This window comes from Eretmochelys imbricata, chromosome 5, assembly GCF_965152235.1.
Source record: "Eretmochelys imbricata isolate rEreImb1 chromosome 5, rEreImb1.hap1, whole genome shotgun sequence".
Classification (NCBI taxonomy): Eukaryota; Metazoa; Chordata; order Testudines; family Cheloniidae; genus Eretmochelys; species Eretmochelys imbricata.
The window spans coordinates 69,369,187-69,513,365 of NC_135576.1; the positions used below are offsets into that span (position 1 = coordinate 69,369,187).

Consider the following 144,179-nt stretch of genomic DNA (forward strand, 5'->3'; position numbering starts at 1 on the left):
AACTTGATGTGGGGACCTGCATGAAAGACCCCCTAAACTTATTCTTACCAGCTTAGGTTAAAACTTCCCCAAGGTACAAACTATTTTACCTTTTGCCCTTGGACTTTATCACTGCCACCACCAAACGTCTAACAGGTATATAATTGGGAAAGAGTCTGTTTGGAAACGTCTTTCCCCCCAAAATCCTCCCAACCCTTACACCCCCTTTCTTGGGGAAGGTTTGATAAAAATCCTCACCAATTTGCATAGGTGAACACAGACCCAAACCCTTGGATCTTAAGAACAATGAAAAAGCATTCAGATTCTTAAAAGAAGAATTTTAATAGAAGAAAAAGTAAAAAGAATCACCTCTGTAAAATCAGGATGGTAAATACCTTACAGGGTAATCAGATTCAAAACAGAGAATCCCTCGAGGCAAAACCTTAAGTTACAAAAAGACACAAAAATAGGAATCTACATTCCATTCAGCACAGCTTATTTTCTCAGCCATTTAAAGAAATCAGAATCTAACGCAAATCTAGCTAGATTACTTACTAAGTTCTAAGATTCCATTCCTGTTCTGTCCCCGGCGAAAGCATCACACAGACGGAGAGAGAGGCTTTGTCTCTCCCTCCCCCCAGCTTTTCAAAGTATCTTGTCTCCTTATTGGTCATTTTGGTCAGGTGCCAGCGAGGTTATCCTAGCTTCTTAACCCCTTACAGGTGAAAGGGTTTTTCCTCTGGCCAAGAGGGATTTTAAAGGTGTTTACCCTTCCCTTTATATTTATGACAGTCTCAAAGTACCACCAGCTGAAAGACAATGGCAGGTCCACAACGAAAACCAAAGACAACCAATACCACAGAGAAGCCACTTGAGGCTGGATAGAAAAAAATCAAAGAGATCAAGAAACTGAAGAAATAAGCGTACATTACTGCAGATCAAACAGGGAACTCCCGAGCCAAGCACAGTCAGTATAGAACTGGATGAGAGTCTTCGAGAGGGCACAGAGATATTGACAGTTGGTCTTAGAATGAGGTTGACTCACCAGCGCCTCAAAGGGCTAACGAAATTTGATAGGTAGAGAAGCTCCATCCTGTATCGCACTAGGGAGCTGGACCCAAAAGTAGAAATATGATCTCTTTGCACAAAACTATTCCCAGTGTAGTAGGAAAAGAGCCTGAAACACAAGCCCTTGTATTAGAGGCCTGGTCTGAGGCAGAACCTACTCTCAGAATCTGGCAAGCAAAGGGCTAATATTACAAAAATACACATTCCTAAGAATTGCTAGTACTCACACAAACACATCCTGATATCAAGTGGTACCAGAACATCCCAATATCAAGGATGGTGAAAAAACGTTCCCCAGGGATAACAGGAACACGCTGACCCCTCCCAAAAGATAAGGTCAGGATAACAGTACGTAATAGAAACCAATGTGTATAATGTGATGGGTAATAATTAGCCATGTCAGGGGGCAGTAACTATGTCAGATGGACAGTACTAACTTGTTTGTATAGGGATATAAAAGATGTATTTCAGAGAGAGTATCTTTGTCTGGCCTAGGGAAGAACGGAAATTCCCGCCATTCACTGAGCTGGTCCATTGTTACGGGCATACATGTATTAGTGGTCCAGTAGAGTCTGCGGGATACTAGTACCGTACTTTGTCGACAATAAACCTGGCTGGGTGCCTTCGTCCCTTAATGGATCTTGTGGTCACTGGGCAGTTCACTCAAGGTCTGCCATGCAAGCTGTCTGCGCAGGGCTGGGGCAGCACACAGGGGGAACACACACAAGCAGCTAAACATCTATCAACATCTAACCACACCATGTAAACTCATGTTGTTAGAGTCTGCCTCCATGTAGAAAATATTTTAAAAAACCTTCAATGACAGTGACCCTTCAATGACAGCAATGCCATGCAATAGCTCGAAGTGTAATACAATATAAAGTTTTTAGTAGTGCTACACTAAAATTCCTGTTAAAACAATTTTTTATGTAAATAGTTTATTTGGCTTGGAAGGAGACTGGCCTGGACAGAAATATATGTACAATAACTGATTTAACCTATTAAGTACATATGAGAATTAATAAAAAAGATCAAAAAGTTGCCATGAATATGGCATGAAATCATTTAAGAGAAAAACTGAGTTTCCTCTGGGGGGCATCAAATAGGGTAAAACAAAATAACAAACAACCTATTGGTCTGGGTAACAATCGTTATCATATAGTTTTCTCAGAGCTTGATAAACTGAGATATGAACCTAACTATCCCTCATATGTATTGGACAGAAGCAGTTACCCAAATCAATGGTTTTCATTATTTTGTTTTTCTACCTGAAACTTCAGTTTTGAATTTTGGTATCTTGATGTTAGGGTAGATTGGCTGGGCTTGGACAACCTGTTTTGGCAGTTATGAGATATTAATATTGCAGGATTGTGTGTGCGTGCTAAAATTTCTAAAAATTAGATTAAAAATTCTAAAGAGCACAATGCCACTTTCTCAATGGCTGCCATTTCAACTGTTATACATGGAATGTAATTTCTTCAGGATAAAAATACCCCAAGTGATTTATTTACAACATACATATTTCTCAAAAGGCTGTCTTGGCACATATAACGAACCTGTGTAGTAAACAGAAATCTCAATCTAAAAGCATCTTTCAGGAGTTTAAGCAACGGCAAAATTAAATTTCTTTTTAAAAAGAAGGACACATTAAACAAATTGGTGGTCTCACTGAAGTTCCCAGCAGAGAGGAGTCTGAACAGACATGAAAACTAGATTGAACTACCCTCTTGCCCCTTGAGGAGGTTTCTTTCATTTAATAATGGCTATGCCAGAAAGCTTCCACTATTCCAGCCAGATCTACTTTGTTCACAAATAGAGAACTTACTTTCTTAGGCTGTCTTTTCCAACCAAAGTCTCTTTCTTTCAACGTATATGGGGGAGGAGTGGGAAGGGGAGGAAGAAGGAGAAAGGGAGGAGGGGGAACCAAAGTGAGTAATACTATATTTTTCACTAACAAAAATCTGCATTCTAATTTTGCAACTAGAGGTGTTTTATTACAATATTAAGTGCAGTCAGTTTATATCATATATTTAACTGCTTTTGGAGAATGAATATTGTATTATCAACAAAAACATTCAAAATGGGGTAGTTTGTTTTGGTGCTGCATTTTTGTGGTCTTTTTTTAAGGAGACTCTGCAATATATTGCTGTACGCACAGAAGACCAAGAATAAGTACTTTTAAATAAATGAGCGTAACTTGTCACGTTAATCTGTCTACATGGGTAAATAAGTAAGAGCTTGAAAGTTTTGTTTTATGTAACAGGGAAGAATAGAAGTATTTCGTCTGGTGATTGATCAGAGTTCCTTTATAAGATGATGAGTGGACTATTCTCTGGGAACAAAGTTATAGCCTACAAAAGTCTCTTTGAACTGATTATGGACAGAATATAGTGCTTTTCAGAGCACTTACACCCATACAGGAGCTATTTTGGCCAGATATATTTTTATATTCAAAGCGGAAACTTGCATGTCCATTGGGTACTGCTTCCATAATGACCAAAACGGTAGCTATAACATTTGGAGAACAGTTCATCATTTGACTCTTCCTCTTTTTTGTGTCAGATACAATTCAACTGGTAATCTTTTATTATGATCTAGTATTTATTGATTCAACCACTAGTTAGAGAGAGATTTTGTGTGTTATCCCTCAATTAAGGACCAGGATTTTGAAAGGTATACAAGGAAGACCTACAAATACAGATTTCAAAAAGTAATCTTTTAAACAACTTTTGTGTACCAGCTCTTTAGAGACAGAAGGGAGCCAAGCGCTGAGGCCAGCAACAGATGGCAAGAACAACAACAACAAAAACCCTAATAGCTCTTGACACTGCTGGTTGAGTTTAGAATTGAAAACTTTAAACAACTGGCAAGCAGTTTCTAAATCTTAACACAGAAGCTGTGAGAATTCTCTTTGAAACAACTGTTCTTTAGGAGAAGGAAATAAAGGGCATCTTACAATGCACAGCCAGTAAACAACAGAGCCAAGTAATACATATAGGCCTATCAAGAAATCTGTAGTATTATCAAAGGACTCTTTAGACTCCTTTGAAGATCCCAGCGTTAAGTTTCATACCCCACCTATTTATTTATTTATTTAAAAGCCAGATCATATGCTCAAGACTAGTGCAAATATTTCTAAAATCTCCACTTTGTGGTATCCATAACAGATAAGCAATAGTTCACATATATGGGAAAAAGAATATTATGGAAAAAGTCATAAGATAAAAAAAGTGTACTATTATGCAGTTTATTTCCAGTGAAACCAAATTTTACTACGGCTGTGATCACAGAACGTCTTCACATTTGATGCAAATATGAGAGATCAATTACAAAGTCACTTGGTGCAACTATCTTTGACAAAAACAAAAAAACAAAAAACACATTGTTCAGTTATATTATGTAAAACAGGTTATAAGCATAACTTTAATAAGATCCAACTGCACTGCAGTTGCAAGAACTTGAACACATAAAGTGCCACATTAATGATCATTCTTTTGACAAATTTAACGTAATACAAGCTTTAGATATTACGGTTAACAGCAAGATGTTCTACAGCAGAAAACTGATGCAAATTTTTCTAACTTTCAGTTTGAAAATTTTAGCTATTATTGTAAATCTAAACAGTTTAGAAAGTCTTACATTCTCTTTCTAAACTAAAATATATACTATATATAGCCTTTATATATAATATATTTTATATATAATTGTTTTCACATTGTAATTAAAACAGAAGAAATTTACATTTTTAGTTTGCTGTGGCAACATCTCATACCAGAGGTTACTTTTATTGTGTTCCTGCAGCACTGTGGACTGGAGGGGAATCATGATCAGAGAGAAAGGAAGTAGCAGCAGCTGCTGCTTCAGGGAGTACAGGTGCAAGCACATGACGACACACCGGGCATGTTCCTGACTAGAAGAGACAAAAGAAACAGGTTAATTGCAAAGTGTGCGTGACTTTACATGTTTTCCAATAGCAATTCTCAATTGTTTTATTCACCCATCTTTTAAATGTCTCAACCACTGAGGTTTTCATCCCTGTGCTAAGGAGACAATTCCACAACCAAACAGACCTCAGTCTAAATTTTCCAGTGCAATTTAACATTATTACTTCTAGTTAAATTGCTCTGAACCACCTTAAACAATTCCTCATCTTTAGTGATGTTGCACTCTTCACTCTTGTAGTTTGCTATTCTCTCTTCCGAGGCAAGTTATGAAGAAAAAAATAAAATTAAACAAGTTTAAGTCAATTTCTCCAATCCAAGAATAATTTTTTTATCTAATCCATTTAAATTTTCTTTTTTCCTCCTAGTGATGAGAAGCACAGTATGGTGTTCTGGGGGTTGGTCATTCTAAAGAATATTGGTACCATCACGGCTGCAGTTCAACATTAGGGCTGTACACACATTGCAAGCAATATCTAAATTGTTTATGGGTCCTGTATATGTTAAATGGTCAAGACTAACCAACTTTGCTCCTTGCATACTCCTAGGGATTTCTTTTCACCACCAACAAAATTGTTTCTTAAAATATTAAAATAATCCAATTAATTATTTTGTGAAATAATCTCATAGTAAGTTTCCAGAAAAAGCTGCATGTTGTTCTAACTGACAGAGCACAAACTCACCACTAGTCCCGCAAGCAAGCAAAGGAGAACTCACCTTCTGTAACCAAAGTGTTACACAGGGTTTGTGAAAGAAATGATGACAGGGCAGCTCAGTTATTATTTCTTCTTTCACATACTCACTGCAACAGATAGCACAGCACTGCTCCTGACCAACAGCTTGAGGGGGAAAAAACACAGACACATCACAAATTTTAAAATTTAAGTTTAATTAAAAATCAAGTGAAATATGTTAAGAAGATATCAGTGGCTAATCATAATATGATACAGTTTACCAGACTAAGCAAGTCATTTTCCAAAGTGCCCTTATGTTCTACTCAGAGTGAACAGATAATTTCTGAATTTACCACTCAGTATTGTGCTGCGTAACAGAGTGTCAGTTTCCTTTAAATACTGTATGTACACTACCACACTATAACAAATTTAAGCTTAGATACATTTTGCAGGAATTAAAATTTTTAGTGAGCTGCTTTTTCCATACCATTGTGATTTTCTGTAATAATAATCTGTGGCAGACAGTCTATGCTTTCTTTGCTGGCTGGTGGATGAGCTTGCTCAACATCAACGGCAAGAGACTCCAGATGTGCCAAAGCAGTCTAAAAAGGAAGATTTTATTTTAAAAAAGTTACGTTTCCTTATTCATGACAGAGATACTTCACATTTAAAAAACCCACCAGACAAAAAAAATTAATATAGCTATTGTGTTGCTTTATTAAACAAAAGGATTACGCAAGTTATGTAGAGCAGCATTACTGCTAGATTTTTACAGGTCAAATGGAACAGAAACTTAATTGATTGGCTACTTATTTCTGGATCCCTGGTTTCAAATATCAATTAGGTTATTAGCAAACAGAGTTATGGTGTCAAGCTACTCCCTAATAAATATTTACTCATATTATAAAGTGGCTGAACAAAATGGCATGAAAATGTCTTTTCAGGAATGACTTAGAGGATGCAGGAGGTCAGAATTGACTGTTTCCTTCGTAACACACTGCTGTTGTCACCTTCTGAAAGCAGTACCAATGGCTTCATGTTAACAGATTTCCCAGTTTCAACTAAAACATAGCCCAAAACTATAAACGAGAAATTAAGGCTAATTGTAGTGGGCTTGACTATGGATCAGCAGCAATACTAGTTTTCAGGAGGAAAGCAGAATCCATCGAGGTCATTATGCGGATGAGTGACATTTCACGAAGACTCAAGTAATGCAAGGAGTAGGGATATTTCAGTAGATGGTACTCTTCCCTGTGGCTCACTACTCAACGGATGTATAGTGGTGAGTGGAGAAGCACTGTACTCTTTGAGGAGCCATTTCTTGGTTAACACTTACAACTTAAGATATTGACCAATACAAGGTCATTAAAGATCACTTTTTCTAAGAGTAAGGAGTTAACACTGGTGTCCCTGACCAAATACGACATGATTAGTCACATTCTGTCCAACTAAAATTCATACTTCAGTTTCAACTAGATACAGTATTCTTTATTTTCTGACAACTTATGTGGCATAACGTAAAACATGTTCCATCTAATGTGTAGCTGCTTTTCAGTGCACAGAGAAGCGGACCCCATTTTATTTACTTACCTTATAATGATGTTGAGAGCCTTAACCAATTGTTTGTAAAGTATTTTACAATTCCTGGATGAAAGGTACTGTAGAAATGTACTGGTATATTTATTATTATTTTCTTATTTCCCAACTTAAAGAACATTTATTGCACTTACAACATGGAAAGCTGAAGCAAATGAACATAATACTGAGATATTATATGGCGTGGATGACATGTTAAATAGATTTTACATCTTAAAGATACAAAATCCTTTAAAAAAAAAAAAACTTAAATCAAGCTAGAAAGCCAAGAATACTGGAATAATGGATCACATGCAAACCAGACCTTGCAAGTCTGGAAAAACAGATTTTAGAGTCAGAAGCCCATATTCACTGGACCAGCTGAATTCCGCTCAGCACAAATCCAGAGAGGGCGGAAACAAGGATGGCATTAAAGCCACTTTTGAGGGTCCCCAATCCTAGACCTCACATAAATGACAACAACTTTTTGGCTATGCTCTCACTTGCTAGTTACCATTGGCCCCAAAAACCTATTCTGGCAGCTGAAGATCACAAAGATATAGCACGCTCCCGTCTCATGTTCCTTATGCTGGGACCAAGGGAAAGTGGGATTGTGCAGGAACTCATACACATCTTTTCAAGTAGCTGGTATAGCACAAGGCTGACTGAGCAGGAGAGTGAATCTGGACATAAATATTTTATTAAACTGGCACCACATGGCTCTTAATGCCTAGTATCTTCAATAATTATGATACTCTTTCTTTAAAAAGAGATTCTTGTTGGGAAATAAATAAATATTTATCAATATATATTAACACAAACATATTTCTGTACACGTAACATGTGACAAACGTTCAAATACAACGAAACAAAACAAGTTAAGCCATTTTACGTCTCTCCTTCATTCTTCCACCCAGAGACACATACTTCATCACTAACAAGCCATCCATCTTCTCACCAAAGAGATAAGCACAAGCTATTCATAAAAATACATTTTACTTTTAAGAACAGCACACTAAACTAATAAATGACATTTGAACAGGTTCCCAAGTTTCAAAGTTGAGGTTCATCAGAAAGATACTGGGAATATGCATATCTAATGTGGACTCTGACTGAATACTTGGCAACTCAGGTCCCTAGTGTTTAAAATAAGAAGTCTGAGACTGAGATGAGGCCTCAATTTAAAAAGTTTCAAAATCCAGTAAAACCAGAAGAACTACTTTAGATTTGCATAAGAACGTACTTAGGTCAAACTGCAAATTCTTCAAATTTCTAAGGCACTTCAGCAGATTAAAGCGAACTAACATCTATTATTCCCCAAGGTGCACACTAGATGATAAGAAGAGACATAGTACAACCCCCCTACACCCCCCAACTTGCTCTGAACCAAATTTTACAGATTTCAATTTAGGATGTACCTAACAATAGTCTTACAGTAGAACAATAGCAATTGAAATTGAACAGCTAAGATGCCACTTTAATACAGGCATGGATTTTTGGGGGCGAGGGGGGAGTCAGCATCCAATTTATTTATTTTAATGGACACAAAACTTATTAGGTTTGAATAATCTCTAATAGTAATATTTACAGGAAATGTTATGAGATCTACAGCAGCCAATTAATTACTAATTAACATAAAATACAAAAGGGGAAAGCACTCAATACACTAAACTAAGGGACTACTATGTTGGATTATATCTGGATTTACTTTGAGTGTGTCCATCTCAATCTTTAAATAGGGAGAAAGTTTACAGAACCAAGTCCAACATTCTAAAGGGTTAGAATTGGTTTAATTTATGTTCCTGTATAAGATATTATCTTTGAGTGTTAATCTTAAAAAATATTTAAATCTTTAAATGCAGTATTACATAACTTAGTTTTAACATGAAAAAAACATCAAAAGCAAGAAATGGACAAGAAATTTGGGAAACCATGAAAATAAAAATCTGAAGGGTGGCATGGGGGAGGGGATAATAATTCATTTGATGCTTTTCCCCAAGCCTAAATATCAAAGTAGTCCAAAGAAATGGCTATCCTGAAGCTACAAAATATAGTAGTGTATGTTATTAAAAACAGTTAATGAGAACACCTGGGAATCAACCTCAGGCCTCTACTTCTTCCCCGACTGACACATTTCCTAATTATTGCTTATTTTAAAGGTTTTTTTGCACCTCCTGTCTATAGACTTCCAGCCAGGTTTCCACTCTCATCCTCCTATTTGGGCCTACAGCCCATCTTGTACTCTGAAATGAGTTGAAGGATATACCAGCACTTGTTCTATAGCTTAATTAGAACAGGTGGAAAATTATCACAAATGGTTTATAAGATTAAGTTTGCTGGACACAGAAGCGGAGCTTTCTTTGACATTCAGTAAGATTCTGGAATCTATGAATAAACAATTGGCTAATCTACCAATTAGACGGGAGAAAAACGGATAGGGTCATGCTTAATTGTGACAGCTCAGTCTCTCCCTTTCCCAGAGTAAGATAAACTTGAATTTTTGCAATACTACAGTTTCACCTCCCTTTCAAGTGCTCCTTAGCTACAGCAAATTGGTTTTGCTAGGTAGAGAGATTTTCTCAATAACTTCTAAGCTATAATAGCCTCAGATGAAAGTTAGGTTGTCACAGGGAAAGGTATCTAGCAAATGAATTTGCTAGTTCAGATAAGGAACATTAGAAATTTTGGGAAGATTGGGGAAGGGGGTTTAAATAAATTAGTACCTCTGAAAGAATGAATTGCACTGTCACAAGACAGATAGGATTTTCTTGATGATATCATTAAAATCAACCCTACCAGTTCCTCAAATATAAAAAAATTGTACATAATATTTCAAGTCAGTGGTTAGACCAGGGGTCGGCAACCTATGGCACGCATGCCAAAGGTGGCATGGGAGCTGATTTTCAGTGGCACTCACGCTTTCCGGGTCCTGGCCACCGGTCCGGGGGGCTCTGCATTTTAATTTAATTTTAAATGAAGCTTCTTAAACATTTTTAAAACCTTATTTACTTTACATACAACAATAGTTTAGTTATATATTAGAGATTTATAGAAAGAGACCTTCTAAAAATGTTAAAATGTATTACAGACACACGAAACCTTAAATTAGAGTGAAAAAATGAAGACTCGGCACACCACTTCTGAAAAGTTGCTGACCCTTGGGTTAGACTTTGAGAACACCCTTAACCCCACATGCAAAATGCTGCCAAACTGTGATACTCCTGGCCACCTCATTGTATTTGACAGAGAGCAGCCAGTCTTCTTTTTAAGCTACAGAACAAAATGCTATTTACTATCCCATATTCACCATATTTCCTACACTCCGTATATGTAGATAATCAGAAATTGCCGATACCTGTAGACGGTGATAAGTCATTTCCATGAACATGCTTGTTACCTGAATTTGAAAAGACTCAGGTTAGTGAAGGAGAGTGCAGGATTCTTAACTGTTTGTACCCCAGAACAAGCTAGCTTAAAAGATTATTTTTCTGAAAAATGTAATTCCAGGGCTGGAATGTTTGTGGGCATTATGACAGTGGTACTAAATAGGAGAGAAAACCTTCGTACCATTATGCCAGTATTCTGAGAAATGTAAGACGTTCTCTGTTCCAAGATTTTTATTTTATTTTACTTGCTTCACATCGATTTTAGATTTTCCAATTGCATGGTGCACCATTTAAAGGCTCTATCTACAAGGACCTAAAAGCAAGAGAAGGAATCATTTAAACTTGGTTTGAAAACAGTATCAGGAACATTAATTTCTAGCACTGTGTGCCTAACCAATGTGGGATGGTGCTGCACCTTTTCCACAGTGCCCTACACTAGGTAGCTTGCCTTAATTTAGACTAACACTAGCCAGCCAAATCATGTTAGACTCCATCTTCTAGACAGGGCCAGCTCCAGGCACCAGCTTTCCAAGTAGGTGCTTGGGGAGGCATTCAGAATGGGGCGGTAGTCCATGTCCCGTGGCGGCAATTCGGCGGCACCCCCGCCGCTCTTCCCGCCACGGCAGCAATTCAGTGGCGACTGCTTGGGGTGGCAAAATTGGTAGACCTGCCCCTGCTTCTAGAACAGTGGTGGGCAACCTGTGGGCCCATCAGGGTAAGCTGACTGCCGGCCGCAAGACATGTTAATGTTGACCATCCACAGGCATGGCCCCAGTTGACCATCCACAGGTTGGCTGACTGCGGGCCGCAAGACATGTTGACGTTGACCATCCACAGGTTGCCCACTACGGTTCTAGAACCTTTTGTAAGAGAATTTAAAACAGTATTTCCTGTTTCTAAATCAGGCTATGCTCATCAAACATGGGACCTTAGTAGATCAAAATCCAGCTGACAGCCGAACACACAGTCCTCTGGGTAGCACAGATTTTCAGTCAGTTTCCTTTTCAAGTTCCAGAAGGTACATACAAAGTTCTCCCAAAGGAAACCAAGCCATATGTTGGATAATTCTTGCTGTTTTCTGGCCAATTTTTGTAACTATCTTGAAGCTTGGAAGGTGAGCCATCTATAGAATTCTGATTTGGAGTACATATCTTGAGATCTTCTCAAAATTCCTGTTGTTTCTGGTATAATCAAATAATATAGATGTCGTTTTTTTGCTATTTTGAAAGTCTCCTCACCACTTTAAACCATTTCTGAAAACAGCTGATCAGCCTAGAAAATATTCTGTACCTCTGAATGTAGTAAGTATGCAAAAATATATAGGATGCTCTATTGATCAGAAATCTTCCCAGTATAGCTAGATAGTAGAGGGTAGGGAATTTAACATATCTAAAGATAACATGATCAGAGATTAAACATTTCCTACATTCAGTAAACCAATGCAGTAAGTCTGTTCTTTTGGACAAGGGAGTAGCAAACGACAACACTTGACATATGCCAGATTTTCAATTCAATAAAAGAAGCAGATACAACTGATAATCAAATCAGAAACAGGCAATATCCATTTTTCAAATTGCTTCATGGATTTAAGTTTGGAGAGGAAGAGGCATTGACATTAGCCATATTAAAAGGAAGAAGCTCTTAGAAGAACAGAGTTGGGTCAAGTTATAGAATCTAAGGAAGAGATCTACTAAAACATGACACCTATGGTCTCCCCCTCATGATTACTGGAAATGCAAATTTTAGACGGGTATGCCAATAGGTTTTTACCAGTGGTTCACATGGGTAGCTATTCTTTACATCATAAAATGTTTAATGCAAAGGTGTACGTGTATATTAGAACTCAAAATCCTCAAATTACTCATTTTCATTAGGCTCGGTTATTAATCAGAATGCTGAAATTATTGTATTAGGAAGTTGTAGCCACTATTATAATAAATCAGGGTTTCTGTACTGATGTTAATTATGTGTGAAAGTTTGCTTCCTTCATATTGTGAAACCCAATTCCCCTCCAGCCTGGAAAGCACATATTACACATGTAGGGTTGATTCTTGGCATTAATAAAATTTTGAAAGTCTCCTCACCACTTTAAACCATGTCTGAAAACAGTTGAACATCCTAGAAAATATTCTGTACCTCTGAATGTAGTAAGTATGCAAAAATATATAGGATGCTCTATTGGTCAGAAATCTTCCCAGTATAGCTAGACAGTAGAAGGTCGAGAATTTAACAGGTTGATTCTTGGCATTAATAAAATTAGGACAGGTGGGTGGAACGACTGTTCACCTAAAAAAGGTAAAGAATCATGAATACAGGAACACCTAGAAGTATTCTGGTAACAATAAAGAGGACACTGACTGGAGACAGTGCAATAGATAGAACAGCATGCAAGTTTAAAACTCATCTGCTCCCTATAAGCTATTTAATAGCCTATGAGCTATCTTTTCTCTCTAAAGAAACTGTATTTACATTAAAAGAAAAGGAGTACTTGTGGCACCTTAGAGACTAACCAATTTATTTGAGCCTAAGCTTTCGTGAGCTACAGCTTATGCTCACGAAAGCTTATGCTCAAATAAATAGGTTAGTCTCTAAGGTGCCACAAGTACTCCTTTTCTTTTTGCGAATACAGACTAACACGGCTGTTACTCTGAAACCTGTATTTACATTAGCTCCAGACTTGCTTGTAGATGCAGAGCCATCCTGATGCCCTTGATAATGACATAAAACCAGAAAAAGGTTGAGATTTTAGTGAGAGCGGATCTGAATCCTGACTTTCACAGAGGCTCAGTGAATATGGTATTAGATTCAACCTGTATCAACAAATACATTGTGTCAACATTCGCAACACAATACAGAATTGCTAAATTTGTTTAGCCAAAAGCATAGAGTCCATACCTTTAAAGAATTTCTTGAATTTACAAATGAGAATGATACTATCCCACAATGGGGTTTTCCAGGAAGCGTAGAGAAGTGATGTATGTACCAGGTATCATAAGTGTCAACCAGTTATTAAAGCCATATAAGATGCTTTGAAACATCCTATTGGGCATTTATGTACTGCTGACAAAAATCAATTATATCAAGCTCTTTTGCTTTCCATAACGCTTCAGACAACTAAGACCTAATTTTAAACACTGGTATATAGTCCAAGTCAGTGGTTCTCAACTGGCGGCCCAATCAGCACTCAGCTGAGTCCCTTGTGACATACTCAGGGCCATACAAATAGTATATATATTGTGTGGATGTGGCCCACATAAACATAGAGAGCTGCATAGGAGATCCACAACAGTAAATAGGTTGAGACCCACTGTTCTAAGGGAATCGTCTTCCCTCCTGGTCTGATATAAAAACTGACTGGATAGGACTTGTGTCACACTAAATAAGAACTTGTTTACGGTCATCCACGAATTACTAAATGGAGAGAATGCTCAACAGCTCCCAACCATACTACCACCCTTACAGCAGCTCTCTCAGTCAATCGGGCATACAGCCCCCAAGGACTGCCATTACAGATGGAATTAAACAGGGGCTCATGCTTTTCTTCCGATAGAAGAGCTTATGTCTGTTGCATACTAGCAATATAGACAAACTTCTTGCAGGCTCAACACCCCAAGACTTCTGGGTCAGGTATAAACATATGAATATGAACACAAATAGGACAAGATTATCTGGTAAATATAACAATCATAAAGGATTTGCCCTCTCCATGCAGGCTCCCCTATTCTTGTGCAGAGAAGCCACTCAGTTACCACAGTCCCCCCAGGGGAAAAAAACTGGGTGGATAAAAATCAATGATTTAAAATGTAAAAAAAAAATTAAAAAAATAGATTTTTTTAAATTTAAATCAGTTTTTTTGATAAAATGCTTTTTGAGAAAAAATTCTAATTTTATAGTATGAGACAATGTATTCATATAATGTTCAAGACAAGTTCTGTAAATGAGTTCCAATAGTTCATGGATTAGGGAACCAATTTTATGGAGTTCCAGGGGCTTCTGTCTAGATTATTTAGGTTAATCTTTCTATCTACCCAATGGGACTCAGTGCTCAGTCTAGAAGATACCATCAGAGATGTTTAGTTTTTCAGTTCTCAAAATGTGGGTTTGTCTCTCCAGAAATAACATACTTGTTACAAGCCAAAATATTTTTAAATAAATAAATTAATATATAGAGGAGAGAAATAACAGACCTCAACCCTACTGTCCCTCTGCAAATTGTGTACACAGAGTCAATTCCTTACCTCTCTCTAAAAGTGCAAAGTTTCAAAAAGTTCAATGAATAGCAGATTGTTGGGGGTGGAATAGATCTGGACAAGGAGAAGAAGTCTGGAGACAAATGTGAGGAGTGGGGGACAGCCAGTAGAAACAAAAGTGAAACTGTTTGAGCAGCATATTCCAGAAGTCTTTCTGAGTGTAGCCTTCATTGATTTGAGATCTACCATACCGTTCTCTCACTAGAAGGGAAAACCTATAATGGCAGCAGGCCGTGAAAGACACCCAGTTTGGGAATAAGAACCATTCAAGAAATATATGTTTGCTGATGATGTTTTAAAGAAAGGCACACCAGAGAACTGGAGGAAGTCACTTAAGACCTTGGATTCAGACAAGACTGTTGAAGTGATAATCTCACTTTTAACAGCAGTACCTTCTTCTGCTGATGTAGAAAAAATATTTTCTTCCTTTGGACTAATTCATTCCAAATTGAGAAATCGTTTGGAACCTGAAAAAGCAGGAAAGCTTGTTTTTCTTTTCCAGATTATGAACAAACAGGAAAATGAAGGGGAAGACAATACTTACCTGCAGAAGCCAATATTTTAGAGTTTCTCATGTTGACCTGGCTGACATAGTCAATTTATTTATTTTTTTTAAAAATGCCATTTAACTATTTTAATTAAAAACAATTTTAACAAAAACAAATCTGATTTTAAAAAACTTGAACGTTTAACTAAATTTAAAAATTCAGATGCTTGTTTTGTTAAAATATTGTATGTTTACTGTTGAAGAAAAAAATCCAGACTACATAACGTTGTTGTTTTAACTAAATAAAACAATTTAAATGTCTGTCTGGTGATGTTCTCCTAATACAGCATGGCAAGAAAATCCTCACAATATTAATGACGATTAACCTGTTGAACTGGAGATATTTTTGAAGTCACTGGGAGGTGAACTATCTGCTTCAATTACCTTTGGTAAATGAAATAATTAAACAATCATTCATTTTCTGATATTGCTGTAAAACTAATCTGAAAAGTTTTCAAAATAAATCACTTAAAAATGTATAGTGTGTACCTTCTAAAAATTAAACCTCCATCTACCTCTGAGTTGTGAAGAATATGTATTAAGGTTATAACAACCAACAAGAAAGCACTTTTATGTAGAAATCCATGATTAAATCGAGTCTTCCTTACTAGTGATTTAAAACATGATTTAAATCAAATCCACCCTGAATGAAAACCTGTGACTCAGTAAAGGACTAGCAGAAGTAAAGCATTTTGTCTCCAGTTGAGACGTGCTATTAAGGATCTGGGTAGAGCTGAGTGGTATAGAGCCTAGCGCAGATGCAGAGCTATGACTTTTTTTGGATGGCCCTGACTTCTCGTGGGTCTTAGGGGACCTAGGTGGCATGGGAACAGAATCACTGCTGATGCTACAACCTCTGTCCCCTGATTGAATGATTAAATGAAGAAAAATGTGAAGGGATCCTCGTGGGGTTTTTCATCTCCCAGATCTCCTCCCACGGCTATTACCAGGAGAGGACTGAAGAGGTCCATGACCAATATATTAAGGGAGTGAGCTATAGACAGAGATTTAAAAAATTCTCCATGTGTACTACAACAAACGAGTCTATTGAATTTACCCTTTTGAACTAATGGACTGGTAGTCGAATGATGTTGCTCCTGCATTTACAGGATCACATACCAGGTACTCACTGCAGCAATTACTTTACAACAGTGCATTACACATCTAAAAGCACCATTTAGCACTTCTTTTGTACAATGCAACCTAAGATTGAGGTGTCTGGGAACATGGGAATTGCCAGACGGGGTCAGACCCATGGTCCATATAGTTCAGTATCCTGTCTAACAGTGACCAGCATCAGATGTCCAAAAAAAGGTGAAGAACCCCACAGCAGGCAAGTGTGGGATAATCTGCACCTCACATTAGGTCTCACCCTGACCTCTAACATTTGATCCTTAGCCAATCTCAATCTCTTCCAAATCTTTTATGATCATGCATTATAATTCTGACTAATTATTCTGATATATAGATTATCCAATTCCTTTTGACATTTTGTTAAATTATTGGCCTCAACGATATCCCATAGCAGCAAATTCCACAGTTTAATTACAGATCGAGTAAAAAATTTCTTTTTATCTATTTTGAATTTCTCATCTTTTAATTTAATCAAATGTTCCCTTGTTCTTGTGTTATGAGATAGGAGAAAAGTCCCTAATTCACCTTCTCTAGACCATTCATTATTTTACATATTTTTCATGTCTCCTCTTATTCTCTCAAACTTTTCAATCTCCCTTCATATGAGAATTTTTCCCTTCCCTTCATCACTCTTGCTTTTCTCTGAAACCCCCCCACCCCAGTTTTGAAATATTCTTCTTGAGATGGGGAGACAGGACTGCACACACTATTCCAGATGAGGTTGCATCACTGCTTTATATAAGAGCATTTAATATTGTTTGCACTATTCTCAAACCTTTTTCTTATGCACCCTAACATTTTTTTTTAAACTACAGCTGCACATCAAGAACTCTTCACTGAATTATCTATAATGGAGGCCAGGTCGCTTCCTTGATTTGATACAATTGACAGGTTTATAAGTTGTTTAGTTTTTTCTTTCCAATGCGCATTACATTGCATTTATTGACAATGACTTTTGTTTGCCATTTTGTTGTCTTTTCACTTCGTTTATTTAGGTCTCTCTGAAATTCCTCACAGTCCCCTATGCTCCTGACTAACCTACATCACTTTGTGTTATCTACTTACCTCCCCAAGCACTCCCCTCTCCAGATTCTCAATTAAACTACATGGGACCTCAAAATCTTATTTCGACAGGAATATCAAACTGGGCTACACTGTTGAATTTTAGTTTTGACATGAGAAGGCCAACTGCTAAAAGTTTAGAGCAATGCTCTGTATGATGCTACAGAGAAGAGGTCATCTGTTGTCTACCAGAGCAAGGTAATTAAGACTGGAAAAATCGCCACCTTTTCTTAAAATGGACGTGAACCAAATCTACAGCAGAAATATATCCTGCACCACTGTGGGATCAAAGGGCAAAAAGAGGAAAAAAAGGAATTTAGAATTAGGGTTAAGCAGAAATAATTTCTGGGCATGAATCGTACCATTACTGGATGCTCCATATTCAGATTGTAAATATAGAGAAATTGCCAATATTCCTAGAACAGTTTGAACTGTATGTATATGAATGCATGATGGCTATCATTATTGTTATTTCATTGTTGGAGATTAACTTCTCTTAATGAGGAACAACAAAGTAATTTTAAGAGTTCACAGGCTGAAATTGTGGAAAAGCAGCATCACTTGCCCCACAACCTCAGCCGTGCAGAACACAATGCCATCCAGAGCCTCAGAAACAACTCTGACATCATAATCAAAAAGGCTGACAAAGGAGGTGCTGTTGTCATCATGAATAGGTCGGAATATGAACAAGAGGCTGCTCGGCAGCTCTCCAGCACCACTTTCTACAAGCCATTACCCTCTGATCCCACTGATAGTTACCAAAAGAAACTACAGCATTTGCTCAAGAAACTCCCTGAAAAAGCACAAGATCAAATCCGCACAGACACACCCCTGGAACTCCGACCTGGGATATTCTATCTACTACCCAAGATCCATAAACCTGGAAATCCTGGGCGCCCCATGATCTCAGGCATTGGCACCCTGACAGCAGGATTGTCTGGCTACGTAGACTCTCTCCTCAGGCCCTACGCTACCAGCACTCCCAGCTACCTTCGAGACACTACTGACTTCCTGAGGAAACTACAATCCATCGGTGATCTTCCTGATAACACCATCCTGGCCACTATGGATTATACACCAACATTCCACACAAAGATGGACTACAAGCCGTCAAGAACACTATCCCCGATAATGTCACGGCTAACCTGGTGGCTGAACTTTGTGACTTTGTCTTTACCCATAACTATTTTACATTTGGGGACAATGTATACCTTCAAATCAGCGGCACTGCTATGGGTACCCACATGGCCCCACAGTATGCCAACATTTTTATGGTTGACTTAGAACAACGCTTCCTCAGCTCTCGTCCCCTAACGCTCCTACTCTACTTGCGCTATATTGATGACATCTTCATCATCTGTCATCATGGGTGACTTTAATTTTCCTGATATCTGCTGGGAGAGCAATACAGCGGTGCATAAACAATCCAGGAAGTTTTTGGAAAGTGTAGGGGACAATTTCCTGGTGCAAGTGCTAGAGGAGCCAACTAGGGGGGGAGCTTATCTTGACCTGCTGCTCACAAACCGGGAAGAATTAGTGGGGGAAGCAAAAGTGGATGGGAATCTGGGAGGCAGTGACCATGAGTTGGTTGAGTTCAGGATCCTGACACAGGGAAGAAAAGTAAGCAGCAGGATACGGACCCTGGACTTCAGGAAAGCAGACTTTGACTCCCTCAGGGATCGGATGGGTAGGATCCCCTGGGGGACTAACATGAAGGGGAAAGGAGTCCAGGAGAGCTGGCTGTATTTCAAGGAATCCCTGTTGAGGTTACAGGGACAAACCATCCCGATGTGTCCAAAGAATAGTAAATATGGCAGGCGACCGGCTTGGCTTAACGGTGAAATCCTAGTGGATCTTAAATATAAAAAAGAAGATTACAAGAAGTGGAAGGTTGGACATATGACCAGGGAAGAGTTTAAAAATATTGCTCAGGCATGTAGGAATGAAATCAGGAGGGCCAAATCGCACCTGGAGCTGCAGCTAGCGAGAGATGTTAAGAGTAACAAGAAGGGTTTCTTCAGGTATGTTGGCAACAAGAAGAAAGCCAAGGAAAGTGTGGGCCCCTTAATGAATGAGGGAAGCAACCTAGTGACAGAGGATGTGGAAAAAGCTAATGTACTCAATGCTTTTTTTGCCTCTGTCTTCACTAACAAGGTCAGCTCCCAGACTGCTGCGCTGGGCATCACAACATGGGGAATAGATGGCCAGCCCTCTGTGGAGAAAGAGGTGGTTAGGGACTATTTAGAAAAGCTGGATGAGCACAAGTCCATGGGGCCAGACGAGTTGCAACCAAGAGTGCTAAAGGAATTGGCGGCTGTGATTGCAGAGCCATTGGCCATTATCTTTGAAAACTCGTGGCAAATGGGGGAAGTCCCGGATGACTGGAAAAAGGCTAATGTAGTGCCAATCTTTAAAAAAGGGAAGAAGGAGGATCCTGGGAACTACAGGCCAGTCAGCCTCACCTCAGTCCCTGGAAAAATCATGGAGCAGGTCCTCAAAGAATCAATCCTGAAGCACTTACATGAGAGGAAAGTGATCAGGAACAGTCAGCATGGATTCACCAAGGGAAGGTCATGCCTGACTAATCTAATCGCCTTCTATGATGAGATTACTGGTTCTGTGGATGAAGGGAAAGCAGTGGATGTATTGTTTCTTGACTTTAGCAAAGTTTTTGACACGGTCTCCCACAGTATTCTTGTCAGCAAGTTAAAGAAGTATGGGCTGGATGAATGCACTATCAGGTGGATAGAAAGCTGGCTAGATTGTCGGGCTCAACGGGTAGTGATCAATGGCTCCATGTCTAGTTGGCAGCCGGTGACAAGTGGAGTGCCCCAGGAGTCAGTTCTGGGGCTGGTTTTGTTCAATATCTTCATAAATGATCTGGAGGATGGTGTGGATTGCACTCTCAGCAAATTTGCAGATGATACTAAACTGGGAGGAGTGGTAGATACGCTGAAGGGTAGGGACAGGATACAGAGGGACCTAGACAAATTGGAGGATTGGGCCAAAAGAAATCTGATGAGGTTCAATAAGGATAAGTGCAGGGTCCTGCATTTAGGACGGAAGAACCCAATGCACAGCTACAGACTAGGGACCGAATGGCTAGGCAGCAGTTCTGTGGAAAAGGACCTAGGGGAGAAGCTGGATATGAGTCAGCAGTGTGCCCTTGTTGCCAAGAAGGCCAATGGCATTTTGGGATGTATAAGTAGGGGCATAGCGAGCAGATCGAGGGACGTGATCGTCCCCCTCTATTCGACATTGGTGAGGCCTCATCTGGAGTACTGTGTCCAGTTTTGGGCCCCACACTACAAGAAGGATGTGGATAAATTGGAGAGAGTCCAGCAAAGGGCAACAAAAATGATTAGGGGTCTGGAACACATGACTTATGAGGAGAGGCTGAGGGAACTGGGATTGTTTAGTCTGCAGAAGAGAAGAATGAGGGGGGATTTGATAGCTGCTTTCAACTACCTGAGAGGTGGTTCCAGAGAAGATGGTTCTAGACTATTCTCAGTGGTAGAAGAGGACAGGACAAGGAGTAATGGTCTCAGGTTGCAGTGGGGGAGGTTTAGGTTGGATATTAGGAAAAACTTTTTCACTAGGAGGGTGGTGAAACACTGGAATGCGTTACCTAGGGAGATGGTAGAATCTCCTTCCTTAGAAGTTTTTAAGGTCAGGCTTGACAAAGCCCTGGCTGGGATGATTTAATTGGGGATTGGTCCTGCTTTGAGCAGGGCTTTGGACTAGATGACCTCTGAGGTCCCTTCCAACCCTGATATCCTATGATTCTATGATCTGGACCCATGGAAAAGAAGCCCTTGAGGAATCCCACCATGATTTCAACAATTTCCATCCCACCATCAACCTCAGCCTGGTCCAGTCCACACAAGAGATCCACTTCCTGGACACTACAGTGCTAATAAACGGTTGTCACATAAACACCACCCTATACCGGAAATCTACTGAACGCTATTCCTACCTACATGCCTCCAGCTTTCACCGAGACCACACCACACGATCCATTGTCTACAGCTAAGCTCTGCGATACAACCGCATTTGCTCCAACCCCTCAGACAAACACCTACAAGGTATCTATTAAGTATTCTTACAACTACAATACCCACCTGCGGAAGTGAAGAAACAGATTGATAGAGCCAGAAGAGTTCCCAGAAGTCACCTACTACAGGATAGGCCTAACAAAGAAAATAACAGAACGCCACTAGCTGTCACCTTCAGCCCCCAACTAAAACCCCTCCAAAGCATTATCAGGGATCTACAACATATCCTGAAGGATGACCCAATACTCTCACAAATCTTGGGAGATTCGTCCAGTCCTTGCCTACAGACAGCCCCCCAACCTGAAGCAAATACTCACCAGCAACCACACACCACACAACAGAACCACTATCCCAGGAACCTATCCTTGCAACAAAGCCCGTTGCCAACTGTGTCCACATATCTATTCAGGGGACACCATCACAGGGCCTAACAACATCAGCCACACTATCAGAGGCTCGTTCACCTGCACATCTACCAATGTGATATATGCCATCATGTGACAGCAATGCCCCTCTGCCACGTACATTGGTCAAACTGGACAGTCTCTACGTAAAAGAATAAATGGACACAAATCAGATGTCAAGAATTATAACATCCATAAACCAGTCGGAGAACACTTCAATCTCTCTGGTCACGCGATTACAGACAAGAAAGTTGCGACATTACAACAGAAAAACTTCAAAACCAGACTCCAGCGAGGGACTGCTGAATTGGAATTCATTTGCAAATTGGATACAATTAACTTAGGCTTGAATAGAGACTGGGAGTGGCTAAGTCACTATGCAAGGTAACCTATTTCCCCTTGTTTTTTCCTACCCCCCCTCCCGCCCCCGTTTCTCAGACGTTCTTGTTAAACCCTGGATTTGTGCTGGAAATGGCCCACCTTGATTATCACACACATTGTAAGGAGAGTGATCACTTTAGATAAGCTATTACCAGCAGGAGAGTGGGGTGGGGGGAGAGAAAACCTTTTGTAGTGATAAACACCCATTTTTTCATGGTTTGTGTGTATAAAAACATCTTCTGTATTTTCCACAGTATGCATCCGATGAAGTGAGCTGTAGCTCATGAAAGCTTATGCTCAAATAAATTGGTTAGTCTCTAAGGTGCCACAAGTACTCCTTTTCTTTTTATTTAAAAAATATTTATTCCCTATGTGGATACTTACAGACTGGCATCAAGTCATCCCATAACATGTTAAGCTAAATAGATTGAACTCCTTGAGTATCACTGTTTTTTAATCCTTCAATCATTCTTGGGGCTCTTCCCCTACCTAATTTATCAGCTGCCTTCTGGAACTGTGGACACCAGGACTGGACTCAGTATTCCAGCAGCAGTCACACTGGGTGCCAAGTAAAATAATACCTCTCTACTTCTACTCAAGATTTTCCTGTTTATGCATCCCAGGATCACATTAGCTCTTTTGGTCACAGTGTCACACTGGGAACTCATGTTCCGCTGATTATCCACCATGACTCCCAAATCTTTTTCAGAGTCACTACTTCCATGGATAGAGTACCCCATCTTGTAAGTATGCCTTACATTCTTTGTTCCTAGACACACATATTTATACTTAGTCCCATTAAAACACATATTGTTTGCTGGTGTCCATTTTACCAAGTGATTCAGGTTGCTCTGTACCAGTAACTTGTCCTCTTCATTATTCACCACTCCCCCCAATTTGTGTGTCATCTGCAAACTTTATCAGTGATTATTTTATGTTTTCTTCCATGTCGTTGATAAAAATGTTAAATAGCATGGGACCAAGAACTGATTCCTGTGGGACCCCAGTGGAAACAGACATGCTTGATGATGATTCCCCATTTACAGTTACATTTTGAGACCTAACAGTTAGCCAGTTATTAATCCATTTAATGTGTGCCATGTTAATTTTATATTATTCCAGTTTCTTAATCAATATGTCATGAGATACCAAGTAACTGTCTTTTCTTCTTCAAGTGGTTGAGATCAGGTGACTCACAAGCGAATGAGTAGGAGGTGAGATCAGAGACTACTTATAGAAAACTGCAGAACTGCCTTCCCAAAGTTTGTATCTGATCTAGCCCCTCAGCCCCTGACAAGCCCCTCAGTACCAAACAGGTGGGCAACCTCAACTCTGCGCCCTAAATTGGAAGAGGTGCAGAAGAAGGTGTCAACAACGTCATGTCTGTAATAAGTTCACATGGCACAAAGGACACTGAAGAAGAAGCCACCACACCTGAACATTCCTCAATTAGTGGACAGTCAGGAACAGACAGGCAAAACAAGTCTGATACTGCCCAATACGCCAGAGTACCAGAGTCAATAGTACAGAGTTCACACGTTGGTACCGGAGTACAGGTAGACATCCCTGCTCTATCTCATGTACCAGATGAATCACGGTCTTGGTTTGCACTCCTCTTAGAAGGGGAGAAGAAACCTCTCCTAGCCCTGCTCCATTTTATGAGATCTTTGTCTAGAAGGACCAGAGGAAGGGAGACAGTCTCTCTTCCTCCTGGAAGAGGAATCCAAACCTGGCCAAACAACAGCCCATGCTGGCTGAGATGCCACTAAGGGGTCTGGCAATCTTTGGAGTTCCCTAGTGCTGAAGCAAACCTCATGGTCTGCTCCAGAAGGTACTGCTTCAAGTGAAAGTTTCTGGCCATCTGCATTTCTTTGCCTTTCTCTTCTGAATGACTTGCAGATTTCTTTAACGTGCCCTTCCCCCAACAAGTCTGAGGGTCACTATAAGGGTTCGCTACACCACACAACAGTGAGGGCATCACACCAGGCAAAATCCTAACTATTAGTAAACTAAACCTAGGGGTACTACTATACGAACGACAACTAACAACTATACATGGGGGGGAAAACCACAGACAGCACCGTGAAACAAGGCTTGAGGTAAAAACCACAACGAGCACTCTTACTCAAGCTCTGGGCAGTGAGAAGGAACTGATGCAGGTATGGGTAGGAGCACCGCCTGTATAGATACTGCTTAGCAAAGTTCTCTGGCTTTGGTGTGCTGGGTGGGTACATACCTGAGTTGAACACATGGATGCAAACACGAAGAAAAACCTCCAATAACAGGAATTCTACAACCTCCCTTGGTAGCCTATTCCAATACTTAACTATTCTTAGATTTAGAAAGTGCATCTGAAGAAGTGGTGTTTTACCCACGAAAGCTTATGCCCAAATAAATCTGTTAGTCTTTAAGGTGCCACCAGACTCCTTGTTGTTTTCTTAGATTTAGAAAGTTTTTCCTAATATCTAACCTAAATCTTCCTTGCTGCAGATTAAGCTGATTACTTCTTGTCCTACCTGCAGTAGGACCACTGATCACTATCCTTTTTATAACAGCACATTTGAAGACTCATCATGTCCCTCTTCAATCTTTTTCTCAAGACTGAACATACCCAGTTTTTTGGGTTATTTTTTTAAACCTTTCCTCATAGGTCAGGTTTTCTAAACCTGTTATAATTTTTGCTGCTCTCCTCTGGAGCCTCTCCCATTTGTCCACATTTTTCTTTATGTTTGAGCACCCAAAACTGGAATCAACACTGCAGATGGGTCCTCCACAATGCCAAGCGGAACAAAACAATTGCCCCTTGTGTCTTACATATGACACTCCTGTTAATACACCCCACAATGATATTAGTCTCTTTTGCAACTGCCTCACATTGCTGGCTCATATGCAATTTGTGGTCCTCTACAACACCCAGCAGTACTATCACCTAGCCAGTTATTCACCCATTTTGTATTTATGCATGGGATTTTTCCTTCTTACATGTAGTACATTTAACTTTACTTTATTGAATTTCATCCTGTTGATTTCAGACCAATTCTTCAATTTGTCAAGGTCTTTTGATTTCTAATCCTGTCCTGCAAAGTGCTTGCAATCCCTAACAGTTTGGTGTCAAGCGCAAATTTTATAAGAGTAGTCTCTACTCCATTATCCAAGTCTTTAATGAAAATATTGACTAGTACCAGACTCAGGACAGAACCCTGCATGACCGCAAGAGATAGGTCTTCCTAGTTTGACAGCTAGCCATTGATAACTATTCTTTGAGTGCAGTTTTTCAACCAGTTGCATATCCACCTTATAGTAACTATGGATGAAGGAAAAGCAGTGCACATGTTGTTCCTTGACTTTAGCAAAGCTTTTGACACGGTCTCCCACAGTATTCTTGCCAGCAGGTTAAAGAAGTATGGGCTGGATGAATGGACTATAAGGTGGATAGAAAGCTGGCTAGATTGTCAGGCTCAACGGGTAGTGATCAATGGCTCCATGTATAGTTGGCAGGCGGAATCAAGTGGAGTGCCCCAGGGGTCGGTCCTGGGGCCGGTTTTGTTCAATATTTTCATAAATGATCTGGAGGATGGCATGGATTGCACCCTCAGCAAATTTGCAGATGACACTAAACTGGGAGGAGTGGTAGATACGCTGAAAGGTAGGGATAGGATACAGAGGGACCTAGACAAATTGGAGGATTGGGCCAAAAGAAATCTGATAGGTTCAACAAGGAAAAGTGCAGAGTCCTGCACTTAGGACGGAAGAATCCAATGCACCACTACAGACTAGGGACCGAATGGCTAGGCAGCAGTTCTGCAGAAAAGGACCTAGGGGTCACAGTGGACGAGAAGTTGGATATGAGTCAACAGTGTGCCCTTGTTGCCAAGAAGGCCAATGGCATTTTGGGATGTATAAGTAGGGGCATTGCCAGCAGATCGAGGGACGTGATCGTTCCCCTCTATTCGACATTGGTGAGGCCTCATCTGGAATACTGTGTCCAGTTTTGGGCCCCACACTACAAGGAGGATGTGGAAAAATTGGAAAGAGTCCAGCGGAGGGCAACAAAAATGATTAGGGGACTGGAACACATGTGTTATGAGGAGAGGCTGAGGGAACTGGGGATGTTTAGTCTTCAGAAGAGAAGAATGAGGAGGGATTTGGTAGCTGCTTTCAACTAGCTGAAAGGGGGTTCCAAAGAGGACGGCTCTAGACTGTTCTCAGTGGTAGCAGATGACAGAACAAGGAGTAATGGTCTCAAGTTGCAGTGGGGGAGATTTAGGTTGGATATTAGGAAAAACTTTTTCACTACGAGGGTGGTGAAACACTGGAATGAGTTACCTAGGGTGGTGGTGGAATCTCCTTCCCTAGAAGTTTTTAAGGTCAGGCTTGACAAAGCCCTGGCTGGGATGATTTAGTCGGGGATCGGCCCTGCTTTGAGCAGGGAGTTGGACTAGATGACCTCCTGAGCTCCCTTCCAACCCTCATATTCTATGATTCTATGATAACTTCATCTAGGCAACATTTCCCTATGGGACCTAGGGGAACATATGGGACTAAACCAAAAGCTTTACTAAATCAAGATATCTCATATCTACTTGCTTCACCCCCAACCACTAGGCCAGTAAACATGTCAAAGAAAGTAATTAGGTTTGTCTAGCTTTATTTATTCTTGACAAATCCATATTGGCCATTACTTATCACTCAATTATCCTCTAGATACTTACAAATGGATTGTTTAATACTTTGTTGCAGTATCTTTCCAGATATTGAAGTTTCCCTTTATAAAAGACATGTACTATACGCCCCTTCCAATCCTCCTGCACATCACCCATCCTCAGTAAGTTCTCAAAGATAATTGCTAATGGTTCAAAGATTGCTTTAGTACCCTATCATGAATTTTGTAAGGCCCTGCTGACTTGAATACATCTAAGCTATCTGAATATTCTTCAACCAGTACTTCCTCGATTCTGACTTGTATTCCTTCCTAGTCTTTGTTAATATTAATTATGTTAAACATCTGGTCACCATTCACCCCTTTTTAATTGCAGACTGAGGTAACATGGGCATTAAACACTTCAGTCTTCTTGGTGCCATCTAGTATTAGTTCTCCTTCCCTGCTAAGTAGCAGACCTACACTTTCCTGTGTCTTTCTTTGCTCCCAAGGTATTTATAGAACCTCTTCTTACTGTCTCATGACCCTTGCTAGGTGTAACTCATTTTGTGCCTTAGCCTTTGTGATTTTGTCCCTATATGCTTGTGGTATTCATTTATATTCATCCTTAGCAATCTGGCTATGTTTCCACCTTTTGTAGGATTCCTTTTTGATTTTCAGGTCAGTAAAGAGCTCATGATGGAGCCATACAGGCCTCTTACTATTCTTCTTCTTATCTTTCCTTTGCATCAGGACAGTTTGCTGTTGTGCCTTCGTAGCAGAGCGATGACTCATCAGCACGGCACATCCTGCTGGTTGTCCTGGGAATTAGCTCTTTTCCAGCCTTGGAGCACCCTCTGCCAGCTGGTGGCTCACCTGCCTCAGGCCCCTGTGTCCCTCCTGGACCCCAGTGCCCCTTTAACTTGGGTTCTGCCCCAGCTGTACCCTCACACTCTGGGTCTCTCTTCCCAGGGGAATCCCCAACCCTCTAAGACCATCTTGCCTCCGTGGCTTCTGCCAGTCGTCATCTAGCCCCCTCTCACTGGGGCAAACTGCAGTCTGTAATGGCCACTCATCATCGGTAAGGGGGTTGGACCAGCTGCCTCTGCCTATCCCGGGGCTACACCTCTTTAGCCCCAGTACCTGCCTTGGGCCCCTAACAAGGTCAGACTGGAGCTCCCCAGCTCCTCTTGCCTTTCCTCAGCCCTGCTCTGCTTCAGGTACCCTTTTCTCCCAGGCAGCTAGGTCCTTCAGCTCCTGACTGACAGCCCTTTTATAAGTCCGCTGTGGCCTGATAGGGCATAGCCCCAGCTGTGGCTGCTTCCCCAGTCACCCTAGCCTTTTTCCACTGGAGCAGGTTAACTGCCCCTCAACACCCTTAAATACTGTTTGAGAAACTGCCAGCTCCTGTGAACTCCTTTTTCCCTTAGATTTTTTTTCCCAATGGAACCTTACCCACTAATTCTCTGATTTTCTTCAAGTATTCTTTTTTGAAGTCCATTGGCCTTATTCTGCTGCTCTCCATCCTTCCTTTCCATTGGATCATGAAATTGTCATTTCATGATTACTTTCACCTAAGTGACTGATGCACTAGGAAATGATAACACACTAGCAAGTGCATCTAGCTCACTGTTTCATACTTGTTTAGATCAGCAGAGCTTACAAGTATAAAAAGTAGTAAAAATGCGTGTCATTAAAAAGTGAGCGGATATGAATTAATACACACAGGGATCATATATGCGGAACACACTGGTGCATTACTACTCAAAACAAAACAAAAACTATCATCTTTAGGCTCCTTTAAGCTAGTCTGGTGACATGGTTTTAAGTCATTTTAATGTGTTCCGTTTTTATTTTTACACAGAAGTCAGAAATCGTATTTCAATACCTCCATGGCCTGTGCCAAACGCTCCTCCAGTGCCATATATGTGAGAAACTGAGGATCCACATAAGAAATGGCTTGAGCAACTCCTAGGCCATCACCAAATTCATCAAGTAGTCTGAAAACACCAAAAATGCAATATTAGGAAACAGAGCCTCCATTTTAAGTGCAGCTTTAACAATATTCAATTGAAAAATTACTTGATCTGTCAGACAAAAACCAGGCAAATCCTAATGAGAGAGACAAGGTGTGTGAGGTAATATCTTTTTACTAAACCAAAGATATTGGTTCAATAAAAAAATATTGCCTAACTTTCTTTGTCTCTAATATCTGGGACTGACACAGCTACAACTATACTGCATACAAATCCTAAGGAGCGCATAAAAGCTGGGTTTGTATATGTCAATTAGAGGATGTTTGTGAATCAGTCAGGAGTATGCCCATTTGAAAATTTTGTGCTTCATGTCTCTGCACACAGATGTTCAGATAGACTAAACACTGTGTGTCTATACTTTTTCAAAAACATTTACATCTATTTTAAGTAAAGTTGTACACTCTGAAATGGAACAAACCCATACAAGGCTTCTGACACAATTTCTGACCTTGTATCTGATGCTTTTCTATATTATGCGCATGAAAAATAAAAGCAATTTATTTTAGAGCTACTTTTTATAAATTCATCAGTATAATTTAGTGACAAGGCTTTGATATGAGCAGATATTGCAAGATGCAGGTATCAGCATTTGCTAGGTATAAGGGATATGCTTTCTGTTTTCTTATCAACCCTAAAAGATATTACCAATTTTTGTTTTCCAAAAAATTGAAACAAGACTTCGGGTTGTGCCTTTTAGGTCTTCATGATGCTAAGCCACACTCTGAAAGCTCTTGCTCCTCTCCCAACAAAAAAGTTTATTTCCTGCTTATTTTTCTACATGAGGAACTCAGGTCCTGTCTAGCCTGGAAGAGACTGTGATGTCACCACAACAATAAAAGTGAAAGGTGAACTATTGTAAAGGTAGGATTTGTAATTAGGCTGCTTAAAACTGTTTTTGGTCACACTTTTGAACTTAAACACCTAAAAATTTTGAATGTAGACTATTTTAAAAATTCAACATCCCACCTTTTCAATTAAGGGCTGAAAGTTAACACTGTACTTGGAAAACCAGCCTTGATATTCCTAAGGTTAAAAAAAAAATGAAATGAAAACCATTGGTTCTTATAAAGCCTTTCTCTGCTAGATTAAACAGCTCTTTGGCACTCTCTGTTTTATCCCCATAAAGCTACTAATACACAGTCATCAAGTCACCTGTTACTCTCCTTTTGGATAAACTAAACAGATTGAACTCCTTAAGTCTCTCATTCTAAGGCATTTTCTCCAACCCTCAAATTATTTTTGAGGCTCTTTTCTGCACTCTCTAATTTTTCAACTTTCTTTTTAAAATGTGGATACCAGACTGTATGCAATATTCTAGTAATGGTCTTATGAATGGCATATGGAAGCAAAGTCATCTCCCTACTCCTATTGTAATTATCTTGATATTTTGCAATATTTCTAAGTAATCTTAACACTGAAATGGAAAGAAACATGTAAAAATGATTTCTATGTGCATAGCACTGAAAAGAGAAATAAGACAAGGTTTATAATGCAGATCTAAATCCCTATAATTGCAGAGGAGTAACTACAAAATAAAAACCTTTACCAAGATCATATATACGTCAACATTCAATTAGATGAATATTCTTATGTAATCAAAAATGTGTATAACAACATTTATATGGGGCACTTATCAACCTGGAAATGAATCCAAAATTACATCCACAGGATCTCCAATTTGAAATAACTACGTGGTACATCAGAACTATCTTAAAATTTGAACCTGAGCAATATGACACGTCTTAATCTTCCTGTTGGAAGAAACAGCACTTATTGCAAGTTAACCCTGAAAATCCAGTATCATCGGCTTGTTTAAGCAGTAGAACAATGCTCAATTTGTGGCCTCCTAAATATAGCACAAAGTGCAAGATGACAGAAAAACTAACTATTAATATCATCTCACACAGAGAACCCATCACTTTTATGCACAGGTGCATACCTCCACTCCATGTCTAGGTCTTCACTCATACTGGAGTCATCCTCAAGGTTGTTGTTCCCATCCAACATGAAAAATCCTGGATGCACAAAATGGCTAACTGGATCATTTTCCTCATCACTGCTACTTTCAATTTCTTCATGGTACTGCAGCCAAGGAATCTCTCCCTCCTCCAAAGAGGTCTGTTCCCTACAAACAAATATTAGAAAAGCTGTAACTTAAACAAAATAAGTTCTAAAGTAAATGTAAATAATGGAGGATACTTCTTTTACTCTTAAGGGCTGTAAATGCAGCTTTCTCAGACTGAGGGTATATCTTCACTACCCGCCAGATCGGTGGGTAGCAATCGATCCAGCAGGGATCGATTTATCATGTCTGGTCCAGACGCAATAAATCGACCCCTAAGCGCTCTCCCGTCGACTCCTGTACTCCAGCACCGCGAGAGGCGCAAGCAGAGTCGATGGGGGAGTGGCAGCGGTTGACTCACTGTGGTGGAGACACCACAGTAAGTCGATCTAAGTACGTCAAATTCAGCTATATTATTCATGTAGCCAAAGTTGCGTAACTTAGATTGGACCCCCCCTCGGTGTAGACCAAGGCTCAGAAGAACTAGACTCTGAATCCAATGTCATCTGCCAAGATCCTAAGACAATAGCTCCGAGAGGTATCACCTGACCCATTCACCAAAAATCAGAGCTCCGTGACAGCCATAATTCTGTGGTCATGGAATTTGGCTTTTCCCCAAGATGCCACAGAAATCAGCATTTTTACTGCAGAACTTGCTATTTTGTTGCAGCCAGAATCAGGCATTTGTCTCACTGTCCAGCCAGGGCCCAGTTTCCTGCTGAATTTTGCTATCCATTTTTCCCTACAAGAGGGCAGTTAACTGGATTACAGTGCAATCTCTTTGAAATGTTCCATGGAACCAGCAAGCAAGGGATTGGTGACCAAGAACAGGAGTCCAGCTTGCAACAGTGGAGCCGGAAAGCCAAAATTGTAGACTGGCCAACTGGCCTGTCTGGAGAAAAGCACTAAACAGTTCCATTTCCTTTGCTACTGTTAATATAAGGCAGGCAGAGAGAGGCACTCCATTTTCTCACTGGCAGATTTGTATATGTTGTTGTATATAATAGGAATCTGGGGAAAAATCATAGGAAAATTCTTATGCTTTCAGGGAAAATCTGAAATTAATATTTTAAATTTACACTTTGATTGTTGCCCCAAGATTTGTACTTTTGTACTGGATCAACAATGGGGGAAAAAAGGGGTACTCTGATCATAACCCTTTTGGACTGATTGTGTGAAGTCTAGTCAGCATAATATATGTTTTAAACAAAAAAATTAAAATTGCACTGCCCAACAAAGTACATATATCCAGTCATTGGTATACTGGACTGGAGTTAGGAGTCTACCTGGCTTTGCAACTGGACTTACTGCATGACCATGAGCAAACTTTTTTTTTTTGTCTCTATGCCTCAGACATCCTTCACCTGGGATTAAAACCTGCCTACCCTTAGCAGGGATATTATGAAATTAATTTGGGATATTTTTAAAGTGCTTTCAGATCAAAATTGGTATAGGAGAGTGAAGTTTTATTTCACACAGAGTTGGATACTGAGTCATTTAAGATACAAATACATTTTAGTTTTTTCAGCATCTAATACAGTCTGTGTGTCATGCTCACTTTTGGTTTATCTTTTAAATACATTTTCATTCCTATTTTTACAATTGTTGATGGTGTTTCTCTTCCTATATTTCAATCCATAACCTGATTGAATAAGGTGCTTATCCTTGTAGAACTGAAATCTACTTTGGTGGACATGCAAAACCTACTAGCTATAGATATTAATATACTAGAATATCAGTATACTATAGCTGTTCCATTGGCAAGTCACTTGCGAAAACAGACAATACATTTAAATGATTCTGGAATCCAAATATTAAGTAGAAGTCAGATGGAGAGCAGAAGGAGATGGTACTCTCCCAAGCTCCATCCACCATCAACCCAAGAACTACACACTCTTGTTGCCAAAATTAGATGCTTCACATAGTAAATTGAGAAGATGACCATAAGAGGACCATCCTTCTTTCTGGCATGTTTTCATCACTAATGAAATACTTAAACTAACATTTAAATCAAGCAGCCCCAGAGTTAGCACACCAGATGAAGAAAGGATACTCAGAATTCTCAGGTTTCAGAGTAGCAGCCGTGTTAGTCTGTATCCGCAAAAAGAAAAGGAGGACTTGTGGCACCTTAGAGACGGACAAATTTATTTGAGCATAAGCTTTCGTGAGCTACAGCTTGTAGCTCATGATAGCTTATGCTCAAATAAATTTGTTCGTCTCTAAGGTGCCATAAAGTACTCCTTTTCTTTTTTCAGAATTCTCAGTGCTATTGTTTCAGGCTGCCTAGAGACCTAGGGAGGCAAAACTGCATGGGTTACACTCATTTTCAAGATTAAGTCTCTAGCCTTTAGAGTGGAGAAGCTAAACTTTTGTTAAATGAAAGCTTAGATTCTGGAAATCAAGATGGGGCCACTAGAGGAAAAGTAGCAGCTCCAACTGCTAGAAGCAAGCCCAATTAACAGCTGGCACACATCTCATCATAGTTTGGCACAAAGTAAAAGGAAAAGCATTGGATTTAGCATCTGCTCACCCTCATTTTTTGCCACAAGCATATAGCTACGTGAGCTAACAGGTGTCAATTACAGGTCTCCTGATATTGTTTTATCTGCTACAAGATGGCTAAACATTGCATTTTAAGTTCTGGAGTGACTGCACCTTGAACATCATACTGATTCCTGATTTTTTTATTTGAAAGATAGTGACAATTTGGAGGAAGTTCAGAGAAAAATCAACATGAATGATCAGGAATTATTTAATTAGGATAGTACACAGGTATATAGCCAAGACTAAAGAGGTGAAATCAACAAAGCAAATTTTAGGCTGAATCTCAGGAAAAGCTTTTTTACATTAAAATTTAAACTGTGCAATTATCTCACAAGATAAGTGGTGGAAACCCTGCAACTTAGGACAACAGGTACTAGGCTGAACAATACATAACTAGTACACATAATATTGGATACGATGTGGCGTTGAGAGGGAGAGCAGGAGATGCACAACAGGTGGAGTTACAGAAGACGCTAATAAGAGTTAACATTTGCCAATTGTTACCACAGAGCTATCCCTAATGGCCTTTAAGGCCTTGCTTAGAGAAGAGAAATAGGTGCCTTCTTAAACCAAGTTAGTTCAACTGAAAACTCCATGTAACATGAATATACACACTCCTTCAGCTTGATTTTAGCAGGTTGAATGATAGGTGAAGTTGAGTTAAAAGGTGTAAAACTGTGTCTACACTGGTGTTAAATGAGTTTTTCAATAAATTTGAACTAACTCAATTGAAAGATGGTTCGTTTAGTTTAAGCTTTTGCTTAGTTCAGAGAACACCTAAACTCTTGCTCACTTTTTTAAAAGAATTGTAAGTTTTCAATTAATTTTTCACTGAAAGGGACACCAGGATTAAATTTGATAAATTACTGGGTCCCTAACTGAGAATAAAGTTGAACTAATATATTGACATCACCCATGTTACTGTTTTTTCAGGTAAGATAGTCTTTAATAGCATTTAAAGAAATTTAATTAAAAAGTTAGTGTTTGGCTCTAGACTGCTCACTTTGCCAGTCAGTGAGGGTCAAGGTCTGTAATTGCCATTAACGGGCACTAAGGTGCTGCTGTAATGGAAAATTGAGGTTATGGGCCTCACGGAGTCCCCATCCCCAGAAATCAGAAATAACCCTGATTCCTTGCAAGAACATAGAAGGAGCCTGTCTATCTGCAGCAGAGGACAGACAGCAGGAGACAACTCAACTGCTGCAATTGTTATGCCTCTCCTGCAATCTCGGCAACTATCAGAGGTTGAATAGGACTCAGTATGCTACATTACTGGGGTAGGGGCAGGAAGATACTCCAATATTGCTATGATGGGCTCAATACAAGTACCTGAATAGGAGAGAACAGGCACCAACAAAACCCCTGAGATGTCACCTGCCTATAGTCCTCTTCCCCACACTGGGCACTAACTCCTCTCATATACTACAGAGATGACGGCAGTATAAGAACTTATAAAGAAATGAACAAGTTACATCATGTGGAAAGGGCTAGCTCTGCCCAGGATAATCATCCGTGATCTGATTTTCTCCATTCCCTCCCTCCTATTGCACTCAGGGTTATCCTGACTTCTCACTGCAATCTAGTGGTCCCTTTCAACTGTAGAAGGCAGAGTGAGATAAAACAGCTTCTCCAACCTCAGTTATACTCCCTCTCAAAAAGGTGGTGATGCTAAATCCATGTCTGACAGAAGCAGGGATAGGCAAGGAATGCTGGGTAAATACAGCCTATAGCTTTGCTCACCACACACTACACTTCAAACAGGCTGCCCCACTGCAGTGAAAAACTGGGGTAACCGTGTTTGTAGCAGAAGAGAGAGAGAGCAGTTCATGTTCAAATTCATGTATCTGGTAGGCTGCAGCTCTCCATAATCTTGCAGAGGCTATAACATTCTGACCGAGTGGTTAGTTCCCAGTGAGATGTCTGGCAAGAGCAGGGGTTCTCAAACTGGGGGTAGGGACCCTCATGGGGTCGTGAGCTGCCAGCCTCCACCCCCAAACCCCGCTTTGCCTCCAGCATTTATAATGGTGTTAAATATATTAAAAAGTGTTTTTAATTTATTAGGGGGAGTCGCACTCACAGGCTTGCTGTGTGAAAGGGATCACCAATATAAAAGTTTGAGAACCACTGGGCAAGAGGGAAGAGGGCAGACGAGAAATACTGCTGCAGATGCCCCTCCCTTTTCCCCTCATTACTCAGTATATTTTGCGTACGCTGTCTCCCAGCAATACAGGGTTTCAAATATTTGGGAGCATAAACCTGCTCTCTGCTGTTCTTCAATTGCTGCTCACAGACCTATATGGACTTCCCCTACAGGGGCAGCAGATGTGCTTTCTCCCGCTGCAATTAGGTGATTTTAGGGGCCCTTCAATCCCATGGTTTGCCCCCCCCCTTTTTTTAAATAAAGTGGCAGCCACACTGGCCCTGACCCACTTTTTTGTGTATGCTGCAGATCAGGGAATTATTGAGGGTGACTGCCCTGTAAAGACTGTACTGTATACTGTCCTTAGAAAATACGATTTTCACTTCTGACACACTGCAAGAGTCTCAGCTTCTTGGCTATGTAATGCAGAATTGCGTGATTTCTGAAGAGAATGCAAAAATATCTTTTCAATTGTTTTATGGTTCAGACAGAAAGGATAAAAGCCCTTATGTCTATATTTTTATTCCAATTTAGAAAAAAATCCAACATATGAAGAGGATGAATCACACTAAATCTCAGCAGTTGTTTGCAACAGGTTACTACCACTGCTCCGATACTAGTTAAGCAACACTTTTATTCATTCACCAAGTGTGAAGGCAAAGGCCTTGAAGAGACCACCTCTAATAATAGGACTATGGGTATTGTGTGGGTGTTGTACACAACACTGTTGACCAACATGACAAGCCACAGACACTGCTTTGATGAAAAGCAAAATTCAGGTGGTAAATTTGCCATGCCAGAGTGCTTGCACTGTGCTGGCCACAAGCCATCTTTTGCAACACAGCAATGGAACTCTAGTGCTTGTCAGAAAGGAAAGCTATTTTTAAAAGATTGGGTATATTCAGATGATTCTTCTATTTCATATAGCAAATACAGAAAAAATGTACCACCCAAGGGAATACACGATCATAATTCAATCAGTCTGTTGATGCCACTGACCTCAAGATTGCAATTTGAATGGCTTGAATGACAGAAAAAAAAACCCAGAGAAAGTCTTGTGCAGCTTTTTGGTCAACAAGGTAATTGAATGCACACTACAATGAACAGTCCTAGGTAAAATTACCTAGTTTTTCTTTAATCCATTTCCTTCTGCATTTCATAGTGAATGACCTTTCTAGCACTGTCTTGAATGCTTACTGATCTTCCAATTATGACAACCCAAAGAAAGCCTATGGCACATTGGGAAGACAACATTCTATATTTTTGGCCAGACTTTGTAAGTTAAAAGAAAAGAAAAAGAACAGTAAATGCTCAAATTTTGTTTTGGTTTTCGATCCAGATTTAACATATTTTAGACAAATACACAAGAAATGCCCTGCCCTGCATAGAACATAAAAGATAGTTTCGTTGTCATTCATGAGATATTTGTGTTTTTATAAAAAAAAAACCTTTTCTCCTCCTGCCCAGGCCACCAATAACCCCAAAGAGAAAAATCACAGCTATATTTAAGAGATTGTATATTATAGACTCCTCCTTAAGCTAAATATCCACCCTAGGGTACACTTCCCTTGCAACTTTCAAATCTCACATACTTTCAATACCCTTAGTTCTTGATTCATAGAATAACAGAATATTCGGGTTGGAAGAGACCTCGGGAGGTCATCTAGTCTAATCCCCTGCTCAAAGCAGGACCAATACCAACTAAATCATCACAGCCAAGACTTTGTCAAGCCTAGGTAACCCATTCCAGTGCTTCACCACCCTCCTAGTGAAATAGTGTTTACTAATATCCAACCTAGACCTCCCCCACTGCAACTTGAGACCATTGTTTCTTTTTCTGCCATCTGCCACCACTGAGAACAGCCAAGCTCCATCCTCTTTGGAACTCTCCTTCAGGTAGTTGAAGGCTGCTATCAAATCCCCCCTCACTCTTCTCTTCTGAAGACTAAATAACCCCTCAGTCTCTCCTCATAAATCATGTGCCCCATCCCCCAATCATTTTCGTTGCCCTCCCCTGGGCTCTCTCCAATTTGGCCACACCCCTTCTGTAGTCAGGGGACCAAACTGGAAGCAATACTCCAGGTGTGGCCTCACCGTGCCAAATAGAGGGGAACAAGCACTTCCCTCAGTCGGCTGGCAATGATCCTACTTATACATCCCAAAATGCCATTGGCCTTCTTGGTAACAAGAGCACACTGCTGACTCATATCCAGCTTCTCATCCACTGTAACCCCTAGGTCCTTTTCTGCAGAACTGCTGTTTAGCCAGTCTGTCCCCAGCCTGTAGCGGTGCATGGGATTCTTTCTTCCTAAGTGCAGAACTCTGCATTTGTCCTTGTTGAACCTCATCAGATTTCTTTTGGCCCAATCCTCCAATTTGTCTAGATCACTCTTGACCCTATCCCTGCCCTCCAGCATATCTACCTCTCCCCACATCTTAGTGTCATCTGCAAACTTGCTGAGGATGCAATTAATCCCATCATCCAGATGAGTGATAAAGATGTTGAACAAAACTGGCCCCAGAACCAACCCTGGGGTACTCCGCTTGATACCAGCTGCCAACTAGACATCGATCTGTTGACCACTACTCGTTGAGCCTGACAATCTAGCCAGCTTTCTACCCACTTTATAGTCCATTCATCCAATCCATACTTCTTTAACTTGCTGGCAAGAATACTGTGGTAGACCGTATCAAACACTTTGCTAAAGTCAAGATATATCACATCCAATTAATAGAAAACATCCTATAACACCTGTAGGGGATGAAAATAAAATAACTAAGTAGAATTAAAGTGGACATATGTTCCTAAGCTGATACAGTATCTCTGCTATTTACTTCCTCTTTCTGGATTTAGAGCCAATATTTATTAGTACCAAATATCCCTACATCTCACTCTGGTCTAATCTTTCCAAATTGCCTCATGGAGTGTTACTCTGTTTAAGTTTTACAATTTACTTTTTGTCAATAAATTTGATCAGAGTTGAATTTACACCAGAAAAAACACTCAAAGACTAATTAATAGGCAAATTCCTGCACAGCAATCTGGACACAGAGCCATACAAGGAATCTCCCACAGGAACAAAACAGACCCTGTGAACTCTGAAGACTTTTCCAGATAAATGAAATTTCTAGAATACAATAACCATTGTGACCGAAACAGCTCTGCAGATCAGTTTGAGAAGTGGTGATTTAGAAAATTAGTCACCACATTATTATTGTCACTAATATAGCAGCACTATATAAGCTGTACCAATTATTTTAAAAAAAGTATGAAGATCAACATTTTCAAACATCAGTGCCTATATTTGGTCACCTATACCCATATTTAGACATCTAAATCATCTAAATTATTATTTTTTGAGGTGTTGAACACTTGCAACCCTCGAAGTCTGTGAAATCAGGCCATTCTGATTTAGATGCCTACAAACAGATATAAGTAACCAAATTTAGGCACTCATTCACAATTCTTGACATATAATATTATTTAACAGGGTAAAAAGAGTAATGGAAAGCTACACACTTTCACCCAAAAATATACACTGAATAACCTTTCAAATGTGTAATCTCCCAGGGCGAGTAATTTATTTGACAGGTGAATAAAATGTCAGGTTCTCCCACCATCAATGTTGCAAAGGCTGGAAAGATCTTGTGTCTGGACTGGTAAGTTTTTAACAGTATTTTTGCAAGTCTGTGCTAATTCATTACACCTGAAATTTATGAAGGCCAGAACAGAGATAGCCTAGTGGTAGCGATTTCCCAAGGCAAGCAGGATCTGAGAGTTCAGAAGAGCAGAAAAACTGGGAGTGACTACTGTTGCTCAAGGAAGAACTCTCTAGTCAATTAAGAAACAATACGGACTGGCTCAGAGGACAGTTTTATCTAGTTCTCAGCTGGAAGCCTCCACAGTTTGCTTTGAAGAACAAAGTTGCTATGGTCATTGACACACATGACTGAATAGACAAAGAACTGATGATGGCAAATTCCATGACCATAGGAAGAGGAGCAACCAGGTAAAGAGAAGAATCAGACAGAAAAACATGGAAGTAGATTTGTAGGAGGAGGTATCTGAAAAGTTAACATAAAAAGTAAATATATGTGAAGAAGAAGAGTGTTTATTACAACGAATTTGGACAAAGATAATAACTAATCCACTCTGACTGTTTTAGTCTAGTAAGTCTCTTTTGTTGCTTGTGCAATCATCAGTATTTCTCAATAGCATTACAGTATTACTACAGCTATCATTCAGAAGTCAAGAATTACCAACAGTGGGTCTGTATGAAACATCAGAGTTATTTTCTTTTCTAAATGTAGGCAAATACTGCATTCTTTCTGATGCAACCGAGTAATTGATGGTAAATTAAGATTTATTAAAAATGGCAATAATTAAATATACTTTTGAATACATATCGTATTATTAATTCTCACTTATTAGTAGAAATCACTTTCTGAAATACAAAAATACATACCCGCCTTGGAAACAGAAGTCTGTGTTTTCCTCTTCTAGGCCACTGCTGTTGCTCTGCACTTCAGGTTCACGTTCCTCCCTGCCTGGTAAAGTCTCCCAGCTTTCATCACTGGAGGATTGGTCTTTTTCTGTAGCAGCAAAATAGGAGGGCAAACATGCAGACCACTCCCCATCACTGCATTCAGAACTGCAATTTGAGACAAGCCAATGTTGTGTTTAAAGTATTGACAGGTTCATAAATAAATAAATTTAAAAAAGCCAAAGTTAAAATTCATTATTAGCTATTTCATGAAAAGGGTAGAGAACTGTTTCTAAATAGAAACAATATTTCTGAAATACATTAATTTTGTACCATTCATGTATCTTACCATTATGAATAAAAGCTGTTGTTTCTTTATAAAGAGGAGGGTTTATCTTCTTATAACTATGATTTTTAAAAATCATGTCCATATTATTTGGCACAATTTTTCATTTTTCCCTCCTCCATCCATGTTTGCAGAGTCCATGAAATACCTTCAAAATATTCACTCCAGATACTATATAAGAACCCTTTCTCTTGCTGCCCTGGGAAAAGAAAAGGATGGCAAGACCCTTGAGAGGAGCCAGGAGGATACAAGTGTGTGGCAATGGCCTCATTCCCATGGCATGCAAGACTTCACACCCGGACATTGATCCTCCACTTCTAAACACTATTTGGTACTTTAAAAAAAAAAAAATCTCTTTATATGTGAATTTGACATCTAAATTGAAGGAACAGGAGAAAAAAACTGATTACTGAAACAGGGGTGGGCAAACTATGGCCCGGGGGCTGCATTAGGCCCTCCAGACATTTTAATTTGGCCCTCAAGTTTCCGCTGGGAAGCAGGGTCTGGCGCTTGCCCCACTCTGGCACTCCAGCCAGGGAGCAGAGTGGGGACTTGCCCTACTCCACGCAGCTCCCAGAAGCAGCGGCATGTCCCCACTCTGGCTCCTACGTGTAGGGGCAATCAGGGGACTCCGCATGCTGCCCCTGCCCCAAGCGCTGCCCCCACAGCTCCCATTAGCCAGGAACTGCAGCCAACGGGAGCTGCAGGGGTGGTGCTTGCAGATAGGGCAGTGTGCAGAGCCACCTGGCTGCACCTCTGCATAGGAGCCGGAGCAGGGACATGCCACTGTTTCTGGGAGCTGCTTGAGGTAAGCGCCACCCAGAGCCTGCACCCAGAGCTAAAGGTAACCTCGCTGGCACCTGACCAAAATGACCAATGAGGAGACAAGATACTTTCAAAAGCTGGGAGGAGGGAGAGAAACAAAGGGTCTGTGGGTCTGTCTATATTCTGTCTTTGCCGGGGATAGACCAGGAATGGAGTCTTAGAACTTTTAGTAAGTAGCTAGGTACGTGTTAGATTATTATTTCTTTAAATGGCTGAGAAAAGAACTGTGCTGAATAGAATAACTATTTCTGTCTGTGTATCTTTTTGTAACTTAAGGTTTTGCCTAGAGGGGTTCTCTATGTTTTGAATCTAATTACCCTGTGAGGTATCTACCATCCTGATTTTACAGGAGGGATTTCTTTATTTCTATTTACTTCTATTTTTATTAAAAGACTTCTTGTAAGAAAACTGAATGCTTTTTCATTGTTCTCAGATCCAAGGGTTTGGGTCTGTGGTCACCTATGCAAATTGGTGAGGCTTTTTATCCAACATTTCCCAAGAAAGGGGGGGTGCAAGTGTTGGGAGGATTGTTCATTGTTCTTAAGATCCAAGGGTCTGGGTCTGTAGTCACCTAGGCAAATTGGTGAGGCTTTTTACCAAACCTTGTCCAGGAAGTGGGGTGCAAGGTTTTGGGAAGTATTTTGGGGGGAAAGACATGTCCAAACAGCTCTTCCCCAGTAACCAGTATTAGTTTGGTGGTGGTAGCGGCCAATCCAAGGACAAAGTGTGGAATATTTTGTACCTTGGGGAAGTTTTGACCTAAGCTGGTAAAGATAAGCTTAGGAGGTTTTCCTGTGCCCCAACCCCCTGCCCCAGCCCTGATACCCCTCCTGCCCTCTGAACCACTCAATCCCAGCCCAGAGCACCCTCCTTCACCCCAAACCCCTCATCCCCAACCCCAACCCAGAGCTTGCACCCCCAGCCAGAGTCTTCCCCCCCCCCCACCAAGCCCCTGCCCCAGACCTGAGCCCCCTCCCGCACCCTGATCTCCTCATTTCTGGCCCCACCCCAGAGCCCACATCCCCAGCCGGAGCACTCACCCCCTACCGCACCCCAACCCCCAATTTTGTGAGCATTTGTGGCCTGCCATACAATTTCCATACCCAGATGTTGACCTCGGGCCAAAAAGTTTGCCCACCCCGGTCTAAAAGAACCAATGGCAGAGATGTTTTTCCTAAGAAAAGGGTAAAGATTGAGGAAGTTTAACTTTCACCCACAACATAGTGCAGTAAAGGAGCACAGTAGATGATATCTGACTGGATGTTACTCTCATGACTTATAATAGCATTAACATTGAAGAGGCATTTGCTGAATCTCCAGAGGCAGTCTACATAACTTGTCAAACAGCACCTTCTGTAAAACAATTTGCATAGTTCTTGGATCTTTTGCCCCCAGGGACAGAGAACACCTGCTTAGATCAAAGCAGAGATAATGGAGTATGTCATTCAATAAAAAGTTACAGAAAACTATAATGAGTAGGGAAGCAGAGAGTCTGTAATCTGATGGAGAAAATCTCTTTTTATTTAAGACACAAGCAGTCCTGGGACAGCTGCAGATCAGGATTTAATCTGGTAGTCATTATGAAGTTGACATTTGAAATTTTACCTTCTTCCTACCTTCAAACTTATTTGGGAAAATGGAGAAAGTTTCCTTCTAATAGTACATACCCATGCTGACAGAATTTGCTGAAGAACATGTTTAACCAAATAGCACAGTACACTGGAAGCTACACATGATAAATGCAAGCTGAGGGAAAAATGTTGCAGGATCTGTACGTTTATTTATCCCCGCTTCCCCACCAAAAGAGACATCCACAGTTTTATACTGGCTCTGGTCATGCATGCTGAACCTACAATGGTAAATAAAAGCTATCCAGTAAGTGTCCAGTAAAGTTAGATGTCCCTCAGGAGCAGTCCCATAAATACATCTAACTGTCCATCTGATCTATGAATAGTTATTCCCCAGAGGAAATAGTTCCATAAAGCTGGAATGTCAATTCAAGCTGTCTTCAAGAGTCTCCAGTAAAACAGCAGTTAGAAGTTCAACAATATCCCATTTGCAAAAGAAATCTGAGAAGTCCATGAGAGAATGCTGTAAAGACAAGTTACATTAAAAATGAATAGATCAAGTTACCACGAGTGAAATCAACTAATTATTGCTTCCACAGTCAGTCATCTATATTCATCTTTTCACTGCATAATATAAATTATTTTCCCTTTGTGTGTCAGTAGCATATAGCCAAACCAATAGCACTGGTATTCCAAAGTTTAATAGTGACAAGGTTAAAGCCCCATCTACAGAACATAATGGAACAGTGTTTTCACCATGGTTAAGGACAACCTGATCCTGACTCCCTCAGGAATCAGGCCTGTAGCACAGCTAATCTCCAAACTGCCCCAACAGTACAGCTGGCCTGCAGCAGCAGGCTGCCTGATTTGTCCTTGCCATCTGACTGGCTGAAGGGGCCAGCAGGCTGGCTCTTAAGTCAGCAGCAGCTGCAGGCTGGCTACTCAACACCCACCATAATGCCTGCTCCTGTGTTACCTTGTTCCTGCTACTCCTGCCTGACTCCCACCCCTGCCTCTGTCCTGTCCCTGCCCTTCCTTGCCTCTTACCCTGCTCACTCCAGTTTTTGACCTCCAGCTTGACCGTGGATCTTTGACTAATGACTACTATCTCCAGCTTGCCCCTCAGCTCTGGTATCCAGTTCCTAGCCTCCGGTTTAACCCTTGGCTTTAACTTTTACTACTGATTCTGGCTTGATCCTTCACTCCAACTTCTCAATACTGATTCTTGCTCTGACCCTAGTCCTTAGTTTCTAAGGACCACTCTGACCACGAGGCCTGATGCCTGCCCCGATACCTAGGTTAAACCACTGTCAGCTGTAACAGCTTACACACACCTTTACTTCTAGTATGTATGAGTTCTCCATCACAAAGGATTTTGAGTTATTTTTGAACTGTTTGCTTTACAGGGATTTACTGTGTGCTTTTCTAGGATAACTCTACTCTTCTACCCATTCAGCCATATGAAAGATTCTGGCATGATTTCTTATAATAATAGCCAGAGTCCAAATCCAAAGATTAAGGGCAAACATCTGAGACCTAGCTAAGTTAGGGCACCAAGAAAAAGGTCACACCATTAAAAATAAAAAAAATTCATAGTAGTATCTCCCTGTATGGAGAAATCCACTTGGGACAAAAGCTGACTTACGGTGGTAGAAATCCACTGTTTTAATGGGGAAATGTCAACTTGAAACAAAATTGCATTCCCATCTGAAAAGTTTGTATCCATTACTGTCACAAGTGCAAGTTACTATAGCAAAACCAAAACTCTCTTTCATGTGGTTTGTTTTACATGTTTGACACCATGGCATATGGAGTCAGTTACACTATTTTGTTGATGGTGTGTGGCCTTCCCCAAGCCCTATGACAGGATGCTTACCAGTAACAGCAATAGCAGAGCTGAAACAAAGTGAAGAGATAGCGAGTTGTATTTGTAGTTTAAAACACCTGTGCTTACTATTTAATGGGTCATTTACTACCATGATCACTAAGACAATATTCATAAGCATGTGGTCTATATATTTTTTTCCTCCCTATCATTCTACAGCAAAGAGACAGATTGCCTCCTGGGAGGCAATGCTTAAGTTATATAAATGTAGTTCCTCCCCACATCTATAGTAGCAGCACTGTGGAAAAGAAGGTTATGCAATAATATAACCTTGAAAGTAAAATACAGTTACTTACCTACAATAACTGTGGTTCAAGATCATGTAGTCAGTGCAGATCCCACTCCAGCTGTACATGAGCAACACACACACCAGTCTGGATTTTTTGAATAGCCATGTCTGTCAGGGCCTTGAATGTGCCTCATGAGTGGGACAGTCACAACCCTCCCACAATGCCCTCGCAATTCAAAGCCTGTATAGCTGAGGGCTCAGAAAAACTGGGATGGAGGGTGGGTCATGGAATCCACACTAAATACATCATCTCAAAGAACCATATAGCTACCGAAGGGAAAGTCACTGTATTTTCTTTGAGTATGTGTCACTGTGGATTCCACCCTAGGTGAGTAGCATCCTCCCCAGATGGCAAGAGTCAGGGTTTCAGCTGTATCAAAGAGAGATTCAAGTACTGCTTTTTCAAACTTGGCGTCTGTCCTGGCAGTCATGTAGCCTCATCAAGTGCATAATGTTTCCCAAAAGTCTCCAGGGTTGCTCCACATGGCTGCCTGACAGATCTCAAAGATCAGCATATTTCTGAAATAGGCCAGAGACACTGCCTGTGCCCTGGTGGAGTGTGCCTTGATATTTAGAGGCAGAGGCTTGCCGGACAACTTGTAGCAGGTAAAAATGCATTTTGAAATCCACACAGAGATTCTGAGATAAGACAGTTTGACCTTTTTACGCACCACATTTGGTCAACACAAAGAGGTGTGGAGAAAGTTGAGGGGGGCATCTTTGGTCCTGTTGATGTAATAAAGCAGGGCCTTAGATACATCCAGAGTACAAAGCTTCTTTCCTCCTGGCAACAAGTGCAGCTTTGGGAAGAAGACTGGCAAGGTGATGGACTAGTTCAGGTGGAATTCTGAGAGACCATTTTAGGGATTAATTTAGAGTATGGTCTCATCACCACTTGGCCCATGTGAAAGAATAGCAGAATGAGAACTTGCAGTTCACTGGCTCTTCATGCTGATGTAGTAGCTATGAAGAAGACAGTCCTGATGGTGGAGATAATATAACAAGCATTCCACCAATGGTTCAAATGAGTTATAGGAGAACAACATTAAGCTCCCAGATGGTAGCAGGGTCTGAAACTAGAGGGCAGGTATGAAGAAATCTCTTGAGGAATCTAGACACCACAGGGCATGAAAGACCAAGTGTGATTGTATTGGAGTGTGGCTCTCTGTATATTGCTTCCAGATAGACTTTAAGGGAGCTAAAGGCTGCTACTCCTTGCTTCAGGAGCAGTACTGTAGTCCAGAATCTTGGCTATCAGGACTTTAACTTGGTTCACATCATTTGGCACTGCCCATATGGAAAATCTTTCCACTTTAAAGAATATGTCTTCCTGATGGAGGGTTTCTGACTGTAGAAGGATCTCCTTGTCTTACAATGAACAGTCTCTCTCAGTCCTTCTCAACCACCCAAAAGCCAGGCTCTCAGATGCACCAGCTATGGGTCCAGGTACAATATTTGACTCTACTTCTGCCAGACTGTTTCTGGGCAGACACTGGGGCAGGGGGAAGCTGGAGGTCAGATGCCGGAGATCTGACAGCCACAACTGCCTCAGACAGGCAGGGGGTATGATAATGACCATAGCTCTGCCCAATCTGATCTTAGATAATGATCCCGGGGATTGCTGGAAAGGCATACAGTTGTACTTGAAACCATCAAAGTAGAAAAGCAACAAGAAGGGAACTGGAGTTCACATCTCCTTATGGTTGGTGTTGTCCACCATGGTGAAAAGATCTATAGTGCAAGTTCTCCACTGGTGGAATAACAATTCCAGGATTGATTCTGCACTGACCATTCATGACTCGTCACCACATTCTTACTCTAGAAGTCAGCCAGGTCATTGCTAACCTCTGGTAGATGGAGAGCTATTAGAGTCACCCCATGCTGATAGCACCATTTCCAGACTCAATGACCTCCAGGCAGAGAGGGAATGATTGAGTGACTTCCGCTTGTTTATACAGTGTGTAGCTGATATGCTGTCTCTAATGATCTGCACCACCGCCTTTCAAAGGACTGTTAGGACCACCTTATAAGCCAGTAGGATGACTCTCAGTTTCAAGACATTCATATGTAGTTTTAGATTGTTCTGAGACCTGGACCCTTGCACTTGCAGGGGGTCCATGTGGCACACCAACTTGTCCCTGAGACTCCTTTCGTCATAAGACATCCAGATGGGGAGCAGTGTTGCCGAGGCAGCAAACAAAATCTGGCAAGCAAGGTCATGTATGTGCACGTGGACATATGCACTGTGGGAACTGGTCTTGTCTGTAGCTTGCACACTACCTACAGCAAGGACTGGATCCATCCTCTGGAACGAAGGCTTTCACTTACGTGAAGTCGCACTCTTTGGAACTCTTAGCATCTGCACCATCTTAGCATCTAAGAGACAGCTTCTCATAGTTCACCAGGAGTCCCATCTGTGAGAGAAAGAAGAGGATGTGACTCAGGGCTGCTTCAGCCTCCTCTTAGAACCTGTCTCAGACCAGCCAATCCAGACACAGGAAAACATTCTTGTTTCCATAGGTGCACTGCCACTACAGCTCAACACTGAGCAAACTCTCTTAATGGCGTGGAGAGTCCAAAGGGTGGAACTCTGTACTAGCAACGGTTTGCCTCACTGTGAATCTTAGATACGTCCTGTGGACCAAGTGGATGGCAATGTGGAAGTATGCATCTTTATGTACAAGTAAAGAACCATGCACCAGTCTTGGGCTTGGAGTGATGACATGATAGAAGCAAGTATTACAATCCTGAACCTGAGATGACGTGTATATCTTGAGTCTCCTCAGGTCTAGGACAGGACAAAGACCCCCTTTGGTATAAGGTTATAGTGGGAGCAGACATCTCCTCCCTTGTATTCTTGAGGAACCTCCCCTATAGCTGCTAGGTGAAGCAATCTGGCCACTCCTGTTTGTAATAGACTTTCATGAGAAGGATCCCTAAAGAGGAATGGGGAAGGGAGTAAGCAATGGATTGTATAGGGTAGCCATAGGCTATGATCTCCCATACGCACCTGTCTGATGTTATCAACAGATCACACCTGGGGGAATGGGGTGATGCAGCTTCCAAAGGTCATGCTCTGTGCACTGATTTCTATGCAACTCTCAACCATCCCATCAAATTTGCTGGCGGGTTGCTGCGGAGAAGTCCAGGGACAAGGTCATGGAAGACTGACACCCCATGTTACACCTGTGCATTCCCTGGCCTGGTACTCTGTCTCTGGTAGGAGGGTACACAGTGTCTGCTGGTATGATGACTGAAGGGTTTTTGACAGGGTGGGGGAATGTAGCTCCCCAGAGAGGATAGGGACACTGAAATTTTTCAGTGAACATAGATCACTATCCATTCACTACACAGCTCTGAACTCTTGAAGCACAGTCTGCTACTTTCTGCCCTGTCATCAATTCAGTGAATGATTTGGTTGGGTTGTCTCGTGATGTATTCCAGTGTTCCTCTTTATAAGAGAGCACACAGAACTCCTTCTAGAGCTCCTGTCTAAGTGCTTTGAGTTCCCACTTGCAACACTTTGCTCCAATATCTGAGGTGTCAATTTTTAAGTCAGGGTCAATCCTAATGCCAATGTCAATCCAACTTGGGCTTTGATGCCACTTTCTCTGCAGAGATCTCTGGAGTCGCAGGCTAACAGATGGAGGGCTAGAAGATGTGGGCTTGACTATCAGAAGGATGTTCAAGCTTGGCTCTTCTGGATCCAGTCCCACTCTGAGACTGCTCCAGAAGATGCAGCTTCAGCCTCGCATGTCCCTAAACTTTCAGGTTCTTTCAGAAAACGAAAGGCAGACAAAGCACCTGCTTTAATGCAAGAGTCTCCCAAGAATAGGCACCTGCTGTACCTGTCTTTCAGTGGAACTAGCCAACTACTAGCCTGCAAGTTTCGAGCCAACCATTCTAAGAGCCCATAAAAAAAAAAAAAAGCTATGTATGGGAAAGTGGTTGTACAGGAGGGTCTGCAAGCAACTTCTGTTTGACAAATGCTAGAACAGTCTAGGTAATACAGAATAAAGATAGTTCTGAGGCATTTCAAAGTGCTTGAAGAAGCATTAGAGAAATTTAGCCAGAACTAAAGCCTAGTGAGTCAGCCATCAGCTAAGTTCTATCTTGCTGCCACGTACAGCGACTGCCCCCACCCTTTATGCCCTTGCTGCATGAGGCAGCAGAGGACACATGCACAGCCCTAATGGATGATATTAAAACACCTCCAGTTTTGCGAGCATGAGGCACATCTGTACCTAGAATGGGATCTGCACTAACATATAGAAGAAGAAGAACTGTTACAGGTTATTCCCATCCTCCCTGTAGCCAGACAGCCAGCCCCCCCCCCCCCCGCCCCCTCCCTCAGACCAGCATTGCTGGAAACACAGGAGGAAGCCGGAACAGGGCACTTAACATATATTCCAGCACAGCCTTTGAAGCTGTGAAAAGCACAGGTGTGCTGCTACAATGTGCCTCTGGGAACAGATACAACGATTAAGCTCACAGCAGGCAGAGGCCCTGTGACAGACATGGCTCTTAGCCCCTACTAAATAGCGTGATGCACACACACCAACATCCTAGGTGGGAAAATATTTACCCTGATAAAAGAAATGTCCAGTAGTCGAAACTTATTGTTTCTCTCCCTTGCAAGTGTAAACTACTCTTGCGAAAGCTGGCATCACCCAGACAGACCAGCCTCAATTTGGCATAAGAAAGGAGAAAGAGAATAAAGGAGTACAGAGGTATAAGTAGGGGACCTACAGCACCATGATTTTTGAGTGCTTTTCACTATCTATCTGCTGGTCAGATAAGTGACAGCCTCCCAAGGCTTCTGCAGCTAAGAGGGTCCCTAAGGGGTCGAGGGGAGTGAGGAAGGAAGCTCAAGCTACGCGGGGGGAGGGATAGCTCAGTAGTTTGAGCATTGGCCTGCTAAACCCAGGGTTGTGAGTTCAATCCTTGAGGGGGCCATTTAGGGATCTGGGGCAAAAATTGGGGTTGGTCCTGCTTCAAGCAGGGGGTTGGACTAGATGACCTCCTGAGGTCCCTTCCAACCCTAACCTTCTATGATTCTATGATTCTAAGCCTTGTCCCTTATTCGTCTTTCCGCGGAATTGAGTGACCGATCCTGGCTTGGCACCGCTGGAATCGAGAGATGCAAGGAGGGTAAGAAGCACCCACACCTGATCTCCTATCTTTAGTGTACACATATTTTGAAATAGAGCTCTATACTTTGTTTTCTTTCTTTGGGATTGTGGCTTCAGTTTTGTAACTTGTTTGTGTGTGTAACATCTCTACATTTAAATAAGTAGGCACTAGCAATTTTGTAACCACATGATTAGAATCTAGCTTAATAAATTTTGGTAACCATTTGTGCATAAGCCTGACTTGTTTTCTCTGGTTTACTGTAAAGCAGCCAACACAATTAAAGAACCTCAGCCGTTTTGTATCTTTTGCTAACTTAAGGCCGTTTTGTATCTTTTGCTAACTTAAGGTTTTGCCTAGAGGGATTCTCTATGTTTAAAATCTGATTATCCTGTAAGGTATTTACCATCCTGATTTTACAGAGGTGATTCCTTTACTTTTTCTTTAATTAAAATTCTTCTTTCAAGAACATGATTGCTTTTTCATTGTTCTTAAGATCCAAGGGTATGGGTCTGTGTTCACCTATGCAAATTGGTGAGGATTTTTAATCAAACCTTCCCAAGGAAAGGGGGTGTAGTGCTTGGGGGGATATATTGTGCGGGAGACGTTTCCAAGTGGGCACTTCCCCTGTTATTTTTGTTAGACACCTTGGTGGTGGCAGCATAAGGTCCAGGGACAAAAGGTAAAAGTTTGTACCTTGGGGAAGTTTTAACCTAAGCTGGTAAGAATAAGTTTAGGGGGTCTTTCATGCAGGTCCCCACATCTGTACCGTAGAGTTCAGAGTGGGGAAGGAACCTTGACAGGGCTCCTTGAACTTCTGCAGTCAGTGACATCCAATCCGTGCAAGGACAAGCTGCAGGGAAGGCTCTGGTTGTGGCAGAGCAGAGCAGAACAGAGTCCTAGCCAGGGATCTCTGCTCTTGTCTCACCAGGACCACAGGCTCCCCACTACACCCTTGCACCTACAGGGATAGGGTGTCACCTGCCTTATGGAAGTGCAAGGAAACTTCTGCAGCCCACTGTCATGGGAATGAGCAAATGGGGCAGAGCAGAGACCCCGTCGAGGACTGCCAGGAGGATGATGATGACAAGTCCCCAGCTGTGGGAAGAGTCCACCAAGCTGCTGAATGGCTCCTGCCCTCTTGATTATCAGAGCTCCTGATTATCCAAAGAAAATCCATGTTATCCATACTATTTGGATAATCAGAAGTATACCATAGTGTTTATGAGATGCTCACCTGTTAAGAGCAATGAATGTCATTTTTTAAAAAATGTATAGGCTTTAAGATGTCATTCTTCAATATAAGAAGGAAGATGACGGTTTGGCTGATTTTTTTTTTATGTTCTCTCTCTTCCCCACTTTGTCAGTTAGTACTTCATATCTGGTGAAGAAATCTCTAGTGGAAACAACATGGTGATAACACAGGTATTTTAGAAATAGAATGATTTATCTTTTGTGGCAACCAGGAGCCATATATAGAGATGCTGACTGATGCCATCACCTCCAAAAGATTAGTGTGAGGGATCATCATCCACAAGAGAAAAAACACATGCACAACTAAAGGACAGAAGCTCCACATTGACAGATACATAATATGAGGCTAGCTGATAGATATGACAAAGCTGTCCCTTTCTCAGTAAAGTAAAATCAGTCAAACCTAGTCAACTACCAGGGTGCATCAAGCACTAGCAGATAAGTAGGGAGAAGTGAAGTTACTGCAAAAGAACTATGTAAAAAACAGTATTTTTAAAGAACAGAACACATGAAAGATGGCTTGCAGGATACTAAGACTACTTAGATTGTAAGCTCTTTGGGGCAGGGACTGTCTTTTTACAGTGGCTAGCATAACAGTGTCCTGATCTATGACTGGGGCTCCTCGATGATACCGCAATATAAATCAACAATAATAATAAATAATAGACTCCCAAGGGAACAATGCTGCATTGAGCATGGACGCTTAGAGAATTAATTAACAGATGCTGAATAATGGTTTCAGCTGGCAGCCTTCACTAAGGGGGTTCAGTTGTGCAACCCTTACTCACACTGACTAAATGCTCACATAGCATCCTACTGATTTCAATGGGACTCCTTGTGTGAATAAGTGCTCATCAACATATGAGTAGTACAAGTGGGCCCCCCCCCCAAATTTATTTTCTCTATCCAAAAGGCAGCCAAAAAAAGGTTATGCGAGTATGAATGCGGCCACAGATGTCCTTGGTCATCAGTCACCTAGCGCTTGTCACTCTTGTTCACTATTATTTAAGGCATAACTGTTATAATAGAGAACTGTTACTAGCTATAACAGCTTGTAAAAGACAAAGGAAATTGGTAAGGCGCAAAGAGGGAAATATATATTTTTCTTGGAAGACATGAAAATGAGACTTTGATTGAGAATATCATACAAGTTCCAAGCATAACAACAGGAAGGGGAATAAAGAGCAATGATTTAAAAAAAATTTTTTTAAATAGGATTATTTTGATAAAATGCTTTTTGAGGAAAAAACCTATCTAAAGATAGTTTTAATTAAGATACATCATAGATCAAAGATATCTCATCATAGAATAAGGATTATAAATTCTAATTCTATAGTATGAGACAATATATTCAGGTAATGTTTAAGACAAGTTTTGTAAATGAATTCCAATAGTTCATGGATTAGGGAACCAATTTTATGGAGTTCCAAAGGCTTCTGTCTAGATTATTTAAGTTAATCTTTCTATCTACCCAATGGGACTCAGTGCTCAGTATAAAAGATACAATCAAAGATGCTTAGTTTTGTAGTTCTCAAACTGTGGATTTGTCTCTCCAGAGATAACATGCTTGTTAACAGCAAAAATGTTTTTAAATAAATAAATATATAGAGGAGAGAAACAACAGACATCAACCCTACTGTCCCTCTGCAAATTTGTGCACACAGAGTCAATCCCTTATCTCTCTCTAAAAGTGCAAAGTTTCAAAAAGTTCAATGAATAGCAGATTGTTGGGGGTGGAATAGATCTGGACAAGGAAAAGTTTGGAGATCAATGTGAGAAGGGAGGGACAGGCAGTAGAAACAAAAGTGAAACTGTTTGAGCAGCATATTCCAGAAGTCTTGAGGTCTTTCTGACTTTAGCCTTCATTGATTTGAGATCTACCATACCGTTCTCTCACTAGAAGGGAAAATCTATAACGGCAGCAGGCCATAAAAGACACCCAGTTTGGGAATAAGAACCATTCAAGAAATATATGTTTGCTGATGATGTTCTAAAGAAAGGCACACCAGAGAACTGGAGGAAGTCACTTAAGACCTTGGATTCAGAGACGGCTGAAGTGATAATCTCACTTTTAACAGCAGTACCTTCTTCTGCTGGTGTAGAAAAAATATTTTCTTCCTTTGGACTAATTCATTACAAATTGAAAAATCGTTTGGGACCTGAAAAAGCAGGAAAGCTCGTTTTTCTTTTCCAGATTATGAACAAACAGGAAAATGAAGGGGAAGACAATACTTAGCTGCAGAAGCCAATATTTTAAGTTTCTCATGTTGACCTGGCTGACATAGTCGATTTATTTATTTTTTTTAAATGCCATTTAATTATTTTAGTTAAAAACAATTTAACAAAAACAAACCTGATTTTAGAAAACTTGAACGTTTAACTAAATTCAAAAATTCAGATGCTTGTTTTGTTAAAATATTATACGTTTGCTGTTGAAGAAAAAATCCAGACTACATAACGTTGTTGTTGTAGTTAAATAAAACAATTTAAACATCTGTCTGGTGATGTTCTCCTCCTAATACAGCATAGCAAGAAAATCCTCCAAATATTAATGATTAATCTGTTGAATTGGAGATAGTTCACCTCCCAATGACTTCATAAATATCTGCTTTAATTAAACTTTGGTAAATGAAATAACCAAACAAACAACTAAACCAAACTGAAAAGTTTTCAAAATAAATCACTTAAAAATGTATAGTGTGTGCCTTCTAAAAATGAAACCTCCATCTATCTCTGAGTTATGAAGAATATGTATTAAGATTATAACAACCAACAAGAACGCACTTTTATGTAGAAATCCATGATTAAATCAAGTCTTCCTGACTAGTGATTTAAATCAAATCCACCCTGAACAACACCCAAAGAGAGTTCAAGAATTCCCTCACAGCAAAGGATCTTTAACTTCCTGACCAACCAGGGTGAAGTGTTTAAAAGAAATTACCAAATTACACAGGTGAATAACAACTTGCCCCTTTTTCCTCTATTCCTACCAGTAAAAGTGACAATCCTCAGTGGTAGCTAGGGTGCTCTGCACCTCTTAACACGCACACACCCCTTGGCCACTTATTTAGGGATCTAATTTAGGCACCTACGCTTGTAAGATTTGGTAGTAGTTTTAAAAAGTTGCCTTGGGATCTTTAGGCTAGAAAGTGCTACATAAAGCATGATTATGGATGGCCTGTGAAACTTAACTCTGTCTTTAAAGTTAACACAAGGAGGCAAGCCCAATGTTCCATTAATGTCGTTTCGGTAGTTAGTATCTTTATAACAAAAAAATACAGCAACAAGTTGAAGATGTATTTTTAAAAGATTTTAAGATCTCAACGATTTAATAATCCTTTTAGAATAATTCTTCCTTTGGGTATTACACCTATGTTTTTATCTAGCGATGGATATTTCTTCTATTTATAGTTTTTGCAGATCAGTATGATCGTTAAAAATTCAATGAGGATTATATCAGCAGTTGGTCTTTCTTACATGAGTAAATTAAAGAGCGAATACTACATGTCATTCTCAAATACAGAAATTACATTTTATGCATTTTGTAATATTTAAGATTTACTCACAGCATAAGACGCTTATGCATGGTGGATTTGCTGGATATTTGCCAAGCTACCCGAACCACTAGGTTGCTGCTGTCATGGGGTACACAAGGCAAACTAAAGAGTGAAGATGAAAAGTGCAACATGCAAGATACTCATCAATTTCACTCTACAGCTGGCTACACTGATTGTCAGTGAAACTAGTTAGAAGCTATGGGAAGAAGGAGAAGTCTTCTAAAAGTTATAGAGCAGGGGTGGCCAAACTTACTGACCCTCTGAGCCACATACAACAGTCTTCAAAAGTTCGAAAGCTGGGGCACACCTGCCGGGGCTCAAGGCTTCAGCCCCATGGGAGACACCTGCTGCAGCTCGGGGCTTCAGACCCACTCCTGTTAAAGCCCCAAGCCCCAGCCGGTGCACCCTGTGGGGCTAAAGCCCCAAGACCCTCCTCCCTATTAAGCAGAAGTCCAGAGACCCCCACACACACTGGGCAGAAGCCCCTACCCCACACCCCACTGCAAGGCAGAGGTCCTAAACTCCTCCCCCACCACTTTCTGATAGGTGGAGAATGGGAGCTCCGCGAGCCGCACGTCAATGGTGAAGAGTTGCATGTGGCTCACAAGCCACAGTTTGGTCACCCCTGTTATGTAGGCTACTACAGAGGACTTCCAAAATTTCTCTTTATATTAGTTTAAATAAGCTTTCAAAAACAAAACGCTTACTTCATCCAACTGCATTTCCACTAACTAATCTTCAAAATATTTTGTTTTGGAATGCAGGATGATAATCTATGTTTCTGACAGAGACTAAGGCCTGGTCTACACTGGGAGGAGAAGGGGGAGTGGGCACGAGCTAAGTCGGTCTAAGTTACACATCTTCAGCTACGAAAATAGCGTAGCTGAAGTCAATGTACTTAGAGCTACTTACCGTGGTGTCTTCACTGCGGTAGGTTGACTGTGTCCGCTCCCGTCGACTCTGCCTACACGTCTTACTCTGGTGGAGTACTGGAGTCGACAGGAGAGCGCTTGGCGGTCGATTTATTGCATTTTCACTAGACGCCATAAATCAACCCCTGCTGGATCGATCGCTCTGGAGGCAAGTGTAGACATGCCCTAAGAGTTCCATGGTATGTGGAGGGCTTTAGCTTACAGTACACTTTGGGCTGAATACAGAATGGAGACACTGAAGCATAGCAGGAAGGTCAGTGTTTCAGAAATCTAAACCCTCCTAGTATAATACACAACTGTAGCAGCTAAGTCTCTTTACCATACCGTGCACATCTTTTAAAAGAAATGCTTCTACAGCAAGAAATTACAGATAGTATTTACTGGTCATTATTTCAGTAATCTTTCTCTACAAATAGCTGTATGCAGAAAATTATAATTCAATGCGGTTTTAAATTATCAATTCTTACTGAAGCACAAATACCTTACATATTAGTAGAATGAAAAACGAGCTGGTTAATATTTTAAAATTAAAAAACCCTATCTTCAATGATGCATTTCTGGCTTTCGGTACAGCAACAGGTATTAATATTGCACAGCAATTTGAGGAGGAGAAAGATGGCAACTCATGACAAGGTCACAAACAATTTAGAGAGCAATTTTTTGTTTTGCCATTTTATATATTCATTCCCAAGATACTCTGTCTTTTTAAACCACTACTACCTCATAATAGTTGCTAAAGTTATTCAGATTAGTGCATTATTTTTACAAATTTAAGATGCTACAATAATGTATATATTAAATCTTACCTGTCTTCATCTTTGTTGGAACCAGGTAAATGCCTGCTGCAATCTTCAAATTCATCCCAGAAAGCTCTATCATCTACTACAGCTGTTCTTTCTTGGATGGTTACATTAGTTTTTAGATCATTTTCTGTTTTCTTTTGAGCATCTTCATAGTCTCTTGGGTCAAAGAACACACTGGAATTCATTTTTTCTTTGCTATTTCTCAAGACATGTTCTGCACTGCCTTGCTGGGCTTCAAAAATTTCACTCCTCCTTCTAGTACTGCTTTTTGCTTCGTCATCACTAGTAAGCTTTTTTCTATCCAATGGATTTGTAGCATTTTGTTTTCTAACTTTAGGTCTCACTACCAGTTCAGGTGAATTTCCTTGATCAGTCTTGCCATCACTGGTATTCAGTTCATTACAAATCCCTACAGGGGTCCTGACTGAAACATCAGCTATAATCTTTCTCTGTTGTGTTTCACAACTGGCATTACCACTTAAGTTATTTTTTCCTCTAGCTTCGTCTTCAGCAGATGATTTTTTAAATGTCCTATTATTTCGATGGCCAAGATCTGAGTCTATGTTATAATATCTCATTGAAGGCACCGGTCCTAGTTCTTCAAAAACTTCTCTGGAAGCATTATGATTAAAAGTAGACAATCGTGACTGTATGCCACTGAAGGACTCCACCTCTTTCTCCAACTCAGAAAGCATGTGATCCAGCGTTTCTTGAAATAAGCCTGCTTCTTCTTTTGCTAAGGAAAGATCAACTTGTGCACCATCGTCCTCTCCATCACTGCTATCTGGTTCATAGGAGTCAATGTTTACAAAAGCAATTCCATTCTGACCATTCAGATCACTACACTTGCCAGAAGTATATTCTGCACAGTCCTCAGGAATTTTATCAGGATTCATACTGCTCCTTGAGGTTTGATTGCCTTCCTGATTATAGCATACTGAAAAAAATGGTGATGTGTCTGTCTCGACAGTTCGCCTCAATTCAGTTCTACCAACAGGAACTTCAGATCCACCATTCTGTAACGAAGATTCATCTGATAAAGCAGAACAAACTTGAACCAATGGATTGGGACCTTCATAGAAAATCGCAAGAAAGAATACATTGGAGTCATCAAACTGGACATAAAGTTTCTCATTAACAATGCTTGCTCATGAAAAAGCCGGCAGTTGACTGGAACAACAGTGCAATTGAATGATCAGGTATGTTTATCACATGTGTGCTTATGTGCAGCTAATATATCTTTGGTTCCATTTATTAAACTAAGTCTAAACAAACAAACTTAAATGATACAATTTCAGCTTCACTCATGACAGCAGAAATACGTAAGAGCCCTATAAACAAAAACACATTTGCAGGCAGCCTCTTTTAAATTGCTTTCAGACAATAGAAGTTTGAAATGAGAATTATAGGAATTTAGTATGTTTCAAAAGTTAAGGAAACTGAAAAATTTGCTGCTAATAATAATACTGCTAATAATTAGACTACCCATACATTAATGGGCAAAAATGCACATTCTGCAAGGATCTGAAGAAGCCATTTATTGGTACCATAAATGGGATTTTAAATAGGCCTATTTTGTACTTGCAAGCAAGAATGCTATTCTTGACTTACAAGGAGAAATTAACAAGGAAAGTAAATGTAAAGGCTCCAATTAGCAACAATGATTTCACTTCAATTAGGTTTGATAGTAAAACTGAGGGCAGACTCCTCTGATGGTGACATGACAATGAACATCAAGAATGGCAGACTTTGAAAACGGAGTGGAAAAAGTTAGAAACAGGTTAAATAAGTATAGCATCCAATCAGCTTTGAAGTGAACAGTGACCCAAATCTTCAAAAGCGTGTACATTCTTTCATACCTCTGACTGGTGCACATGCAAATCAGGGTTGGAACGTTTATATTCAAGTTTGCATGGAAACCTCAAGTTGCACGCATAACTCAGTGCACGCACTTATGAAATTTAAACCCCTGTTAGAAGCACAGAAAGCTTGTATACATTTGAGAAAAGGGTTTTGAATAAAGAAGAATGAAATATGCATGGTTAAATAGATGTACCCAAGTATATTCTTTAAAAAAAAAGAAAAGAAAAAGAAAAGATCTAATTAAAAATGTTATACATTATTCAAATACATAAGCAAACTAGGGAAATGTGGTCTAGATTAAATTACTATAAGGTAGGTGCACAACTGATTGAAAGACTGTACTCAAAGAGTACTTATCGATGGTTTGCTGTTACATTGGAAGGGCATACCTAGCGGAGTCCTGCAGGGGTCAGTCCTGGGTCCAGTACGATTCAATATTTTCATTAATGACTTGGTAATGAAGTAGAAAGTATGCAGAAAAAATCCGCAGATGACACCAGGCCGGGAGGGGTTGCAAGCACTTGGGACAACAGGTTTAAAATTCAAAATGACCGTGGCAAGTTGAATTGGTTTGAATTCAACAAGATGAAATTCAATAAAGAAAAGTGCAAAGCACCTCACTTGAGGAAGGAAAAAAATCAAATGCACAAATACAAAACGGGGAATAATTGTCTAGATGGTAGTACTACGGAAAAGGAGCTCAAGATTATTATGGACCACAAACTGAATACGAGTCATGAATGTGATGCAAAAAAGGCTTATATGATTCTGAGGTATATTAATCAGAGTGTGGTATGTAAGACACAGGAGATAACTATCCTGCTCTACTAGGCACTGATGAGACCCTAGTTCTAGACACCACAATTTAGGCAAGACAGGGACAAACTGGAAAGAATCCATAGGACAGCAACAAAAATGATAAAAGGTTTAGAAAACCTCACCTCTGAGGAAAGTTTGAAAAAAGTGGGCATGTTTAGTCTTGAGAAAAGAAGACCCATGGGCAACCTGATAACAGTTTTCCAATATGTTAAGGGCTGTTATAAAGAGGAAGGTGATCAATTGTTCTCCATGTCCACTGAAGGTAGGACATGTCCACTGGAGGTAAGACAAGTAGTAATGGATTTAATCTGCAGCAAGGGAGATTTAGGTTAGATATTAGGAAAAACTGTCTAACAATAGGGGTAGTTAAGCTCTGGAACAGGCTTCCAGAGGTGGTCGTGGAGTCCCCATTATTGGAAGCTTTTAAAAGAAGTTGGACAAACACCTGTCAGGGATGGCCTAGGTTTACTTGGTCCTCCCACAGCACAAGTGACTGGACTTGATGACTTCTCAAGTTCCCTTCCAGCCCTACATTTCTACGATTAGAATCCAGATGGCTGCTTGAGACACTTGTATCGTACAGACTCAGATTTCTGCAGAACCTTGAATTATAAGTGGCACAGATAGTGTCACCTCTAATTATGGTAGCCCAACATTTTTATTTATCTCTTCAGTCTTATCTGAAAAAAGATATGGCATGTCAGAAGGGTGAGTTGATAGCAATTTCTGGAACACAATGATGCGGGTTGTGGTTTCCCACACTAGAATTTGGGCTTACATGGCATGCTGTCACTGCAAAACTAAAAGGATACTGCACTGTTAGAGGTGCTGCCTTTGATGAAACATTATAGTGAGGTCCCTTCTATCTATCTCTTGTGGTTGTTTAAGTAGATATTGAAGATGGCATGGAATTTAGCAGGGGATAACTCCTGTGTTTTGGTCAGTACTCTCAGTATAAAATGAGAATCAGCTTGGAAACATGCAAGCTCATACATCTGGGAATAAAATAATCCAAAACACAAATATTAAATGACAGGGAAAAATATGAAAAGTAGAAATGCCAAGAAGAGACTTAAGGGTTATAGAGCACATAATTACTATTAGTCATACGTTTACAAGGAAATATAGCAGCAAAAAGTCAATGAAAGTTTGAGCTACATCTGTAGAGGAGTCATATCACGGAACAGAGAAGTAATATTCCTTTCACCATTTACCTCCTCTGAACACCTGAAACAATATGTTCAATGTTGGCACTTCATTATCTAAAAAGATAGTGAAACTACAGGAAGTTCAGACCAAAAAAAGCAAAAAAAAAAGTCATGGGGTTAGCACTGATCTACCAGAAAACGAAGATGCAAATAAGGTAAATATTTGCATACAACTCACTCTGAACATTTGTAAGATGTAAACACAAAAGGGGAACAGGAATTTCTTAGCACAATAAAAAAAGCTTTCAAGAATAATGAAATGAAATTATGTGAAGAGTTTCCAAAAAAGTGAGATCTTCTGGCTTTTGGAATAGTCTCTTAAGTGAAAGAGTGGTAAATATTACTTGCATAATTAAATCTGACAGGTTTCAGAGTAACAGCCGTGTTAGTCTGTATTCGCAAAAAGAAAAGGAGTACTTGTGGCACCTTAGAGACTAACCAATTTATTTGAGCATGAGCTTTCGTGAGCTACAGCTCACTTCATCGGATGCATCTTCTGCAGTTTCCACAGTATGCATCCGATGAAGTGAGCTGTAGCTCACGAAAGCTCATGCTCAAATAAATTGGTTAGTCTCTAAGGTGCCACAAGTACTCCTTTTCTTTTTATAATTAAATCTGTTACTCTCTAAGGTGCCACAAGTACTCCTTTTCTTTTTACAAATATTAATTGGCACATTTAAGACTAGACTGCAAAAACATTTACAAATATACAATAGACTCAAAAGAAGAGGGACTATACGTATGATCTAATAGGTCATTTTGAATTTCTAGATTCAATTATTCTAACTGAATGCTACTTTAAACTCATGAATTATGGATGAAGTTTAAAATTAGCAAACCAAAGAAAACTGAATATTCATGAAAAGAGGAAAATAATGTCTATTTGCTATTTCAGTATTTCTTTTTCGCTCTCATATTTTTCTTGTAATTATTTACAAATAGTCGAATTAACTTCCGGTGTAACTCTGCTAAGTCAATGGACTTACATGATGGAAGAATTTGGCTGATGAAATGTAAAGTATTTTGTTTTCTAGCTCTATTTGAGGCAGCAAATAAACATGATGTATTCTCCTCTTACATGGGAATTATTCAAGAATCTGGTTCTGGGGTAAGATAAGATTTCTATAACATATTCATGGTTACAATTATATGTTTTGTGAAATTTTATGAAATTTAAATCTTTCAGTGTTGCTCTACTTTATTTTATGAAGTAAATTAAAACATTTCAAGATAAATACTAATGTTCATTAAACTTTACATTGAGTTTTTGATGCAGAACATATGACCTGAAGTTTGTTAATATGACTTTCAACATTCTATACATTTCCATCTCCGTTCCCTCCCAAAGAAAATGTGTCTCAGTTTGAAATTACAGAGAACGCACATAAAGACTTCTCTTTTTGAACATCGTCTAATTCTAATCCTTCACATTCTCCATTCTGTTGACTTGAATTTCTGTCTTGATTCATCAAAGATGGTCTAAAACTGACATACGCGTGTCTTCTTCCATATCTTCTCCCTGTAATGGTCTGATAGCCTCCTGCTGGTTTGGGCCAAGCAGGTTTGCCAGCTTCTTGACCCATTGCTGCAAGAAACAAAACAGGAAAAACTGAATACATTAGATAAGAGGGAGGGAAAACAAAAATCCATTCCTCACCTTCCCCTTACGGTTTGATTTGTTTGAGCAGGGAATCATTTTCCACAATAAATTTCCCATTTTTCCTCTTTAAAGTGTTGAGCTGCATTGGCATGAACATTTTTTTAAAATTTATATATAATCAGTGAACACTACCAGCTTAAATTTTAGTTCTTTTGATGCTAATGGCGTATAAAAGTACACTTGACCAGACTTTTCTCCTTGTTTTAAATAATATTTAATTTTTATCCTGTCAGGATAAAAAGACAGACTCTGCAGTAAATAAAGGCTTAAAAACAAACACTGGGCCTAACTCATCCCTAATGTAGCTCAACTGAAATCAGGAACTAGTTTGATACAATAAATTTTGCTCTATTCCTGATTTTTATCATTTCTCATCCCTTTCATATTTCTGAGTGACACAAATGTCTCAATCTGGAACACTCAGCACTGCAAAATTAGGATTTCGTTATTTGATAAACCATCCAAAGCACAACTATGAACTACTTGTTTTTCAGAACAATCTACGTAAAGGGTTTGCTGAAAGAACAATCTACTTTTATTAAATGCATGCTACAAAAAAAAAAAAAAAAGTGTTCAGAAGTTACAGTAGTCCACTAAGCAAAAGAAAAGTATATTGACACTTTATATAAACTTAGCATTTTGTCATAAAGGCATAATATATGCTACAAAAACATGATTAAGAAAAGAGTTAAGAACAACTGTAGCTCACATCCAGTATTTCTTAAGAAGTGCTGATTTAAGAATTGCTGTTTCAGAGAAAAAATTTCACTTGTTTGAGCCACGTAAAGCAACAACTTTAAAAGGGCAGAACTGAATATTGCACAATCCACCCTGTGAGGTCAATAGATCATATCTCAAATTCAAATCTTCACTACAAACACTATCTGTTTTTTGTGATTAGGCTTTTTCCTTATATATGCAAAAATTTACAAATAAAGAACATAGAACACTTGATTGCTCTTCCTTAAATGACATGCATTGCTGCTAATGGGTCTGACATTTTACACGACCATAAGAAGTTTTATCACAAACTTAAGTACTGTTGAAAATAAGCCTAACAGTAACAACACAAAAGTTAGCTGGCTCCAGTTAGTCTCTCTCTGGGGCGGGGAAAAATATTGGTAGTCAGAGCACATCTTCTAGAATAAACATTCCAGGTCACAAGGGGTAGTGATGGATTCTTTACATTAGGTAACTTTATTAAGAGTAGCCATACAAAGCAATAACTCATGTGGGATCCTATTATGGTAATAAGATCCAGGCTAAATGGATCCTGCTGACTTTACCAAGAAGATACAGTCAAAGGTATAAGAAAACTTGAATAGGAAAAAATGCTGATATACTAGATATTATAAAAGTTTCTGGTGCAATGTTAATTCCAGTTGCAGTCTGCCTGATTTAGAAGTGCTCATGTTGCATAATTTCCCCAATTACTGTAATTAAAAGAACTATACTTCAGAAGTTCAGCAGCTTTCTTACATATAAGTAATTTTTCCAGTCAATCGGCCATCTTTAACTTTGTTGGATATTCAATTAACACTTTAGCTTTTGTAACCTTGACAGCCACCGAAATGGATGGGGCAAGGACAAGAGGGAGTTTAGTTTCTCTGAGAGCCCACATTCAAAGACAGCAAATATATTTGGAGTTCAAATGGAAGTTCTATTTTTCCCAGCTGTTACAAATATTCTTTCTTTAAGAACCATGCTCAGTTCAGTGGAGACAAGCAGGATAAAGTTGTTTGTTTAGACATATGATGCCAATGATCAGGAGATTTCCTCATGTGCACTCAAGCACTTTTTCTACTACCGAAGTTAGTACCTATATTAGGTCAACTGCCAAGAATGGTGCAACTGCACAGGTGGTAACAGTATAAATATTAAGAGTAGATGGGGTGCTGGTGTTTTTACCTCTCTTAAAAACCTACACCACTGCTGAAGCATGTATTAATTATGCCAACACAGACACACCAAAGGAGGCAATTTTTTGTTCCAAGCAGGATGAAGCCAGAGCCAGTCCTTAGAAAAAAATTTGGAGAGAAAAAAGGATTTTTTTTTTCCTGGAGCTTCTCTCAGTTAAGATACCACCCTTTAAAAACTTCAACTGAAGAAATGGATGTAGGAGGACTACTTATTACAACCTAAGGGCTTCCAGCAGAAGCCATTTGGGCTGCAGGTATGTCAATATTCTCAAAGAAAAGTTTAAAGAACTGTAACTGTCATGATTTTAACGTGTAATCTGGGTACTAGACTTTTTCTGAGGAAGACAATGGTTATATTGTTTTCAGTATTAAAAGGCAAATCTGGAGAATTTCTGGCTGGTGAACACAAAGAAAAATGTGTGCAAGGTAAACATTAATGGAATAATTTCACATAAGTTTTAGGAACTCAGTTACAAAGCATCTATAAAGCACTTTAAAGGAGAATCAGGTTGTGTCTCAATTACAGATTGATAAATATAAGTTATTATTCATGTCAAGTCGGGAAAGATACAAATCTGGAAGTTCCTGGGAGATTCTCTCTCAATTTAAGGACTTCCCTTGTGCTTGAACTTCATCACTAAGAAAAGGCACTATGTGAGTCTGGATCTTGTTACTTATGCTTTTTCTGAGAAGTTATTTAAACGCAAATAGCATCTTAAATAAATTATTTAAACAAGGAATCATTTTATTATTTATGCTTCATTATTGAAGATATGGATAGCCATTACGGGTGACCTCTTCTCATCTTGGAGCAGTATTTTAACTTACATATACTTTAATCTATACATTAAATGCACATCAAGTTTCATGAGGTTTACAGGAATTCCTGAAAGCTTAGAGAAAGACTTTCAGGATCACATTTCCCCCCTTTTATATTTCAGAGTTGGAGTAACTTTAGCACTCAAGAAAGGTACTAAATCAATAATCATGGAAGCTGAGGTCCTCTATTTATCCCATGATGTACAGCATGGACAGTGGGAGAGCAAAATTCCCTATACTACACTTCCTCCAATCCTGTTTTTAAACATCAAGCAATTAAGTTTCCTCCACTTCCTTTGAAAGACTATTCCACAGTCCAAATGATCTTCTGCTCTGGACATTTTCCCAGATACTCTGCTTAAGATTTCCCTTACTTAATTTCACCCCCTTAAATCACTCTAAATAAATCCTCTTTCCTGGTATATATTCTCTCCTCTGACCTACTACTTTTAGCAGTCACTAAAGCAAGAAACATTTAGTAATTTTAGTCTCTCCTGCCACTTTAAGTCACTTTCATTGCCATTTCCTGGACTCCTTCCCATATAGTTTTAGCTTGCTAATATGGATGATTCCAGAACAGAATGCAGTATTTCAGGTGAAAGCTCAGACCTTTATAGTGCTGGACTATCACATCCTTCTTCTGTGACATCACTGTCTACACAGCCCAAAATTGCACTGGTCTTTCTTGCTGCCATATAATATTGCAAAGCCCTGCCAGAGGTGACAACTTGCTGTCAGCTATCAAACCTATGTCACTTTTTCAAATGTCTCTCTTCCACTAACTATTTTGATCTACAATATTTTACAATTATTCAAGCTAAAATTTCATTTTTTCCCATTACCTGCCATATTTGCAGCCACTCTAAGGCTTGTTCTACTCTAGCAACTTATGTAAATATAACATAGTTACTGATCTAACTCCTGGCGTAGACAGTGCCCTCCAGCTGACATATCTACCACCTTTCGGGGAAGTGGAGTACCTACACCAGGGGTTGGCAACCTTTCAGAAGTGGTGTGCTGAGTCTTCATTTATTCACTTTAATTTAAGGTTTTGCGTGCCAGTAATACATTTTAACGTTTTTAGAAGGTGTCTCTCGAAAGGTCTATATATTATATAACTAAACTATTGTCGTATGTAAACAAGGTTTTCAAAATGTTTAAGAAGCTTCATTTAAAATTAAATTAAAATGCTGATCTTACGCTGCCAGCCCTCTCAGCCCGCTGCCAGCCTGGGGTTCCATTCACCTAGGCTGGCAGCAGGCTGAGCAGGACCTGCGGCCGGGACCCCGGCTGGCAAGGGGCTGGCAGCCAGAACCCCAGACCGGCAGCGGGCTAGTGATTTAAATCACTAGTCAGGAAGACTCCATTTAATCATGGTTTCTACATAAAAGTGCATTATTGTTGGTTTTTATAACCTTAATACATATTCTTCATAACTCAGAGATAGATGGAGGTTTCATTTTTAGAAGGCACACACTATACATTTTTAAGTGATTTATTTTGAAAACTTTTCAGATTAGTTTTACTGCTATATCAGAAAATGAATGAATGATTGGTTATTTCATTTATCAAAGGTAACTGAAATAGATATTTATGAAGTCACTGGGAGGTAGACTATCTCCAATTCAACAAGTTAATCATTAATATTTGGAGGATTTTCTTGCCATGCTGTATTAGGAAGAGAACATCACCAGACAGATGTTTAAATTGTTTTAACTAAAACAACAACATTTATGTAGTCTGGATTTTTTTCTTCAACAGCAAACATATAATATCTTAACAAAACAAGCATCTGAATTTTTGAATTTAGTTAAACATTCAAGTTTTTTAAAATCAGGTTTGTTTTTGTTAAAATTGTTTTAAACTAAAATAGTTAAATTAAATATTTTTTAAAAAATTAAACGGACTATGTCAGCCAGAGGCCAACATGAGAAACTTAAAATATTGGCTTCTGCAGCTAACTCAGTCAACTTCACCTTCATTTTCCTGTTTGTTCATAATCTGGAAAAGAAAAACAAGCTTTCCTGCTTTTTCAGGTCCCAAACAATTTCTCAATTTGTAATGAATTAGTCTAAAGGAAATACTTATTTTCTACAGTGGCAGAAGAAGCTACTGCTGTTAAAAGTGAGATTATCACTTCAACAGTCTCTGAATCCAAGTGCTTAAGTGACTTCTACCAGTTCACTGATGTGACTTTCTTTAAAACATCATCAGCAAACATATTTTCTTGAATGGTTCTTATTCCCAAACTGGGTGTCTTTTACGGCCTGCTGCCGTTATAGGTTTTCCCTTCTAGTGAGAGAATGGTACGGTAGACCTCAAATCAATGAAGGCTACACTCGGAAAGACCTCAAGACTCCTGGAATATGCTGCTCAAACTGTTTCACTATTGTTTTACCGCCTGTCCCTCCCTTCTCACATTCATCTCCAGACTTCTCCTTGTCCAGATCTATTCCACCCCCAACAATCTTCTGTTCATTGAACTTTTTGAAACTTTGCACTTTTAGAGAGAAGTAAGGGATTGACTCTGTGTGCACAAATTTGCAAAGAGACAATAAAGTTGGGATCTGTTATTTCTCACCTCTGTGTATTATTTTAAAACATTTTTACTGTTAACAAGCATGTTTAATCTCTGGAGAGACAAATCCACAGTTTGAGAACTGAAAAACTAAGCATCTCTGATGGTACCTTCTAGACTGAGCACTGAGTCCCATTGGGTAGATAGAAAGATTAACCTAAACTATTTACACAGAAGTCCCTGGAACCCCATAAGATTGGTTCCCTAATCCATGAACTATTCGAACTCATTTACAAAACTTGTCTTAAATGTTACATGAATATATTATCTCATACTATAGAATTAGAATTTATAATCCCTATTCCATGATGAGATATCTTTGAGCTATAATGTATCTATCTTTTTTCCCTCAAAAAGCATTTTATGAAAAAATCAGATTTAAATAAAAAAAATCATTGATTTTTATCCACCCTGGTCCTACTAATCTTAGTGCAGTGATGACTAGACTAAGATGCAATATGTGATTGTGACGTTATACTCCATATGTTTATGGAAATATGCTTATGAGTGTGAATATAATGTAACTGGAATATGCTTTATGCAAAAGGTCTCTTGTAATCATTACAAAGCTTATAATCTACTGAGTGTGTTCAACCTATTTGTATGAATGTATCATTCTTGTATCTGAAGCTAGAAATATGAAGTATTACTCTGAAGTCCTATTGTAATTATGCAAAGTGGCTTTAATGGTGGCTTGGAATCTTGATTGCTCCCATTGCCTAGGACAATTGGTTCTGAATGGGTCTATTTACCTGCAAGCTTTCCTGTGTATGTGGATAATGAAGAATAAGTTCTTACAGTGACATGTGACCATGTCACATGATACTGGAATCCATCTTAAAACTCGTGTTTTTCCATTTAGAAGGAAGGGTGGGGACCCAGAGAGACAAAAGATTCCCACCTTGGGCCAAAGCTATAGAAGTGGGTGGAACAGAACAAAGGGGGCTGCCAGTCAGGAGAAATTCCCTAGTTACCATCTGAGATGGAATTAACAAGGACTGTACCAAGGGAAAGGATTGGGCCAGACTAGGAAGGAGTGTAGTCTGTGAAAGAAGCTTATTAGAACATTTCTGAGGGTGAGATTTACCTGTATTCAGTTTCTTAATGTATTAGGCTTAGAATTGTGAGTTTCATTTTATTTTGCTTGTTAACTAACTTTGTTCTGTCTGTTATTACTTGAAACCACTTAAATCCTACTTTTTATACTTAATAAAATCACTTTTGTTTATTAATGAACCCAGGGTAAGTGATTAATACCTGGGGGAACAAACAGCTGTACATATCTCTCTATCAGCGTTATAGAGGGTGGACCATTTATGAGTTTACCCTGTATAATCTTTATACCAGGGGTGGCCAATCTGTGGCTCCGGAGCCACTTGCGGCTCTTCAGAAGTTAACATGCGGCTCCTTGTACAGGCACCGACTCCGGGGCTGGAGCTACAGGCGCCAACTTCCCAGTGTTCCGGGGGGTGCTCACTGCTCAACCCCTGACTCTACCACAGGCCCTGCCCCCACTCCACCCCTTCCCACCCCCTCCTCCGAGACTGCCATGCCCTCGCTCCCCCCCCGCCCCCGCCCAAGCCTCCTGCACACCATGAAACAGCTGATTAGGAGGTGCAGGGAGGGAGGGGAAGGCGCTGATTGGCAGGGCTGCCGCTGGGTGGAAGGCGCTGGAAATGGGGTGGGAGCTGCTGATGTATTACTGTGGCTCTTTGGAAATGTACATTGGTAAATTCTGGCTTCCTCTCAGACTCAAGCTGGCCACCCCTGCTTTATACAGAGTAAAGCAGATTTATTTGGGGTGTGGATCCTATTGGGAGCTGGGTGTCTGGGTGCTGAAGACAGGAGTACTTGCTGAACTGTTTTCAGTTTAGTCTGCAGCTTTGGGAGCATGGTTCAGACCCCGGGTCTGTGTTGCAGCAGGCTAGCATGTCTGGCTCAACAAGATAGGGCTCTGAAGTCCCACGCAACCGGGGAAAACAGGCTCAGAGGTAGTTTCAGCACATCAGGTGACAGTTCCAAGTGGGTCTCTGTGACCTAACCCGTTACAGTGATGTTGGGAGAAATATTCAGTTTGGTATGTTGAATCAGTTTAAATACAAATTTATAGTTAGCTTCATTCTTTTGATGAATGGGTATAAATTCAAATGTACATTTTAAACAAATCTAAATTTACACTGCCTTTAGTTTTCAGAGTAACAGCCGTGTTAGTCTGTATTCTGCCTTTAGTGTTTCCATCCATTCTGAAGGTATAGCAAGTTCCCTCCCCACCTTCCAGTGGCTTAAATATTTACTTTTCCCTTATTGACTTACAAGTAACAATACTAAACCGAATAAATACACATATTTTAATATATAAGACAGATACTGTGGAAAAATGTTAACATAATTGAGAAATATAGTTTTAAAGCGAAAATTCACAGAAAAATAATCTTTACAGATACAGTTGAAGAGTTTCCTGGGCTCTGCCGTGCTAACTGTACATTCTAGGGGCAAAGAAAGACTTATTTCCTCATCTGTAACCATGAAATACGAAATAAGATATTCTGTGACAGGCTCATTCACAACTGGAAAAGATGTCAAGAGGCTCTAATGTAGCCTTAATGATGTATTGGTGATTGATTGACTGATTAATTAATATTAACCAATCTTTGAGACCACAGTGGTCAAGAAAGGTTTGGTCTCCCGAGCGCTACAGAATCAGGAATATCATAGTCAGTATCCCTAGAATAACAGACCCTAGAAGCAATATATCACAAGTCCCTTTATTAACAAATCCACTACGTAGACAAACAATTACACTAAAATACAACAGTAGATAGAAAGACAGTGCAAAATGTTTAGCCCTAAGACTGGCACCACTTAAATCTCACATTTCATATCAGCTGCTGGGGACCCTGAAGGGTTAGTCATTATCATTATCATCATCCATGATTGTCATCCTAGGGCTCTCTGTGCATTCCCCTTCCATCAGCACACTGGCCAGGCAACACCTTTTTATCCTGAGTTATGATTCCACCTTTTAAGGCTCAAAGGTTCCAACCCGTTTTTCCTTATCCGTATTTCCAAACCCCACTAATTAGGGGCACCCCATTTCTCACTGGCTACCCTCTTAGTTCCCTTAATTCTCATTAACATTACTCCTGGGGGAAATCTGTGCCACTGTGCAATGCAGAATTTTGCAGAAATTAATGTTGTGTGCACAGAATTTCCATTTTTCCCCCACAGAAAGGGCCTGCAGAGATGTTGGCCTCCCCTAGGGACCGCTGGCTTCGGCAGAGCCCAGCTCACAAATAAAAGGCAAGGCCAGAGGGAAGGGGAGGGAACTGGAATGTTCCCAGCAGCTGCAGTTCCCAGCACGTTCTGAAGGAAGGAGGCGGCACCAAGCAGGAAACTCTGTGCAAGCCTGGGACCCAGCATCAGGCTGTTTCTCCCTCTGTATCCCTGGGCTCTAAGAGGGTAGGAAGTGTGTGTGTCCAGGCTAGGAGGGGCAACTTGGCTGGGCTCTGAGGGACAGGGGATGTGGGTGTCTGGGCTGGGGCCCCCCTGCAGATCACCTCTGAGGGGTAGAGGTTGTGAGTTTCTGGACCAGGGTGTGGGCTGCGGCTGGGCTCTGGGGGATAGGGGTTTTGAATGTCTGGGCTTGGGAAAGGCCCACGGCTGGGCTCGGGAGGGGGGTGAGCATCTGAATCCCCAACTGGAATCTGGAGGAGAGGGGCAGAGAAGCAGGAACTGGGTTGTTGTAGAGGTTTCTTTCCTTGGGGAATATTTGTGTGTCGGAATTGTTACACATAGTTGCTGACAGGTATTTTGAAATAAATTACCAAAATAATTGAAACTGATGTGATTATATAGTGTTATTTTGATACTCAAAATTTGCAGAATTTTACAATATTCTGTGCAGAATTTTTAATTTTTGGCACAGAATTCCCCCAGGAGTATAACATTTATGTCAATATGTTACCATAGCACGTTCAAGTTACTACAGAATCCCCCAAAACGTTATCATCCGTCATCTTGTGATATTTACTGATACATTGCAGCACATTTCCTAGTCCATTGTCATGTAGTTTCCAGATCAGCAGCACTTAGCATATCTTTTACTGTAATCTTACACTTTACTGGTACAGGGTTGTCTTTCGGTCACCTAGTCACACCAACTTGGTTGAGGCATAACACCTAGTGTGGCTAAACTGAATGCCTTATAGGCCTCGGGCTTATACAACCTGTATTACAACATTTATTAATACCTATATTTCACCTCTATATCCTAAATATACTTAATATATTTTATTCTTGGCTACAAGTCTCCCCCTTTAATGGAGTGATTCTAAATAAGAATGAATAAGAACCCCATCACACAGATGATTACATTAGCTCTACATGCAACATAGTTATATATGTTACTACACAGCAAACATTATTAATACCTAAATTAGGGATGGTTGCTTTTTTTTTTTTTTTTTTTTTTTAAATGGAGTTTCTCATGGTTGGTAAGCTGTTTTTACTGGCTGTTACCAGTGGATGGAAATATATGGATGTTCTGGTACTTGCTAAGGCTTTATTCTGCTCATGTTTACATATCCATAACACGGGGTGATCTTTACAGTGGCGATGGATTGTTGGAGCAACCATGGTTGAGAAGGAATGGGGATAGTATTGATCAATTGAGGTTGACTTCTTGGTATTTCTCGATATCCCGACAATGTTATAATCCTTCCTCCCATACATCATTATCATACTTCCTTGGACAATTCTTCCTTTTAATCCAATTTTCATTCATAAAGGGCTTGGTAATAAGTCATCTGTTCCATCTAATAATTTATTCAGTATTTGCTCCGCTTAGTCCATGTCATTACTAATGTCAATTAAATGTACATTCTTCTTTCTAACGATTAGTTTAGCTGTAAATCTAACAGTTGTTTGGATGCAAGAAAGACTGGGGGTACTCTGCCTTGTTAGCTCTTGATAATCTAGGTTACAAAGGATAACAATTTCATTTTCAAACACAGGTACAAGGGAGACTGCTGTATGCCCAATAATCATATGTAGTTTTGGCTTAAAACAGAAATTTGGAATTGTGACCTGACACCTAATTTGACTATTATAAACAAATCTTTTTCACTTGTTAGACACAATATTGCCCCTTTCCATTGTAGGTCTCCTGCTCCATGGGAGATTTCCATTTGGTCAGTTGCACTGCACATGACACTTGTTGAGTTAGCTTTCAGTAGGTTCCATAGGTACCCTTCTGCCTGGCCACACAGTGGGGTTGTTACCTCAAATACATTACACCTACAGACCCACTGACGCTCCTTTTGAAAGTAACGGGCAGTCTGCGGGACTTGCCATGTCTGGATTTAAAATGCTACAGCAGCACATCTGCACCAATTAAGTAGTGCTTCAGTGTAGACACTACCTGCGTTGATGGGAGTGGTTCTCACATCGGTGCAGGTAATCCACCTCCCCGAGAGATGGTAGCTAGCTCAACACAGGGACTTAGATCAGCTTAACAAATGCTGCTCAGGAATGTGGATTTTTCACACCCCTGACATAGTTAAACCAACCTGTCTAGTATGGACCAGGCCTAAGTTTCTTGATGATAAACCACCAGGAGGGGTAATTTCAGTCCTTCCTTAATAATGTTGTCTTCTAGGCAACCTATGGAGTAAATAGCAGCTAGTTGACCAAATACATCCTTATCTGGGTCAAACACAGCATGAACAAGATATGCAAAGATTTTGAGTTGCAACACATTTTACTTAAATAAGTAACATGAGTTATGATTAGGATGTGGTGTCCCAAATCCTAGGTTTTTAATTGCACCACATAATATCACTTGACATTTAGTCAGGCATTTTGCTTTCTCTCCTCCATTTCTTTGAATGAATTTGGGACAATACCAATTTAAGATATGTCCATTCTTAATTAAGGTCGGGCATTTTCCCAATTCTAAAAATTGTAAGGTGCTTGCAATAATATTTACTACAGTCACCATATGCAGAAGAGATAATTCCTTCCCCATATATTGATTTCTTCCCTGATCATTATTGTGTTCTATTAATTGATTAATTTTAGTCTGTCTCAAACAATCTTGTTATCTCATACATGTCAAAAATTGTAAATCTTTCTTCTATTGCTAAAACTTGTATCGCCTTTTAATATTGGGTTAACTACCTTGTTGGCTTTTTCCTGAGCCATACAGTTAATTTGCCTTCTAATTCTTTCAAAAGCCACCAAGTTCCAAATTGATATTCCTGTTCCAAGTAAACCTGTTACACTCCCCCAAATTCCAAAAGGATCAATTCCACATTTCCTTCTTGAAGGACAGAGGTTGGTCTTTACAGGAATACCTAAATTTGCAATGTCTTTTTTCTGGTACAGCTTTAAATGGTTAGCATGGTAGATTTTTTTTAATCCACCTTCCCGCCCCAACCTTACCCCGAATTCCCTTAATTGAAGAAATTGGACAGGAGTGACCAGCTGACTCACAAATGTGTGATAGCCTGTATATATCCCGTCTCCTTCCATTCATCACACTTTCACCAATTTGGTGTATTGTGAAGAATATATTTTGCAGAATGTGGACTTTCTGCATCAACTTTAATCACCATTAGTTGACTCAATCACATACCAATCAGAGTTTGATCTAAGATAAAGCTCTCAAAGTCAAATTTAGGGTGCACCTTTGTGCCTAATACCATATTACTTAGCTGAGACTTGATTTTTATATTTGCATTAAACTGATTATGTTTAATCATTTATGGCACCAGTAGCCAAAAATATACAGTTACATTATAAAACATTTTAGCTATTACATGCATAGCTATTAATCTATATTAATATTGCCATGGTTTGTTTTTAATGAATTTATATATTTTAACCTGGGTTTTCCCAAACATCTGGCTACATTGCTTGACAAATCCCATATCAAAATTAACAATAGTTTGAACAAAAAGTTTGATTAATATAGAAACCGTCTGGGTTAAATTGTTTATGCAGGCAAATATACCTAATTTATGAGTAGCATTTGCAAAAAGGAATTGAACTACCATTATAATAATGGTGGTTATAATCTATTTATAATATTAAAATAGTGTGCTATCACAAAAAAATGTACTATAACTTTTTACCATTGCACCCAAAATGTTTGTTCCAACAATAAATAAAATAAATCCCCCATAATTAAAGAGCCAATGACATAGTCATGTGACATAACACATATAACCAAGGAACAAATAATCCTAATATTCTTATGTTTTATTTTATATATTTATATATATTAGAAAACAAAAAGGAAGGAGAAAGATCAAAAGAGGTTCTCCCAAAGTTCACTTGTGACTGGGGGAACTCCCACAAGTATTAGTATGAGATGACCACTAAAGTATTCCATGATTGATAGATCAGGCAGTCACCTCGTTTGAATCCTACCACTTCCCCTCAAAGAAGGGGGGCACACAAAGAGTATTAAAGAGGGGAGACCTCGGCCTGTGAAACCCACAATGTCTTCCCCTAATTGTAGAAAAGGACTTAGGGGTTACAGTGGACGAGAAGCTGGATATGAGTCAACAGGGTGTGCCCTTGTTGCCAAGAAGGCTAACGGCATTTGGGGCTGTATAAGTAGGAACATTGCCAGCAGATCGAGGGACGTGATCGTTCCCCTCTATTCGACATTGGTGAGGCCTCATCTGGAGTACTGTGTCCAGTTTTGGGCCCCACACTACAAGAAGGATGTGGATAAATTGGAGAGAGTCCAGCAAAGGGCAACAAAAATGATTAGGGGTCTAGAACACATGACTTATGAGGAGAGGCTGAGGGAACTGGGATTGTTTAGTCTGAGGAAGAGAAGAATGAGAGGGGATTTGATAGCTGCTTTCAACTACCTGAAAGGGGGTTCCAAAGAGGATGGATCTAGACTGTTCTCAGTGGTAGCAGATGACAGAACGAGGAGTAATGGTCTCAGGTATTTCCAGTAGGGATAAGGAGGTTTTAGTACCATTATACAAGGCAGCTCAGACATAGGTGAGAGGTCTTTCGCAGGAGTGGTGGGTGAAATTCTGTGGCCTGCGTTGTGCAGGAGGTCAGACTAGATGATCATAATGGTCCCTTCTGACCTAAATATCCATGAATCTATGAGCACAAAGCCCATCAGCAAAATCTCAGGTCTTTTACACAGCTTCCCCTCAGTGTGTTTATCATGTCCTTTCCATTCAATTGGGGCTTCCCCTATCATTGCTGGCCCCATAAAGTTTCCCACCCATTGAGGCAAGTAGTTTGCATTTGTCTGACATCAACTTCAAGCCACTGGTTCTTGTTATGCCTTTCTCTAATAGATTTACAAACCCTGTAGTAGCCAGTATTTTCTCCCCTTGGTTACACTGTAGACAAGTCACCTCTCAATCTTCTTTCTGATAAACTAAAAAGATTGAACTTTAAGTCTCTCACTACAAGGCATTTTCTCCAGTCCTAAAATCATTTTTGTGTGGTTCTTTTCTATACCTTGTCCAATTTTTCACCACTCCTTTAAATATATTGACACCAGAACCGTACACAGTATTCTAATTTACTTCTCACCAATGCCATATACAGAAATAAAATCACCTTCCTCCACTACTCTATTTATACATCCAAGGATCTTATTAGCCCTCTTTCCCGTAGCATCACATTGGAAGCTCATGTTCAGTTGCTTGTCCACTATGACCCATAAGCCCTTCTCAAAGTTACTGCTTTCCAGGGTAATCTCTCATTCTCTAGATGTGGCCTGCTTTCCTAATTCCTACGTGTATGAACTCTGCGCTTGACTCCATTAAAACACATTTTATTTTAATAGGCCCAGATTAACAAGCAAGATCTGTATAACTGCCCTCTCCAAATCATTATTTACTATTTCACCTATCTTTGTGTCATCTACAAATTTTACCAGGAATGATTTTATGTTTGCTTCCAGATCATTTATGAAAATGTTGAATATCAGGCTTATTACCAATCCCTGTGGTTACACTCCCATTTTATGATGATTCCCATGGACAACTGTTCTTTGAGATCTGTCAATTAGCCAATTCTTAATCCATTAAAGTATGTATTTTATTGATATTGTGCAGTGCTAATTTTCGAAACCAGAATATTATGTGGTACTAAATCAAACACCTTATAAAAATTTAAGTATATTACACCTCTGCAGTTACTTTTATCAATCAAGTTTGTAATCTCAAAGAATGAAAACAGGTTTGTTTGACAAGACCCATTTCCCCTAACACTATTACACACAGCACAGAATTACTGTTAACCTAGGATAGAGAGATGAACAGAATGGAAAATCCAGAATTATGGATCACAAGAGAAGTGGATTGTGAAGCTCATCTTCATGTTATCATCCCCTATGAAATTCAACTAGTTTACAACATAGGATCTTTCATCCTTAGGTAGACTGTTTCAGCAGACTAAGAATTTATCACAGAGTTCACAGAGTTCAGAGTTCTGGGCCTTAGAAGGCATCAGAAATAACGTGCTGGATTGAGCTCCATTTGTCACTTAAAGACAGACTCAAAGTATGCAAGCTACCAGGTAAAGATCAAACTGTAAATTATAAAGAACAGCTGCAGGGTATTAAGTTTCCTCTGAATCATTCATACTTTGCAGAGCTGCTTCACTGTTTTGCCCACCACAAGCCTTGGTGCACCTTAGGCAGTGGTTGTGCAAGCAGACAGCCACAGCAATGCTCTAAAACAGCAAAAAGAAGCTAACTAGGATTCTGATCCTGCAAACACTTACACAAGTGTGTAACTTTAAGCAACAGACAAGTTAATGAATATATTAACGTGCTTAATGCTATAAACATGCAAAAGTGTTTGCAGGACTGCAACCTAGCATTGTACAATACTAATCAGTTTTCCTATGGGATCTTTTATGTAAAGTGTATCACTGCTGGTAATTCAGAAAATAACTCAAAATGAATCAATTTCAGGGAAAACCAAAAATGGGGAGAAAATACACTTGAGCAGACAAAGAGAAAAAAGAGCACACAGAAGAACCGTAACAGATGCAGAAAAGGAGAAAAGGGAATGGAGGAAGGAAAAGGTAAAAACCAACAGTGGTGGTCTCAACATTAGTTCCCCAAGTTTCTTTCCTTCCCAAAAATTATATGGCACATCAATATAACTGAAGAGAACTACCAAAATGAGTACTTTTGAGACGTTTTAACTATCTTAGATTATAACAATTTAGCAACCTCTATTAAGTGCAAAAGTTTTTGGTAAATTGTATTCGTCATGCTCTCTATTTTGGGCAATTAGTTTTGAGAAGTTATTAAAACACTATCTCATAATTCCAAATAAAAGTTCTAGTCCTCAAGTTCCTTAAACTGCCTGTGCCATCAATAATTAAGGTAGTAACTGATATTTAATGTTATTGTTTCTTTCCAGAAGATATATTTGAAAGCATGAAAGAATGTATGAAATAACATAGATTTGAATCAGTAAAGAGTTATTTCAGTTTTGCTGGCCAGGGCTCAAATTGGTGGGGAGGTTATTCCACGACTCACTGCTGCAGATGAAAAAAGGAAAAATACTGAGAAAACGAATGAGCAAATAAATACCTTAGAGTGGTGAAGAGACATACCACTGCACCGCAATGTGGCCATTCCCAAATCAAGTACTTGTGACAAACGTTCTTGAAGTTGGTTGTGGTTAATGTTAGTTTCTAAGTTTACAGATTTCACACTATGTGCACTGGTAAAACAGTTAACTTCCAGTGTTAGGACATTCCACCATCTTTAGCCACCTGGGATTTACCTAAAGCAATGGAGGACCATGCTGTAGGAAAATATTTAAAATGTACTTAAGGCATTTGATTTTTATTAGCTGCAAGTTACGTTTCAAAGTCTCAAAAGTATTATGCTTTAGAGCAACTCAAAACTGTTTTGTAGGTTACTTGAGAAATGTACATTGGTTGTTTCCATAAGCAGTGTTATTTCAGATACAAAGATGTTAACAAATGTGGGTGCTTCAGGGATTATTCTTAGGCCTTAAATTTTTTTCTTTTTGTCAACCTTTTATTACAGCTATCTTTACCCCAGGTTGAAAGCAGCCTGTAGTCTGATATTAATAAGATGGCAGCCAGCTCTCCACTGGGTTGACTTTAAATTAAATGAAAACCATGATTTTTGGTTCACCTCCCAAATTACAGAGTCATGATTTCAGTCATTAATGACTGAAACAGCAGATGGTGATGTCTTGTGGCATTTAAGCATCAGGAATCCCTCCTTTCAACAAGCCAGTATTTCCTCCAAAGTAGATCAAAGTTCAGAAGCACTGTACAGATAATTTAAGAAGTGTGAAATACTTTGTGAAGAAGCAGGTTGTTCAGCAGTACCTGGCCCATTCTGGACTATGGGGATTAATTTATATTTAAAATTATTTGGTGTGCTAATGCATACTTTGAAAATATTTAACAGAGTGAGTTTTGACTTTGTGAATATCAAGCACAAAGAATCACAAAAATAATAGCCATGTAGGACTGGAAGGGCCCTTAACAGTCCCTGTAGTCCAGTCTCCCGCACTCAAGGCAGGACCAAATATTTGCTACACCATCCCTGACAGATGTTTGTCTAACTTGTTCTTAAAAACCTTCAATGACAGAGATTCCACCACCTCCATAGGTAATTTATTGCAGTGCTTACCTACGCTTACTGTTAGGAAGTTTCTCCTAATGTCTAACCTAAATCTCCATTGCTGCAATTTAAGCACATTATTTTTTGTCCTGTCCTCAGAGGTCAAGGGGAATAATTTATCACCCTTCTCTTTATCATAACCTTTTACATACCTGAAGACTTATGTATCCCCTCAGTCTTCTCTTCTCCAGACTGAAAAAACCCAATTTTAAAAAAATCTTTTCCTCATAGGTCATGACTTTCCTCTTTAATCATGTTTGTTGCTCTCCTCTGGACTTTCTCCAATTTGTCCACATCTTTCCCAAAATGTGGTACCCAGAACTAGACACAATACTCCACTTGAGGTCTTATCAGTATTGAGCAGAGTGAAAGAATTACTTCTTGTACCTTGCTTATAACACTCCCGCTAATACATCAAAAAACCAATGTTCATTTGTGGGGTTTTTGCAACGTTATTACATTGATGACTCATATTTAGCTTGTGTCAGAATAGCAGCCGTGTTAGTCTGTGTCCGCAAAAAGAAAAGGAGTACTTGTGGCACCTTATAGACTAACAAATTTATTTGAGCATAAGCTTTCGTGAGCTACAGCTCACTTCATCGGATGCATTCACTGGAAAATATACTGGGGAGATTTATATACATAGAGAACATGAAACAATGGGTGTTACCATACACACTGTAACAAGAGTGATCACCTAAGGTGAGCTATTACCAACAGGAAAGAAAAAAACCTTTTGTAGTGATAATCAAGGTGGGCCATTTCCAGCAGTCAACAATGTCTGAGGAACAGTGGGGGGGGAGGGGCGGAATAAACATGGGAAAATAGTTTTACTTTGTGTAATGACCCATCCAGTCCCAGTCTTTATTCAAGCCTACGTTAATTGTATCCAGTTTGCAAATTAATTCCAATTCAGCAGTCTCTCGTTGGAGTCTAGATTTGAAGTTTTTTTATTGAAGAATTGCCACTTTTAGGTCTCTAATGGAGTGACCAAAGAGAATGAAGTGTTCTCCGACTGGTTTTTGAATGTTATAATTCTTGACGTCTGATTTGTGTCCATTTATTCTTTTATGTAAAGACTGTCCAATTGGCTAATGTACATGGCAGAGGGGCATTGCTGGCACATGATGGCAGATATCACATTGGTAGGTGTGCAGGTGAACGAGCCTCTGATAGTGTGGCCGATGTGATTAGGCCCTACGATGGTGTCCCCTGAATAGATATGTGGACACAGTTGGCAATGGGCTTTGCTGCAAGGATAGGTTCCTGGGTTAGTGGTTCTGTTGTGTGATGTGTGGTTGCTGGTGAATATTTGCTTCAGTTTGGGGGGCTGTCTGTAAACAAGGACTGGCCTGTCTCCCAAGATCTGTGATGGGAGTCATGGGTCGTCCTTCAGGATAGGTTGTAGATCCTTGATGATGCGTTGGAGAGGTTTTAGTTGGGGGCTGAAGGTGATGGCTAGTGGCGTTCTATTATTTTCTTTGTTGGGCCTGTCCTGTAGTAGGTAACTTCTGGGTACTCTTCTGGCTCTGTCAATCTGTTTCTTCACTTCAGCAGGTGGGTATTGTAGTTGTAAAAACGCTTGATAGAGATCTTGTAGGTGTTTGTCTCTGTCTGCGGGGTTGGAGCAAATGCAGTTGTATCGTACAGCTTGGCTGTAGACAATGGATCGTGTGGTGTGGCGTGGGTGAAAGCTGGAGGCATGTAGGTAAGTATGACAGTCAGTAAGCTTCCGGTATAGGGTGGTCTTTATGTGACCATCGCTTATTAGCACTGTAGAGTCCAGGAAGTGGATCTCTTGTGTGGACACATCCAGGATGAGGTTGATGTTGGGATGGAAATTGTTGAAATCATGGTGGAATTCCTCAAGGGCTTCTTTTCCATGGGTCCAGATGAAGAAGATGTCATCAATGTAGCGCAAGTAGAATAGGGGCATTAGGAGATAAGAGCTGAGGAAGTGTTGTTCTAAAGTCAGCCATAAAAATGTTGGCATACTGTGGGGTCATGCGGGTACCCATAGCAGTACCGCTGATTTGAAGGTATACATTGTCCCCAGATGTGAAATAGTTATGGGTGAGGACAAAGTCATAATGTTCAACCACCAGGTTTGCCGTGACATTATCGGGGATACTGTTCTTGACGGCTTGTAGTCCATCTTTGTGTGGAATGTTGGTGTAGAGGACTTCTACATCCATAGTGACTTGGATGGTGTTTTCAGGAAGATCACCGATGGATTGTAGTTTCCTCAGGAAGTCAGTAGTGTCTCGAAGATAGCTGGGAGTGCTGGTAGCATAGGGCCTGAGGAGGCAGTCTGCATAGCCAGACAATCCTGCTGTCAGGGTGCCAATGCCTGAGATGTTGGGGCATCCAGGATTTCCAGGTTTATGGATCTTGGGTAGCAGATAGAATACCCCTGATCAGGGTTCCAGGGGTGTGTCTGTGCGGATTTGTTCTTGTGCCTTTTCTTGTGATCGTCTATAACCCCCAGATCCTTTTCTGCAGTACTCCTTCCTAGGCAGTCCTACGTAGTCATTTCCCATTTGGTATTTGTGCAATTGATTATTCCTTCCTAAGTGGAGTACTCTGAATTTGTCGTTACTGAATTTCATCCTATTTATTTCAGACCACACTTCCAGTTTGTCCAAATAATTTTTAATTGTAATTCTGTCCTCCAAAGCAACTTCAAGGCCTCCCAATTTAGTATCATCCACAAACTTTATAAGTTTGCAGAAGATACATGACTGGGTCCTCTATAATCAACTTAGTTAGCTAAGTCACTCCAAACCAAACAGTATACCATATCGTATACGTACATTTGTAATTTGGCTTTAACATGTTTATACTCTCTTATCAGACGTAGAGAGCAAGTGGCTACTGGCTTCACCCAGTCTATCAACTTTGAAATACCCAGAGTCAACAATTACTTTAGGAGATGGGTATGTAAGGCTGAAGCAACTAAAATAGTTTACCTACTCTATTAGAACAAGCCCCAAGCTACCTACTCTATTAGAAACTTTTTCTCTTTTATCATTGCTAATGTAAATTATCACTCCATACTTGTGAATGCAGACTACTATTTTAAATAGAATCCAGCAGCATACTGTTTATATGGTAATGTAACTGAAATATGCTGTTGTAATTTGGCAACTGTCCTTTTGGATCCTCACCAAAACGATACCTGTTCCATCAAACAACCCTAAATAAGCAAGAAGTTTTGTTTTTAAATACATGTAAGATGGGTAAAAATACTTTTAAAAATAGAGCATTGCGCAAATTCATCTCCCCTCAATAGAGCATCTGATTGCACAAAAATATCTGCATGTATTTACACCCATCTCTTCCTGAATTCCAAGGAGGGGAGAATAATACAAATAGTGAAACATTTAAAATGATAATCAACCTTCTTGTACTTAGATTAGAGCTAAAATTTTAGCATTTATCTGCAGATTTAAGGAGTTGTGACTTCCCTAACAGTGTTTGTGTGTGGATTTTGTCCCCATAAAAATAGTTCTAAACTGTTATAAGAATGAGAATAAAAGAGCTCAAGCATCTATAACCATGGAGACACAGAAACACCGAGAAGGCTAAACTTTTCAAGAAGGAATTAATCCAGGTTATCAAGAGGTGGTAGTCAATCAGCTGAAAAGTAAGAAGGAACATTCATATTTGAATCAGCATTTCTATACATTTGCTTTCAATTAATACTATACTATAATCAGATATATCACATCTCCATTCAAACCATAGGGAATTATCCCATGGAATTCAAAGGGAGCAGGCAGTGGCACTGTATGAAAATGTCTGTGATGTAATTAAAGGTGTTAATACCTGGAGATTTTCCATGTACACGCTTGTCATGAAAGAAACTTGTTTATTTTTAATAACTTTCATAACAGAGCACTACCAATTTTTTGAAAGTACTGAAAAAAATTTAAATGGGGGGAGATTACCCTATGGTTACCCAAGATCAATGTCTTTTTTTCCCGTAAGCAATGCATTGTATAATTAAAAATGTTGATTTTTAAACATTTTCTCAAATATGTATCTACATAACTGTTCTAGCTTTGTCATGTTTGGTACCATTGTGTTCATGGGAGACAGGGCTTTCCAACGATACTCAACTTGACCCATTTCCCATGACACTTATTATTATCAAAATTATTAGTATCAAAATTTCCATCAACCTGAGAACTTGGAGCTGGGAGCAGCACATCCCCTTTGCCATGCAATACCATTGAAATTATGATTCTGTAGATTTTAATTAGTCAAATGAAACCTCCCTTACCTTTCTATCACTAACTTGACCACAGAATGAGATTTTACTTTGTTAAGCTCCCAGACCGCATAGGCAGAACTGGAAGAAGGGGAGAATCCAGTTCCAGCCCTCCAGAGTGATGGCACAGGTAAGAGGAGGGAGGTGGTAAGTGCTGTGTTAGCACAAACTAATTTCCTGCTTGTGGCCACCACTCCTCTTTCCTGAGTATATTCAGCGTGAGCTTTGCAGTGCAGTTCACTGATGTGGGTGTGGAGAGCGGAGTTGGAGACTACTTGATCTTTCGCCACCCATCTAGAAGAACCAGACACAAGTAGTATGCTCAATCTCAAGGGACGGGAACTCTCTTCTGTTGCTATATGGTATTCTCTTCTGGAATCTTTAAGCTTCCATATATAGCTACCAGAGGGATGGTTCCTGCAGTAGAAAATAGGGAAGACCCTCTAGGTTAAGAGGAGGCCCATGGGAAGGCGGTCAGGGACTCTCTCAGACTACATTTGCTAAATTGTTCAGTAACAACAACTTTTTCACTAATGTGAGCAAATGCACATTATCCTTGTCTTATACTAACTCCACTTGCTTCTCATTCATTTCTTTCTTTCATTGCTATTGTGGTTGATTCTCTCCACGTTTCACTCTCCTCCACCCTTGCCTCTCTGTCCCTCTTTCCCATTGCAAGATCCAGTCTGCCAACCCCCAAGCCCTTGCTCACCTGCAACATGCACCTCATCCACTCCTGTTCTCATGCTCCAGTCTCTCTCTGGAGCAAATACAATCTTGCCCTACTCACATCAATCAGCCTGCTGTTACAAATATCATTTTCCTAGCCCATCACTTTGGCCATGTCAGCCCTGTCTTTTCATCCCAATCTTAGCTCCCCCTTCTCTATCGTTATCAAACATATGCTGCTTGTCTTCACTTCAAATGCCCTTCACAACCTATCCTCATCCTACCTGTCACCTCTCATTCACAGTCAGTGTGATAGCCCATGATGCCAGCCTCCTTGGCCCACTTTTAAATTTTCAAATAAGCACCTCTGAACTTTCTTGCATGGTGCCCCTCGTTCTTGGGATGCGCTCCCCATAAAGATCTGCAAAGCTACCTCATTATCCTCTTTCAAATCTCTCCTTTTCTATGATGCCTACAAAAAAAATTAACAATGATTAGGCAACAATTGTCTTATTAATTCTTTGTATTCTCCTGTCTGTCCATATCCATCTGTTTCCTTTTGTCTTATTACTTCGATTGTAAGCTTTTGTGGAGGATTTTGCTCTGTGTTTATACAGCACCTACCTCAACTGCGTTCTGATCCATGACTGAGGCTCATAGGCACTACAATATTACAAACAACAGTAGCATTCAGAAGATAATCTAAATGCTTCATATAATTTGGGGCTAAGTGTTTTATGTCCAAAATAAAGAAGCTGCATTCACTGTTTGCCACTGCCAATTATCATTACGTAATTTTTAGTGTTACATTTTCTACAGTCTAACCAAGACTATATTGTTTTTATTTTCAGTTAGTTTACTAACAAATTGCAATATTCCTTCTGCATCTTCTCCAGAAGTATACAAGGCCCAATCCAGAGGCCACTGAAGTCAATGGAAAGATTCTCATAGATTTCACTGGGCTCTGGGTAAGGTTCATAATTCAGGGTTTTGCCATTAAATGCAGTGAGATGGGAAAGAACATTTCCTTGCTGAAGTACTTCTCCCAAAAAAAGTCCACTATTATACTTTTATTAGCAAGAAAGAAAAGGAGTTGAAGTGTAAAAGTAGAGTAGACTTGCTTCCTTGCTAGCGGGCAGAACTATGTTTTCCTTGATATGGTTTGACCAGAAAGGATTAACCTTCTTTCTTTAAGACAAAGGAGATTTACTATTGTAATACAAAGTTCCCCTTATTTACACTTTTAGAAAAAGAATATTCCTGTAATCAAATTTCCTACCAGATTACACTAACACATTCCTTTTCTGCTTCTTAGGAGGTGACATTCCCTTTTGACCAAAAGAGATTAGTACCAAATGACCAAAAAAACTTAAAAAATAAGGTCAAATATATAAATGTTCCAATATCAGATTTCAGAGTAACAGCCGTGTTAGTCTGTATTCGCAAAAAGAAAAGGAGTACTTGTGGCACCTTAGAGACTAACCAATTTATTTGAGCATGAGCTTTCGTGAGCTCACGAAAGCTCATGCTCAAATAAATTGGTTAGTCTCTAAGGTGCCACAAGTACTCCTTTTCTTTTTGCAATATCAGATTGATACCCTTATAAACACTGAAGCATTACATCTCTAGAATGTATAACATAATCCAAGAAAAATACTCTAGAAATGTGATAGAATCAAGTTATATGAGCCGACCATTTATGCTCAATATCGTTAATTACATCAAGATTACATTAATCTCACTGCTTTCCTACCACACATCTTAATCCCAAAGTACAATTTCACATTCACTGGTAATTTCAGTATTTTCCTCCCTATGACGGTTTCATTTGACAGTAATGCACTCTTTATCCAAGTGAACCGCAAAAGAATCAAACATTTGCACCATTGTAAATTTGTCCTAAAAGCACCAAAAATTCAGAGACTTTCAACACATCTTTAATGGCTCTGGGAAGAGGACTGCATACACAAATTTTCAACTTCAGTGTATTTTTTTAAAAATGTGTTGCTTTTTAAAAGCTGCTATAGTCAATGATTTTACAGTAAATGCAAAAGCATTCTGTAGGATTTTTTTGCACTTATAAAGCAGAATTACTCAAATTAGAAAGTGAAACATTTTAGACTAAACCTGTTTTATTATTCAGGAAAAGTAAGGCGATTAAATAATTGAAATAATAAAAGTTTTCAGAACTAACTACTGTGCATATCCAATAATTATAATGTCTAAATATAGACTGGTTTTCTGATGAAGAAAAATCTACATCTTATAGTTCAAAAAACCTAAAAAGGAAAAAAAAAATGTAGTGTGGGTTACACAGCCATCACCACAGAAGAGTTGTGCATTTTGCTAATATGAAGACAGCCATGAGAGCTCTCAATCATTGGCTAAGCCTTGGGTGATTTGCTCCTTTCGCTAATTCTGGCAGAAGAATTCTTTTATAGACAAAAGATTAAAACTAAACTAATAAAGTGTACTAAACTAGTAATTCCTTAGTGTTGCTTTGCAACTGAAAGGTACAATTTTACCTACAGAAGGACTGAAATTGATGGATGTGCTCTCTGTCTGAAAAAAACAAACAAACAAAACCAGACTCCTGTATGTAAAATGATGTGTTTTTAACTGTCCTCTCTCCTTTCCCTATCATTCCTTTGTCTGTTAAACAACATGCAATTTGAGTGTAATTTTGATCATAAGCTCTTTGGAGAAGGGACTGTGTCTTTTTTAAATCTAGACAAGACCATGTAGAGTGATGATGTTCTATACTATTTATTAATAGATTGAACCAGGACTCAGGAGACCTGGATTCTATTCCTGGCTCTGTCACTGACCTCTTTTGTGACCTTGGACAAGTCACTTCCCCTTTCTGTGCCCATTTCTACTCTCGCCCTGTCTGTCTTGTCTATTTAGACTATAAGCTCTTTGGGGTAGGAATTGTCTCTTACTACATGTTTGTACTATGTGTTTGTATGTTGTGCCTAACATAATGGGACCCTGATCATAGTTGAAGCCTCTAGGTACCACCACATTAATAGGGCCCTACCAAATTCACAACCATGAAAAATGCGTCACGGACTGTGAAATCTGGTCTCCCCCTGTGAAATCTTGTCTTGTGTGCGCTTTTACCCTGGAATATACAGATTTCACGGGGGAGACCAGCATTTCTCAAAGGAGGGGTCCTGAACCAAAAGGGTATTGTGGGGGGGCACAAGGTTATTTTAGGGGGGTTGCGGTACTGCCACCCTTACTTCTGCACCGCCTTCAGAGTTGGGCAGCTGGAGAGCAGCAGCTGTTGGCCAGGGGCCCTGCTCTGAAGGCAGGACCCTGCCAGCAGCAGTGCAGAAGTAAGGGTGGCAATACCATACCAGGCCACGCTTACTTCTGCGCTGCTACTGGCAGCGGCTCTGCCTTCAGATGCATCCCAGAAGTAAAGGTAGCAGTACTGCAACCCCGCCCTATAATAATCTTGCAACCCCCCCACAACTCCTTTTTGGGTCAGAACCTCTACAATTACAACACCGTGAAATTTCAGGTTTAAATAGCTGAAATCATGAAATTTATGATTTTTAAAATCCTATGACCCTGAAATTGACCAAAATGGACAGTGAATTTGGTAGGGCCTTACACATTAGTATTATTTAACAATTAAATAACATTTCTTCTACTGAAATAGTCTGTGTGACAGATTATAGTCAGTCAGTAAATTAATATTTCATATCTAAGTAGGCAAGTTTTAGACACAGGCCTGGTCTACACTACAAAATAAGATTCGTTCAACTATGTAGGCCAGGAGTATGATAAATGCACACCACTGAGTTGCGTAGTTAAGCCAACCTAAGTTCCCACACAGACAGCACTAGGTTGATGGAAGAATTCTTATATCCACCTAGCTACCACCTCTTGGGGAAGTGGATTACCTATACTGATGGAAGAATCCCACCCATCAGCCTAGGTATCTTCTATACTGAAGCACTACAGCAGCACAGTGTTTTAAAGCGTAGACAAGCAAGCCCGACAAACAACTCCATGCAGCCACATGGAACTACCATCCTCAGGAACAAAGGGTAGGCCCATCAGAAACCAATCAACTTCATGGGGTAGGCAGATACTTACAGAACAAGCTGGGAAGTGCTATATTTTGGGTTTGGAAATAGGGAAAGTCGTAAGGGTGGAAGTAACCTGGCTTTGGGATGGGAAAAATCTGAACGTGGGGAAAGAACTTTCATGCGAGAGGTCAGAGACAGGACTTGCTCTTGGAACACGTTAGATTTTCTTCTCTTACCTACATTAAGAAGGCATTATCTTGTTTATCAAAAGTGTAGATCTAGATATATTAACAATTTGTTTTAAATTAATTTTCCATTTTTAATAAGCTTCATTTTAAGAAATTCTACTGTGGTGTGCTGTTTCAGTCAGTGTCACCAAAAAGAAAAGTAACCTACCACCTCAAAAGAAGCGGTAAAGATTTTGTGGGATTGAGCCATCCACTCAGACTCTGTCAAAGGGCCTGGACAGAGTTGTTCTCCCACAACAAAGGTATGTTGAAAAAGGCTGTATCGCATTCAATACATTTTGGGAGACACCTACAGGATCCAGGTGAAGACATGAATTAAAGGTTGGGTGATATTTCCCTCCCACTACCTTTCAGGTCATTTGGCCTTCCCTGTACCTAAAGTGGCCCTCTCCCATCTTTCTGCAGCACAGTCTGAGGAAGGAAATGGGTACAGGAAAGGTTAGTTTATATATTGTAACTCAGATCATTAATTACACCCAGCATTGGTCTACACTTGGAGTTGAGGTCGAATTTAGCAGCGTTAAATCGATTTAACCCTGCACCTGTCCACATGACGAAGCCCATTTTTTTTTTTTACACTTAAAGGGCTCTTAAAATCAATTTCTTTACTCCATCCCCGACAAGGGGATTAGCGCTGAAATTGGCCTTGCCTGGTCGAATTTGGGGTACTGTGGACACACTTCGACGGTATTGGCATCTGGGAGATGCCAGAGTGCTCCATTGTGACTGCTCTGGACAGCACACTCAACTCAGATGCACTGGCCAGGTAGATAGGAAAAGGCCCGCAAACTTCTGAATCTAATTTCCTCTTTGGCCAGCGTGGCAAGCTGCAGGTGAGTGCAGAGCTCATCAGCAGAGGTAACCATAATGGAGTCCCAGAATCGCAAAAGAGCTCCAGAATGGATCAAACGGGAGATACGGGATCTGATCACTGTATGGGGAGAGGAATTCATGCTATCAGAACTCTGTTCCAGTTTTCCAAATGCCAAAACATTTGTCAAAATCTCCCAGGGCACGAAGGACAGAGGCCATAACAGGGACCCAAAGCAGTGCCGTGTGAAACTTAAGGAGCTAAGGCAAGCCTACCAGAAAACCAGAGAGGCAAACGGCCGCTCCGGGTCAGAGCCCCAAACATGCCGCTTCTATGATGAGCTGCATGCTATTTTAGGGGGTTCAGCCACCACTACCCCAACCATGTGCTTTGACTCCTTCAATGGAGAGGGAGGAAACATGGAAGCAGGTTTTGGGGACGAGGAAGATGATGATGATGAGGTTGTAGATAGCTCACAGCAAGCAAGCAGAGAAACCAGTTTTCCCGACAGCCAGGAACTGTTTCTCACCCTGAACCTGGAGCCAGTACCCCCCGAACAGCAAGGTTTACCATGAAAGAGTGTACCCATTATTCTATAAAATGTGTCTTTTTGAATACCACTGTCCTTTTTTTCCCTCCACCAGCTGCATGTGTTTCAAGGATCACAGGATCTTAAACATAAAAAAGAAGCTTACAAGAAGTGGAAGGTTGGACATATGACCAGGGAAGAGTATAAAAATATTGCTCGGGCATGTACGAATGATATCAGGAGGGCCAAATCGCACCTGGAGCTGCGGATAGCAAGAGATGTCAAGAGTAACAAGAAGGGTTTCTTCAGGTATGTTGGCAACAAGAAGAAAGCCAAGGAAAGTGTGGGCCCCTTAATGAATGAGGGAGGCAACCTAGTGACAGAGGATGTGGAAAAAGCTAATGTACTGAATGCTTTTTTTGCCTCTGTCTTCACTAACAAGGTCAGCTCCCAGACTGCTGCGCTGGGCATCACAACATGGGGAATAGATGGCCAGCCCTCTGTGGAAATAGAGGTGGTTAGGGACTATTTAGAAAAGCTGGACGAGCACAAGTCCATGGGGCCGGACGAGTTGCATCCGAGAGTGCTGAAGGAATTGGCGGCTGTGATTGCAGAGCCATTGGCCATTATCTTTGAAAACTTGTGGCGAACGGGGGAAGTCCCGGATGACTGGAAAAAGGCTAATGTAGTGCCCATCTTTAAAAAAGGGAAGGAGGAGGATCCTGGGACCTACAGGCCAGTCAGCCTCACCTCAGTCCCTGGAAAAATCATGGAGCAGGTCCTCAAAGAATCAATCCTGAAGCAGTTGCATGAGAGGAAAGTGATCAGGAACAGCCAGCATGGATTCACCAAGGGAAGGTCATGCCTGACTAATCTAATCGCCTTTTATGATGAGATTACTGGTTCTGTGGATGAAGGGAAAGCAGTGGATGTATTGTTTCTTGACTTTAGCAAAGCTTTTGACACCATCTCCCACAGTATTCTTGTCAGCAAGTTAAAGAAGTATGGGCTGGATGAATGCACTATAAGGTGGGTAGAAAGCTGGCTAGATTGTCGGGCTCAACGGGTAGCGATCAATGGCTCCATGTCTAGTTGGCAGCCGGTGTCACGTGGAGTGCCCCAGGGGTCGGTCCTGGGGCCGGTTTTGTTCAATATCTTCATAAATGATCTGGAGGATGGTGTAGATTGCACTCTCAACAAATTTGCGGATGATACTAAACTGGGAGGAGTGGTAGATACGCTGGAGGGGAGGGATAGGATGCAGAAGGACCTAGACAAATTGGAGGATTGGGCCAAAAGAAATCTGATGAGGTTCAATAAGGATAAGTGCAGGGTCCTGCACTTAGGACAGAAGAATCCAATGCACCGCTACAGACTAGGGACCGAATGGCTAGGCTGCAGTTCTGTGGAAAAGGACCTAGGGGTGACAGTGGATGAGAAGCTGGATATGAGTCAGCAGCGTGCCCTTGTTGCCAAGAAGGCCAATGGCATTTTGGGATGTATAAGTAGGGGCATAGCAAGCAGATCGAGGGACGTGATCGTTCCCCTCTATTCGACATTGGTGAGGCCTCATCTGGAGTACTGTGTCCAGTTTTGGGCCCCACACTACAAGAAGGATGTGGATAAATTGGAGAGAGTCCAGCGAAGGGCAACAAAAATGATTAGGGGTCTAGATCACATGACTTATGAGGAGAGGCTGAGGGAGCTGGGATTGTTTAGTCTGCAGAAGAGAAGAATGAGGGGGGATTTGATAGCTGCTTTCAACTACCTGAAAGGGGATTCCAAAGAGGATGGCTCTAGACTGTTCTCAATGGTAGCAGATGACAGAACAAGGAGTAATGGTCTCAAGTTGCAGTGGGGGAGGTTTAGATTGGATATTAGGAAAAACTTTTTCACTAGGAGGGTGGTGAAACACTGGAATGCGTTACCTAGGGAGGTGGTAGAATCTCCTTCCTTCGAGGTTTTTAAGGTCAGGCTTGACAAAGCCCTGGCTGGGATGATTTAACTGGGAATTGGTCCTGCTTCGAGCAGGGGGTTGGACTAGATGACCTTCTGGGGTCCCTTCCAACCCTGATATTCTATGATTCTCCTTCTCAGAGGCTAGCAAAGATTAGAAGGTGAAAAAAACGCACTCGCAATTAAATGTTCTCTGACCTCATGCTGTCCTCCCACACTGACAGAGCATAGATGAATGCATGGAGGCAGACAATGTCAGAGTGCAGGAAAGCACAAAATAACTGGGAGGAAAGGTGGCGGGCTGAAGAGAGGGCTGAAGCTGATAGGTGGCGGCAGCATGATGAGAGGAGGCAGGATTCAATGATGAGGTTGCTGGAGGATCAAACTAACATACTCCAGCATATGGTTGAGCTGCAGGAAAGGCAGGAGCACAGACCGCCACTACAGCCCCTATGTAACCAACCACCCTCCTCCCCAAGTTCCATAGCCTCCTCACCCAGACGCCCAAGAACGTGGTGGGGGGCTCTCCGGCCACCCAGCCACTCCACCACAGAGGATTGCCCAAGCAACAGAAGGCTGGCATTCAATAAGTTTTAAAGTGCTGTGTGGCCTTGTCCTTCCCTCCTCCACCACCCCACCCAGGCTACCTTGGCAGTTATCCCCCTATTTGTGTGATGAATAAATAAAGAATGCATGAATCTGAGACAACAATGACTTTATTGCCTCTGCAAGCTGTGATCAAAGGGGGGAGGGGAGGGTAGTTAGCTTACAGGGAAGTAGAGTGAACCAGGCGGGGGGGCAGTGTTCATCAAGAAGAAACAAACAGAACTTTCACACCGTAGCCTGGCCAGTCATGAAACTGGTTTTCAAAGCTTCTCTGATGCACACCGCGCCCTCCTGTGCTCTTCTAACTGCCCTGGTGTCTGGCTGTGCGTGACCAGCAGCCAGGCGATTTGCCTCTACCTCCCACCCTACCATAAACGTCTCCCCCTTACTCTCACAGATATTGTGGAGCACACAGCAAGCAGTAATAACAGTGGGAATATTGGTTTCGCTGAGGTCTAACCGAGTCAGTAAACTGCACCAGCGCACTTTTAAACGTCCAAATGCACATTCTACGACCATTATGCACTTGCTCAGCCTGTAGTTGAACAGCTCCTGACTACTGTCCAGGCTGCCTGTGTACGGCTTCATGAGCCATGGCATTAAGGGGTAGGCTGGGTCCCCAAGGATAACTATAGGCATTTCAACATCCCCAACAGTTATTTTCTGGTCTGGGAATAAAGTCCCTTCCTGCAGCTTTTGAAACAGACCAGAGTTCCTGAAGATGAGAGCGTCATGTACCTTTCCCGGCCATCCCATGTTGATGTTGGTGAAACGTCCCTTGTGATCCACCAGTGCTTGCAGCACTATTGAAAAGTACCCCTTGCGGTTTATGTACTCTCCGGCTTGGTGCTCCGGTGCTAAGATAGGGATATTGGTTCTGTCTATGGCCCCACCACAGTTAGGGAATCCCGTTGCAGCAAAGCCATCTGCACAATGACCTGCACATTTCCCAGGGTCACTACCCTTGATATCAGCAGATCTTTGATTGCGTTGGCTACTTGCATCACAGCAGCCCCCACAGTAGATGTGCCCACTCCAAACTGATTCCGGACTGACCGGTAGCTGTCTGGCATTGAAAGCTTCCACATGGCTATTGCCACTCGCTTCTCAACTGTGAGGGCTGCTCTCATCTTCGTATTCTGGCGCTTCAGGGCAGGGGAAAGCAAGTCACAAAGTTCCATGAAAGAGCCCTTACACATGCGAAAGTTTCGCAGCCACTGGGAATCGTCCCAGACCTGCAACACTATGCGGTCCCACCAGTCTGTGCTTGTTTCCCAGGCCCAGAATCGGTGTTCCATGGCATGAACCTACCCCATTAGCACCACGATGCCCACATTGCCAGGGCCCGTGCTTTAAGAGAAGTCTGCGTCCATGTCCTCATCACTCTCGTCACCGCGCTGACGTCGCCTACTTGCCCGGTTTCACTTTGGCAGGTTCTAGTGATCCATATGCTGCTGAATAATGCGCGTGGTGTTTAATGAGCTCATAATTGCCAAAGTGATCTGAGCAGGCTCCATGCTTGCCGTGGTATGGCTTCTGCATGGAAAAAAGCCGCGGAACAATTGTCTGCCGTTGCTCTGACGGAGGGAGGGGCGACTGACGACATGGCTTACAGGGTTGGCTTGCAGGGAACTAAAATCAACAAAGGGGGTGGCTTTACATTAAGGAGAAACAAGAACAACTGTCACACAGAATGGGCCCCTCAAGGATTGAACTCAAAACCTTGGGTTTGGCAGGCCAATGCTCAACCCACTGAGCTATCCCTCCCCCCGGTATTCCAGGCAGGACTGAATCTCCATTAAACTTTTCAAGGTGCCCCTGACAGACCTCACCGAAACAATTATCGGCCATTGATTTCACGGAGGGAGGGAGAGGGGAGCAAATGAATACAAAACAAATCTGGTCTATTTCTTGTTTTGATCCACTCCATCTATCTTTTACATCTTTGGCTGGCAGCAGACGGTACAGTAGGACTGCTAGCCATCCTCATCTCCTGGCTGCTCACCAGAAGACAGTGCAATAGGACTGCCGGCAGGACTAAAGAGAATGACCTGGTCAAGTCATTCCTATTTTAGTCCCTGCACCCATGTCTGCCCAGGAGCTCCTGACCGACCTTACCAAGGCAGGCAAGAGCACCTCGGACATGAGGACAATTGTTAGCAGGCCTATTGCACCATCTGTTGCCAAAAGGCAATGAGCTGCTGCTGTGTAGCAATGCAGTACCGCGTCTGCCAGCACCCAGGAGACATACGGTGACAGTGAGCTGAGCAGGCTCCATGCTTGCTGTGGTATGGCGTCTACACAAGAAACTCAGGAAAAAAGGCACCAACGATTGTCTGCTGTTGCTTTCACGGAGGGAGGGGGGCAGGCCTGATGACATGTACCCAGAACCACCCGCAACAATGTTTTTGCCCCATTAGGCATTGGGATCTCAACCCAGAATTCCAATGGGAGGCGGAGACTGCGGGAACTGTGGGATAGCTACCCACAGTGCAACGCTCCAGAAGTCGACGCTAGCCTCGGTACTGTGGAAGCACTCCGCCGAGTTAATGCACTTAATGCACTTAGAGCATTTTGTGTGGGGACACACACAATCAACTATATAAAAACGATTTCTAAAAAACCGACTTCTATAAATTCAACCTAATTTCATAGTGTAGACATACCCTTAGTCTTGCTACTCCCATCATAAGATTACATATTCTCTCTCTTGGGGACCTGACAGTTCAAAAAGCTACACCCTCACTTTGACAAATACTATAAAGTGTTTGTCTAAGTGATTCTATTGTTCTAAAAAGAAAAGAACTTGTGGCCCCTTAGAGACTAACAAATTTATTTGAGCATAAGCTTTCATGACCTACAGCTCACTTCATCGGATGCATTCACTGGAAAATATGGTGGGGAGATTTATATACATAGAGAACATGAAACAATGGGTGTTGATAAATTTGTTAGTCTCTAAGGTGCCACAAGTACTCCTTTTCTTTTTGCGAATACAGACTAACACAGCTGCTACTCTGAAACCTACGGTTCCAAAGTAGAATTTCAGATTTCTGAAAATCGAAGGCCTGATCTACCCTACACAATTATTCCAGTACAACTATGTTGGTTAGGACTACATGAAAAAAAAAAATTATACTGGCATCGGCTCCCTAATGTAAGCATGGTCTTACATGACAGAAAGCCACAACTCAGCACAAAGATCATATCCTGAGAGGTATTTCTGCATAATTTCTCTTTTGTCTTATGCCAAGTACTGGCTATATTATGTTTAAATTAGCATGCTGCTAATCATTCACCTTCTGTGACACAGAGATTAAAATTATATTGTTTAAACGGTTAACCGATTAAAGGGAGAGGGGTTGGAGCGGCTCCGGGAGGCCCAGGGCTCGGGTCACGTTCGGCCGGCGCGGGGGCTGCTGGGACTGGTGGGCCAGCCCAGGGGTTAATAGTTAAGGCAGGTTAACTGGTAAGACTAATGCTTACCAGTTAATATTTTACATCCCTACTTTCTATAACAACTTTGAATCTCTATTGCTCTGGAGTCTAAGTGGAAAATATGGATGTAGTTTAGCCTTAATTCTTTAGTTCTCTTCCACATTTTAAGCACAGTTCTACCAGTTTTTAATTCCTGTGACCTCTGAACTAAATTAATAAGCCTTGGTATGAATGCAAGAGAAGGCATGATAATTATTTCAACTTTATAGCAAGAACAAGACTGCCTCCTCTGATTTTCTCTGAGAAAATGTATTTACTAAGAAATGCTATTTTAAAAAAAAATAAAACTTCCTTAAGAAGTTTGAAGGTGCATAGGCACGTATGCATCACAGAGAACTGCAGGGTAGTTCTTAATCTAATTTTTTTTTAAAATGCCTTTAAAAACGTTACTTTAAGTAACTATTCATCTGTTCTTACATTGTAGGCCAGCAGGTTCCCCAAGCTGTTTGCTAAACTAACCTCTGAAGATTAAATTGTTAATTCAGTCTCACATCTATTAGCGCTGGTAGCATCTGGAATTGTAAAAATCTACCTTCGAATATAAAAAAAATTTGTTTTGGTTTAACAGTAAACTTTGAAACGCCAAGCTATTAGATTAGTATTTATAGATTTGGGTTTTATTACTGATCTCAAGAAACAAATACAGTACATTTTTTGGAAAATATGTCGTTTTAAAATAATTTTCTGCTGAGCTAATTTGGGGCCCATTAGAAGGATGCCCCCCGACGCTCTTTTCTTCAAGAGTTCTGGAGAGTACAATTGACAAACACCCCACTGTATGCCTTCCTCACTATAAGTCATGAGATGAGTACATTGCAGCTGTTCCTGGGAACACACTTGCATGTTTCCAAGTTCCAGTTCCAATGCTCCTATTGAACTGATCTGCTTTTGTATTTGCCCAGCTTAATGATTATTTGTATAACACTACCACCCAGAGGCTGCTGTCAAGTTAGGGTCCTATTTTGCTGGGCGTCACACAAACACGCAAGTCTTGATCATTTCCTGATGAAAAACACAGCTTCTCATACCTACCTGCTTGTTCCAACTATAGTAATGTCTTGCAGGACTCTGACACTGAAGGCCCCTTTTAAAGAAGTCAAAGATAATCTTGCCACTCACAGTTCCAGAAAATCTGTGTTGCTTTGTAGTGTTTCCATGTGTCCACTAAGTTTACCTATCCTTTCAAAATGACAACTGTCTGGAATACTTTTCCTCCAACATCACGGCAACATTGCACTCTAGTAGATGCTGGTGTTCCCACAACTAGCTGAACACATACTTTCATAGAATCATAGAATATCAGGGTTGGAAGGGACCTCAGAAGGTCTTCTAGTCCAACCCCCTGCTCAAAGCAGGACCAATCCCCAACTAAATCATCCCAGCCAGGGCTTTGTCAAGCCTGACCTTAAAAATATCTAAGGAAGGAGATTCCACCACCTCCCTAGGTAACGCATTCCAGTGTTTCACCACTCTCCTAGTGAAAAAGTTTTTCTTAATATCTAACCTAAACCTCCCCCACTGCAACTTGAGATCATTACTCCTCGTTCTGTCATCTGCTACCACTGAGAACAGTCTAGAGCCATCCTCTTTGGAACCCCCTTTCAGGTAGTTGAAAGCAGCTATCAAATCCCTCCTCATTCTTCTCTTCCGCAGACTAAACAATCCCAGTTCCCTCAGCCTCTCCTCATAAGTCATGTGTTCCAGTCCCCTAATCATTTTTGTTGCCCTCTGCTGGACTCTTTCCAATTTTTCCACATCCTTCTTGTAGTGTGGGGCCCAAAACTGGACACAGTACTCCAGATGAGGCCTCACCAATGTCGAATAGAGGGGAACGATCACGTCCCTCAATCTGCTGGCAATGCTCCTACTTATACAGCCCAAAATCCCATTGGCCTTCTTGGCAACAAGGGCACACCCTTTTGACTTATATCCAGCTTCTAGTCCACTGTAACCCCTAAGTCCTTTTCTGCAGAACTGCAGCCTAGCCATTCGGTCCCTAGTCCGTAGCGGTGGATTGGATTCTTCCGTCCTAAGTGCAGGACTCTGCACTTGTCCTTGTTGAACCTCATCAGATTTCTTTTGGCCCAATCCTCTAATTTGTCTAGGTCCCTCTGTATCCTATCCCTCTCCTCCAGCGTATCTACCTCTCCTCCCAGTTTAGTGTCATCTGCAAACTTGCTGAGGGTGCAGTCCACACCATCCTCCAGATCATTAATGAAGATATTGAACAAAACTGGCCCCAGGACCGACCCTTGGGGCACTCCACTTGATACTGGCTGCCAACTAGACATGGAGCCATTGATTACTACCCGCTGAGCCCGACAATCTAGCCAACTTTCTATCCACCTTATAGTCCATTCATCCAGCCCATACTTCTTTAACTTGCTGGCAAGAATACTGTGGGAGACCATGTCAAAAGCTTTGCTAAAGTCAAGGAACAACACGTCCACTGCTTTCCCCTCATCCACAAAGCCAGTTATCTCATCATAAAAGGCAATTAGATTAGTCAGGCATGACTTGCCCTTGGTGAATCCATGCTGACTGTTCCTGATCACTTTCCTCTCCTCTAAGTGCTGCAGAATTGATTCCTTGAGGACCTGCTCCGTGATTTTTCCAAGGACTGAGGTGAGGCTGACTGGCCTGTAGTTCCCAGGATCCTCCTTCTTCCCTTTTTTAAAGATGGGCACTACATTCTTCACATGTTGCAGCTAGCGTATTGCACAATGTCTAGATGTGAAACTTATCTCAAGCAGACAAATGAAGGTGCTTGTTCATACTTTCTTGCATACGGAGTTAGTTCATGCTGTATCTCATCTTCTGGAACTTGTCACTTGATAAAACTTCTTTTCCTAGAACAGTAATTGTCCTTGCTAGCTGCCCTATCTTCAAATGGATGAGAGGAGTTCTAATAAGAACCTCGTATCTATTTGAGAAGATATATTGATTACAAATAGCCTGAACTTGAGTTTTGATATTGTTGATATCTGAGCTGCTATGCTTGTTGAGTCCCATGCCACTGGTTCTCATAGAAAATTTTCAAGGAAGGGTGAAAGGTGATATCCCTATCCTCAAAGAAGATGCTACCAGAATCTTGGAAAGAATTCTAGAGATTTGAGAATTTGAACACCATCTGGCAACAGCATTTCATAAATCCATGAGAGGTAGTCAACTGTAACTAGAAAGATGCACACTACTAAAACTAACTGTCATCAAATCTTTTGGGGACACTATGAGACCACTGACTATCATGCTAACCTGTATTATCGCAGTGTTTCCTTATTCTCCACCTATCTGTTGTATATACATGTAGTTTCTTGTCTTAGATAGTAAGCTCTTTAGGGCAGGGACTGACTTTTAGTTTTTTTAATATCTACCACAATGGGGTCCGGGTGCACAACTGGGACCTCTAGGTGCTACTGCAATACAAATAACTAAAAACCTCAGCTGTTTACATTCTTGTGTTCCAACACAGCATGTATTTATAGCATTTTGTTTTATGAGTCACAAGACAACGGAAAATGCCACTGATACAGTCTTATTGCATCCCTTTCAAGGTAGTAGTACAGAGGTCAACATCTTCTTATTCTTCTCTTTCTTTTTTTTAAATCTCAAGGAGTTTAGGGGGTAAAACATATTCTGTGTACTCATCATGAATTCTGTAGAGTACCTTAGGAAATTTCTTCTGTGACCCATCAGTCTGCAATAAGTTTTATCTAGAGAGTCTAAAAATGATATTCTGCCCCATACCTGAAGCTCTTTTTGACCTGGGGTGTCTTACCTAGTTCTCTATTGGATTTAACTGTATTTTCCCAAGTCTTGACATGTGTGTTCCTCTACTTACTATTTCTGTTACAAGACCTCTTTCCGATATAAGCAGAGTTCTTTCTATATCCATAGGAACAAAAAGAAAAATGGTCTTCAGATGCTGTGTGCCTTTATATGTCTTTGACAGAGGTCAGACAATCTCTTCTGCATGCTCTTTTACCAACTTTTCAAAATATTTTCCATTATGATACAACACCGACACCAACCTTCTACCCAACCAACTGAACCAAGTCTCTTCTACCCACTTCCAAAAAAGACCTACAACAGCCTCCACCACAAGCAGAATTTTTACCCCCCAAAAGAAGAAGTCGCCCACTAAGGATAGTGCCATTGTTATCGATTTCATGTGGAAGGTGCTCAGTTACTATAGTGATGTCTGACAGCATAAAAACATATAAGTCCAAAAAGCAGCATCGTGGTGATGCTTGAGTCTGTTAGGTAAAACTGTCCTTTAGCTACAGCAAAACACGCAAAAGCTGAAAAGTTGATTGAAATCTTGCAATAGCACCTGAGAAAACTATCTGGGGCATCTCCTTTCCTTGCTTTCCCACAAAGAGACCACTGGATGACAGTTTAATCAGAAAGGAGGTTACCTCACAGATTTCCACTGTGAAGTCTGCTCACTGTTCAAGGCTTGGTCTACAGAGTTAGGTCAACATAAGGCATCTTATGTCAGCCTAATTATGTCAATGTACACATGCTCCTCGGGATGCAAGTGCCCTACTACACCAACATACCTCCACAAGAAGTGTAGGGCTTATGTCGGTGTAGTTAGGGCGATGCAGTGTCTGTGTAGACACTGCATTACTTATACTAGCTGTTCATTGGAGCCCTGAAATTGACAAGAAAGCTGGGCTGTCACAGTGGAGGGTGGATGGCTCCAGCTAAAGCATGGCTGCTCCCGGGCTGGCTGCTCCCGGGCTTACTGCTCTAAGCCAGGCTGCACTCGCCCTGCTCCCCAGAGCCCAGCTGCCTCCCAGCTTCATGCAGCATGCCCAACTGCTGCCTGTGCTCCCCACTCAGCTGCTGCTCAGAGGTTCCTGGCACCCCATGGGTGCTGCCCCCCCAACTGTCAGCTCCCCACCAGAGCCGGGGTCCCAGTTGTGAGCTCCCAGTCTCTCAGCACCCCATACTGCTCCTCTTAAGTCAATGGGAGTGCTCCTAGTGAGGACACGCACCACCAACAGAAGGAGAGTAGCGTGGATATGAACTGCACTGTAATTACTGCAGCGGTTGTGAGATAACCTAACATAGGTCGACTTGCATTTCTAGTGTAGACATGCCCAGAGCTTTATAGCCTGGTAACCTACAGCATGACCCTTGTTGGGGTAGCGTCTACTCTCCTTTTATGGCTTCTGCTGTTTGTTTCATTTAATGAGGTAAGAGGCTATTTTCCTTTTCTTTACATGTGCCAATATTTCATTTGGAACTCTGAAGTACTTACTTCCCCCACTAAGACAAAATATTCAGAAGGAAAAAGCCTCTACTACTCTGTAACCTGGACTGACAGTTCCAATTCTGACTGAAACAGATGAATTACTGGTATAAAATAATCAATTTATATTTTTGCTTTTCAAAAACCCTGTTTATTTTTAAAAATATTTAAAGATGTTGAGTCACAAAAGCTGTATACACGACAGAATATCTGAAAATAAGCAAGTACAAACGTCTGTGGGTATACATACATAGCCAGTGCGATCCAAGCACCTATAACTTTCTTTCAGATGCATACAGAAAAGAACAAATCTAAAAACTGGAACAACCTTGCATATTTTTGCCAAATGAATGTTTCATTTGACATTTCATGCGAACTTGGTGCGGATCAAGGTCCTATGTAGAAGAATTTTCATGAAAATTGTTGAACTTTCCCTATCAAAAGTTAAAATTTGAAGGGAAAACCCTCCAAAATCAATATCCAAAGGGCATAAAAATCTCTTTATTCTTGAGCATATCTATTTATTTTTTAGAAGTCGGAGCTCAAAATAAAAGTAACCCAGCTATTACGAGTATAAGACTGCTGAGTCCAATAATGCATAATATAATTTTGATTAAGTTACAAGATACGATCACGTGATTGTATGTATACATTAATAAAATAGTAACAGAGTTCTTAGACTTTCTTTTGTATTTCTTATTGCTACATTTTTCCTTCTGCGTTTATGGGAATTGGAGGTGGTAAGGGACTGCTGCACAGAGCTTTTCTTAAAACTTGCTACTTTTTCTCATTTGAACTGAACTCATGTACTTTGAATTCATATAATTTGATTAAGTCAGACACCTGAGGCCTCAGATAAGGTGTCTAATATCCATCTTAAGTTTCTCACATTTGAACAATCCTCTTAGATGCTAACACTGATTTAGAACAGTTAATTTCAGCAGGAGAAGATTGAGACATTTCTCCCCACTGTCATGAACACTCATCTTAATACTTCACGTGGCACTCTGGTTCTGCCATACCTTTGAAGTATGTTAAATTAATTAGTAAAAGATGAGGACATTTTAGCACTTACATGCCTGTGTTGCTGATATTTAATAAGCTGTGAGTTACCTACACTCATTGTTCCCACCCTGTACCTGTGGTTTAGATCTAGAGTTCTCTGGACCACGTCTTCTAGGTCTTCAGAGTTTTCTTTTACTTAGCTATGCTAAAATACAACTTGTATGCTGTGTCAGCAGCTACAACTTTTGAGTGCTTTCTTAGAACATAAAACAAAGCTCTAACCACTAATATCAAGTAACATTTGTTTAGAAATTATTGCTATTAACTGAAAGAAACTGACTAAAAGAATCAGACAAAAACAACCACCCTGACTGCCTAGTCTTCTCTTTGCCAAGGCAAAGCTTCTGGTAGGAGCCGCTCATCTTCACTGCTACAGGGTCAGCATATGACTGACACTCGGTGGAACCTGTTCCTTTGGGGGTTGGACTAGATGACCTCCTGAGGTCCCTTCCGGCCCTGATATTCTATGATTCACTGTTGAATTAGTTCCAATAACTGTCCTTGTATCAGCTGAGCAATGCATTACTGCAAACGTTTCTGGTCATTTCTTTGACAGACAACACACCAGATCTGTCAATAAAGTTAAGGCTGTTGGAACCACCAAAAGGAAGAAGATTCAAACAAAACCAAAAAGTTCCATCCTTAAGTCATGCTGCTGCACCTTTTGAAAAGATAAGAAACACCATGGCAAAGCATGAGCCTAGAATGGAATGCAGACGTTGTGGAGTTCCCATCCCTACCTCCATCTTTGAGTTGCCTTGTTTTGACATGTTGAAAGTTGTACATGTAATAATTTAAAAGTTGTTTCAATATAACTTAGATTTGTTTCTTTCAAATACATTTTGCTCACCTACTAATAAAAAGTAGATCCTAAACTGAACTCCAGGGACTGTTTTACTATGATGCTGGAACACAGCAAGTAATAAAGCTGGTGAAGTTTGTGCCAATACTGGCATATGGACTGTATTACAGATTTTCTCAGCCCTTAATCTGTTCAGAAAAAGACAGAAGGGTTTTTATGAGCATTCTAATAAATAAAGTAGTACATACACATTCCCTATGGTTCTATTTTGTATCAAACATTACCATTTTTCAGAAGTATTGCAACAAAACTTTATTAAAATGTAAATCATATGTTCACAGCTCCAGTTATCTTGCATTGTAAGTAACAATCTACCTATATTATAAGCTCTTCAGGTAAAGGAACTGTGACCCAGGAATATCTTTGTGCCAACTGGTAGAGGGCCTGAACGGGGAAGGTATAGAGTTTTATTGGGATCCTCTGTGTCAAGTATACATACAATAATTCACCAAAGTGTGGCATGTGAAGTCTCTACTGAAAGACGTATCCCACTGATTATCAATCATTTCAAAATGTATGTATGGATAATATTTAAGAAGTTAAGTATCTAAACCAGAAATTATGTTTTTAAGGTATGTAAGTTAAGGCCGGTCACCAGAAGGTGATAAACATGCTCCTTTTAAGTAGGAGGGAAGAGACCCTTCTCACTCTGGCTGGTCACATGTGTGATATTGTCTGCTTCACAATGGAGGTCCCTCCACAGACAGATCAGAACGATAATCAAGAGTTTGTGACATCTTCTAGAGAAAAAACTGCAGGAAACACTTGCAGCAGAGAGGTATCTTGTTTACACATAAAGACAATGGATTTTTGGGGTACAACTGGAGGTCCTGAGGTACACCCTGGATCCTTCACTGAGGATACTGTCAACATGTTCTGTCTTAAGAAAGGAGGGTCACAGCTAACTTAGCTAGAACATAAAAATGACCATATTGGGTCAGACCAATGATCCATCTAACCCAGTATCCTGTCTTCCAACGGTGCCGAAAATGCCAGGTGCTTCAGAGGGAATGACTAGAACAGGTAATCATTAAGTGGTCCATCCCCCGTCAACCATTCCCAGCTTCTGGCAAACAGAGGCTAGGGACACTTCAGAGCATAGTTTTGCTCTGAAAATGCTACAGAGACTTTGGGTGAACTAAACTTCATTAGACAGGAGAATATCTTGTTAATTAAGTCCAGGCTCTAGAATGTGTGTTATGTTTTTTATTTCACAAGTAACCACTTGTTTCCAAATCTTTTATTTGCTACTTCTCAAATCTCTGTATGTTGTCAAATACATTTTTACAGGTGTGAAAAAAAGTGAAATGCTGTGTGTTAAATGGAGTGCTGCTCTGAGGTGTAGCTGGTAAACTGGGGGGTACCGTTCCTTTGGGAGCAGTGAATCTCTGAACTCTAAGTGTCCAGTGAACCAGCGGCTGGACAATCCAAGGGGACACTCAGAAGGTTCAGGTGTTGGAGCGTGCATTTTGCTAACCTGCAGATGGATAACAGAGTCTGCGTAAAGTAATGCTGCCCGTGGTCAGTGAAGTCAAGGAGCTGACACTCTGCAGGCGCAGAGACGGCTTTCTCATGCTAAGGGTGGATGGTAGCGAGGTGCCTCATAATTCTGGGTACTGCTAGGAATCATCACAGACAGTCTCTCTTATATGTTTATACTGTGCTTAGCACAATGGAGCCCTGGCCTCTAGGCCCTATCACAGTACAAAATAAAGTAATAAGATTCATCTATTTCAAGACTACGCCAGGCCAAAGCAAAAGGGACCAAGAATCACCAAAAAAAACCCCAACCCTCCCACCAAAAAAAAACCAGACCTACAAGCCAATGAGTACTTCTGATTCCATGCAAAATAGTGTATTTATACAAAGCGATGATGGTGCCAGCCTGAACTGTTGCTACTAATACCCATCACAGCATTCTCTGAGTTAACCCAGTACACTAGATTAAACACTTTTCAGTTAATATACTGAATTCTTTGGGGGGAACAGGTCCTTTTCATGGAAAAACTCAACAACTGACCCAGCACAATAAAACTGGGTCAAAAATGTGCCTTGTTTTGATGTTGATTTGATTTGCAAAATAATGACATATTTTCTTCACTGCACTGCTTATGCACTGAATTAACAAAATAGACAAAAATCAATACCTGTGAAAGAGCACTATTTATACAATATTAAGCTTGACTTTTTAAGTCAAGAAATGTAAAAGTTACGTTTCCTACAGCAACAATAGCTTGACCACATTGCACATGTGTAGTCATCTCTATCACTTGTACACCATTTGCATTTGCCTTATTACCTCTGCAATATGGCTACAGTAAACAATTTACTTTCTTGATTCATGTGTGTTGATTTTTAAACATTTATCTTACATAACAGTTTTAGGGAAAATAACTTCTATACAATCTCTGATGCAAATATATACTTGTATAATCAAGTAAACAAAATGGTTTATATCTGGTGTACTGCATCACAGATACATAAATATTTACACAGCTTATTTTTAAACCATTTTTTTCAATCATGTCACTAATCTTAAATGAACATCAAGTCCATGAAGTACAGAAGTTTTAAAAAGCCATCAGAGCACAAAAATAAAATTTGAAAGTTCTCTTTACTGCTGGGAGGCCCCCTTCCTCCCCACCCCCCAAGATGGTCAAATGGAATTTTATCAAATATAACAAAAGAAATTCACATGCAGCACAATTTCAGCCCCAAAGGTAGCACAGTTTAGAGGGATAAGCGTATATAACACAGTTCAAGATTCATACCAGAAAACTGGTCTCTACAGAGACATTAAAAACACAAAGCAGCACCTTAAACCCACCCAAGTCAGTAAGCCTGAGAGACCTGGCTCCTCTGCGAACTATATAGTACCACATATATGACCCTGTTTAGTTTACAATTTTGAATTTTTTTAAACATTGTTTTCATCCTTTGAATATGCAGAGATTGTGCAATATATGTGTATTTACATGAATGTATAACTCATGTCTGTGAAATCACTTTCAGTGGTATCTGGTCGGATACTATGCAAGTGTTCAAAATGTTCTTTATTTTAAAATATCGTTAATTCCACTATAATTAGGTCACTTATGGTATGTCTACACAGCAAAGAAAAATCACATAGCTGGCCTCTGCCAGCCAACTCAGGCCTGGGAGGCTCAGTCCACAGGGCTGTTTCACTGCTGTGGAGACTTCCAGTCTTAGGCTAGAACTCAGGCTCCAGGGCCCTGAGAGGGTCCTAGAGCTTGGGCTGGATCCATCCTGCAAGATCCTAGAGCCAGGTCTTCAGCCCGAGACCTGAAGTCTACAAAAAATTCACACCCCTGAATTCAACCCTGAGAACGCCCACCCCACTGGGCAGAAACCCCTACACCACCACCCTACTGCAAGTCAGAGGTCCCAAGCTCTTTCCCCCACCCCACCCCGCCGCCCCACACAGTCTGGTAGGTGGAAAATGGGGCAGGGCATGGCGGGGGGGGACGACACGTGAGCTGCACTTTAACAGTAAGAGAGACGCATGTGGCTCGCAAGCCACAGTTTGGCCACCCCTGGCATAGACATAGCCTAAGTACGTACAGACTGTTATCGTAAGAATATAAGAATGGCCATATGGAGTCAGATCAATGGTCCATCTAGCCAGTATCCTATCTTCCGACAGTGGCCAATACCAGGTACTTCACAGGGAATGAACAGAACAAGTAATCATCAACTGATCCATCTCCTGTCACCCATTCCTGCCTTCTAGCAAACGGAGGCTAAGAACACTTCAGAGCACGGTTTTGCATCCCTGTCCATCCTGGCTAATAGCCATTGATAGACCCATCCTCCATTAACTTATCTAGTTCTTTTTTTAACCCTGTCAGTGTCTTGGCCTTCACAACATCCTCTGGCAAACAGTTCCACAGGTTGACTATGCACTGTGTGAAGAAATACTTCCTTTTGTTTGTTTTAAACCTGTTGCCTCTTAATTTCATTTGGTGACCCCTAGTTATTGTATTATCAGGAAGAGTAACTAAAACTTCCTTGTTTACTTTCTCCACACCAATTGTGATTTTATAGATCTTTATCATCTCCCCCCTTAGTTGTCTCTTTCCTAAGCTGGAACACCCCAGTCTTATTAATCTCTCTTCATACGGAAGTTGTTCCATACCCCTAATCACTTCTGTTGCCCTTTTCTGTAACTTTTCCAAAATATCTTTTTTGAGATGGGGTGACCACATCTGCACACAGTATTCAACATGTGGGCATACTATGGATTTATATAGAAGCAATACCTGCCTTCACATTTATGAATGTGCTTCTACTTATGGCCCCAATCCTGCAGACGCCCAGGTATACTCAATGTGCGGGATGAACTGCGGGCCCCTTCTAGCCCTACGTATCTATGGTTCTATATTTTACATTACTTGCACAAGCAGCCCCATTTGATTAAAGCGACTCTTCACACACGTGAAGTTATGCACACAGGGGAAGGGTCTGCAGCATGGAAGCCCAGATGTGTTCACTGACTGTGGCCAGGACTCCACAACCCAAGTGCCCCACAGAACTTAACTGGTAATGAAAAAGGTGTCAGGCCTCAAGCAATTCGGTACTGAGACTCAAGTAATTTTTTTTACATTTATAACTGATGCAGCAAGCCCAGAGGTGCCGGGGCTATGAATTGCCAAGCCTCCAGCTTCCAGGGCTCAGCCTTGACACACACTAAATACTGACAGGTTTCAGAGTAGCAGCCCCACCCACATGTACCCTGCTCCCCACTACCCTCCCTAGGCGCCCCCCACCCCCACCTATTTCCCACTCTATGGGTCACAGCTGCCCCGGTGGCCACCACATCCCCCAGGCACCCCACCCCTACTGACTAGACCATGCCCAGCCCCACCCCGCAGCTCCTCCTACCCCCTCGCGCCTCCCAGTCCCTGCTGCCAGCAGCGCTGGCCGATCCCCCACCCGGGCCTGCACAAGCCTGGACAGGCGTGGAGCCGAGACCCGTCGTCAAGCCCGGGGGAGGCGGCCTGTACCGAGGCGGCGGTTCCGGCCCAGGCGCTCCCCTAGGCCCGGGCTGCGCCGCTCCTGCCCCGCACCGGGCACCCGGGCAAAGGGGTCGGGCACCCGGGGAAACCAAGAAGGGACGGGTCGCGCCCGCGACAGCCCGGGGGCCGGGGCTCCCCCCGTGACAGGCCGCGGCACGGAGCGGCCGGGCCCAACCGCCCGGGATCCTCCCGAGCCAGCCACGCTACCGCGCAACGGGGGCCATTCCCCCTAACCCGCCGGCCAGGCCGGCCCCTGCACTCACCCCTCCCCGGTCCCGACTCACCCGCCTCCTCCAGGCCGGGTCCCGGCACCAAAGCCTGGGCCCCGACACAGCCTCAGCGAGAGCCAGCCGGGCCAATCCCGGCCCGCTACACCGCCAGAGCCAGCCAATCCCGGGCCGCACTGCGGAGACACCAGCCAATCCTTGCAGAGATGGGGAGAGGATGGGAACCCATGGGTCCGCCCGCTACTGCTGCTGTAGGTTTCAGGGGAAGGAAATGACTGAACTAAGCTACACATACAGCTATGGCTCTCCCTACGGCCACACGCGCCCACCCAGAGCCACCCTCATCCCAAGAGCCACACACAGAGAGAGCTACAGTCCTCTCTAGAGACACATGCAGAGCTACACTGTTCCCTAGATCCACACACACAGAACTACATTCCTGCCTGGAGCCACAGAGAGAAACTACACCAACAGATGCTGCAGCATCCCCTGGCTTGAAGTGATTTCCATTATACACAGCGTTTACAGTTTGGTTCAATGGCTCTCAGCACCCCCGCTATAAAAATTGTTCCTATCACCCCTAGCTACACCCTTCTCTAGAGATACATACAGAGCTACACTTTTTCCTAGAACCATGCACACACAACCATACCCTCTCTAGAGCCACCCACACACAGAGCTACACTTCATCCCAAAGATACACACAGAGCTACATACATTCCTCCCTATGCCCATTCAGAGCTACAACCCCTCTAGAACCACAGCCACACACACACAGTTAGACTCTACCCTAGAGATACACACAAAGCTACGCCCTTCCCTAGAGCCACAGATATAGAGCTACACTTCTCCCTAGAGACACACAGGGAGCTACACTTCTACCCCAGAGCTATGCACACACAAAGAACTACACCCATCCTTAGAACCTCTCTCACACAGAGGCCTGATCTGCACTAAGAAGTAAGGTCAATATAATTACATCGCTCAGGGGTGTGAAACATCCATGTCCCTGAGCGACACAATTAAACCAGCCTAACCCCTGGTGTAGAGAGCACTAGGTCAATGGGAGAATTCTCCCGTCAACCTAGCTGCCACCTCCTGTGGAGGTGGATTACCTATGCCAATGGGACAAGTCTTCCTGTCAGCCAGTGGTGCAAGTAGAAATCATTTTTCTTGCCAGTACTGCACTCATGGGAGGGACACAAGGGGGGCATGTGACCTCCTCACATGACCCTCCATATGACTCCTCCCTGCCCTGCACCCAGCCAGGGGCCCCCACGCTCTTCCCGTCCCCTCTGACACCTCCCTTTGTATATAGAAACATCAACATGCTTAACTACTCACTTTCCTCCCAAATATGTAGTATTCAGTCTGTTTATATGGAATATGGGAGTTGGGTGAGGAGCCATTTCAGCATATGTATGACTTATTAAAAGACAAATTTTAAGTAGAACTGTATCCTAAACTGCATTATGGCATTATACCCAAACATTGCATTTCAATGCAGGCTTCAACTTCCTTTATAGGAACAGACTCCTGAAACTCTTACCAGTCCACAGAAGTGATCCACAGATATGCAAATAGTCCCATTGTGTTCAATGGGATTGATCAAATGATTAAGAGTTTACAGGATTAGGTTCCAAGTTTGTAAATTGTTCTGAATAAAACTGACAATGCCTGAGCTGTCAAATCAGAAGGCATGTAATTCAGATAAAGGTGGGCAGATATGTGATAAGTGTTAGCTCCGTTGCTAAGATGAGGAACATATTTTTCAGCAAAGTTCTTGGCAGATTCCTGAGGCAGCTGGTTTAAGGCCATCAATGTTCGGCATTATAATCTTCACTTATAGTTCTCTCACCCACAAAGCTGGAAAATGAGACATTTGTTTTGCTGCTCCAGTTCCAGTTAACAAAATGCATGGTAGACTAGTTTGGCTGCAAAGAAGAATTATATCTACACTGGGGACAACTCATGATTCCCATCAGGCTGCAGAACTGGGCTGACATCAGAATCCAAACATCCTCTGGTCAGTGCAAGCAGAGGCATTCCTCTAATGATTTAGACTTGATGTGATGCAGTATGGATGTCATGGATAATTCAGACCAATGGGGAGAAACAGTATCAAAAACACTGTTTAAACACCTTCTGTCCCCTGCGATCCCTCCCCTCTTGAGGACTCCTGACCAAGGTAACAGCACAATACATATGCTCTGAAACCTTTGTTTAAGTTTGTTAGCATATGTATTGTGCTGTTAAAGCCATTTAAAGAATGAATGGCCTCCCTAGCCTCGTTCTGCTCCTTTAAGGAGCAGAGCACAGCTCCTCCCCACCCCCGGAGTTGTGGGCAGGGGGCTAGGCCAAAGTCTTTCCAGTACTCTGTACCCGCTAAAAATCTCTTGCCAGTACTGTGTACTGGCGGGTACCGTCCTACTTGCACTCCTGCTGTCAGCATAGGTAGTGAAGTGCTACAGCAATGCAGCAAAGGAGGTGTGCCATTGCAGCGTATTAAGTGTAGAAAAACCCAGAGCTACTCACCTCCCCAGAGACAGAGCTACACACAAGGAGAGATCTACTCCCCTTCCTAGAGTCACACTCACACACACACACAAAGCTACACCCCTCCCTAGAACCACACACATGGAGTTACAATGCTCCTTAGAACCACACACACAGAGCTACACCACTCTCTAGAGCAACACGCACACACAGAGCTACCCTCCTCCCCCAGAGCTACGCACCAGAGATACACCCCTGCGTAGAACCACACACATACAGTGCTACACCTCTCCCTAGACATAGATGCACAGTGCTACATTCCTCCCCAAGAGCTACACACTGAGCTACACTAGATTCCCCTCTGCACAGAGCTATACGCCTCTCCAAAGCCACCCACACAGCTACGTCCCCCCCAAATTATACACACTCACAGCTACACCCTCCCCCAAAGCTATGCACAGCTACACCCCTCCAACGAGACACACACAGTTCTACAGAGCTATACTCCTCCCCTTAGTGCTGCACACAGACACAGAGCTACAACCCTCCACAGAGACACACAGACAGAGATCCACCCCTCCTCAGAGACATACACACACACAGTTGCATCCCTCCCTGGCCCCGCCAGAACTGGCAGACAGACACATACAGTAGTATACATAGTGTTGATAACTTTTGCAATGTTTGGTGTGTTTACTGTACTTAAGCCCCAGTTCCTGAAGTCTAATGACTAGGAGAGAATCTCAACTTTCAGTTTTCAAAGGAAAGTTTCTAGCTCTCTTGGAGAAAAGCCTGAAAACGTGAAAAGTGAAAATGAAAAATGTAAAGCCAGTTTTTGTGACTATTAAATGCTTGGGATTGGCAAACTATACCCAGAACCACATGCAAGGTACCATACATAAATCCAATATCACAACCAGGCTACACAGAATGCACCCAGTGAAAACATACAAATGGGGTACACACACACACATGCACAGACACACACACAAAGTACTGCACTACACTTCACCGTAGGGAGATGGGGTGACCACATGTCCGGTTTTCAACTGGAACACCTGGTCAAAAAAGGACTCTGGTAGCTCCGGTCAGCACTGCTGACCGGGCCATTAAAAGCGCAGTCAGCGGTGCTTCAGCGTTAAGGCAGGTTAGTCCCTACCAGTCCTGGGGCACCAGCAGGTCCAGCTTCTAGGTGGGGGGGGGGGGCAATGGCCTCTGCATGCTGCCCCCGCCCCGAGCACTGGCTCCACACTCCCATTGGCCGGTTCCCAGCCAATGGGAGCTGGAGGGGGTGGGGGCAGTGCCTGCAGGCGAGAATGGCACGTGGAGTCTCCTGGCCCCCTCCTCCTAGGACCTGGACATGCTGGCTGCTTCTGGGGAATGCGCAGTATGGAGCCAGGACAGGCAGGCAGCCTGCCTTAGCCACACCCCAGCCTGGAGCCCCCTCCTGAACCCCAAACCCCTCATCCTAGGTCCCACCCCAGAGCCAGTACCCCCACCCCAGAGCCCTCTCACCTCTCACACCCCAACCCTCTGCCTCAACCCACAGCCCCCTCCCACATTCTGAATCCCTTGGCCACACCCCCCAGTCTGGAGCCCCCTCCTTCACCCCAAACCTTTCATCCACAGCCCCACCCCAGAGCCAGCACCCCCAGCCCAGAGCCCTCACCCCCCTGCACTCCAACCCCTGCCTCAACCTGCAACCCCCTCCTGCACTCCAAATCCCTCGGCCCCACCCCGCACCCTGGTGCCCCCTCCTGCATCTCAAACCCCTCATCCCCAGCCCCACACCAGAGCCTACCCACCCCAGCTGGAGCCCTCACCCCCTCCCACACCCCAACTCCCTGCCCCAGCCCAGAATCCCTTCCTGAACCCTGAACCCCTCATTTCTGGCCCCACCCCAGAGCCCACACCCCCAGTTAGAGCCCTCATCCACTCCCACTCCCCAACCCCCTGTCCCAGCCCAGTGAAAGTCAATGAGGTGGGGGAGAGCAAGCCACCGAAGGAGGGGGAATATAGTGAGTGGGGCGCAGGGCCTCGAGGAAGCGGTGGAGCAGGGGTGGAGCCTCGGGGAAGGGGTGGGGCTCGGGTGTTCGGTTTTGTGCGACTAGGAATTTGGCAACCCTATGGGGAGTGACAGGCAGAGAGGCACTCCCTACAGCCCTAACCATGGAGTTTGCATCTATCTCTGACAGACATGTGAGGTTTCTGTCTCTTTTACAGTTTGCCAACACTTGTAGCCTGTCATGCCCAGAAAGGATTATTGAATTCAACTGAACTGATGTGACATCTCACCTGATGTGACATCTCACCTAGAGTGAGTTATTTTTTCTTTTTGAGTTGTTTATTGGTTTATTGAATAAATTGTAGTTAGTTTTTCATCATTATAACAATCATGGTAAAGGGCAAGTAGAAAAGATTTTGGGCCTGGGCTGGTAATTTTTCATCTTCCATTTGAGGGTAGTTGCACTGGTCGGAGAGACTGGCAGAAAGAACTTCTACATTGCAGTGTAGAGATACATAGGCAAAGTGGCACACACTGTTCTGTGGAGAGAGAGACAGAGAGACGGAGCGCACAAAAGATGTACACTGTATAGTGCATACAGAAACAGGTAGAGAGAGAGAATGACGGAGAGACTTGTGTTGGGCCTGGTACAAGAATGTGGAGAGAAAAAGTATTCCATGCACTGAACTATGTGTACAGAGGCAGGCAGAGAAATGCACTGCATTTTGGAGAAAGAGAGAAAACTATAGTATATGTTAAGAAAGACATACGGTCATAGACAAGTGAGAGCTAAACATACTGTGTTATTCATACAGAGACAAGTTCAGCTCTAAGTTACTATTATCCATAAAGTTGAAAAGTGACCTTTTATTCAACTACTATAAGTAGCTGATTGATAAAACTTGTTCTCAATCTTCAAAGATGTCTCAAATCACCAGCTTTGTTTGGAATAATACTGAGTGGAATACAGAATATGGAATAATAGTACTGAGTGGACGTGTAGGCTCTAAATTTTACGTTGTTTTATTTTTGAGTGCAGTTATGTAAAAAAATAATTCTACATTTGTAAGTTGCACTTTCAGGATAAATAGCTTGTGCTACAGTACCTGTATCAGGTGAACTGAAAAATACTATTTATTTTGTTTATCTTTTTTACAGTGCAAATATTTGTAATAAAAAATAATAATACCAAGTGAGCACTACATACTTTGTATTCTGTGTTGTAAATGGAATCAATATATTGGAAAATCTAGAAAACACCCAAAAATATTTAAATAAATTGTATTCTACTATTGTTTAACAGTGATATTAAAACATCGATTAACTGTGACTATTTTTTTTAATCTCGCAATTAATTGTGATTAAGCTTTTTAAACATTTGACAATGTTTCTTATACAACACTTATGGAAACATAATAATAGCTTTGACAAAGATGTCAGTCTTAATTAAAAGAAATGACTGTATATGTGTAAATGGCATCGTTTATATCTTAATTGTGGAACAAGAGAGAACTCCTCAGGCAGATTAACTTCTAACCAATGAAAAGTGTAACACATGATTTACTATGCAATAAGGGCATGATTCAAAACCCATTCAAGCCTGGTTGCCTTTATTATTTATTAACTCTTATCTGTTAACCTCTGTTTTTTATGACAAACTCTAGCCTACGTTCTCATTTTTGTTAAGTTCTCAATGTGCTATTTTTCATAACGTTTTATCACACTATTTTGTATTTTTATATTTTATTGGTTTTGTTACTAGTTCTCCCCTTCAGCACTAATTCTTATATTCACCTTTCATCTATTAGTTAACTTCAGTTTTTTCCCTTTCTTGTTTAATTAAATCTTACCTATTACTTCCCCTTCTTACTATTCCGCATCCGTTGTCATTGCAAGGGCTAGCCTATCTCCCCTTTAGTTGTCCACTCTGTCTGTTCTCTCTGACTAATCCCCATTCTCCTGCAGATGAATAATTTGCTAAATTAATTCTGTGGGTGTCAGAGTGTGAAGATGTGTTCACATTGTTGTCATTCTGCACATTATCTTGCCTCTTGAGGGACTTGGGGCCTTTTATGGGTTAGCTTTGGAAGGGTGTATTGGTGGTGAGGATTCTGTCCTATGTGGCAAGATAATACTAGGGGCATGATATGCCAGGTTGGCTCCCCATTTCTATCCAGATAAAGTAACATATTACCCAGGTCTGGGGGGACAAGGGGCCAGTGGTAAACCACAGTGGGTCCAGGTGGTAATAGTCCCACCCATGGCTGAAACAGATCTTTCCCTGACTCAGTAAACCTGACCATTTCAGAACCAAAAGGAGAATCAACAAAACATTTTTCCAAGTGGGAGTGGATGGGAAAAGGCCCTGCAGTGGAGGGACACTAGAGCCCAAGTACCACTTGCAAGCCTGGAGGTAGTAGATCCCTCAAGAATTATCCCTGACAAACTCCTGACCATTCAGAGAATAACAGGATCCCCTTTCCAAATTCCAGTGGCTCAGAAGGAGAGGGGCTCTGTTCTTCTCTCCTCGCTCCTCTCTCTCAGCATGTTTGGACGCTGTCTCTGGCACTTCTCTAGCACTAGCCAGGCTCTCTCAGGCAGAAGCAGCTGCATCTTACTCCCCGCCCAGCTGCCAGGGAGAGTGACCCAACCTGCGAGAGGGAAGCACAGGGAGAGAAGGACAGAGAGCCCCTCCCTGCATTTAACATGGGGCGGGGAGAACACTGCGGCTCCAGGCTGGGCGCAAGGCGGGAGGGATCACTGGGCAGGGGAGACACATGAGGTGGTCATACGTACTCCCCTTTAGCTTGTGCCCCCCTACTATAAGGAGGCACAAGTCATCTTGACAGCTGAGAGCCTGAAACTGTAAGTAGAGGAGTACTTGTGGCACCTTAGAGACTAACAAATTTATTTGAGCATAAGCTTTCGTGAGCTACAGCTCACTTCATCGGATGCATACAGTGGAAAATATAGTGGGGAGATTTTATATACACAGAGAACATGCAACGATGGGTGTTACCATACACACTGTAATGAGCGTGATCACTTAAGGTGAGCTATTACCAGCAGGAGAGCGGGGAGCGGGGGAGGGGAACCTTTTGTAATGATAATCAAGGTGGGCCATTTCCAGAGGTTGACAAGAATGTCTGAGGAACAGTGGGGGGAGAGGGGGAGGGAGGAATAAACAAGGGGAAATAGTTTTACTTTGTGTAATGACCCATCCACTCCCAGTCTCTATTCAAGCCTAAGTTAATTGTATCCAGTTTGCAAATTAATTCCAATTCAGCAGTCTCTCGTTGGAGTCTGTTTTTGAAGTTTTTTTGTTGAAGAATTGCAACTTTTAGGTCTGTAATCAAGTGACCAAAGAGATTGAAGTGTTCTCCGACTGGTTTTTGAATGTTATAATTCTTGACGTCTGATTTGTGTCCATTTATTCTTTTACGTAGAGACTGTCCAGTTTGACCAATGTACATGGCAGAGGGGCATTGCTGGCACATGATGGCATATATCACATTGGTAGATGTGCAGGTGAACGAGCCTGTCATAAATATAAAGGGAAGGGTAAACCCCTTTGAAATCCCTCCTGGCCAGGGGAAAGCTCCTCTCACCTGTAAAGGGTTAAGAAGCTAAAGGTAACCTCGCTGGCACCTGACCAAAATGACCAATGAGGAGACAAGATACTTTCAAAAGCTGGGAGGAGGGAGAGAAACAAAGGGTCTGTGTCTGTCTGTATGCTGCTTTTGCCAGGGACAGAACAGGAATGGAGTCTTAGAACTTTTAGTAAGTAATCTAGCTAGGTATGTGTTAGATTATGATTTCTTTAAATGGCTGAGAAAAGAATTGTGCTGAATAGAATAACTATTTCTGTCTGTGTATCTTTTTTGTAACTTAAGGTTTTGCCTAGAGGGGTTCTCTATGTTTTTGAATCTAATTACCCTGTAAGATATCTACCATCCTGATTTTACAGGGGGGATTTCTTTATTTCTATTTACTTCTATTTTCTATTAAAAGTCTTCTTGTAAAAAACTGAATGCTTTTTCATTGTTCTCAGATCCAAGGGTTTGGGTCTGTGGTCACCTATGCAAATTGGTGAGGCTTTTTATCCAACATTTCCCAGGAAAGGGGGGGTGCAAGTGTTGGGAGGATTGTTCATTGTTCTTAAGATCCAAGGGTCTGGGTCTGTAGTCACCTAGGCAAATTGGTGAGGCTTTTTACCAAACCTTGTCCAGGAAGTGGGGTGCAGGGTTTTGGGAAGTATTTTGGGGGGAAAGACGCGTCCAAACAGCTCTTCCCCAGTAACCAGTATTAGTTTGGTGGTGGTAGCGGCCAGTCCAAGGACAACGGGGGGGAATATTTTGTACCTTGGGGAAGTTTTTGACCTAAGCTGGTAAAGATAAGCTTAGGAGGTTTTTCATGCAGGTCCCCACATCTGTACCCTAGAGTTCAGAGTTGGGGAGGAACCTTGACAGAGCCTCTGATAGTGTGGCCGATGTGATTAGGCCCTATGATGGTGTCCCCTGAATAGATATGTGGACACAGTTGGCAACGGGCTTTGTTGCAAGGATAGGTTCCTGGGTTAGTGGTTCTGTTGTGTGATGTGTGGTTGCTGATGAGTATTTGCTTCAGGTTGGCGAGCTGTCTGTAAGCAAGGACTGGCCTGTCTCCCAAGATCTGTAAGAGTGATGGGTCGTCCTTCAGGATAGTTTGTAGATCCTTGATGATGCGTTGGAGAGATTTTAGTTGGGGGCTGAAGGTGATGGCTAGTGGCGTTCTGTTATTTTCTTTGCTGGGCCTTTGGGGGACCACAGAGAGAGAATAAAGGTAGTTACACTGAAACTGTGACAGGAGCCTATATTGCTACAGATCCCTGCACAGACGCTTCTCTTCTGCAAACTCTCCACTATGAAATACATAAAATGTAGGCAGATCTTCATAAAATACAGACTAAGAAAAAGGTTTTTTTAAAATGGCTAAATTTAGGCTCCTACACCTATATTTAGGTACCTAAATGAGTGGCCTAATTTTAAAAAATGCTAAATATTGAATAGTTACATGAGTTAGAAGTCTGCACATGGACCATATCTGTACTATATCTTGCAAATTTGGTAACTGAGGATTAAAGATATATGTGGTAAAAAAGAAACAGGCTATCTGTGTTTGTGACTAGGAAACCATGAAAACAGCTAGGCAGCACCGCTCACAGTACAGCTTAGGAAGGTCCCTGTGACTCTCCCCAGATAGTTTCTTGAATTTCTTGTGCTTAAGGCCTTCTATGGATGTCTTTCACCCCCCAACCCCCCCCCCCGCCCCGCAAATGCCACATATCTGAGAAGCTAGGACCTCAATTCTTTATCCGTAAGTGCTGAACCATTAGCTGTATATGAACTAAACCGTGTAAGTGTATGTCCCTTTAAACTGAAACCCACCTAGACATGATGTATGCACTACAAGTGTAAGAGGAGGGGATAAATATTGCAGTCTTGAATCAAGCAAGTTACATGGGGTATGACCTTTGGGGATAACACTGTATCCCTTACTGGAGACCAAGCTGTGTGGAATGCCATGACCTCCTGAGCCAATGTCATCACATAAGCACAATGCCAGAAGACAACATTGGCTGGCATCTTGGTGGTCAGAGGTTACACTATGTCTGATCCACAGTGTCTGGGACAAAAAACATTAGTGCTTCGATTTCTGTAACCAGCACCATTTACAGTCTCTCTCATTGGACACCAGAGTATCTGTGCTTTAGTTTCAGGACTAATGCTATTCTGGAGTTTAAGTGCATGAATGATGCATGTGTCTTGGTTCTAGACTGTAGAACTTATATCAGACTTCATTATCAGACAGCAAATTAAGGAAAGTGCACTGGAGTCAAGAAGCTACAATTCTCTGGAGCTTTAAGGACCACAAACCGAAGTGCATCGCTGCCTCAGAAAGGAAGCAATGATGTATGTGTGTGTATACCAAGAAGGGAAGATGGACTGGAGCTTTTGCTTCAAGCAGTAAGGGCACATTGGAGCTTTTAAACTTAGAAATAAAGATCCATCTGTACCTCACTCCAGGGCTGCATCAGGGCTTCATCATTGCATAGAAGCCTAAATATTTGGAGTCAAAGGTACAAAGCCTTGCCTACACATTTGTCCCAGGAGGTGACTGCACCAAGGCCTCTATGCTTAGAAACAAAAGTGTGTGGAAATGACAGGCTTTAGAAGATGATGCTGTGTTGAAGCCTCAGAGCCTACAGAGGGGATGCTTTGATATCTGTCCCAAGTATGGACCCAAAGGCCCATATCTGTCAAAGTCTCGGACTCAGGAGGCAGCATAACTGGATGTACAGAGGCTTGAGAGTTTCAATTCCCTGAAAGTTCTAGAAGACGAGTCACAATACATGACCAGCTACTCTTTAAACAATAGTGAATCAAGGTGATTCTGAGCTAGTGCTTCTCATAGGAGGTGCGGTACCAATGTCTTGAAGCTCCAATCAAAGCATTAAAATTTCATCAATACCTTGCAGTAGGTGACTCTTTACTGTTGTCTTAATACCTGGAGGGAAAGATTTTAACTGCCTTACACCTCTGAATGAGGTAAGGCTTCTGCCTATTGCTCAGATCCTGAGTGACACAATGAAGTAGTAATTGAGTATAATCTACTAGTCTCTGTTCATGGATATGCCAGACAAGAGAATTAAAATACCAAAGGAGGCAGTGGAACTGAAAAAGCTTCTAAGGGCTAGATTCACAGGGGAGTTTAGATGTTTTTGGCGCCTTGCCACCTCGTGGAATTCTCAAGCCCAAGTTAGGTGCCCAGAGTCCCTATACAATGCATAGGGAGCAGTATGTGCCTAAAAAAACAGATTCAGAAAAGCCAGCTTGTCTAAATTAGCCAATAAGAAATGCCAAGAACAGTGATGTGGCCAAAACCATGCCCTGCAAAGGGAGTTAGGCACTAACTTTGGGCTAGAGGGAGGGGCCTAACTCTGCTCCAGATTCACAGCTATGAACCCACACCTGAAATTAAGTGTCTAAACCAAGTCAGCCCTTTTCTCAAAGAAAAACACAGGAAAAGAAGGTGGGGGGTAGAACTGCCCCTTAAACCCAATTGTTAGCATACTTACCCAGGCTGTGGAGAACCTGGGTTCTAAGTCCCACCCTGCCTGATTCAGAACAGGGATTTGAATCCAAGTCTCCCACTTCCCACATAAGGGCCCTAACCAGTAGACTATACTTAGTCTCCTCTTGCTGTTTGAGTGATGGTAAGTATTTCATACAAAGTGGGACAGTTTCAACAGGAGGGATTCCCACCCCAGAATATCTTCCTATAGCCCAGTATTTAGAGCAGTGATATATCAGGTGGGACACCCAGATTCAGGTCTCTGCTCTGAATCACAGAGTGGTGACTTGAATTTGGGTCTCCTGCATCCTGGGTGAGTGCTCTAACCACTGGGCACTTGCCCCAGTTATGTTTTGTGAAGGTTAGGCAATGTCTGAGCAGCCCTAACAGATTGGATCCAATAAATGAACACCAAGCTTGTGAATCCCCCTGGGGCTTAGGCATGAGTTAAGTGCTGAGCAGTGGCTTCAGGACTTAAACACCTTTGTGCATATCCAACAACAGACATTTAGGGGACTTGAGGCACCTAAAGGATAAGGTGGCAGCTAAGTGGTTGTTTGTTTTGTGAATACCAGCGATACCTAAAAGTTGACCTTAGATGCCTGAAATGGCAGCTAGGTGTCAAAGACCCCTTCATGAATCCAGCCCCAAGTGATTCAATTATGTTGATGTCCTTGATAGAAAAAGAGGAAGAGATACTAATCGCTATCAACTTATGAAAGCACAAATAAGAAAAATAACACATGGCATGATAGCACTTTCCTCTCTATTTACTTTTACCTTACTGAAAAGGAGGGTAAAACTCCAGAAAATACCCAAATAATTTATTTTAACCAACAATAAACAACAGAAGGAGTAGCCATCACCGGGAGCTCTTCTGCCAGCAGCTTTTGAAAAGGAACTGACAGTTGAAACACTATAAGGCTGTGAGCTCAGAGAGCAGGGTGTATATACCATCTGTTATGTGGGTGAAGATGGGGGCACAACTCAAAATCTTTAGTTTTGGGAGTTGCCAATGCATGTTCTTGAAGCTTAAGACCCAAGAGTGTGAATCTGTAACAACTTCCATTTTTGCTGAAGTTTGCAGTACTGTACTTGTTATGTGGGTAAACAGAGAACTTCCCTCTCTGGGCTATCAGTACAGCACTTTTCAGAAGCACTAAAATTAACTAGAGCAGTTTTAAAAAAAGATTAAAACCCTATCCTAAGGGTAAATGGATGTGATAAAAGTGCTTAGATAGTTAAGAGATGTTGCAGGAATCTTGGTAAACATTTAGGGAACTGGGAGGTTTTGCCTCTTTGCTAAGGGAAAAGAGAATAATTTGTTGCTGAGTCATTTCCTACTTGTGGTGGTAAAATTTCCCCTTGCTGTTTTGTAACATAATTTTAGGAAGTACTTGATTCTGGTAAAATGCCGTAAACAGTGTTGTATTGATAATAAAACTTCAGTTTCTGGGTACCATATTTCAAGGGTAACTCAGTTAAGAAGAATATTGCGTTTGGGTGGAAGAGCAGTAAAAGGCATGGGGAGGCCATGATACATGTGGAGCAGGTATTTATTTACATATATGTTTCTCTAAACATGGTCCAGGGAGGCTATGGTGCGTAGTACACCAGAAATGTGTAGATAATCAATTTTCTGATGTATTTAAATACGATCACTTTAAATTATATCCTTCAAGTGAAAGATCTGTAAAGCCCACTTTATTTTGGTTACTATAAACCAGTACAGAAAGAGCATATCTAAATTAATAACATACATCATCTGAATTTCATGACAACGATTTCACAGCCATTTTTTCTGGAGTGGGGAATAAGGTATCAACTCACATACTACATCACTACATAAAGAGGATTACATATAGAGAGATTACTGCTATCCATATACCACAAACATATTTAACACAAGCAATTTATATTAGAATTAAAACTGCTATTGGGGGAGTAAATATTTGGATAGTATATAACTTCCAAATAGGTCACTTCTGAAACTATTGGTGCACAGTAGGGAGAGGAAATCCATGAAGTATGAGAGTTTAATTGTATTGCTGAGCTTGCAAAGGCTATTGAAACAATAGGGAGCTGTGTCAGCTCTTCTCTCTAAGGCTGCTGCAATAATTCACTACTGGGAACTGCTGCTCTGAGCATGGGATCCAGACATATGGTTGCATCTCATAAAGGCAACAATCCATAAGGTCAACAGACATATGGCTGAAAGGCCAAGAAGTCAACATGTTGGGAAGTTACTAAGCCAGAAAGCTGAAAGAAGAGCAAGTATCCTTTGTTTCTGAGAAGGGAGGGGGACCTAATGTGTCTTCTTAAAGGACCAATTTGAGGCCTTTTATTTTGAAATTTCAATCTCTTCTTTTAAAAATCAGAGCAATTTCTGTGTGTGCAGTTGTTCTGATTTGTTTATGCAATGAAGTGTACTTTACTAAACACCACACTAGTCTGGGCTTTTGAGAAGGGCCTAGAAACCTATTGCCTAGCAACAGGACATTAACTCTCTCTTCTCTAAACCACTGAATACTTTTCCTCCTGTCAGCTTTCTGGCTAATTGACTTTGGGGGATTTCTGGACTCTTGGCTTCATGGGACTCACGCATGTGATTAAAAAAATCTCAGCTCAGAACTATTGAGTTTACTCTAACAAAATAAGGAAGAGTGTAATATTAAATGATAATTTAAAAAGAGGCTTTTCATCCACTGTGTCATTTCTCAATATGTCTTTAAATTAGAGATGTGACAGGCTGCTAAACAATAACTTGAACTTAAATGTACGCATTTCTAGTTAATACAGAATCCATCCACTGTCAGCAGGCATGTGGATAATTTCAAAATTTACTTGCCTTTTCTTCACTGTTTGTTTTCCTGGCTTCATTTTGGAACAAATACCAATAGATATTCCATCACGTAACAATAAGAGAAGCACCTGGGAATATAATGCCATCATTTTACTCATCTCTGAACTCCCTGTGATTCCACTATCCATAACCTTGGCATCATTCTTGATCCTGAACTCTCCTTCTCCTTCCACTGCCATCTCCTGGGTCTGCAAATCTCCCTGTCACCTCTGCAGCTGTTCAATTGCCTGGAGTCTTGCTCTGCTGAAATCCTCATCTCTACAACCCTTTCTTCACCCCTTAACTCACATTTCTATCATCTACCCATCTCCTTGCCTTCTATGTGCAGAATGTTGCTACCCACCTTATTACTTTGACAAAGAAGTGGAAACGCATCACCCCTATCCTGAGATTCTGTCACTTCATTCCAAATTCATCTCAGGATCCAGTACAAAACTGTCTCCTTTCAAAAAAAGAATTTGGATTTACTGCAGCTTACTTTTGGACTGTGTTCCTCCCTCTTTCCCTCTACCCTCCCTCTATTTTTTCAAACTACTTCCTCTTGTATTCTATTCCTACAATCTCCAAGCTGTTGGTGCCAGATATTTTTTCTTTGCATTTCCTGCCATCTGTGTTTCCCTGACTTTTTAACTCCCCATCTCCTTTCAAATCTCATCTTAAAACTTATCTTTTCTCCCTTGCCTATGCTCCTACTTGCTTTCTTCCTCTGCTATTGGCTTTGTGATGGAATGCTTTGATTTATTCACCATACAATGTCTTTATATCCTTGTTTCTGAAATATATATCATATTATATTCACTGTCTTGTATTACTTTGTTCTGTAAGAAACCCCTTCTTCATCCAAAGCCTAGGGTGGAGGGAAACAAAAGCATGTTAAACACAGGAAAAGTGGGTGGAGTGGCTAAGGAGCTTTGCAGACCTAGCTATAAATTGGCTATGCGGTATGTGCCTACTCACTACGTTCGTCATTAGCAGCCCCTAAATGCCACTCTGGCATCTCAAAAGGATATCTGGTCTGGCTGCTGGGAGCAGGGGTCAAGTAACGGCTGCTGTGTACCACATGGACTTGTCTCCAATAGGGACATATTACATAGCATACATTTCTGCTACTTGGCACAGCAGTAATCCCGCTCTGCAAAATGTGCTGCCAGTGCTGGACAAAGGACACAGGAGTTAAGCAGAGTCAGGAAGGCAGCACATAGCTGCTCTGAAGTCTAAGTGGTTTGTCCCTGATTTTCTCCATGGATACTCAGTCTCCATGCATCCCTTTGGCCACACATTCCCACCAATACTGTGTCCAGCCAGGGTGCTAAAACAGTTTTTTCCCTACATGAGGCTGTACCAATCCTTCTAGAGTAAGTCCTTTTCTATACATCTTTATGTAGGAAGGGAAGGCACTAAGTTTTGGTACACGGTTTGTATGGGCAGGCTGTATAAAATAGATTAGTATTATAAGCTATGTATGTTCCCTTTATATTTTGGCATTGTTTCATGTTACAATGTAGTAGCCCACTGTTCGATGCTGTGCTCAAATTTCAGTGAAAGCACACCATTGTGAATCCATGCTCCTGTACAATATTACTCATTTAATCTGCTACCAGAGCCATCCACAGCCAATTTCTCAGTTCCCAATATGTGAAAAGATCTTTTCTGACGTCTGTATTCTTTTCTTCATGGAAATATCCTTTTACTGATATAGTTACAGATTAAGTGTATTTGGATGATAAATGCCTTATTCAGGGAAAAAGACACAGGGCCCAAGTTAATAGGCTATCCATAGTCTCAACTTCACATATAGACAGCGAATGATTTTTATGGCTCTTGCTGTTGGCATCAGTTCTGGTGTATGGACCATTGTATTTGTTAATGTGATATTTTTAACGTGACTTGTTTCAGGATTTGTGCTCAGTTTGTTTCATGATTTGCTTGCTTTGCACAGGACAGCAAAAGAGAAGTAAGTGGTGAAGCAGAATACTGACATTATGTGCAAGTTGTTTGTTTCTGAGAATGTGCATCCAGGATTCAGTACCTGCATCAAATGGAAAGTGTTACTTACATATTTGACACCACACTGTTATGCAGGAAATCAATAAGAAACTATAAGGAGTATATGAAGCACTATTGTATGTATTAGAAATAATCAAATTTGTTTAGGACAAATAAGAAGAGATGCAACCTTTTGTCCAACCGCTAATCCAAACAGAACCTAAACCTTTTTTTAAAAGTGACTTGCAAAGGAAATTATCAAAACTTCACAAGATATACAGAAATTATAGTTCAGGCTGTGAGTACATTTCTATTTAAAGCCCAAATTTGACTGCTAAATTGGCTATAAAATAAACCAGTTTTTTTCCCACCAAAGGAGAAATAAATTTAATCAGGCAAAGCAATTGGAAGATATGAAAACTTAAAATATTAGGGCTGTTCACTTTTCCGTAACTTTCTCTTATCAACCCATTCTCAAGAGCGCCTAGCCACTAAATTTATTTTATTCCATTATTCTCAGTGAAGACTGGTTGGTGATGAGACTGCTTTGAGGTATAGAAACCCACAAAGATAAGCATAAGAATGGCCATACTGGGTCAGACCATTGGTCCATCTACCCCAGTATCCTGTCTTCCACCAGTGGCCAATGTCAGGTGCTTCAGAGCGACTGAGCAGAACAGATAATCATCAAGTGATCCATCCCGTGTCGCCCATTCCCAGCTTCTTGTAAACAAAGACGAGGGACATCATCCCCGCCCAAAAAAGATGATAGGTGAACGAGTCCAGTGACCATATCATTTTGATAATGTGACAGCTTCCAGAGATCCTGCTAATTTCCCAGCAAGCAGGGAGTGAACTCCTGCTTAGACCTCAAACAGGTGTACAGGCTGGGACCTGTACGCCTAAGCAGCCCCCATTCAGTCCCTTGGGGAATAAAGGAAAATAACACTTGATAGTTAGGAGGCAGGGGCATGCACAGGAATTTAAATCTGACTGCTTTTGGAGGGGCATCTTAAACACACACAAATAAAAGGTTCGTGTGACACTCTCCCTCCCCGATTTCTCAGAACATCAGCGGTGGGGACACCCAGGAGCAAGGAGGCAGCCGGGGGAGGGAGGAAGCAGCAGGGCGGCCCTATAGCTGCTGCTTCTCCTTCCCTGCTGCTAGAGTCCCAGTGCTGCTGCCTTCTTTGCAGACCGCCCACTGAGGTGAGTCAGGGGATGGAGGCAGAGGTAACTGGTGGGACTCCAGCAGCGGGGAAGGAGAAGCAGCAGCTGTAGAGGTGGTCGGAGGAGGAGCTCAGCTGGCAGCCAGCCACCCTGCTGCTTCTTCCCTCCTCAGGTTGCAGGGACACATGAAGATGGGGGGGGGGCATGCTCCTTCTTGCCCCCCTCGTGCATGTCCCCATTAGGAGGTCTTTGACTAACTTCACACCTTGTCACAGGCCTGTTGGCTCCAGGCTGAGAGAGTTGTTTGGTTATTTTCTTTATGTGAATTCACCTTGGTTTGTGTCTCTTCTAATCAATACACTTTAAAATCTTCCAAGAATAAAACCTGGAGGAATAAAATTGTCTAAAATGTGCATGTAATTTTTCGGAACCATTGATTTGCCCCATCAGCTTACAGGTGGTTTTTGAAATGTTATGTTTGTCAAATGTCCCTAACTACAAATTGCGCTGTGTGCTATACACCTTCTTGTTGCAAACTAAAGCTATAAACATCCAGCATGCTGACTTTGTTCCCCCACATTCTTCCATATTTTCAAAAATAAATGGGATTTAGAAGAAACTTTCTCTGTGGGCATGTTCCATAACTTTCTGCTGCCAGCTTGCTTGCATCTTTTCTTGAAGTATCTAGTACTGGCTACTGTCAGACCCAGAACGCACATCTGGATTATATGGGCCACTGGTCTGATTCAGCATGGCACTTCCAGTATTTCCTATATGAAGCAAAGCTGTGTGCGTGGGTGCATGTACACAGACTGAGCACATGTGACTCTGCTATAAATGCAGTCTGTGAAATTAAATAATTTTTGAGTCCAGCAGAAGCCAAGACAGAATGGCTGCTTAAGCCCAGAAGTCATGTAACAATAACAACCCTGGCAAAATAAAATAATATTTTTACTGCTTTTTCACATTTTTGAATCCTTTGTTTTCTGTCGTCAGGTAAAAGCTCTTTGGGCCTTTGTTTGAAAGAGTCCTTCAGAAAAGGGGCTAGACTATTCCATCTGGCATATGGCATACACTTGATAAAAAGGATGCAAGATATGACTAATCTTTAAAAGTATGTAAATTATTCATGCATACACACAAGATATATTAGCATATAATCCTAAATGAGCAAGGGGAGCACTCATTCAGTGCACAGGATGTCAGTGTAACAATGTTAAAAAAGTAATTTACATTGAACAAGGACCTTTATTAGAATGAAAAAAACCCAGCAACCCAATATTGAGCTATTTTATCTCTGCATCTGTTTCACTGCAGAATCTGCCTAGAATTTTTCTCTTCCCCACTCCTGCCTGGCTTCCTGTTACAGACTGAAAGAAACAGTACAATACTCTTACCTAGGACTTTCTCATTTAGAGGTGAGCTGTAGAGATAGGAAAGGATTTAAAAGACAGAGAGAGAGAGAGAGAGAGAGAGATGTGGTCAGATTCCTTACTTAGTATTATCTCATCCAAAAAGCAGCATAAAAAAGGGAACAAGTTAAACCTGCTCAAAGCATGCTTCTCTTGCATCTTTGCCACTCTGCCCCTAGGGCCACAGCAGATACTGGTGCTGATGTATCACTAGTCAGTGGGAGACTGGGTACCTGCTACAGCTACCATATTGATCTATTTGCTACAAGAAGGTCATATTGCTTAGCATATTGATTATGCGGACAGTGGATTCTTTATGCAGCTATGATGTATGGCATCTGATGCTCATTTTATCCTACTGGGTGTGGAATCACTGTCTCTGTTACTGATTTGTCTCTGAACACATCAGATAAAATATCTGTTATCGATATTAAACCTTTTCATTTGACTATGCTGCTGAAGAGTTTTGACTGAATATAACCATACACTGCATATCCAACAATATAGGCATAAAATGAGAACTATGCATTCCACAACTGTTAGCATGAGGTAAGTACAGCACAAATAATACTGTATTTGCAGCACAGTTAGATGTAGCACTGTTATGTAGCAGCACAAACTTTCATACAAGAGTCAACTGAACATTTGTTCTCTCGCACCACTGTCTCACCTCAATTGTTGTAGGTTCTCTCTTTGGACTTGGGACTGCATTCTCACCATCCACACTTGTATTGCCTGTTAGCAGCCACTACTCTGGCAAGTGAAGTGTAAAAATATAATTAGAAATGCCAAAAAAGAATTTGAAGAACAGTTAGCCAAAGACTCAAAGTAATAACAAAAACATTTTAAAGTACTTCAGAAGCAGAGAGCCTACTATACAACCATTTTTTAGGTGACAAATATGAGGAACTATCCCAGATTGAGGTGTCATTAGAGGAGATTCTGAAACAAATTTAAAAACTAAACAGTAATAAGTCACCAGGACCAGCTGGTATTCACTCAAGAGTTCTGAAGGAACTAAAACGTGAAATTGTGGAACTACTAACTGTGGTATGTAACCTGTCATTTAAATCAGCTTCTGTACAAGATGACTGGAGGATGGCTAATGTGAAACCAATTTTTTAAAAAGGCTCTAGACAATTACAGACTGGTAAGCCTAACTTTAGTACCAGGCAAACTCGCTGAAACTATAGCAAAGAACGGAATTATCAGACACATAGATGAACATGATTTGTTGGGGAAGAGTCAACATGGTTTTTGTAAAGCGAAATCATGCCTCACCGATCTACTAGAATTCTTTGAGAGGATCAACAGACATGTGGAAAAGGGTGATCCAGTGGATATAATGTACTTGGATCTTCAGAAAGCCTTTGGCATGGTCCCTCACCAAAGGCTCTTAAGGAAAGTAAGCTGTGATGAGATAAGAAGAAAGGTCCTCTCATAGATCAGTAAATGGTTAAAAGATGGGAAACGAAGGGTAATAATAAATGGTCAGTTTTCAGAATGTAGAGAGGTAAATTGTGGTGTCCCACGGGGGTCTGTACTGGGACCAGTGCTGTTCAACATATTCATAAATGATTTGGAAAAAGAGGTAAACAGTGAGATGGCAAAATTTGAAGATGATACAAAACTACTCAAGATAGTTAAGTCCCAAGCAGACTTCAAAGAGTTACAAAAGCATCTCTTGAAACTGGGTGACTGGGCAACAAAATGGCAGATGAAGTTCAGTGTTGATAAATGCAAAGTAATGGACATTGGACAACATAATCCCAACTATACATATAAAATGATGGGGTCTAAATTAGCTGTTATCACTCAAGAAAGAGTTCTTGGAGTCATTGTGGATAGTTCTCTGAAAACATCCACTCAATGTACAGTGGTAGTCAAAAAAGCGAACAGAATGTTGGGATTCATTAAGAAAGGAATAGATAATAAGACAGAAAATATCATATTGCCTCTATATAAATCCATGGTACGCTCACATCTTGAATACTGCATGCAGATGTTGGCATCCCATCTCAAAAAAAGGTATACTAGAATTGTAAAAGGTACAGAAAAGGGCAACAAAAATTATTAGGGGTATGGAAGAGCTTCCATATGAGGAGAGATTAATAAAACTGGGACGTTCCAGCTTAGAAAAGAGATGACTAAGGGGGGATATATGATAGTGGTCTATAAAATCATGACTGGCATGGAGAAAGTAGATAAGGAAGTGTTATTTATTCCTTCTCATAACACAAGAACGAGGGGTTGCCAAATGAAATTAACAGGCAGCAGGTTTAAAACAAACAAAAGTATTTCTTCACACAATGCACAATCAACCTGTGGAACTCTTTGCCAGGGGATGTTGTGAAGGCCAAGACTATAACAGGGTTAAAAAAAGAACTAGATTAATTCACGGAGGATAGGTCCATGAATGTCTATTAGACAGGCAGGGCAGGGATGGTGTCCCTGGCCTCTGTTTGCCAGAAGCTGGGCGACAGGGGATGGATCACTTGATGATTGCCTGTTCTGTTCATTTCCTCTGGGGAGCCTGGCATTGGCCGCTGTTGGAAGACAGGATACTGGGCTAGATGGACCTGGGTCTGACCCAGTGTGACCATTCTTATGTATCTCTGGAACACTTGAGACACCTTTTGTCACCTGTGAACTAGTTGTAGGCTTTGCTGGAGCCTTGGGCATAAGTAACAGTGTGAAACAAAGGCTGTGAACCAAAGTAAGCCTGGTCTTGGCAAAATAACAATACACTAGGTATTAGCTAACACCAAGTAAGCACTTGAGAGGATGGTACAGGAACACCTAGAGTTCTCAAGTAATGGTGTAAACACATTCCTAGGAGAAGGTACAGTAATACACCGACCCCAAGTACAATTAGGATGGGATGACAGACAATGGATGGGGATGTTTTGTTTGAACTAGCAGGTACAAGAATAAGGGTGGTAACTAACCACGTCAGGACTGTAATATGTAAATTGTTTTTATCAATGTATAAAAGAGGAAGTCACAGGAGGGGCACCTTTGTCCAGCCGAGGGACATCAGAAACTCCTGCAGCTGACTGAGCGGGTCCACTGTCATAGGCCTACATGTGTTAGTGTACCTGTAGTTCCTATGGGGCACTAGGACCAGGCTTCAACAATAATACACCTAGGTGCATGCCTTCACCACTGAACTGAGCCTGTTGTTTTTCTTATCAAGGTCTCCTGAATTAACATGCTGCACTGTCTGCTAGTACAGCTGACATTGGTGCTCCAAGCATAGTAACAAAGCTGCATCAGCAACCACATTCCTCTGCACCTAACAGCAGCTAGTAGTTATGGTTGCAGGCGATCTGCTTCGTTCTTGGCCTGAAAGAGCCACAAATACTTTTCCGGCATTTAGCTAGACATGGCCTTTATCTTAAATGGAACATCCACCTTCAATACAGCCACATTCACTGGTTGCAGATTTGGACAGATTTCGTGAGTTGATAGAAGACAGCTTAAACATTATTATTTTAGTATCTTTTTACCTTGTTCACCTTTGCTCAAGAGGGGATGATCTGCTGAAGAGGTTTTTTGCCTACCTTCCCCCCCACCGCCACCCATCTCTTTTGCCTGCAGCACTGTGAGCTTTTGCAGGGGGAGAGAGAGAGAGCTCTTAATCCCACGCAAACATATTCACTCCCCACCATTCAGATGAAGATAGAGCCTGGTGATTTGTAAACTGAGTGTCTCTAAAGTCTTAAGCTTTGTTTCAGCCTGACCAGGGCAGATACAGTGCTGCATTCATTACAGTCAAAATCAAACTGAAATAATAGAAAAATACCAAGTGGCATGTCTGGGCCTGGTTTAAAGCTGGTGTCAATGAGAGGAAAATCAGGCCCCTAGTTTTTATTCTCCTTTGAAATAAGCATTAAATGACAGCTCATAAAATCTATGTTATACTGTACACGTTAGTAAGAAATTGTTTTTGTTTCCTTACGGATTGCACTAGTTAAAAGTGTTTGAGTGATTTTATGGCATAGCAAAAATATTAAATATATGCAGATACCTGGAATGGAATGGAAGAAGGCAGGGTGGGCCTAACAATGGATGCCTTCATAAGCATCATTCTCCACTCCAATCTGTGGGGATTTCCCTGTGGAAAATAAGGCTGACATATGTCAAACTAACTTCTGAAAATTCCCCCCTCCACATATTAAAAAGTCTCCCTACCCCACAATTGGGAGCTGAGAAGTGCATGCGAGTATCGCTGCAGGGAAAGACATGTTGCTATGGAAGAGAAGGATCCTGGGAAACAACAAACAGGCGCCAGGTCTCTACGTAAGCATCTCTCTTTTTTGGGGTATCTTGAGAGCCATAGGAACATTCTATGGATCTCAGGATAATTTCAGAATTAATGGGTTTCACCCCCTCCCGATTCCATATATGGACAAATCCTGGTCCTGTGATAGAAGCTAAAGGAATCTTCATCAGTTCAAACTCTCAGAGTTTCCTGGCCCCTACATGGGTTTTTCCCCTATAGGGAAAGATATGGCTCAGCTCAAACATATGTATCAGACCTAGTTTGTATTCACGTAATCTATTTGACTTTAAAAGCCTAATTCAGGGGATTTTCTTCAGCTTTACACTAGTATAACTAAAATCAGAATTTGGTCCTTTATGTTAGTCTACACTGGGTTGGTCATTCATATCCCTGACACCAACTCAATAAGCGGTTGAATCAGATTCTTTAAAAAAGCATTTTCTGTTAAAATATATATGTCAGCAAGAATATGTTGACAAGAATGCAATGCACATCAAAGAATTTCTGATAAAATAATATACTGGTGAATACTGATGAATTCACTCTGTACCAAGTTTACAAAACTCTTAGGTTTTATGCTAAATTTTTCCTGAATAAATAGTTGATAACAGTAATAATCTCATATGAACAAACTCCTGAATAGGAGATGTGGAAATAGCAGAATTATTTCACCGGTATTTATCATGGTTGGCTTTCAGCTTACATTCGAGTTTATTAAGAATTATTCATGGAGTCACAGTTGTATTTCATGTAGATAACAAGCTTATTTTGGAATTAACTGGGAAAATGCACTCATAATTTCCATACATACTTTGTTATTGTTAATTTGTGCTGCAACTATTAGTTAAGGCTCAGACTTTAAAAACAGAAACATAAATCCATCATAGGAAAGAATATGCATCACAATGTGCCCTCAATATAATTTATTAGATTTTTACATGGTAGCAAAACTCAACAGGTATGTATGTGCAATCTGCCAAAGCTGAAAAAACAACTGTAGCAACCTACCCACTGAGCTGCTAATTATTCTTGCTGTTAATCTAACCATTATGGGACAACTTTTATGTCAGTAGAAAACAATCTTTCCTGCTTTGCTCCCGCCCCCCACCCGCCCCAGCACCCTGCAGAACAGACACAAAAATGCTATTAGAGAATTTCTATGTGATAATTGTGAATCTAAATTATTATTTTTGTGCTAATCTCTACAATGAATTTTGCACCAAGCAAAACCTATATTATAAATTAATAGTTAACTTTTTGGTGGGGTATCAAGAACTTTGGTTTCACTATGAACTTGATTCTGCTGGAACATTTAAAGTAACAAAAGCCTCACAATCCAAATAATGCATAAAATTATTTGCATATAGTGAATAATTGTTTTTAGCTTGGTAAGTGGTTTTAAGACTCTTCCAAGCATTAAATAAATACTGCCATTGGGAAAAAACAACACTTTTTTTTATTATATAAATTGATTGAGTCCTTACCCCTTTCTCACAGAGTTAAGGTCTGTGCCAAAGTCCATTGAGGTCAACAGAAAAATTACTTCTGATATCAGTGGGTTTCGGCACCTGAGAGGCCAAACTCACTCAGATTCTGGGTTTCAGCAGAAACAACACCTCTAACATAAACTCATCTGATCATAAAAAGAAAAGGAGTACTTGTGGCACCTTAGAGACTAACCAATTTATTTTAGCATAAGCTTTCGTGAGCTACAGCTCACTTCATCGGATGCAGCCAGTGAAGTGAGCTGTAGCTCACGAAAGCTTATGCTAAAATAAATTGGTTAGTCTCTAAGGTGCCACAAGTACTCCTTTTCTTTTTGCGAATACAGACTAACACAGCTGCTACTCTGAAACCTGTCATCTGATCATGTCTCCCAAAACTCAGATGCTCCTCAGTCTTCCTCTTTGCTCAAAGAGGTATGCCCACTCCCTTTATATGCTGGCTGGTGGCTAGGATGGCTCAGCAGTAATTATCCTGATTCTTAAAGCATAATCTAAGTCTAAGAGAATCAGGGTCCCAAATCCCATTGCATTTCAATTGACCTGGATGCCTAACTCCCTTTGAAAATCCTAGCTCAAATTTCTGGTGAGATTTTAAAATGGGCCTCCCATATTTACATTTACAATTGTAAATATTTACACTCATTTGTATGTGGATCCAGGATTACTGTGCACCCAAATGTGTATTTATGCATGACATTACTTATACTGTAAACTTTTCAGAGCAGGCACTGGCTCTTTGCCATATGACTGTACAGTACCTAGCACAGTGGTTCTCAACTGTGGTCCACCATTTGTTCAGGGTAAGCCCCTGGCGCACCAGGCCAGTTTGTTTACCTGCCGTGTCCACAGGTTCGGCCGATTGCGGCTCCCACTGGCCACAGTTCGCCGCTCCAGGCCAATGGGGGGTGCGGGAAGCGGTGTGGGCCGAGGGATGTGCTGGCCGACCTTCCTGCAGCCCCCATTGGCCTGGAGCAGTGAACCGCGGCCAGTGGGAGCCGCGATTGGTGGAACCTGTGGACACGGCAGGTAAACAAACTGGCTCGGCGTGCCAGGGGCTTTCCCTGAACAAATGGTAGACCACAGTTGAGAACCACTGACGTAGCACAATGGGATCCTGACTTCTAGGCACTACTGTTTCACAAATAATGTAATAACTAATAATTTGTTCTATTTATATGGAGAAATACAGATTTTGCATATGGAAATCAGTGTGCTAGCAAATTTTGCAGGTATTTTGTAAGTTTAGTGATATTATTGAAAAGAATTAGGAGGCTGAGAATAATTCAGAGTACTTAGAGTCTGGAGGCTAGAGTCCACAAAGAGGACTTATGCTCAGCATTTAAAGGCTAGTTTTGGATAGCCTACCACCTACTGAAATCCACAGCCTGAGTTAGGTACCCAGGCTCCCTGTACAATTCAATGGAGAGAGCTAGATGCCTAAGAATGGGATTCACAAATGTCAAAATGCTGAGCAGAGAGCTGGCTAAACTAGCCAGTAAAAATACTGAGAAGGGTGGGGATTGTCCCTGCCCCTCAAACGGAGTTAGGTCTCTAAGTCTATGACAGAGGGAGGCACCTATCTCCACTTAGGATTCACAGTTGTGAAGCCTCTCCTGGAATTAGATGCCTATGCCAGGTCGATGCTTTATCATAAAGGACAGAGAAGGAGGTAGCGAGTAGTTAGAACACTCATCTAGGCTGTGAGAGATACAGATTCAAAGCTCCACGCTGCCTGATGTGGAGCAGGGACTTGACCCAAGGTCTCCAACCTCCCCAGTGAGGTCCCTGCACCTCTAGTTCTCATAATATCTCTGGTTGATGCTGTTCCACTGTACATGAAATACTTAAATAGTCATTGGAGCAGGAATTGGAACCTGGGTCTCCCAGGTGAGTGCCTTAACTACCGGGTTGTAGAGTCATTCTCACTCACTCTCTCTGTCCCAATAACTATTTGAGTATTTCATACAAAGTGGAACAGCTTCAGTAGGAGAGATTTAGAGAAATTCATCCCAGAATATCCTATAGCTCAGTGATTAATGCATTCATCAGGAGTCCTTAAGCCACATCAGGCAGAGTGGGGATTTGTACCTGGGTCCTCCCACATTGTGGGTGAGTGCTTTAACCACTGGGCTATAAGCTAAGAGGTAGCACCACCATCTTATCTGTTTTATGCAGGACTGAATCTGGTAGGCAACCTCTGAGCACACCTGTTGGATCAGGCTCTGCGGGAAAATAGGGAAATGCCTAGTTTGAGGATCCCGCTGGGACATGAACACTGAGTAGCTCAGCGGCATTGGAATTTAGGTATTGGAATTTACTTACACAGCAGGAATTTAGGTACCATAGGGACTTCACTTGTGGAAACTTAGGTTCCTTGGGAACTTAGGCACTGACATTGCTAGGTGGCAGATGAGCAGGGGTTTTGAGGATCTACATTTTGGACACAGGTGCCTAAAGTGGCAGTTAAGTACCTAAATCCCTATCCCAATCTAGCCTTGGGTGTCCATATTCCTAGAACATGATTCCAGGTGCTATCTCCAGATGTAAATGGAAGTCATCAGCCTATCCTGGTAGGATTTATTTATTTTCAATTTCTTCTTGTGCTAAAAAAGGAAATAAAATAAAAAACTGTGGAAAACTAAAGACAGATCAGAATAGTGAATACAGAGGAAGGAAGGAAGAGCAGTGAAGGAGCAGGAGAAGAGAAGAAAATTTAAAGAAAAAGAAAAGTAGATAATGACAGAAATGACAGAAAAAAAGCAGCATATATGAGCATGTTACGAAGAGAGTGATGCCAAAAACAATTGTGTAGTAAGGATAATTCTTTCTAACTGAGTTTTCCCTGGAAAAATCTCAGAGGTAGTTCATTTTCCTTCCTGTGTGACCTTTTCTCAGAGAGTTATTGAAACCTTACAGATTATTATCTCTCCTAGTTTTTTGTAGATCTTTCAGGGTTGTCTGAGTGATTGGTGAGTGTCTGGTACCTATTTGTTTTTTCCTCCCATAGAAGAGTAGTATTACTTTATCTATAAAAAAATCATAAAAGTCTTATCTTCATCAAGCTTGATTCATCCTACTTAAATAGTTTACATTTGGGGGACACTGAAAACAATTCCAAAGTCAGGTAATGCAATGGCAGAATAAAAAAAACATTCAATCAGACTTTGTTTATGTTGCTAGTGTTCCAAATTGATTTGGCAAATTGAAATATTTTTAATAATTATAAAGGCCAGTGATTCTTTTTAGAACAGAATTCTGAACATTTTGCATATACTGCATGTCTAAAGTATATACCAAATCAGAGCAACAAATCAAAAGCAGCAATGAAGTGAGTCATATCAAAGTGCTGAAAAACAACAAAGCAACTAACAGCCAGAAAGAAGGCAGGGAATCCACATGGTTTGAAACAAAAAGAAAAACAAACTGGATAATGGAAGGCATACTGTGCAGAACAAGCAATACAAACAGCACAGGATAATGTATGGAAAATGACTGAGTTAGGGAATGGAACAAAAGAAAGGCATAACAAGGCAGTTAGAATTGGATCCTGAAGTGCTTATTAAAGATAAATAAAAGAGGGGAAGAAAATGAAAGCATAGTGAGGCCAAAAGCAAAAATGTTATCCCAACCCCCTGAACTTATTGTCTTTACTTGGGCAAAACTCCCACTGAAGATAATGCATCTTATTAGTTGTGCAAAGAGCAAGGTCACGCTCTTAGGGAATAGCAACAAGAATTTTTGCTATAAGATGAGGATTTACCAGTTGGACGTGACAGAGGAGAGAAAGACCTGGGTATATTGGTTGATCACAGGATGACTATGAGCCACCAATTCGATGCAGCTGTGAAAAAGGCTAATGCAGTCCTAGGATGCATCAGGAAAGGTATTTCCAGTAGAGACAGGAAGTGTTAGTACTATTGTACAAGATATTGGTGAGACCTCATCTGGAATAGTGTGTGCAGTTCTGGCCTCCCATGTTCAAGAAAGATAAATTCAAACTGGAAAAGGTGCAGAGAAGGGCTACTAGGATGATCAGAGGAATAGAAAACCTACCTTATGAGATAAGACTCAAAGAGCTTGGCTTGTTTAGCCTAAACAAAAGAAGGCTAGGGGGAGATATGATTGTTCTCTATAAATACATCAGAGGGATAAATACCAGGGAGGGAGAGGATTTATTTAAGATGAGCGCCAATGTGGACACAAGACCAAATGGATATAAACTGGCCATCAACAAGGCTAGGCTTGAAATTAGACAAAGGTTTCAAACCATCAGAGAAATGAAGTTTTGGAATAGCCTTCCAAGGGGAACAGTGGGGGCAAAAAACCTAACTGGCTTCAAGACTGAACTTGATAAGTTAATGTAGGAGATGGTACGTACAATGTCATGTAGCTGATCTGTGACTGCTAGTGGCAAATATCTCCAATGGCCACTGATGGGACCCTAGATGGGGAGATGTGAGGGGGCGTCTGCCCCACACTGGGCTCTAAGGGGTTAACAGAGCCCTAGGGAGGCTGCACAGGAGGCAGCCAATCAGAGACGGGCTGAAGGGAGCAGCCAAGCAGGCCCATATAAAAAGGGAGCTACAGGGCATAGGAAGGTAGTTCTCTGCTGGGATCCCAGGGAGGGGGGAAGGACAGACACAGACACAGACACAGACACAGACACAGACACAGACACAGACACAGACACAGACACAGACACAGACACAGACACAGACACAGACACAGACACAGACACAGACACAGACACAGACACAGACAGCCTCTCTGGAGGGCTGAGAGAACTGCCAGCAGCCTGGACAGAGCAGTGCTGCTAGCAGGGATGGAGGTGGGGAGTGAGAGACAGCTCCTGGCTGGCTGCTGGGGTTTTGCAGGCTGAGGCCCTGAGGCAAGGGCAAGAGGATGCTGGGGCCACGAGGAAGTGGCCGGACAATTTGCTGCAGTTGACACTAAGGGAAGTGGCTGACCAGCAGACTGCAGGCCCCGGAAGGCAGGAGCATAGAGCGTGGCACAGCCAAAGGGCTGTGTTGCTGAAGAGGACGCTGTGCTCCTTGGAGAGACGTGGGTCCTAGAGCAGGAGTGATGGTGGTGAGACACCACCTGAAGAGGATGTTGGCTAATTCCCAAGACAGCCAGCAGGAGGCACCACAGTGGTGAGTGAACCCCATTACAGGAGGGCTCTGAGTTACCACAGAGAATTCTTTCCCACGTGTCCGGCTGGTGGGTCTTGCCCACATGCTCAGGGTCTGACTGACCACCATATTTGGGGTTGGGAAGGAATTTTCGCCTGGGTCCGATGAGCAGAGACCCTGGGATTTTTTTGCCTTCCTCTGAAGCATGGGGTCTGGGTCACTTGCAGGTTTAAATTAGTGTAAATAGTGAATTCTCTGTAACTTTAAATCTTTAAATCATGATTTGAGGACTTGAGTAACTCAGCCAGAGGTTGGGGGTCGATTACAGAATTGAATGGGTGAGGTTCTGTGGCCTGCAATATGCAGGAAGTCAGACTAGATCATCCCTTCTAATTTAAAGTCCAAGAGTCTATGAGACTATAATAATCTACAGCTCTGCAAAGAGAGGACAAAAGGAACATCAAACACTCACATTCTGATTTGGTTGCATTATATACCCACTTTGCACATGTGTGAATTAATACGCAGGCACCTTCTTAACTGCTTTCTGCTGGCCACATAGCATCCCTCCATCTTTATAGTGGAGGCTTAGTAATGTGTTTTACTTACACTGGAACATTTTTGAGCATCAGGAGATATAGTAAAAGAGTGAGAAGAGAAGGTGGAAAGTGAAACACCTGCAGGGGGGAGCAGAGTGCTAGCATTTTATTTTCAAAACAATGAACTTTCCTCCAGTCAGTCAGTGTTAAGCTGGCACATTTCCCAGCATCCAGGACCACAGGAAAACCAGCAGGTTGCCCAGGATTAAGGTGACTGCATAAGGTGTATGGTAGTGACCAATCAAGCCCTTAGAATTTACAAAGCAGTTGCATCAAAATGATAAAGTGATTAGCTTAGAAAGCTTTGGCTGAGATCTAGAAGATGAAGGGCCAAGAATTTTTTGGAGGGAAATTAAGAACTTCAAACAGTCCTGGAATGTGTATGTAGATAAAGGAAAGTCTAAGCTGAAACCAGTGGGAGTTTTGTGCAGCAATACCACTCCATGGCCCACATACAGGGCTCAGTCTTGCATTAAAGCTAATGAGAAGTTTTATTTTCAAAGAGATATTTTCAAACTGCATGCTTCTTTAAGGCAGCACATAAGCCAAACAGATCCAATCCAAGGTAATGGGGACAGAGTGGGTAGCTGTCCAGAACAGCTGTATGGATCCAGGGTCATTAGCATATTGTAATGAGCTATGGATAAATAATAAGTAAAAAGTTGTTAGATGACACTCAGCTGATGGGGCGTCAGCTGCTCCTATTGTGACTTCACTTGCTCCTACAGGTGGATCTCAGTTAGCCAGCCTGTCAGAAACTAAGAAGAAGAGGAAGGTCCTATTTGAGATTTTCTTCTTTCGGAGACCATATGCCAACAACGGAGGTCACTCTGAAGGAGAGATTGAACAGATGTGCTGGATAACATGAATGCTTTGGGAGGCCAAAGGAGGCATCTTGGAGAACGTCAAGAAAAGTGAAGAGCACTTCATGAGGGTACAAGGGGGTTGGACTAGATGACCTCCTGAGGTCCCTTCCAACCCTGATATTCTATGATTCTATGAAATGTGGAGGTAGCTGATCAGGCAGTGGGTAGAGATGGGACCCTTTGCCCAGCAGGAGAGTATGGTGCTTGCAGTCCATGATGCCTGAACCCATTCATGGATTTGAACGGTGGCCACCACCTTTATGAGCCACCAGCTATCAGATGAATATGCAGGAAATGTGTTTGTCTTAATTTATGTATATAGTGCCTCAGTGTAGTCTCTTCCCATTCCTTTCCCTTCTGCACCCCACCACACTGAGCCATCGTGAGCTTGCCAAGCTGACCCCTGAGTGCTACAGGAATTTTTCTCTATTCTCTTTGGAATGCACGACTGTCTGAGACACATTGGGATTGATTTTTTTTTAAACGGTATGCCTATTTTGCATGTATCAGTACCAAAATCACACACCCAAATAGCTTATTAGACCCATGTTATTAGTACACAAAAGTACTAGATGCCCAATTATGGTATTTGCATATCTAATTTTATGAAAATAAATCAATGTAATTAGCAGCAGTCTGGTGTGAAGAAAGTAAACAAGTGTTATTTACTCCTCATAAACAAGAATTAGGGATCACCAAATGAAATTAATAGGCAGCAGGTTTAAAACAAACAAAAGGAAGTATTTCTTCAAACAACGCAGTACACCTGTGGAATTCTTTGCCAGAGTATGTTGTGAAGGCCAAGACTATAACAGGGTTCAGAAAAGAACTGGATAAGTTCATAGAGGATAGGTCAGGGCTGGTGTTCCTAGCCTCTGTTTCCTAGAAGCTGGGAATGGGCGTCAGGGGATGGATCACATGATGATTACCTGTTCTGTTCATTCCCTCTGGGGCACTTGGCATTGGCCACTGTCGGAAGACAAGATACTTGCCTACATGGATTTTTGGTCTAACCCAGTATAACCATTCTTATGTGCCTGTTATGTTGCCTTTATGTAAGCAAAGGGTAACAGAAGATACTGGTATAGAAAAATTTGTTGTTGGAGACATATAAACTGCACTTGTTTTGTGCTTTAAATACCTTACCTTTTGGTTTGATTCTAGTCTGGTTTACTATGTTGACTACATTTATAAAGATATAACGTTGAAAACATTTATAACAAACTTTGAGCATTCTTTCAATCAAATTAGGGTTTAAGTGAATCTTTCAATTTTACTTCCAATATTTCTTTAAGGAGATTCAATGTTTCTCTTCTTAATATCAAACACTCCAAAGGCTTTGTTGGTTGAAGTAGGTACTATGTATCATTCAGCACTTCAGTTTATAATTCAGGCTCATTACCATACTCATTATTGTGAATTATAGAAGTTGCCTGGCTGGCCCTCATTAACCATCTGGCAGATAAACATTGATTTGTGTTTATATATAAAGTTAATTTTAGAAAAGCACCTGAACATCTACGGAAAATGTTGACTTCATCTGTTTCTCCATATTTCTGCAGATCTTCAAACTGACTATCCCAAAAGCACATTGTTTGTCTTTACTGTTTTATTTATATATATGCATGATGTCACAAAATTGCAAACAGTGGGAAAGGATTTTTTTATGCCTTTAGTGGCTGTGTATTAACATGGCATCTGTCTCTTGTCTTACCTAGACACTGATTTATTGTAACATCCCTCAAAATCTGGTTTACCAACATTAGCCAGTGCTGCTTTTCATGAACTAGTAGTTGCTGGACCCCAAACTTTGCAGGTTAGCCTTATTTCTTCACATAAGTTTTCAATTTTCTTTTACAAGGTGCTGCTGTAAAGTTAAGGAAAAATTAATTTCTAGCTGTTAAGAAGTACAATTTTTCCATGACTAGCAAGGCACTTAATCTTGTCCCAATGGGTCTGAAACAGAAATGTCACAAATAGGATACATCCAGCCCTTAATTCCCTTTTGCCTTTTATCAAATTGACATTTACTGTAGGTCTTGATCTTTTGTAACCTTAGGTGGAGACAAATCACTTGCAATTGTCCCACTTTCTTTATCAAAAACATTAAATCACGAAGGTTTCCAAACAGCTGTTTTCAGAGATTTCAAAGACATCTAATAGTACGTAAACAGCTTGAAAGCCTCTGTAGAGTCACTCCCTAAAACTCTTGGGAAATTCATTAACTGTAAATTATTAATGTCTGCACTTCAGCAAATGCTCCATCTTTCTTCATAGGCCTTGTCTAAACTGCCACTTTACAGCGCTGCAACTTTTTCGCTCAGGGGTGTGAAAAGACACCCCCCGGAGCGCTGCAAATTTCAGCACTGTAAAATGGCAGTGTAGACAGTGCACCAGTGGTGGGAGCCACTCCCCTCATGGAGATGTGGGGTTTTTGGTTTTTGTTTTGTTTTTTACAGCGCTGGGAGAGAGCTCTCTCAGCGCTGGTGCCATGACTACACAGCCACATTAAAGTGCTGCCGCAGCAGCGCTTTAACATGGCTAGTGAAGACATGCCCTTAGTTGTATATTGTCTCTAATTAATGTTAGTTTGAGTCTGGAGAGACGTGATTTTCTTTTCTTTTCCCCTCAAGCTTTCCCAGCTGAACCACTAGCTTTTCTAGCTCCCAGCCTTTGGCTTCTGTGCCACTAACAAATGTGAAATTCTCACCAGCAGGGAGAAAGTAGACTAGGCCTTCCAGGCCAACAAAACTCTGTGTGATGGGGCTCAGAGGTGAAGCAGCAGCTTTTCATGGGAGCTTCCATACTAAAGGACCATAAATAGCCCCTGGCTTCCCAAGAGGAATCAGAGACCCATCCCACCATTTTGCAGTTAGAAAGCTGATGAACCTAACCACACAAGGCTGATGGCCAGGGTGCTATGGAATTGGAGGCAGGCAATGTAGGCGCTTACCCTACTGTGTTACCAGTAGTGGGCTCTTCCTCTTGTCCTGCTGCTACAAGCTTTTCTTCCCTTCAGGTCATGTGATGACCCCAGAAGTGACTGAGGACAAGGAAACATATTGGTGACCCTAAGAACTCCTCCATGCCAACTGGTAAAAGGTTCATTGTTCTATAACAGTAACTCCTGATGGATATAGTGAGTATGTCAGCAATAACATATTGCTTTCATAGTATTTCTCCAAAGAGAGAGAAGTGAGATCTCGTAAAAGCTTGTCATACTGTTTCTCATAAATGTTGTGAGATGTATATACAGATGATATTTAAAGAGTTGTGCACTGAGAAGATTTTAAAAATCTGCGGACAAACAGGTTTTGCCAGACAAAGGGATGTAGATTCACCTGTCTGCCTTGGTTCATGTGTAGATTAAGCATTATAAGCCAACACAATGGAAGCCTCAATTTGCACATGGAGTCAACACAAGGATGTGAAAGCAACTTGGAGCCAGGACACCAGGAAGGGAGCCATGGAGAGTCATCCTGACTCTGGGGACAAAAACAATTGGTTTGGAGAAATATAAAGAGAAGCAAAAAGACATTTTGTTATCCTTTAACATAGACAAGAATAGGGATGATCATGAATGCTTGGATCGTGGTTTTTAATCCTTGGGGGGGAGCGGGGAGAAATCTACTTTATTAAATAGCAAAGGTAACCATTGATATGTGTAGACCCAGGTTTGCATTTTTGTTTTGTTTTATATGTAACCATTTGTTTCCATTATCCTTATTTACTATCTCATAAATCTTTTAATATTTAACTTGTGATTCTTTTCAATATAAATGTATCTCAGCGCTGAGATGTTGTAGTAGAGCTGATCCTCAGCTGAACTAAGCAAGCTGCTGTGTGCACCAGTCATTTGGGGACAGCTTATCCGGTAATTTCTGTGAGTGTCCAGTGGTTGAGGGCTGGACAGTGAATGAGGAACACTCTTTACTTTGAAAAGCCAAGCCCCCTTAAAGGCAGGCAGAGGCCTGAAGAGATTTTTTTGGGTGGCTAACTGGCTGGAGGGTCCAGGGCCTAATATCCAATTAAGCATAAGCAAGTCTCTCTCTTCCTGAGGCGGGGGTGGGGGTAACAAGGTGACTCACAGTCCTGGCCACCCCCCAGAAAGTGTCTCAGTTACAGCTTTACCAGTAGTGGGCTCTTCTTGTCCTACTACTGAAAGCTTCTCTTCCATTTC

At 41.2% G+C, this 144,179-nt stretch overlaps 1 protein-coding gene across 8 annotated transcripts; it reads right to left on the reverse strand.

Moving 5' to 3' along the window:
• Positions 1 to 4,280: 4,280 nt before the first annotated feature.
• On the reverse strand, positions 4,281 to 109,723 carry PJA2 (praja ring finger ubiquitin ligase 2). Of its 8 annotated transcripts, none has more exons than XM_077817298.1 (10): positions 109,683 to 109,723; positions 62,225 to 62,425; positions 56,954 to 58,022; positions 40,344 to 40,529; positions 31,071 to 31,256; positions 28,984 to 29,095; positions 15,266 to 15,340; positions 6,150 to 6,264; positions 5,706 to 5,827; positions 4,281 to 4,957 (listed from the first exon to the last, which is right to left on the reverse strand). In XM_077817298.1, exons 2-10 carry the CDS (start codon positions 62,421 to 62,423, stop codon positions 4,832 to 4,834), a joined length of 2,190 nt encoding a protein of 729 aa, XP_077673424.1. In that variant the 5' UTR covers positions 62,424 to 62,425; positions 109,683 to 109,723; the 3' UTR covers positions 4,281 to 4,831. The 8 variants fall into 8 exon arrangements, 7 of the variants coding, with proteins under 7 accessions (XP_077673424.1, XP_077673426.1, XP_077673422.1 ...); XM_077817300.1 differs by lacking the exons at positions 15,266 to 15,340; positions 109,683 to 109,723 and adding exons at positions 10,593 to 10,634; positions 108,604 to 108,653; XM_077817296.1 differs by lacking the exon at positions 109,683 to 109,723 and adding an exon at positions 108,604 to 108,653.
• Positions 109,724 to 144,179: the final 34,456 nt, after the last annotated feature.

Coding starts and splice junctions, on each gene's coding strand:
- PJA2 (XM_077817298.1), bottom strand. CDS start 62,423: ATGGGTCAAGAAGCTGGCAAACCTGCTTGGCCCAAACCAGCAGGAGGC. Junction 40,530..56,953: donor TCCAACAAAGATGAAGACAG/GTAAGATTTAAT, acceptor CTCAAATTGCAG/TTCTGAATGCAGTGATGGGG. Junction 31,257..40,343: donor GACTTCTGTTTCCAAGGCGG/GTATGTATTTTT, acceptor ATTTGTTTGTAG/GGAACAGACCTCTTTGGAGG.